We start from the raw sequence: 107,649 nt of genomic DNA, 5'->3' as shown, positions 1-107,649 counted from the left end.
GATGGGAGGCGGGGGCTACTGAGGAAGTCTCTCCCCAAAAATACAGGTGTTTGGTACAATCAAAGTAGCAGCTTGCAGAAATGACTGGGTTTGAAGTTGAAAGGGGAGGCAGAGAGCGAGGGAGAGGGGGCTGCTGTGGTGAGTGAGTGTCTAGGTGTGTTTGTATGAAGACGGGAAGAAAAGAAACATGACTCAGTCAGACTCAGAACCCCGGCAGCCGGTACCTCCTCTTATGGGATTTTGAATAGTAAACAAGGATATAGGAAGTCTACTACTGTACACTTAATGTTTACTCTAGTTGACTTTTTTCCCTCTGAGGGGAAATGAGGCTTTACCTGGCCAATCCCTCTGGAGGCTCCAACGGTGATATTAGGCTTTGTCTGAGACACCACTGTAGTTCCCATGGGACTCACGTAAAACATGCTTCATGGTTGGTTAGTAAATGTTAGGCTATTTACAACAGGTCTCTCTTGCGAATTAGATTTGTATCTCTATGAGACAAATCAGTACAAATAAAAGTTAAATAAACTAAAGACATAGACGAAAATAAACTAGTAGACCATAGACATGAACACATCAACTATGAGTACGACTATGAACATAATTGTCTTCTTTTATATAAAAAATGTTTTTAAATATCTAGAAGCCTCTTAGTGATACTGGATGACGAAGGCAAGTGTGGAACAGAAAACCACAACATATACGTTCCTTGTATTGTTTATCTCTGGATACTTCAATGAAAGCATTTTTAAAACAGCTTTAATCCAAGGAGAATGGCCAACAATGTGAGAAAATGTACTTTGTTCACTATCTGTGATAGATGATTCACTTCATAGGGATTTGTGGGATTTTTCTGCCGCATTCGGCCAGAGAGATTCAGCTATACAGAATGTGCCTCAGGACTAGAGAGCTATATAAGCCTCCGAGAGTGTGAATGGATTTATATGAGTTGACACATAGGAAGCGTGGGGCAACATGAGGGAAGAGGTGAGGGTGGATGAGGCCTATAGTGGGTCCTTGGCACCCAGGTTATAGCTGAAGGATTTAAGGTCCAAAATTATGGTGCGTCCTGTCCTGAAATGGAGGCTTAACCATCACCAACCAACTGATTGAGGTTCAAATCCAGCTGTGAATAGTGTATAGGCCTACAAGCAGCTCTATGACTGGAAGAGGGTGGACCGAATTTGAGGTAAACCACCTTTGACATCTGAACATACTACAGTTTCTGTACAAGTCCTATCAAATAGTCTTTGACGTCAGTTTGAGGGGTTGAAGGTGAAATCCACGAACATACACAAACAATTTATAAACACACACAACCTTATGAAAGACACACTTAAAAGAATGCAACCACGGACAGAAAATGGTCCAACATGCCATCTAAACAGATTAAAAACATTAAGAGAATTTGTAAGCCCCTTGTAATTGCTCTTAAATGCACTGTAATTAAATGTTATTAAACAGTCTCTTTTGGAGTTGGAAGAATTTGATTCACAAAGAAATATACCTGACTATTGAAAGACATTGGTAAACATCATTTAGGCATTGTGTGTGGTCCCCAATTCAGCAACTTGATCCCTCTCTGTGTACATGTGTATCCAGATTAATTTCACTAGTGAGAATGCACACAAGCTCAATCCCCTACTGAAAAGAATTATTTCTGTGTGGACTTTTCAATACAGGGTGGGAAAGCTAGTAAGTATGGAAGAAAAGTATACATCCCTGATCAAGGAAGCACTTTTACAGCACAGTGCATGTAGGCTACAGTTTTCTGTTGCAATACACAGTCAGTCTGTTTTATTGAAACACGCTACGCACATACAGTGCGTTCAGAAAGTATTCACACATTTTTACATTACATTTTACATTTTAGTCATTTAGCAGACGCTCTTATCCAGAGCGACTTACAGTTAGTGAATACATATTTTTTTTTTTTTTTTTTTTTTTTTTTTTTTTTATACTGGCCCCCCGTGGGAATCGAACCCACAACCCTGGCGTTGCAAACGCCATGCTCTATCAACTGAGCTACATCCCTGCCGGCCATTCCCTCCCCTACCCTGGACGACGCTGGGCCAATTGTGCGCCGCCCATGAGTCTCCCGGTCGCGGCCGGCTGCGACAGAGCCTGGATTCGAACCAGGATCTCTAGTGGCACAGTTAGCACTGCGATGCAGTGCCTTAGACCACTGCGCCACTCAGGAGACTCTCTCCACATTGTTGTGTTACAGCCTGAATTTAAAATTTTGTGTCTCACTCTGTGTGCAATAATAGTGTTTAACATGATTTTTGAATGACTACCTCAGCTAATTACCCCACACATACAATTTTCTGTAAGGTCCCTCAGTTGAGCAGTGAATTTCAAACACAGATTCAACCACAAAGACCAGGGAGGTTTTCCATTGCCTCACAAAGAAGGGCACCTATTGGTAGATGGGTAAAAAAAAAAAGCAGACATTGAATATCCCTTTGAGCATGGTGAATTTATTAATTACACTTTGGATGGTGTATTAATACACCCACTCACTACAAATATACAGGTGACCTTCCTAATTCAGTTTCCGGGGAGGAAGGAAAACGCTCAGGGATTTCACCATGAGGCCAATGGTGACTTTAAAACAATTAGAGAGTTTAATGACTGTGATAGGAGAAAATTGAGGATGGATCAACAACATTATCGTTACTCCACAATACTAACCTACAGTAATTGACTGAGTGAAAAGAAGGAAGCCTGTACACAATACAAATATTCCAAAACATGCATCCTGTTTGCAACAAGGCACTAAAGTAATACTGCAAGAAATTCACTTTTTGTCCTGAATACAAAGTGTTATGTTTGGGGCAAATCCAATACAACACATTGCTGAGTACCACTCTCCATATTTTCAAGCATAGTGGTGGTTGCATCATGTTATGGGTATGCTTGTAATCATTAAGGACTGGGGTGTTTTTCAGGATAACAAAGAAACAGAATGGAGCTAAGCACAGGCAAAATCCTAGAGGAAAACCTGGTTCAGTCTGCTTTCCACCAAACACTGGGAGATGAATTCACCTTTCAGCAGGACAATAACCTAAAACACAAGGCCAAATCTACACTGGAGTTGCTAACCAAGAAGACAGTGAATGTTCCTGAGTGGTCGAGTTACAGTTTTGACTTCAATCTGCTTGAAAATCTATGGCAAGACTTGAAAATGGTTGTCTAGCAATGATCAACAAACAACTTGACAGAGCTTGAATAATTGTTTTAAGAATAATGTGCAAATATTGTACAATACAGGTGTGCAAAGCTCTTAGAGACTTACCCAGAAAGACTCACAGGTCAAAGGTGATTCTAACATGTATTGACTCAGGGGTGTGAAAACTTATGTAACTGTGATATTTCTGTATTTCATTTTCAATAAATTAGCAAACATTTCTAAAAACATGTTTTCACTTTGTCATTATGGGGTATTGTGTAGATGAGTGTGAAAAAAACATTAACTTGATCAATTTTGAATTCAGGCTGTAACACAACAAAATGTGGAATAAGTTAAGGGGTATGAATACTTTCTGAAGGCACTGTATTACTCGTGGTTATGATCAGGATTTAGAGGGCTCTATTTTATTTTTTACAGAAAACGTGAATCAGAGTCAATATTTCATAATATGATGCAAAACAAAATACATCTGTATCCTATTATGTTGCAGTCCAAACCATAGACACACTGTACATGCATCATTGGTACAAACTCAGCGTTTTAAAAACTGCTGCTTCAGAGATAGAGAAGAAGATGGCAGTAAGTAAGTAAACCACTTCCCGCCGGTCTGTCTGTGGTCTCTGTTTGTCAGTTGATTTGAAGTCACTCCACCAACATGCTGTGACAGGAAAGGAATTAACTGAGAGGGAAAAAATAAAACCTTTAGAAGAAGAGGCTGATAAAACTGTGAAGAGTGGTGATGTTATGTTTAGGGAGAGATGTAACAATGTGATTGTATTCAATATAATCAGTATTTTCATTGGTATGACAGACAACAGTTAACAAGTGTTTCCTCTCATTTGGCAAAAGTAAGAGGACCAGCTATGTATTCGGGCACCACTGAGCTTTGATAAGGCACCTACACTGCCTGTAACATGCAGTAGATGAAAAGATATGATACACTGTTTTGTAAATTGTGGTCTCTTGACGATTGAGAATTGAACTGATACTGAAGGTTAGATCTAAACAGGTTACAGTAGATTATGTACACATAACAATGAAGAGCTATCTGTGCTATAGAGACCTGTTGCCAGTAGTTTACATAGGATGACATAGGAGCCTACATGGTGACCAGTTCAGTGACAATAATGACTATTGCAATGGTACCAGATGCCACTGTGTCACCATGGGGTCAATAAGGTGGGTGACATGTATAGGTGAACTCAGCTTCAAAACCAGGATTTGTGATGTTTTTTAATGATTCCCAGTTTATTCAGTTATAAATGATTTATTATTTTTAACAAGCAATCTAATAAACAAGTAGGCTACTGTATTGTAAGTGACCAGCTTCTAGTAATGCATCAGTCCATTGCGATATAATTCATTATAGTATTTTTTTTATTTGACAGGTCAAATGCTTTGAATAACGTGTTTCTGAAAGTAAGTCGCAGTGGGCAAACATTAAAGCCATTTGAAATACAAGTATTATACACTGAGACAATCCAAAATTATGTAACAAGAGTGTTCAAAGAGTTGTCAACTTTCTCATGCGTCTGAACGTTGTAACGTAAGTGAGCCATGCACATGTACACTTCCTTAGCTACAGCCGCGCGAGCGTATCTTCAAAGGTAAAACACACACCGAAAGAGGGCGGAGCCTGCGAAAAGAAAAAGATACATAGCCTATTATAAACTTTGCCACCATTGAGTGTATGCTTACCTGTACGTGGAAGCGTTGTCTTGTCTCACCTGTACCGCTCGAGATGGAGGAAACTTTATGATATACGAGGATATCTATTTCTTTATTGAAGTTGTTTTTTTTACCAAAGGCTTTTACTTAACTTCTGCCAAGGTGATTTATTTATTTTCATACCAGTGAATATAATAGGCTACAAAAAGCTATTCCTACATCGCGTCGGAAGAGAACTACGGGCACCATTGGATAAACAGGTAGCTATATATGTTTTAATAAAAACGTTTTTGTTTCGTAAGCATCGCCTTGTTTACTAACGAGGTAACCGTTACATTGTATTTCTTGTGGAGTGGAACAATATCGAAGTGACGGGTACATCCTATTGATAGTTGCATGAACAATGAAACAGAGGACAGTAACTGGAATAACTTGAACCACTTGAAATAAAGAAATATGGGAAATATGAAAGTATTTGTTTTTAAGAAAAAGTCAGAAAGAAATATCTTAGTATAAGTATTTATTGTCTTCAATTTGTATTTTAATTTAGATTTGGAAAGACATATTTCAATTCATAATTTGTAATGAAAGTCATACAAATGTAAGTCATGAAAATATATATATTTTATTGTAGGCCTAATTCAAATTCATTCCCCACTCATGGAAAGGATTGGGGTTGATACCATATTTGAAAATAGTAGAATTTGGATCAAAATAAAGTAGAATAAAGTAGACATTTGAATAAATCTGCTTTTCAGTTTGAGTTAATATTTAGGGGAATGTTTCCTGGTCACAGATGAAACATAAAGCAGGAGGTAAAGAGGCCCTAAAAGGTTGTTGAATCTCTCATGTTTTAATGTGTTCTCACCACCCCAAAGACCTCGATTTAGAAATTGGTTATCCCACACAGGGTTATTCATTATGATTGAGGGAAACATTTAGAACCAGTGATCTGTATGCCTTCCAATGTTGAAAAATATTCTGAGGATGATGGTGAACCATCATCACCATCAAAACCAACAATCAAAACCAACAAAAATGCATTTTAGGTACCTTTTTAGTAATAATTTATTTTTTACAATGAATGGTATTCCAGTCATTAGAATATGTTATAGTGCATCGTTTACCAATTTCTATAGGGGAGTAGGCTATCTTGCACTCTCTCATACAACATATTACAATGCTGTAGTAGACTACAAAACTACAATATGAATGTTATGGTGACTGAAATGCATAAAGAGGTGACTTTTAGTTGACAAAAATAAAACAACATTACATCATGCCTCATATAGACCTGCGTAGGCCTATGAGTGCAAGCTGATTCTCTTCAACCCAGATTGATCCAAGACATTCAGGACTTTGGTAATTCATTTGTAATCAACAGGGGCAGGGAACAACCCATTCAGTGAAAGGGAATGATATAATCCTAGGCTACATGATGATTTTAAGTACACAAATTATAATCAAAAACAAGAAACAAGAAATCACGAATGTCAGAATGAATCCAGTTGACAACCCAAATAACACTGTATCAGAAGTCCAAATGCAATCTATGTGTATATACACCAAAAATGATATGTACAGCAGTAGATATATTACAGTGAGCTACGTCGAGAATCCAGTATATGAATGCAATGTACAGCAGTAGATACAGGGCTTTCAGAATGTATTCAAACCCCTTGACTTTTTCCACATTTTGTTGTGTTAAAGCATGACTTTAAAATGGATTAAATTGAGATTGTGTAATGATGTTTTTAGACATTTTTACAAATTAATAAAAAATGAAAAGCTGAAATGTCTTGAGTCAATAAGTATTCAACCCCTTTGTTATGGCAAGCCTAAATAAGTTCAGGGGTAAGAATATGCTTGACAAGTCACATAATAAGTTCCATGGACTCACTCTGTGTGCAATAATAAGTTTAACATGATTTTTGAATGACTACCTTGTCTCTGTACCCCACACACAATTATCTTTAAGGTCCCTCAGTCGAGCAGTGAATTCCAAACACAGATTCAACCACAAAGACCAGGGAGGTTTTCCAATGCCTCACAAAGAAGGGCACCTATTGGTAGATAGCTATTGGTAAAAAAAAGCAGACATTTAATATCTCTTTGAGCATGGTGAAGTTATTAATTACACTTTGGATGGTGTATCAATACACCCAGTCACTACAAAGATACAGGCATCCTTCTTAACTCAGTTGCTAGAGAGGAAGGAAACCGCTCAGGGATTTCACCATGAGTCCAATGGTGACTTTAAAACAGTTACAGAGTTTAATGGCTGTGAGAGGAAAAGATGTAGGATGGTTCAACAACATTGTAGTTACTCCACAATACTAAACTAAATACTAACCATGCATCCTGTTTGCAATAAGGCACTAAAGTAAAACTGCAAGAAATGTGGCAAAGAAATTAACTTTATGTCCATAAAATGTTATGTTTGGGGCAAATCCAACGCAACACATCACTGAGTACCACTTTTCATATTTTCAAGCAAGGTGGTGGCTGCATCATGTTATGGGTATGCTTGTCATCGGCAAGGACTAGGGAGCACCCCTTTGATAAATTGAAAATCACAAAATTATACAGTGGGGAGAACAAGTATTTGATACACTGCCGATTTTGCAGGTTTTCCTACTTACAAAGCATGTAGAGGTCTGTAATTTTTATCATAGGTACACTTCAACTGTGAGAGACGGATTCTAAAACAAAAATCCAGAAAATCACATTGTATGATTTTTAAGTAATTAATTTGCATTTTATTGCATTTTATTGCATGACATAATTATTTGATCACCTACCAACCAGTAAGAATTCCGGCTCTCAAAAACCTGTTAGTTTTTCTTTAAGAAGCCCTCCTGTTCTCCACTCATTACCTGTATTAACTGCACCTGTTTGAACTTGTTACCTGTATAAAAGACACCTGTCCACACACTCAATCAAACTGACTCCAACCTCTCCAAAATGGCCAAGGCCAGAGAGCTGTGTAAGGACATCAGGGATAAAATTGTAGACCTGCACAAGGCTGGGATGGGCTACAGGACAATAGGCAAGCAGCTTGGTGAGAAGGCAACAACTGTTGGCGCAATTATTAGAAAATGGAAGAAGTTCAAGATGACGGTCAATCACCCTTGGTCTGGGGCTCCATGCAAGATCTCACCTCGTGGGGCATCAATGATCATGAGGAAGGTGAGGGATCAGCCCAGAACTACACGGCAGGACCTGGTCAATGACCTGAAGAGAGCTGGAACCACAGTCTCAAAGAAAACCATTAGTAACACACTACGCCGTCATGGATTAAAATCCTGCAGCACACGCAAGGTCCCCCTGCTCAAGCCAGCGCATGTCCAGGCCCGTCTGAAGTTTGCCAATGACCATCTGGATGATCCAGAGGAGGAATGGGAGAAGGTCATGTGGTCTGATGAGACAAAAATAGAGCTTTTTGGTCTAAACTCCACTCGCCGTGTTTGGGGGAAGAAGAAGGATGAGTACAACCCCAAGAACGCCATCCCAACTGTGAAGCATGGAGGTGGAAGCATCATTCTTTGGGGATGCGTTTCTGCAAAGGGGACAGGACGACTGCACCGTATTGAGGGGAGGATGGATGGGGCCATGTATCGCGAGATCTTGGCCAACAACCTCCTTCCCTCAGTAAGAGCATTGAAGATGGGTCGTGGCTGGGTCTTCCAGCATGACAATGACCCGAAACACACAGCCAGGGCAACTAAGGAGTGGCTCCGTAAGAAGCATCTCAAGGTCCTGGAGTGGCCTAGCCAGTCTCCAGACCTGAACCCAATAGAAAATCTTTGGAGGGAGCTGAAAGTCCGTATTGCCCAGCGACAGCCCCGAAACCTGAAGGATCTGGAGAAGGTCTGTATGGAGGAGTGGGCCAAAATCCCTGCTGCAGTGTGTGCAAACCTGGTCAAGACCTACAGGAAACGTATGATCTCTGTAATTGCAAACAAAGGTTTCTGTACCAAATATTAAGTTCTGCTTTTCTGATGTATCAAATACTTATGTCATGCAATAAAATGCAAATGAATTACTTAAAAATCATACAATGTGATTTTCTGGATTTTTGTTTTAGATTCCGTCTCTCACAGTTGAAGTGTACCTATGATAAAAATTACAGACCTCTACATGCTTTGTAAGTAGGAAAACCTGCAAAATCGGCAGTGTATCAAATACTTGTTCTCCCCACTGTATTACTCCTGTATGAGCGAACAAAAAAAATACTCCTCAGCATAAGTTAATGGAAACATAGCTACGGGTGGGTTTGAGTAGACTACTGATCAATCAATGTATGATAGGCCTACACAATAATCGCTTTACTAGGCCTACTTGTGTAAGCTCAACCTTGGAGATCAATTTAGGGATTATTGTTAAACAGCTAAATACTTACCTCAAACATAGGTGATTAAGAAGGAAACCCTCATTTGTTATTAAGTGTATGGGACTTGTAAAATGAATTTGGGGGCCAACCCTACCAGAGCACTTGACTTTCTAAATGACATTTAAATGTCAAAGTTGACAGGCAATATGCCTCAGAGGACCCTAAGCCTCACGGTTGTCACAGTGGCAAGTGAGTTTTCCCATTCAATAACCATAGAAATGTAAAGGTGCATTAGACGTTTATTTCGTAGTCTAATACAATGAGACAGAAGGTATCATATCACTTGTGTACTCTATGTCCAACTGTCAACACATGGATTGTGCTGCTCTGTGTAAACCTGTCTCTGTATCATGAGTCATGATGATTTATTGACACACTAGTTGAGACACTTCCTCTACTCCATCATCATATTTTGATTGAGTATTTAAATTGGAATTTCATGTCTGTGCCAGAGTGTTTGCAAATATGCTACACTTTTGACACATAATGCGTAACATTTACAACATTTGATGTAAAACCACATGAACAAACGACAAATCAAGGTTGTTGCATTTGTCTGTGATACTAGTAGACAAACCACTGTCAGGCAGTCACTATCCTACAGGGACACCAAAGTAGAAGGGAATATATTTCCGTATGTGTATGAGATTGCTTGTTGTCACTTTCACTATCAATCCTCATCTGTACTGTAATTACATTTTTCCATCTTAGTCTTCAATAACGTCTTGGAACCTATGACGTTATATCACATATCAGACTAAACTACAATATTTTCTTAACTCAAACACCATTCAAACACAGATATTTAGAAGTAGGAGTACAGATACGTCATACTGTACTGATAATTATAAATGTCTGTGTTTGATAGAAATACATTTTGGATGGTAAAAAAAAAGGTATGGAGAATCCACAAGCTCCGGTCCAGTATCAGTTTTTATTAATGGGTGTGACAGTAAACATTGGGAAACTCATTCTGCTATTACATTGTATTTGTACTTTTCCCTTTACTGGCTGAATCGGAACGATAACCAACATGGAATAACCCCAAAGTCAGTTTGTCATCTACCGTGATGCGTTCCTCCCCCGGAGCATCTTCTCCAGACTAGTAAACCAGGGGTGCTTTGCTGGGTCTTGGTAGGGCAGAGCGTCCTCTGTCTCTGGCAGACTAGTAAACCGGGGACTGTGTTAGGTCTTGGTCGGGCAGGTTTTACGACGCGGCCCTGTCGTCGTCCTGCACCTTCCTCCTCCCCGACTCCCCTCCCCCAGGGGCCCCATGCCAGCTGTTACCCTCAGGATACTCTTGAGTGTTCCAGCCAGCCACTTTTGTGAATGGAGGAGGATCAGCCACTCTTATTTGTTTACAGGGCTATTATATCAGAGAGCGAACGAGAGGAGGGGGAAGAGAGAGAGAAAGAGGGGGACGCTTCACGCCACGGTGCATCTGACTCGCATTCCCCCAAAATTACAGAGCAGCGGTGAAGCTCTGGCTCCGGGGCGATGTGAAATAAATCAGCTTGACCTTTAACACCAGACCTCTAATTCTGGAATTCCAAACTAATCGCTTTACGATTTCATTCCAACTCAAGAGCATCTCCTCTCTAGTGTCTGAAGAGGGCCATGGAAAGACCAGTTCAAAGCATTGCTCGTAATCCTGTTGGTCTTCAAGGCCTTGTTTGTTGTCTCAGCAAATTGAAAATCAATTGAAGGGATCAGCGCTTGAGTTGGGCCCGTGCTCATTGGTAGGGAGTATCCGCACACCGAATGTTCTATTGATTGAGTACCAGTTTTTCAAAATTTGTACTGATACCTTTTTCATTCCATTTCAAGCACTGGAAGGGATAAGAGTGAATCTGAACCTCACAAGTTGTAGGCTATCTTTGCAAAGTTTCTGTATGTTTTGGAATTAGCTTGCTCAGCCTGGCTTTAATGGTTTTGTGGACAAGGGACAGGATGCAGGTCTTCCATTGAACCTTGACCCTTCTATTGAAGCTTGATTGTCTGGGTGGCCAATGCATATTGTCTCCCTCTCCCAGATATGGTATCACGACCTAGGATCTTCAGACGAACAAGATAGTAACCTCTTCAGACCTAGACTCCTTTACTGTTTCCTGCAGTAAAAATGATGGCATATATTTGGGGGGTGGACGCCAATTTATAATTTGGAGCCAGAAAATTTTTTGAATCAAGTAAGCGTCTCCTGTAGATTGGGTTACAGCTTTTTGACAAAAATGTAATTTTAACAGGTGCATTCCGTCACCTCTCAAAATTCCAAGGCAACCTCATTTGTGGGGTGTGTATTATAGCATTGCTATGGTCCATTGGAGTTTACGCACTGCAGTAAAATGGGGACAAGATGCTGACTGTCTTAGAGCACGCTCCCATAATTATATGGATAAAGTCATTGTTCTTGTGTTATTGTTGGACTTGTGTTCGCAGGCTCCTGAAAGCCGTCAGTCAGCAACTGTTGATGCTTCCTGCCGCCAGTGTGTAGGAGGCGGGGCGTTTTTTATTGCAACGAGATTTTTTGTTAGTCGCCTTGAAGGGATGTTGTTGTAAATCATGTGTGATTCATAAAAAAAACAGGTTCTTCTGTCTGCTAGGCTTCATCTCCGAAAACCTCAGAGACGTACAAATACTGTAGCTCTTGGCCCGCAGCCATTACCTCCCTGGATCTTCTTCCTTTTATCACCATCTCTGCACAGGGCAGTTCCTGTCAACACTCCTCTCTCTCTTTCTCGCTCTTCTCCTCCTTCCCCCGCCACCTTTCGTGTTTATCTCCACTCCGCCTCTGCCTCTTCATAGGGCTGCTGAAGTTGTTTTCTTTAGCTCTCTCTTTGACTGTCCTCCGCCATGGGAAGTACCTGGCATCGGATGCATTTGGCAGGTTTCTGTCCGGACACGTTTCCCATCGTCTCCTTCCCCCCATCCTGTCTGCTCTCTCCTCGGCCACGCAGCGTGAGAACTGGGGTGGGGTGTCCTTGGAGACGGGGGCGTGTCTGTTGGGTTTGGGGGGGGGGGATTACATGTGGTTGGAGGATTTGAGATCAAGTGTTTGCATGTTTTGTGTTTGTTACATTGTAGCCTGACAGTATTTCAAATCATTTGGCTAGACGCAGTAGTCATCTTACAAGAATTTACTACACCATTTTACAATTTGACATTCAGGTTTTTTGCCAACAGGTCTGTAATCGTGAATAGGACCCTCAAGCTCTCCATCCAGCCATGTGGTAGCCTACACATCTTTACCCAGTTATCAGTCAGCCCACCACATCCCGGACCCACCCGGCAATCGCTCACTCCTCACCAGACTCAGCCTTCAAGACAGACAGCAGCTGGTCTCATGGCCCACCCCTATGAACCCTGGTTACGGACAGCACCCCCTAGTGGCAGCTCAGACGAGATGAACGTTCCCTCGTGGTGGGACCTCCACACCGGGCCAGGGAGCTGGATGGACCTGCAGGCGGGCCAGGGTGTGGGCTTACAGGCAGTTGGTCAGAGCTCCATGGGGCTGCAGTCCTCCCTGGGGCCTTATGGCTCTGAGCCCCAGCTGTGTACTCCTGCCCAGCTAGCCCAGCTGGCCCCAGCCTCACACTCAGCTCACGCTCACCTCTTCCCCCAGGATAGCTTCAAGATGGAGCCGCTGGGAGGACCTGAGCTCCTGCAGCCGGAGTCATACTCCCTGGAGGAGCCACAGGAGGGTGCCGCCTCGGTCCGGCCCAAGCCCCAGCGCCGCTCTGCCTCCAGGGGCTCGGGCCAGTCTGTGTGCCGGTGCCCCAACTGCGTCCACGCCGAGCAGATGGGCCAGAGCACTGACGATGACCGGAGGAAACACATGCACAACTGCCACATCCCGGGCTGCGGCAAGGCCTACGCCAAGACCTCCCACCTGAAGGCCCACCTGCGCTGGCACAGCGGGGACCGGCCCTTCGTCTGCAACTGGCTCTTCTGCGGCAAGCGTTTCACACGCTCCGACGAACTTCAGCGACACCTGCAGACGCACACCGGCACCAAGAAGTTCAGCTGCACCATGTGCCCCCGCGTATTCATGCGCAACGACCACCTGGCCAAGCACATGCGCACGCACGAGTCTCCCTCCGGGCCAGGGGAGGAGAGGATGTATGGAGAGGGGGGCAGGATGGGGAAGAGCTTTGACACGCCTTCTCCTCAGTCCTCCCATGCCACTGCTTCTGACACAGAGGCACCCCTTAAGCAGCCGAAATGTGAGAAAGACCCATCTGGGACAGGACAGTCCAGCTAACTGCATCCCGTCCACGTCTGGAATGCTATACAGATAATGTACAGTCAGTAGGCTACTATTGACCCTTTCTATCAGACAGAGAATCCATAGTTTATAATATCTGTAGTCCAGTGGAGGTAGAATCATAGGGGGTTTTATATTATAAATTGATAGTTTATTTCTACCATATGCATTGAACAACATAAGGCTACAAAGGTCCCTCTGATTTTCAGAATTCATCATATCACATATAACAGCACCATACAGCATAGACAAACATAAAACCAAAGAGCCCAAAGCTATTACCCATACGTTACATCACCAATAGAGGACAAGCTGTCAAGTGCCTTGCTGGAAGGATATCCATCTAAGGAATCAAGGAAAATGATTTTTCAGATGTTCTCTTCCATTTAATGGTAGCTTTGGTAGCAACCAAGCCAGAGCCAAAGCTTGCTAGCTGCTAGGACTTCCATTGCTGCTACTACTATTATACCATCCATCCTCAGAGACTTTGGGAACGAGTTAAACTGAAGATGGTGGTTGATGTGTTTACAGTAAAACTATTAGCTACTTGGAGAGAGATTTATTTCCAGGAAGCCATCAATCTCTCCAGCCTCCACTGCACAAATCTAACTGAATTTAAGGCAATGGAAGTAGTGGGTTAGAATATGTTGGTATGTTGTGTTGGCTTCATTTTCCCACCCTTTAACCCACCCCCTTGACTTGCTGTGTATAATATACTGTATGTGAGTGTATGAACATGTCACTGGAAAATTACACACTGTATTTTTGTTTTTGACCATGCACAATGTTGGCATCAACCTTTTGCCAAAGAGCACCACACTAGGCACCGCAAAAATTCAGTTTGGTGCGGTATGTGGGTGGTGCAAATTCAAATGACTGCATTTGCTCTGCAGATGGCTAATGAATTAAAAGTATGGCACTTGAAGTGCAGAGATGTCCTACTAGAGCACATTATGGCATGGTATTCATACTCCATGTTTTATGGCAAAATTATTTTTTCTGTTTAATGTACAGTAAGAAGACATGAATTGTGTTATCAATGTATTTCACTTAAATGCCTCAACTGTGACTGAAAAGCATTGTTGCTCATCTTTTGACACTCCTTATCTCGGCTATGCAGGTGTGAATGCTACATGATGACAGCATATCTCATTCACAGGAATTGTGGAATTCCATGGTCTTGTCCCTGGTAGTGTATGATCCACATGATACACAGTTCACACTTCACAAAACCTACTATAGTAACAGGTTGATAAGGATTTCCTCGGACAAAAGACAGGCTGGATACATCGCTACTTGTGAAATATACGCTAGACTGAAATGTGTGCTGAACTGAAACCCCTCATTGAGAGGAACTTCCATTATGCACGCATGACTGTAAGTCGCTTTGGATAAAAGCGTCTGCTAAATGGCATATTATTAGAATATATGGAGAGAAAAGTTCAGAATATTAGGGATCAAAGAAAGAAAGCCATCTAGGCCTAAATACACGCATATTCATCTCCTTTTCAGCACCAATTGGTAGATTTAAAAATACTCTGATCTTGTATATTATTTAGGGTTAGGAAAGTATTTATGAATAATCAGTCGTGGAAAAAGTACCAAATTGTCATACTTGAGTAAAAGTAAAGATACCTTAATAGAAAATGACTCAAGTAAAAGTCTAAAAGTATTGGGTTTGAAATATACTTAAGTATCAAAAGTAAAAAGTAAAAGTATAAATCATTTCAAATTCCTTATATTAAGCAAACCAGACGGCACAATTTTCATTTTTTATTTATTTACAGATAGCCAGGGGCACACTCCAACACTCAGACATAATTTACATACGAAGAATTTGAGTGAGTCCCCCAGGTCAGAGGCAGTAGAGATGACCAGGGATGTTCTGTTGATAAGTGCGTGAATTGGACCATTTTCCTTTCCTTTCATTCAAAATGTAATGAGTACTTTTCGGTGTCAGGGAAAATGTATGGAGTAAAAAGTAGAATGTAATGAAGTAAAAGTAAAAGTTGTAAAAAATATAAATAGTAAAGTAAAATACAGATACCCCCCCAAAAACGACTTAAGTAGTACCTTAAAGTATTTTTACTTAAGTACTTTACACCACTGTGAATAATAATAAAAAACAGGTGTGGAGAGCCTTTACTCAATAAATATATTGGTGAATCAAGAATACAGTGGTTTGATTTATCCTGAAAGTTGCCAAATTCAATTGTTCAAGCCTGAAATATTTGAAGGTGAGAAAAGTGTACAATAGGAGTTGAACAGTAGTCCTATAAATCTACCCTAATAATCCTCACTAATCATGTAACTTTGATGATAACGGTCCATTCGTCTTGAACTGCGCGCCAGGCTACATATGGTCTGCATTCCATAATGATTCAAATTGGCTACATGTCCCAAATTCTTGCCCAACTTGTAATACATTAGCCTAATATGATCCACTATTGCTAGCTATCCCCAGGAACAACCACACAAATGTGACAGAGGAAAAAAAGGTAAACTAACGATGTAATGGAAGGATGCAAAATGTACAGTATGTGGGTATAACTGACGGTGGCTACAGGGAGTGGCTAATATTTAAACAAATTGTAAAAAATACAGTATAAAGTCCGGGCATACAATTATACCGTCATTTGCGGATGGCTACAGAAGCGTATTGCTTGGGTCTCCAAATGTCATCCTTACAGTATGGGGCCAGCTTTTCATAAACCACTGTAGAAAAGGTGATAGGCTAGGTTGATATGCTTCAGTTTGCTGCCATATGACTGGTTTCACATTTCTTTCCAGCTATCATAAGTTAAAATAGATCTAAAACAATTGTCATTTATATTTGCAATCTCCTTATCCAAACGGCTTACTCATTTACCTAGCTCTTATCAATAGCTTTTATCAATTTATAAATTACAGTGCATGGAGAATGGTGTTATTTCTATCGGGAAAAAGAAGGTAGATGTTGTTCCACAAGTGGAACCTGTTTGGGAAAAGGTGGTGGAATTATGACGGAATTAAGTCAAGACAAGGTCAGAATACAGCGTATCTGTAGACACACCTCCTCCACACCTTCATTTATTTGATCTCCACCCCAAACAAATAACAGGTGAATAGCATGCTATTCTCATGCTTAAGTTCAAGGTCAGAATACGTGTAGAGAGAAAACTGCATAAAAAGGAAATTACTTTCCTTTCTACACGTGCTTAACTTGGGTCGGAATTCCCCCCTTGTAGCTTTGCATTTCCAATAGGCCTACTTAGGAACACTTGATACATGTATTAAATAGGCCTATTTGCTATTTCTATTATTATCATAAATGCTATTATTGAGTTGTATGTGTTAGATAGGAGCAGATTGAAGATTATTTAAATATTATTTAAATGATCTGATTTGATGGATTACTGTAGTATGTTGTTGCAGTAGATATGAATTTAAACAATATTTTGTAACAATTTAAGTACTGCTGTACGATTGTTTGGTTTTGAGACTTGCTTGTAATTTTAATAGAGAAATGTTCTTTATGGAAATAAAAATAATAGTATGTTGTCTATTTATTCAGTACTTCATCATGATTTATTATAAAATGCACTGCTGAAGCCAGCTCATGTCTTACAGGTGAGATCACTGTGTGTGTGTGTGTGTGAGAGAGAGAGAGAGAGAGAGAGAGCGAGAAGGAGAGAGAGAGAGAGCGAGACAGATCAGAGAGCCATATGCTCTGAGATCACTCAATGTTAGTCACACTCAATTATCTACAATGATCAGAAAAAGATTATCAAGATGAAACTTATATGATAAACATTTTCATGGCAACTTTTTGGAAAACAGTTGCACAATGCTACACTGTGCAGTGTCCTTGAACGCACCCAGTACAGGTTTTTGATGCGGCTCTTGTCTTGAACGCATTCTGAGAGTAAGAGGAAAGTTAAAGGAGCATGGAGATGTCTTAAAGAGAAAAGGGGAGTCAGGAGAAGCATGGATGCAGAGTTTTCTATGTTTGAGATGACAAGGATGTTGGTGGGCTATGGGCAGACTGCTCCTGGAGAAGATAGGGTGTGTTATGTGATGTTTACGCTTGCACCGGACAGTGTGTTGGAAGCAGTGTTAGGGTTGTATAATAAGGTGTGGAAGACTGGGGTGATACCTGCTGGGTGGAAACGTGCGGTGATGTTGCCGTTTGTAAAACCAGGTAAAATCCCGCCAGGGCGGGCAGTTATAGGCCTATCACACTGACATCCAACATGTGTAAGTTGATGGAAAAGATGATAGTGAGTAGGATTATGTATTTCTTGGAAGTTAGGGGTTTGATGAGCGTAGCACAGAGTGGGTTCAGGACAGTGGAGGATGGTGTGAGAAGCTATAGGAGGACGGGTTCATTGTAATGGATGGAATTGGATAAATGGAATGGAGTCAAACGTGGTTTCCATGTGTTTGATAACGTTCCATTAATTCCATACCAGCCATTATAATGAGCCTGTCCTCCTATTGCTTCTCACACCATCCTCCACTGTCCTGAACCCACTCTGTGCTATGTGGAGTGGTGAGAGTAGTAGGTATGTACCAGTACAGAGGGATAGGCCAACAAGTGATATATGTTTCAGTAAGATTGGATTTTTAGCATTTATAGCAATGGTTATTAATTGTACTGCAGGGATGGAATGTAAGTCGAAGAAAATTGAGGTTGTGGTGGCAGCTGCAGAGAGGTATTTGGGTGTGCGATACTTCACATCAGAAGAGTTACAGGGAGTGTTACATTTACATTTACATCATTTAGCAGACGCTCTTATCCAGAGCGACTTACAAATTGGTGCATTCAACTTATGATAGCCAGTGGGACAACCACTTTTCTTATTTTTATTTTTTTTATTTTTTTTTATGGGGTGGGGTAAGGAGGGGTAGAAGGATTACTTTATACTATTCCAGGTATTCCTTAAAGAGGTAGGGTTTCAAGTGTATCCGGAAGGTGGTCAGTGACTCCGCTGTCCTGGTGTCGTGGGGGAGCTTATTCCACTATTGGGGTGCCAGAGCAGCGAATAGCTTTGACTGGGCTGATCAGGAACTGTGCTTCCGTAGAGGTAGGGGAGCTAGCAGGCCAGAGGTGGATGAACGTAGTGCCCTTGTTTGGGCACTCGTTTGGGCACGTTTGGTGATATCCCATCATTTCAGGTTGAGGGCATGAGGTAGGAGTGAATATATTTAAATAGTGGAGTAGGGTGGTGTTAATTATTTATAATATTTTTGAATTTGTGAGTGTAGTGTTAGATGGTAGGGTATTTCTTTATTTAATTTTTCAAGCAAAATATAAGGGAGTTGTACTCCAGTCTAGTAGGTGGCGGTAATGAAACAAATTGGATGCCAACTGCCGTTAAACCTCATCGAAGAAGAAGAAGAAGAAGAAGTAGAAGCACGCCTCCTTAACCAACCGGAAAAAGAATCAGAAAGACCGGAAGTACGAAGAAAAACACAACACGCTAGCCTAGCATGCAAATGTCGATGTTATTTAGCTAATAACATACATTTGTTTTGTCAGGTACAATAACCACATAGGTAGAGAAGACGTTTGTTCATATCTTATTTCTCAATTGGACCGAGTGGACGATCTAAGTCAAGATGGGAGGAGGTGACCTCGTAAGTATGAGCAAATATTAGCTTACAAAGCTAACGTTAGCACTTAACTAGCTAACTAACTAAGATAGCTACGCAAGTTTGTTTTGTTTATGTCTAGCAAGCTAACTAATCACAAAACCAGTTACATTTCACAAATGTGTTCGATATAATTCAATTACTGCCAACTTCTGAGCTAGCGTTTTGTGAAGCGAAACGCTATCACTGCCACGACAATGATGGCTAGTTGGCGTAGCTAGTTAGTTAACTAAGTTGACCCCCTAACTAAATTACGTTTTGAAGGTGTATGTATGTGTTTATTTTATATTTGTCCAGTTATGTTATGTTGTTGTTACACAACTACCTAGCTAGTTAACGTTACTCAGAAGTAGTAATTCCTTACCTTCCCTGAAGAATAATTGGAATTCAGAAAATGGTTTTATTGATTAATTGTAGTTATCTTTCCTTGTTTTGTTTAATTATATCGAACATCACTTTCCCTTATCTCTGTCAGAACTTGAAGAAGAGCTGGCATCCCCAGACTATGAAAAACATAGAGCGGGTGTGGAAGGCTGAACAGAAGCACGAGGCTGAGGTGAAGAAGATCGAGGAGCTTCAGAAGGAGCTGAGAGATGAACGAGCTCGAGAAGATATAACCAGATTCGCTCAGCAGACTGGGGCTCTAAAGTAATGCTCACCTCACTGACCCTTGTGATGAGGAGGAAGTAATAGGTATCACCTTGATAGAGAAACCACTGTCCTATCTAGGTTTAAAAATCAAATTAGTTAATTTATACTTTTCAATTTTTCTAGTGTTCCCTCTCACCACAGACAAATGGACAGAGATACTCCCCTTGGATGTTGTCACTAACACTCAACTGCTTTTTTTGTTTTACTCCAGGAAAAAAGAGGACCGGTTGGACTGGATGTACCAGGGGCCAGGTGGTCAGGTGTCCCGTGATGAGTACCTGCTGGGCCGCCCCATTGACAAGCAGATCACCCAGCAGTTTGAGGAGCCAGAGAGCGGTCCATCCGAACAAACCGGCCTCCTGCCTGGCTCAATCTTCAACCCCTCCACCCCTGCATCCACCCTCGACATGGCCGCCAAGATCAGAGAGGACCCGCTGTTTGATATCAGGTCAGTCACTCTTGTCTCTTTCTTTTAACATTTAGTGTGTCCAGCTAGCAACTGTTATACCATACATTGATGTTCTGCTGTTAGCCAAGAGCTGATTCTAATGACACATTTCTTATTTTTCAAGGAAACGAGAGGAGGAGAAGAAGAGGGAGGTCTTGACAAACCCAGTGAAAATGAAGAAGATCAAAGAAATGGTAAGTTGGATGGCTCCATTCAAACTGGAATTAAATCAGTTTCAGCCTGTTGTAGTAATAGTTACGGATGAACTGGGTTCTAAAGCAGCAACAGTTTTTCACTTTTTATTTTCTTTCAGCTACGTCAGAATCTTGAAAAGAAAGACAAGAAAAAGAAGAGGAAGAAGGAGAAAAGGGAGGAGAAAGAGAGGAGAAAGGAGAAGAAGCATAAGAGAAGGAGCTTGAGCTCAAGCTCTGAGGATGAAGAGAAAAAACACAGGTAAAAACTAAATCTAGCTTGCAGCATCTATTGTTGACGGCAACTTTTGGATGGGGTAGATTGTTTAACCCTATCAGTGCTGAGACCCCAGCAAAAAGGAGCTTTTCATGTATCTGACTTTCATTTATCTGCATGTCCAGCCCTTATATTTAGCGTCAGTAAAGTGTTTTACCATTTTATTTTCAGGACAACCAGGGCTACAAGTAAAACACAAACGCATTGACATAAGTAGTTGTATTAATGAGTTTTATTGACAAATGTCAATAAAGAGATAAGGTCCGCCAATGCAAAAAACGGATCAAAATGAATTTATATTAATGCTGTACAGAAGTTCTTTGCTCACTGAAAAATGAATATCCAACTAGTCAGTGAAAACTGTATGGCGTTTGTGATTGCAACTGTGAGCTTATTACAGTATTATAGACACTATGTCCTGGGATTTCCTATGATATTCTATCTAGAATAACCCCTTACCTTCTAATAACTCCTTTGGAGCTTGTGAGCGTCATAGAGCAAAACATGTTACGTGTTCGTGAGCTTTTAATAGTTTGTAGCTGAAACCATTCTGACTCTTGTTTCACAAACACCACTCTAGCTCAGCCGCCGTTAATAATCACACATACTAATGGTTAGTATCTATGGATGCAGAAGAAATAGATGAATCCAATGGTACAACCCAGAAGTCTGTAGCTCAAACACACAATGTTTAAAAGGGGTTAGAAATCCTAAACGTTCCAGCGTTCTGGTGAGACTCATTGGGTTAACTGAGTTATGTATCTTTCCTTAGGCACCATTCTAAAGAGGAATCCAAAGAGACAACCCACTCACATTCCCACCACCGCAGTGTCCCAGCTGGCTATGGACTACAGGTCAGTATGGCTCAATCTCAGTCTTTATATATTGACAGTGACACCATGAACGTTGTTAGATCTTAGTCCAATCAATTCAAAGTTACTTAAATCCTCTTGAGAGAGATGTGTACCGCTCATCGCCTAATTTCTCTCCTCAGTTTCCAGCTGGGAGGCATCATCAGTCCTCAAAGCCCCCCAACCACTCAAGGCACCGTTCTCAGGAGAGGAGCCACTCTCGATCGCCTCAAAGGACAGACGGGAACGGCCATCATTCCTCTCACAGGACAGACAACCCCTCCTCTCACAAATCAGAGAACCACTCATCCCACAGGACAGACCAGTTCAAAGTTCCACAGTTCCAGCGCCCCAAAGCCCCCAGCCCACAGAAAGATCGCTACCAAAGGCGTCAGAGCAGTACCACCAAGTAAGAGTCCACAGCACCAGTTTATACAATTAACACACTTGGGTTCAATCATCAGTGAACTAATGGTAATCGCACCACACCACCCCATCCTAAAGTGTTTTCTTATCCCTATATTTATCTGTCTGATATTCTCTTAGATGTCTCTCTGCTGAAGAGCTGGAGAAGAAGAGGAGAGAGATGATGGACTTTGCCAAACAGAGAGACGAAGAGCGTGAAAACAACATTAGAAGTTACAAACGACAGGATGAACAGGAGAAGGAGCGGGAGAAAGAGAAAGGTGGCAAGCATGACCGCAACGCTGGCTTTATCCAGTAAGTATCTCACTGACTGACACACACCGATATTTGTGCACGTATTGCATGCTTACTCTGGCTGTTGTCTGGTGATGTCTGGTCCTCTAAAACTGTTGCGTCCTTCCCTGCAGTAACATGAAGCTGGAGAGTGCCTCCACCTCTTCCTTGGAGGACCGAGTCAAGAGAAACATCCATTCCATACAGAGGACCCCCGCATCCCTGGAGAAGAATTTCATGAGGAGATGAGAACTAGAAGAAGCAGGAATGGATTGGTGTAAAAATATACACCAGCTACCACACTGAAATATGTGCACCAGTTTGCCAGGACTGCCAACTCATAATTTAAACAAAGCAGAAACTGCAGAGGCATCATGCATTTGCACTCAGGCCCTGTGAAACTGCCCCTTAGCCATTGCCCTGACTAAAGCAATGCAAAGTATCTGACTTCCTCTGTAATGGCAAAACTCACCCGTGTCATTCACCAGCAACAGCAAGCCATACTCACCTTTATAGAATGAACGATGGATTTATTTTAAGTGGAAATTGTATATTGTGTTCTCTGTAATGGTTAGAATTATTCAAACTACTTTTATCACACACAACCCTTTTGTCAATTATGTTCCTTGAATATGTTTAGTGTATTGCTGTAAAGGAGAAGAATTGTGTATCTTAATAAAAAATTGTTCCTAAAGCTCTTTCAGAGTTGGGGACTAACAAACTAAATACTGTCTTTGAGTTTACTTGTTGTTGTATGTGATTGTTTAAAAGTTCAAACACAAGTTTCCTACAAATTCTGGTTACTGCTTTGATACACCTTCAGAAAACTATGATAATTGAAAACGGCATATGAAGATGAAATAAATAAAAATTATCAGGCACACTGTTACCAGCGTCATCATAAAGTAGACATACATTTGAATGACTATCATGAAAGCCTTTTGGTTTTATAGGATTAGCCCATCTCCAGTGGTTTGGTGTTTCAGTCACAGGCTCATAGCTTACTGTTTTTGGTTCCGTAACTTGTCTTTATTTCCATTATTGTTTCACTTTAGCACGCTTCAAACAACCTAGGTACATTTGCACACTCCCCTAACATACAACAGTCAATGACAACAACTGTGGCCACCCGGAACTTTTTACAGACCCAATCATCGTGTAGTACCGAATGACGTCTCAAACAGCATGGTTGGCTGATTTCCGGTTGTTCCAAATCGTGTAGTCACTGTGGGATTGTTATCCGCAGTCATTCAAAATAGTGAACATTTACAAGATATTTCAAGGGCTAAGGAAGACACCTCAACGTATTCACGATGGTAAGATTATGCCAATAAAGAATGTATGCATGTAGCTAGTACTCGTGGTCCGTATATTGCAGATTGGTTTGTAAAACTAGATCAGCTAACGTTAGCAACCGGCTACCTAATCAGTATGGTAGCTTGCATTTAGCTTGCTAACGTTAGCTAGCTAGTTAGCCATGCCAAAAGTCACCTGCAATGCTAACTTGTTCACCGAAAATTTAACTACAGTCATTTTCCAAACATAACTACCACATTAACTCGCTACCTAGTTAGCTAGCTATAAACTGGATTATTGTCTCTAGTCTCTGACTGAGCTGACTAGCTAATGTTAGTACTAGCTATCTGAAGAGGGATGCAATTTGAGTCTGATGATGGAAGTTTATCATCTTGACGTTCCTAGTAGTTATGCCAATAATGTTTCTACTGATTCACCAATGTTTCAAGTAATGAAGGTCACCCGTCAAAGTTAGTAACTAACTCAATAGTTAGTGATGGAAATTACGTTGGCAGGTAGCTTAGTGGTTAAGAGCGTTGTGCCAGTAACCGAAAGGTCGCTGGTTCTAATCCCCGAGCCGACTAGGTGAAAAATCTGTCGATGTGCCCTTGAGCACGGATAAGAGCGTCTGCTGAATGACTAAAATGTTTGGGTTTTGAAATTGTCCCAATAATATTCTCTCCCTCGTCTCCAGTCTATTATGTCCTATAATGGTGGCGCCGTCATGGCGATGAAGGGTAAGCAGTGTGTAGCCATTGCAGCAGATCGGAGATTTGGTGTACAGGCTCAGATGGTGACCACAGACTTCCAGAAGATCTTTCCTATGGGAGACAGACTCTACATTGGCCTGGCTGGCCTGGCTACTGACGTACAGACAGTGTAAGTGTGCCTTGGTCCACCAGTGCACCTCTTCTTTCCCAAGTTTCTGAGTATTTGGATGGTCAGTGCAAGGGATTGGCCTTGCAGGTGATCTTAATTATCCGCTTTATTTCTCAATCAGTTCCCAGAGGCTCAAGTTCAGATTGAACCTCTACGAGCTGAAGGAGGGGCGTCAGATCAAACCCAAGACATTCATGAGCATGGTCTCCAACCTGCTCTACGAGAGGAGGTGAGTTTACTGATGTGAAGAAACACAGTATTTCATATACAAGTCTACACTTCTGCCTTGGTGGCAAGTCCGTGACTGATCCTATAACAAATGTGAATCCCTTGTCAGATTTGGGCCATACTACATTGAGCCTGTGATCGCTGGTCTGGACCCCAAGACCTTTGAGCCATTCATCTGCTCCCTGGACCTTATTGGCTGTCCTATGGTGACAGAGGACTTTGTTGTGAGTGGCACTTGCTCAGAGCAGATGTACGGCATGTGTGAATCTCTCTGGGAGCCAGACATGGTAGGTTATTGTGTACTGTATTGTAAGATAATACATTGAGTATGATAGTTGATTATATCTCTGACTGTCTTTATTTACAATGGTTATTTTTGACACCTTCAGGAACCAGAGGACCTGTTTGAGACCATCTCCCAAGCCATGCTGAATGCAGTGGACAGGGATGCCGTTTCAGGCATGGGTGTCATTGTGCAAGTCATGTAAGTACAGTCATACATTTCCTTTTCTACTGCCTACATTTTGGATTAAATACTTGTTCAATTTGTAATTAATCTGAGGATTCATACAAATGACATGACATTTAGATGGTGATAGTAGTAATGCTCAGGTCAATGTTGTAGTGACAGTACCCAGTGCCTTGATTGACTTCTTCTTTGACAGTGAGAAGGACAAGATCACCACACGTACCCTGAAGGCCAGAATGGATTAAAGCTCCTCTCCCTCAACCCCGCATCTCTACCAACTCCCACTATTTTGTATGAAAATGATAAACACTGCGTGTACTGTTTTTCTTAAGATACTGTTCAATAAAATTAATGAGTATTAGTGTTACAATGCTTCTGGTTTGCCTGGTATGTTATCTGTGTGCAAGTAATGAAAGATGAGGGCTTAACTTTGTTAAATGTCAGATTATGATAACTGGATTATCTGTTCTGTGGTGACTTAATAAAACAGGGAAGGATGGGCAGGATAGTCTGCAGCCTAATTCAGAAATCTCAGAAGAATACAGGCTCCAGGGACTAATCTGAATGAATTGAGCGGCTAAACGGCTATTGTCTGTTGACACTTGTCTCATGAGGATATTTAGCAGCGCTCTCGATACAGAATAGGTCATTAGAACCTAATTTAAAACCACTGTGACAAGGCACAATAAAGGAATGATCTTTGTTAGTCAAAGGTGAGAAAATTAATTAATTAGATTCAGGAAAAAAACAACTCCCTTTTTAATATGTAATGAATCCTTTTCAAGTAACTTTTCTGATCCTAATGTCTGTTGGTAACAAAACAATACTGTATACAAACAAATGCTACATTAATGTAAACAAGATATAAAAATGATTCTTATGGTAATAAAACAAGCACTTGCTTTAGTATTCCCCTTTTTATGTTGATTTTCTTTTACCAACCTCCAAGTTCACGGTAAAAATGTCAAAAGTTTTCAGAACAATATGGCAACGTAACATTCAGACATTTATGTTTTTCTTTTTTAGTCATAATGCTCAGATGCTAAATTCAGTGGTTTGACGTTTCAACTAACTGGCGGAGTCATGTACATTTCAGCCATGCATTTTGATATTGCATTAATTTACGTAAAACCCTTTATATATTAATTAATCTCCTGTATTCCCAATTTTGTTACTGTCGGCTGCAGATCTCCTGACACGTCAAGGAGGCAGAGTTTGTAAACGCCTGTTGGCCACTCGGTCAAAAGATTCATGCGATCTGACCGCTTCTGTGTCTGTGAGAGATGTGTGTACTTGTGTGTGTCTGATAAAATAATAACGAACGGAACCCCAACAGACGGTACTAAACAGACTCCTACTGCTGAAGCTGACACTCTTTCAAGGCATTAGTGAGACAGTTCCCGTGCTGGCGTGAGGACTAGTATAAGGTGACAGGGAAGGCAGAAAGGGGGAGGGTCTCATATCATATAGAACTCTGTTTCACAAGCCTTCCTCGTCGAGCGCTCAGACTGAGGAGGCTGGGCAGGGGGAGTAGGACTTGGGACCTGGGGGGAGAAGAGACGCGTTGCTTTTTTTAGAAAGAGTCCGGCGCCCCCTCTCTGTGGGTCAATGTAACAGGCTCGTCATCTCTGTGAATCCTTTCAGTCTGTCGTCCCCAGGGCGGGAGGGTAATGGGTGGGGCTAAATCAGGTGGGAGGGGCAGGAGGAGCGAGAGAGAGGTGGGTGTGGCTGATGGATCTATGACAGGATGTGATTGGCTGGGGTAGGAGAGATTATTCTATGACAGGATGTTGGACATGAACTCAAAGAATCTTTTGGAGTACTGCTCTGGGTTTACGGTGGAGATCTCTGCCCCAGCCTGAGGGAGGGACAACAGAGGATAAGAGTTCAGTGCAAACATACAGCTACAATTTATATGTAATAACACATCTCACAAGATCATCTTCTACTTGAAACGACTATATGATCTAGCATCTCTGCAGCCTAAACACTTGGCTTTATGTTTCATGTTTGGTCAGAGCTAGTCCATTACTCACCCCATGTTTCACAGTTTTGGCAGCATGTGCAGCTTTTTTCTTAGCGTCGTAGTACGTGAGGATGTCGATGATAGCCATGAAGTATACTTCTTTCTTCACAGCACCTACCACAAGGAGCAAGACAGTGCATAGGAGTATAAATAGAAAGTATTACTTTTCACTGCGCAGTCCCATGATGTCTCTGTTCTAAAATTAGTTTCATTTTCAATGTTAATTAAGGATGCACTATCGCTCCACCATTTACTGGTTGCTAAAGTTCTAATAGTTTGTGACAAAACAAGCAAGTAGAGAATCATTGTACCGTCTAAACTGCTGTGAAATGTCTTTTCCATAACTAAAAATATTGTATTTTCAGCTGGTAAAAAAAAGAAAGAAAGTAAAAGACACAAAAACTAAACTTAAGAACGGGAAGCATAAAAATAGCGCACATAGAACAGATCTACCGCTTCTTAGACTTGCTTTCGATGAGAATGACAGCTCTATAACACATATTTCTATGTGAATTTGGTTGCGTCGGCCAAAAAGTTACATATTGCAGCTTTAAGACAGACAACTTTGATTAATTATCAAGAGATAGATACAGTGCACAGGAAGCTGCTGAGGGGAGGACGGCTCATAATAATGGCCAGAACGGAGCAAATGGAATGGCATCAAACAAATGGAAACCATGTGTTTGTTGCATTTGATACCATTCCACTCATTCTGCTCCTGCCATTACCACGAGCCCATCCTCCCCAATTAAGGTGCCACCAACCCCCTGTGATACAGTGCCTTCAGAAAGTATTCATACCCCTTGACTTATTCCACATTTTGTTGTGTTACAGCCTGAATTCAAAATCGATTAAATATCTTTTTTAAATCTTATCCATCTACACACAATACCCCATAATGACAAAGTGAAAACATGTTTAGACATTTTTGCAAATGTATTGAAAATGAAATAAAGAAATATCTAATTTACATCAGTATTCACACCCCTGAGTCAATACTTTGTAGAAGCACATCTGGCAGTGATTACAGCTGTGAGTCTTTCTGGGTAAGTCTCTAAGAGCTTTCCACACCTGGATTGTGCAACATTTGCCCATTGTTATTTTAAAAAATCTTAAAGCTTTGTCAAATTGGTTGCTGATCATTGCTAGACAATCATTTTTTTTGCAGTATTATTTTAGTGCCTTGTTGCAAACAGGATGCATGTTTTGGAATATGTTTTATTCTGTACAGGCTTCCTTTTCACTCTGTCAATTAGGTTAGTATTGTGGAATCACTACCATGTTGTTGATCCATCCTCTGTGTTTTCCTATCACAGCATTAAACTCTGTAATTGTTTTAAAGTCCCATTGGCCTCATGGTGAAATCCCTGAGTGGTTTCCTTCCTCTCCGGCAACTGAGTTAGGAAGGACGCCTGTATCTTTGTAGTGACTGGGTGTATTGATACACCATCCCAAGTGTAATTAATAACTTCACCATTGCTCAAAGGGATATTCAATGTCTGCTTTTTTTTTACCCATCTACCAATAGGTGCCCTTCTTTGCGAGGCATTTCAGCTTTTAATTTTTAATTCATTTGTAAACATTTTGAAAAACATTATTCCACTTCGACATTATGGGGGTATTGTGTGCAGGGCAGTGACACAAAATCTCAAATTTAATCCATTTAAAATTCAGGCTGTAACACAACAAAATGTGGAAAAAGTCAAGGTGTGAATACTTTCTGAAGGCACTGTAGATAGAGAGTAGCACAAATATAGCACAATTGCATAACAAATCCTTTGACACAAACTCAAGAAAGAGAGTCTCTTACTGTCGTTGCTCTTGATTGCGTAGACGTCCACGGAGGGGTCGAACTCGCCAGGGCCGAAGAACCCGCCAAAGTTGAGGGGGTTCCCAGGGCTGTCTGGAGGGGTGCCGAAGGAGCCGGTGAGTGCTCCTCCCATCCCATCGTTCTCATACTCCTCCTCCTCTCCGCCGGCCTCCACATCCATCTCCTCCTGCTCTGCCCGGTCCACATCATGGATCCCTACCAGCAGACTGTAGTCCATGATCTTTAGAGTGGCCAGGAACTGATGTACACAAACAAGGGAGAGATGTCAGATATTGCAACTAATGTTATTTGGGGAAATTTCCCTGGAGGACAGTAAACTCACTATTCTTCTATTTGTCAACCTAAAGTCATGTCTTTGTTCACAGGTACTTAGGTGAAACTGGTTCAAAGGACTTGTGGTGGTTAATAAATATTAATCTAGAAACAAAACACAATGTGCAGAAGTGCTCAGTTGCCGGAGAGGAAGGAAACCACTCAGGGATTTCACCATGACGACTGTAATGATAATAAAAAGAAACGGCATCAAATCGAGCAGCCATGAGAGGTCTCCTACCTCTACGTCGCGCTTTAGTTTCTCCAAGAAGTACTTCTTGTTGTCATCTCCTATCTGCAGCTTCTGGCCTTCGTTCAGGAAGTCGTTGTCTTTAAAGGTGGGGAGTTCCTTGGCCTGAGCAGAGTGATAGAAATTAGAATCAAAATATTCACACTAATGGCAGAGGTCTTTCTTGCTGTTAATTTTGCTACATGAAAATTAGGGTTATCCACTCATTATCCTTGGATTGACTTTTTTGTGAGAAAAACAATTTCAGGTATTTCCTCTTGGTGTAATGGTTAAGACGTTGGGTTCCTGAGCGCGAGGTCCGCAGTACGAATCCGACCAGTGACATTGGCTCCACCAGGTTCTGTCCGTCCGTCACTGGGCGTGAACCAGCAACCTTCTGTTCCCAACAACAACTCAGCACTCACGAAGCAGTATTACGTACCGCTCTACAGAAGACGTAGCCAGGAAGGGAAATAACTACTTCTAGGTTTCAGAGCGGGTAATGTAACCCCCACGATGGAAACTACTAGCGCACACACAGCTAGCTATTCCACATCGACTCCACTCACCCCCTTTTGACTTCCCCCTCTGCGCAGCATAGACAGCAGTCGGACATGGCCCAACTGTGGATGTGTTATTTCATTTGAGCTTCATTATCATTAGATGGAAAAATCATTACTTCTGCACTTTTATAATGTATTTTGGGCTGTAAATGAGTTTTGTTTTTTGCTGATTAGTTGAATGCTTTTTTAGAATGATCCACACAATAATTGTTTGGGTCCTGTCATTGTACTCCAACACTCCTCTCATCATCGTATATATAAATGAACACACCTTCTCTTTGTCACTGGCTTCCCTTGAGACCGTGGAACCCTGAATAAAAAAAGAAGAAGATATATCACAGAGATGTAATGGAATGCTGAGAGTTAGAGACAGACATTCTTTTCATCTTTGTTCCTCCTTTGTTTCTCCTGGACTTGACAGTATGGTTATAACATTGTCATATTTCAGATGGCAGAATTGTTTCCCCCAAAGAGTGCCTGGCAGCTGCAGAGATGTTTATTGTAAGGGAAATGGTGTTCTGCGAGCCAATAGGCATGCACGCCGTTACACCTCTAATCTCAGTGTTGTTGCCAGAGCACAAAGAGACAGATTTACTAAGCTTTTCCACAAGAGCAGCATTCTTCACCATTTCCCCTTCTAGATAATAAATCACATAACCATTGGACCAGACAATAGTCTGTAAATCTAGCCTTAAGTAAGTTCTTGGAGCCTCAAGTGCTACTGGGAACCGGAATACTCTGCAAGCACCCTATGCATTGAGCTTGCTACAAAAGCCCTTAGCCCAATGAGCGCTAACAGTGTTACAGCTGTAATTGTGCTCCTAGTGCCCTTAGTGCCCTACTGGAGTTAGTGTACTACCAGTAAGTGTTCTCCCAGTTAGTGTGTATATAGACACCTACCTTCAGGTCGTACTTGCGGTGCACGGTGAGACGGTGGCTGAATACATTACGAGTCACCACCATGTAGGTCTCCACCCCATCCACTGTTAGCCTGTACATGCCCAGGAACTGGGGGAGCAGCGTGCTGCCATGACACTCCACTATGAACTGAGGAGACCAATGGAGGAGGAGGGAAACACAGGGAAAGGAGAGAGAGGAAAGAGGAAGGGCAATGAGTAATGCAAAGGAAACAGTGGGAGAGATCCAGTAATGAAGTCGGCATAATTGTTGGCTATTACAAAAGGATAGTCCCACCAAATCTGACAATTCACAGGTATTTCTTCAGCACCACATTGAAAGGTCTTCAATATTTGAATCCAACATGCTCTCTTCAACATGTATTAAGATGTATTAAGAGGGTGTATGTTTGTACAGAAAACATTTTTTTTTTATTCAAACGTGTTATACAGTTGAAGTCGGAAGTTTACATACACTTAGGTTGGAGTCATTAAAACTCGTTTTTCAACCACTCCACAAATGTCTTGTTAACAAACTATAGTTTTGGCAAGTCGGTTAGGACATCTACTTTGTGCATGACACAAGTCATTTTTTCAACAATTATTTACAGACAGATTATTTCACTTATAATTCACTGTATCACAATTCCAGTTGGTCAGAAGTTTACATACACTAAGTTGACTATGCCTTTAAACAGCTTGGAAATTCCAGAAAATGATGTCATGGCTTTAGAAGCTTCTGATAGGCTAATTGACATAATTTGAGTCAATTGGAGGTGTACCTGTGGATGTATTTCAAGGCCTACTTTCAAACTCCGTGCCTCTTGCCTTGACATCTTGGGAAAATCAAAAGAAATCAGCCAAGACCTCAGAAAATTTTTTTGTAGACCTCCACAAATCTGGTTCATCATTGGGAGCAATTTCCAAACGCCTGAAGGTACCACGTTCATCTGTACAAACAATAGTTTGCAAGTATAAACACCATGGGACCACGCAGCCGTCATACCGCTCAGGAAGGAGACGCGTTCTGTCTCCTAGAGATGAGCGTACTTTGGTGCGAAAAGTGCAAATCAATCCCAGAACAACAGCAAAGGACCTTGTGAAGATGCTGGAGGAAACAGGTACAAAAGTATCTATATCCACAGTAAAACGAGTCCTATATCGACATAACCTGAAAGGCCGCTCAGCAAGGAAGAAGCCACTGCTCCAAAACCGCCATAAAAAAGCCAGACTACGGTTTGCAACTGCACATGGGGACAAAGATCGTACTTTTTGGAGAAATGTCCTCTGGTCTGATGAAACAAAAATAGAACTGTTTGGCCATGATGACCATCGTTATGTTTGGAGGAAAAAGGGGGTTGCTTGCAAGCTGAAGAACACCATCCCAACCGTGAAGCACGGGGGTGGCAGCATCATGCTGTGGGGGTGCTTTGCTGCAGGAGGGACTGGTACACTTCACAAAATAGATGGCATCATTAGGAAGGAACATTTTGAGGATATATTGAAGCAACATCTCAAGACATCAGTCAGGAAGTTAAAGCTTGGTCGCAAATGGGTCTTCCAAATGGACAATGACCCCAAGCATACTTCCAAAGTTGTGGCAAAATGGCTTAAGGACAACAAAGTCAAGGTATTGGAGTGGCCATCACAAAGCCCTGACCTCAATCCTATAGAAAATGTGTGGGCAGAACTGAAAAAGCGTGTGCGAGCAAGGACGCCTACAAACCTGACTCAGTTACACCAGCTCTGTCAGGAGGAATGGGCCAAAATTCACCCAACTTATTGTGGGAAGCTTATGGAAGGCTACCCGAAACATTTGACCCAAGTTAAACAATTTAAAGGCACCAAATACTAATTGAGTGTATGTAAACTTCTGACCCACTGGGAATGTGATGAAAGAAATAAAAGCTGAAATAAATCATTCTCTCTACTATTATTCTGACATTTCACATCCTTAAAATAAAGTGGTGATCCTAACTGACCTAAAACAGGGAATTTTTACTAGGATTAAATGTCAGGAATTGTGAAAGACTGAGTTTAAATATATTTGGCTAAAGCGTATGTAAACCTCCGACTTCAACTGTGTGTGTGTGTGTGTGTGTGTGTGTGTGTGTGTGTGTGTGTGTGTGTGGTAACACCCACCTGGTGGTACTTCTTGAGGATGTTGTGCATCTCGGCGATGTCTTCGCTGGACACCGTCTTGATGACGAAGCGGTGGTCGTAGCTGGACAGGAAGCGGTTGCCAAAGCGACCCTGGGAGTCACTGTTCAGCGGGGCGCTCCTCGTCAGGGAGTTCTGTTGATGATCCACCACAGGAGGGAGGCCGGGGGAGGGAGACACATACAGAGCAGAAAATAGAGGCTTTGAAATGAATGAAAAGCCCTTTATAAATAAAACGTTTCATAATTATTTCACGAGTTAATAATGGATCACTGGATTGCATTTACATAGAGCTATTTCAAGATCTCAAAAACGCTTCACATTGCGATCCATTTAGCAATGCTACCAAGATAGTTGAACTTAATGTAATAAACTATGCTTGGTATGATTCTCTAAACAATAAAAACTCAGGATAATCTTTAAGTTCTTATCAACAAATGCTGATAAAGCATTACTACATTGGGTTGAAGGAAGAAATGCTGATAAAGCCTTACTACTTTGGGTTGAGGGAAGAATTGGAATCTGCAATGAGTCAAACTGGGCAGGGAATAACAGGGAGTTCCCTCTGGTACTTTGTCTGATCTACTCTCTCCTCAACTGTCCTTTACCCTTTTGACATTACTGAGCACTGCTCAGTGAGCAGTGCCGAGCCAAGTAAAAGTCTATACTCATTCTGTCTCAGTTCACTACTGTTAACCCATCCTCAACGGTCTTTCTCTTCAGTTAGCCCATCCTACTTTCTTCCCCTTAGACATCTCCACACATGAGACCATATTTTACCTGGTAATCCTGGTCATCGATGCAGAACCTCTCCCTCAGGTTGCGGAACACCATAGGGCAGTACTCTTTGAATTTAAAGCGGCTGGGCAGGTTTTCTCTGAGAGGTACAAGAGTGTTGAAGAGAGTGTTAATAGCATACTACAGTAAAGGTGTTTCACTACGAGGATGATTTGCATTGCAAAGATGCGCAGTTAAGTGTTCAATGAATGTTTTGACTATAACTCCAGTATAGTGTAGTGGAGATCGCCAGAGGCATGATTCTGATTTTACTTATGCAGGAAAATAAAAGTAAGGCATGTGATATATCAGAAGTTGTGTAATAGAATTATTACCAACCTAAAATAGTCATATAATCATATAGTTTATCCGTGTTTTAAACCAATTTTCTGTAAAAAAGCTTCTAAAATATATGTAAACAGACCATAAATGTCTGAATTTGTGTTTCCTTGGAAAGCTGTGAGTGCTATTACATTGTACAGTACTTGTTGCATTACAACTTGTCAAGTCCTATCATCAACTGATATCAGCCAGTGTATGGCTGTGGATTGATTAAATTGTTTGAATGGAATGTTGGCATATTGGCAGTTAATTTGACAAATTTATGGAATCATTCCTCTAAAACTGTCTGGCTATCTAAATTCTTCAAATGTATTTCTTTACACAATATCTTATCACAAGACTGGCAAACCATGGTTGACCAACTCCCTGACCAAAATGGTTCATGTCCATTCTAGTATTCTAATTCTATAGTTAGTCCATTAGAAGAGTCAGAGTGTTGATGTAATCTGAGGAAAACACTGGAATAGATCAAGGAAATGTGAGAAGCTCTTGACCAGCATACTAGAGGTTCTTCACCATGAGGATTATTTGCATTGCAAAGCTGCTCAATTCATGTTTTGACTATAACTCCAGTGTAGTGGGGATCGCTAGACCCATGGTGAGGTATATTACAGGTGATAGAGGAACTTGATCTTGCTAGTGATTTTAAAAAACACCACATCATAGACCATTGGGCCAACCAAACCAAGACCTTCTCTCTCCTAATCAGTAGCATAACATAGTGTTAACAGATTTCAAAGGTAGTACCGTAATGTATATGTAAGACAATGCAGCTAAATTGGCCTCTTGTTTGAGTTTATATGGGCAGTGATATGGTGTGCAGTGATATGGTATGGCAGGTTGTAAAGTTAGGACTCGGGATACCTACTTGTTAAATAGGTGGTTGTCCACTTTGATCTTACTGTAGGCTTTAAAATCATCGGGCATCAGCATTACTGGTACAGGCACGTTACTTAACTCGTTGATCTGAAACAGAGGGGAGATAGAAAGAGTAGGAGATCAGAATAGAATGGTAGAGCAGGGAGGAGGTCAACACACTAATTCCTACACCAGACCAAACTGCAGTGAACCAGTGTCTATTTACTGACAATCATTCACTTTGGACCAAAGCGAACTGACAGCAGTGCTCTCTGGCTGAGTCCCTTGTCACACTGATGATCTTATCTACCGAGACAGATTCACTGTAAGGAACGGACTGATTCCCCGAGCGAGCCCTCTCCATAGATTTATGAACTCCAGACAGTAAGAGGAGAGGCAGGGAGGGAACGTGAATAAACGCTTCAAAGAAAAAGGAGACAAGAATACATCCAGGAGACACAGACGCTGCTAAAATAGGAGAGAAATGGGAAAAGTTACCTTGAGGTAGAAAAATAATAGCATATGGAGCACAAACACATTGAGTTGTATGAAATATGCAGGACATAGCCTAGTAGCCTATCATAGAGCTGGGGTTTTGAGTTATATCAGGCCATCTCCTAGACTGCTTCAAGGGATACACTCTCATTCAACTGTCTGACATGCTATGAGGAATCACTGTCTAACATGTCCACAGGTTAAGCTTTGGTAGATAGTGTCCTTCAAAAGTATCATCATATTTCTTTGTTATTAGAGGCATAGCTTAATGCCTTCAGCAGGCAGACACAATCGAGATCTGACTATATGATGGATTATGTCTAATCATCCTACACACAAAGTTTGATGAAGGTGGTCCTTTGTAGCTCAGTTGGTAGAGCATGGCGCTTGTTAAGCCAGGGTAGTGGGTTCGATTCCCGGGACCACCCATACGTATAATGTATGCATGCCTGACTAAGTCGCGTTAGATAAAAGTGTCTGCTAAATGGCAGATATTATTATACGTTTGATGAAGGCTCATATCAGATTTGAAGATGTAGGCTATTCCCGTGTTGGAAAGCCTGTAAGGCTGGCATTATCTACCATCAAGACCGAATCTATGTTTTTGAAGGGAGTTTCAATTAAATCTGTGTTTGGCTATGCTCTGACTGACAAAGGTCTTCTCTGAGCAAAAGCTTAGCTATGCTTGAAACTGAATTCATCCAGCTTTATGACTAGTAAAAAATTGTTACGACTGACTACCAAGATCAAATATATTCTGGTTATGAGAGCTTCGAGGACAAGGCTCTTTGATGTCTTTCTTGTATTATCCTAAATTAGCCTGCCGCCGACACCCAGCATCCACCACACACAGAACTTGTCTAAGATGATTATTGCAGAATGCCTCACAGGATGATTATTACAGCTTCACTAAATATGCTAATCGGTTAATTCATGCCATTGTTTTCTCAATTTTAAGCATGTATTCTTTCCCTGGTCTACAAGAACTGCCTATTTGACTATGGTCTATATCTATCCATATTATTCTCATATGAAGTATTGAAATATACATAAAATAGGCTCACTAAAAACACAGCAAGTAGAGGGGGAAATCAATTGAGAAATAATAATTACAGACAATATATTATACATGCAAGAAGTAGGCAACATATTGAAATGATGCATCAGCACTGTTTGCTTATTCAAATGGTGAATGAAGCAAATCCAAAACTGCAAGCCTGGGGCATCATATTCATGCCAGAGATATTGATCTGGAGGTGTCAGTCAAGCAGGGAAGGGGGTGTGTTCGCCTACTAGTGCTGGCCACAAAAATAGAGCCTTGAAGCTCTCTGCAATGCATTTGGTGATCTCTGCATTAATGTGAGTGAGAAACTTGATGCATTTGGTGAAAAACAGCATCAATAACGTGTATTTTAGGATGTGTTGAAGACACCGTCCTTACTTCTCCCACTCAAATTAGACCAACTGTAAGCCTATTATTTTTATGGTTGAGTGTTCAAACGTGTACTTCACACGAAACCACATTAAATCACGAATACAGGCTAGAATCTGCAAATGTAAGATTTGCTGCTTTATTTTGTCTGATGACGCCTTCTCATTCATTGATGCCTGTAAAACAATAGGCAGGCAGGCTGCAGTTGGGGCTCAATGCAACCTGCTGCTCTCCAACAGTCACACCCCTCTCTGGCCTGCGCGAGACAGAATGAATGCTTAGGTTGGAGCAGTGCTCACGATCTCCTCTCCTAAACAAAAAGTAGTTCACTTCAGACCACCACACATCCCTCGTTCTACAGAAGATGTTATGCAGCTTGTGCCAAATAATGCCTGCATAGTGCGCGGGTAATGTCAAATGTTTATGTTCAACGTCGCAGCTATTTGCTGCACATTTTTAAAGCGCACGCGACTGGCACGCCAAATAGCTAGATTGTTGCTACATTTATATTCCTGACCAGCGGGAATGGTGAATGAAGGGTTAGTCGAAGGGTTAACAGCTTTCAGTTAAGCATCAGACTAAGTACCTGGATAACACCCATACACTACAGACTAGACGATGGATGAGCTCTACAATTGGCTTTTATCAATCAAGTAACTGGGTAACTATCGCGTTACCGTTAGCTAGTCAAAACACCACATTAACAAACAAGCTAGCTTGGGAACATGAACAAAAATACATTTACCGTATGGTTGACACCCCACATTAAAACGCTGAGAATAGGCTCACTTGCACGGAATAATTTCACTTTCTGTCCTATAAAATGTTTCTTTTTCGTCTTCGTTTTGCTAGCGCTCAACGGCGCAACGCTGGTACAATTGGATGACATGTCTCTTGTTGGGAATAATTTAGGCAACGCAAGACAGCACTGTAATAAAGCAGACTCGCTGGGTATTATCACTCCAGACAACGAAATGTGCAGTAAGAGCGTGATATCTATAAGTGCATTGTCGTATCCGCTGTCCGATTTGCAGTGTCTTTGAATCAAATTAGATTCTGTAGTAAATTAACGGGATTGCATGTTGCGCGGTCACCACCCTTCCTCCCCAGCAGGCCACGGTTCAGTCCGGAGCAGCACACAGACCAGCTGCTGGCATAGATAGTTAGCCGGCCATCTAGCTACAGGCAAGGTTGCCTTTAGCTAAGCCGCAGTCTTCGTTGAGAAGTAATATACTCTTGGTGGACGATTCCTCTCCTTTCTGGTGTCGTCTGCTATCGAGAACGATTTGAGGTGATTTTATTTAGAGGTTAGTAATCCCATTATGATGCGCCTGAGATTGTTGTCACCAGTTTTGGGGTCTCCTCAAGATGGCGTCTAGACTGAACATCGCAACGAAGTGCGCCGCCAAGAGGCAGAGAGTAGAAGCGCGCGTGCTGTAGTTGGTACCTTGAAAGTGTGGGAGGCAGCGACATTTTGGGGAGAAAATCTGCAAATCTCTGTATTTCTAAAAGCAGCTGATGGCAAAATGAATACTATGAATCAGATATTAGGATTTTTCATAGAGTAAATGGCTCATTCACTACTGAATGGTGATTATGAAGCAGAAAAGGCATACATTTCACGTGTAGACCTATGGCTATAAAGCTTTCACTTTTTACAGTCAATCCTACAATAAATCCTATATTATAGTAATCAATGGTCTAGTCAGAATTTTAGGTTTGTCTCTAGGGGGAGCATTGTCAAGGGGGGCGTGGTTTTCAGTCTAGGGATGGTTGTCAAAAAGACAATGTATGCAATGACTCCTTCATGAACAAATGTGGTTAATGTATAGAGAGGACTGTGTTTTAGCGACTTATCAGCGACAGTTGTATTTTTTTAAATAAAATGCTGCAAATACATTGTATATGGCAGGCGCCAGGGACTGAAAATATTATCACGTGACCATAATGGGCGGTCCTCTGACTGTATGGAGAAAAAAAAAAGCCATTTTCTGGCGCTGCTGCAAAATCTAACGTTAACCAACTCTAAATAAATTACCTGTATCCACGTCGGGAGGTACGGGTGTTTTTCATGTCAAATCAGGTAGGAAGCAAAGGCATCAATTGTTTTTATTCGCATAACGCGATGCACAGGTACATCAACACACAAACGGAGGTACTCGGTGTTATGTTTGGATTCTCTCTTGTTCGTTTCTCATATCCAATCCTGTCACTGAATTTAAGATGGCTGCTTTGTTTTCCACTATCCATCTAAGCTTATTTTTCGTCTAGCTTTACATAGTTTTAATTTAATTTTTCTATAATGCATAAGAACACACTGGTATAGGAGCTGCTCATTGTGTGTCTTCTCGGGGTTTGGGGTACGTGCCTCACCGTGCACAGGAGGCCCTACTGGGGTAGTCGGGTCTAGACTACAGCAGTTCCACACGTACTTTGTTACATTGGTGGATGGGTACTATCTCAAAAACAACCAGGCTGGAAATAATTACAAAATAAATGGTCCTATACTAGTAGCCATTCTGTATAGTAGCTATGACACTGGTCCATTACAAGAATCATAACTGCTTCTAACAAAACAAGTGATCCATATTATTATAGACAATGTGAGTGGACCACATCAATGTCAGTACACATTTTGTATGTATAGGCCTTGTGTTGGAAAACAATTCAACAACAGCAGAAGAATGCCACAACATGTCATGTACTTTAGTGGTTCAAATCACCCAATAAATCATCTAAGTAATTATTTGTCTGATGGTTGTTCTTTTTGCAGATCCTTCCAGATGGATAAAATGCAACCCAGTCGGCTAAAAATCACAGAGCTGAATCCTAACCTGATATGCCCACTGTGTGTGGGCTACTTCATCGATGCCACAACCATCGTGGAGTGCTTGCACTCATGTAAGATTCCTAAGGCCACTGCATTATTCTAAATGCATATGAACCAATAATAACATTATTAGAGTATATGGCCTATAAACTGATGTAGAAAAGGAATGTAGATTTACAATGCATTTTCTTTTCATAAAAAGTCATACAGTAAGTCACATGCATTAAGTCTGTCTTCTTACTCCAGTCTGCAAGACGTGCATTGTTGCCTTCCTGGAAACCAACAAGTTCTGCCCCAGATGTGATGTGCAAGTACACAAGACGTGTCCACAGCTCAGCATCAGGTTAGTCACATTGCATGTGTGAGTGTGCGCACGTCTCTCTCGGGAGTACCTATGTTATTATGCATCTATAAGTGCAACCAACATGCTCTTATCCTTAGTAAGTAGCTTTATCATTTGCATATCCTTTCTCAGGTCAGACAAAACTCTACAGGACATTGTATACAAGCTGGTGCCTGGATTATTCAAAGGTAAGACCATATCTCTTGAGTAAAGGGGTGGGTTTTCTATACAAATACTGAACAAAAATATAAACGCAACAATTTCAACGATTTTAATGAGTTACAGTTCATAGAAGGAAATCAGTTAATTTAAATAAATTAATTAGGCCCTTATCTATGGATTTCACATGACTGGGCAGGGGCACGGCCATGGTGGGCCTGGGAGGGCATAGGCCCACCCACTTGGGAACCAGGTCCACCCACTGTGGAGTCAGGCCCAGCCACTGGGGAGCCAAGCCCAGCCAATCAGAATGAGTTTTTCCCCCCAAAATGGCTTTATTAACTCCCCCTCCCCCTCCTCAGACAGTTCAAGAAGTCGGTTGTGAAGGTCCTGGGCTGGTGTGGTTACTCATGGTCTGCGGTTGTAAGGCTGGTTGGATGTCCTTTTTTTAGGGGGTAGATAGATTGTGGCTTCTATCAATGTAATTGTCTGCATCATTTCCAATACCCCATTTTATTTATTTATTTATTTATTTATATACAGTACCAGTCAAAAGTTTGGACACACCTACTCATTCAAGGGTTTTTCTTTATTTTTACTAATTTCTACATTGTAGAATAATAGTGAAGACATCAAAACTATGAAATAACACATATGGAATCATGTAGTAACCAAAAAAGTGTTAAATCAAAATATGTTATTTGAGATTCTTCAAAGTAGCCACCCTTTGCCTTGATGACAGCTTTGCACACTCTAGGCATTCTCTCAACCAGCTTCAACTGGAATGCTTTTCCAACAGTCTTGAAGGAGTTCCCACATATGCTGAGCACTTGTTGGCTGCTTTTCCTTCACTCTGCGGTCCAACTCATCCCAAACCATCACAATTAGGTTGAGGTCGGGTGATTGTGGAGGCCAGGTCATCTGATGCAGCACTCCATCACTCTCCTTGGTCAAATAGCCCTTACACAGCCTGGAGGTGTGTTTTGGGTCATTGTCCTGTTGAAAAACAATTACAAATCCCACTAAGCGCAAACCAGATGGGATGGCTTATCGCTGCAGAATGCTGTGGTAGTCATGCTGGTTAAGTGTGCCTTGAATTCTAAATAAATCAAAGACCGTGTCACCAGCAAAGCACCCCCACACCATAACACCTCCTCCTCCATGCTTCACGGTGGGTACCACACATGCGGAGATCATCCGTTCACCTACTCTGCGTCTCACAAAGACACGGCGGTAGGAACCAAAAATCTCACATTTGGACTCATCAGACCAAAGGACAGATTTCCACCGGTCTAATGTCCATTGCTTGTGTTTCTTGGCCCAAGCATGTCTCTTCTTCTTATTGGTGACCTTTAGTAGTGGTTTCTTTGCAGCAATTCAACCATGAAGGCCTGATTCACACATTCTCCTCTGAACAGTTGATGTTGAGATGTGTCTGTTACTTGAACTCTGTGAAACATTTATTTGGGCTGCAATTCTGAGGCTGGTAACTCTAATGAACTTATCCTCTGCAGCAGAGATAACTCTGGGTCTTCCTTTCCTGTGGCGGTCCTCATGAGAGCCAGTTTCATCATAGCGCTTGATGGTTTTTGCGACTGCACTTAAAGAAACTTTAAAAGTTCTTGAAATGTTCCGGATTGACTGACCTTCATATCTTAAAGTAATGATGGACTGTCGTTTCTCTTTGTTATTTGAGCTGTTCTTGCCATAATATGGACTTGGTCTTTTACCAAATAGGGCTATTTTCTGTATACCACCCCTACCTTGTCACAACACAACTGATTGGCTCAAATGCATTAAGAAGGAAAGAAATTCCACAAATGAACTTTTAAGAAGGCACACCTGTTAATTGAAATGCATTCCAGGTGACTACCTCATGAAGCTGGTTGAGAGAATGCCAAGAGTGTGCAAAGCTGTCATCAAGGCAAAGGGTGGCTACTTTGAAGAATCTCAAATATAAAATATATTTTGATTTGTTTAAAACTTTTTTGGTTAATACATGATTCCATATGTGTTATTTCATAGTTTTGATGTCTTCACTATTATTGTACAATGTAGAAAATAGTCAAAATAAAGAAAAACCCTGGAATGAGTAGGTGTGTCCAAACTTTTGACTGGTACTGTGTGTGTGTGTGTGTATATATATATATACAGTTGAAGTCGGAAGTTTACATACACCTTAGCCAAATACATTTAAACTCAGTTTTTCACAATTCCTGACATTTAATCCTAGTAAAAATTCCCTGTCTTAGGTCAGTTAGGATCACCACTTTATTTTAAGAATGTAAAATGTTAGAATAATAGTAGAGATAATGATTTTTTTTCAGCTTTTATTTATTTCATCACATTCCCAGTGGGTCAGAAGTTTACATACACTCAATTAGTATTTGGTAGCATTGCCTTTACATTGTTTAACTTGGGTCAAACATTTCGGGTAGCCTTCCACAAGCTTCCCACAATAAGTTGGGTGAATTTTGGCCCATTCCTCCTGACAGAGCTGGTGTAACTGAGTCAGCTTTGTAGGCCTCCTTGCTCGCACACGCTTTTTCAGTTCTGCCCACAAATGTTCTATAGGATTGCGGTCAGGGCTTTGTGATGGCCACTCCAATACCTTGACTTTGTTGTCCTTAGGCCAATTTGCCACAACTTTGGAAGTATCCCTTGGGGTCATTGTCCATTTGGAAGACCCATTTGCGACCAAGCTTTAACTTCCTGACTGATGTCTTGAGATGTTGCTTCAATATATCCACATCTATTTTGTGAAGTGCACCAGTCCCTCCTGCAGCAAAGCACCCCCACAGCATGATGGTGTTCTTCGGCTTGCAAGCTCCACCCTTCTTCCTTGCTGAGCAGCCTTTCAGGTTATGTCGATATAGAACTTGTTTTACTGTGGATATAGATACTTTTGTACTTGTTTCCTCCAGCATCTTCACAAGGTCCTTTGCTGTTGTTCTGGGATTGATTTGCACTTTTCGCACCAAAGTAGGTTCTCTAGGAGACAGAACGCTTCTCCTTCCTGAGCAGTATGACGGCTGCGTGGTCCCATGGTCTTTATACTTGCGTACTATTGTTTGTACAGATGAACGTGGTACCTTCAGGCGTTTGGAAATTGCTCCCAAGGATGAAACAGACTTGTGGAGGTCTACACATTTCTTTCTGAGGTCTTGGTTGATTTCTTTTGATTTTCCCAAGATGTCAAGCTAGGAGGCACTGAGTTTGAAGGTAGGCCTTGAAATACATACACAGGTACACCTCCAATTGATTCAAATTATGTCAATTAGCCTATCAGAAGCTTCTAAAGCCATGACATCATTTTCTGGAATTTCCATAGCTGTTGAAAGGCATAGTCAACTTACTGTATGTAAACTTCTGACCCACTGGAATTGTGATACAGTGAATTATAAGTGAAATAATCTGTCTGTAAACAATTGTTGGAAAGAATACTTGTGTCATGCACAAAGTAGATGTCCTAACCGACTTGCCAAAACTATAGTTTGTTAACAAGAAATTTGTGGAGTGGTTGAAAAACAAGTTTTAATGACTACAACCTAAGTGTATGTAAACTTCCGACTTCAACTGTATATATACACACTACTGTTCAAAAGTTTGGGGTCCATGAAATACATGAAATTAGTTTGAATAGGAAATATAGCAAAATGCATAGGAAATGTAGTCATTGACAAGGTTAGAAATAATGATTTCTAATTGAAATAATAATTGTGTCCTTCAAACTTTGCTTTCGTCAAAGAATCCTCCATTTGCAGCAATTACAGCCTTGCAGACCTTTTGTCATTCTAGTTGTCAGTTTGTTGAGGTAATCTGAAGAGAGTTCACCCCATGCTTCCTGAAGCACCTCCTATAAGTTGAATTGGCTTGATGGGCACTTCTTATGTACCATATGGTCAAGCTGCTCCCACAACAGCTCAATAGGGTTGAGATCCGGTGACTGTGCTGGCCACTCCATTATAGACAGAACACCAGCAGACTGCTTCTTCCCTAAATAGTTATTGCATAGTTTGGAGCTGTGCTTTGGGTCATTGTCCTGTTGTAGGAGGAAATTGGCTCCAATAATAATAATAATAATAATAATATGCCATTTAGCAGACGCTTTTATCCAAAGCGACTTACAGTCATGCGTGCATACATTTTTACGTATGGGTGGTCCCGGGGATCGAACCCACTACCTTGGCGTTACAAGCGCCGTGCTCTACCAGCCGTCCACAGGGTATGGCATGGCGTTGCAAAATGGAGTGATAGCTTTCCTTCTTCAAGATCCCTTTTACCCTGTACAAATCTCCCACTTAACCACAACCAAAGCAACCCCAGACCATCACATTGCATCCACCATGCTTGACAGATGACATCAAGCACTCCTCCAGCATCTTTTCATTTGGTCTGCGTCTCACAAATGTTCTTCTTTGTGATTCGAACACCTCAAACTTCGATTTGTCTGTCCAAAACTTTTTTCCAATCTTCCTCTGTCCAGTGTCTGTGTTCTTTTGCCCATCTTAATCTTTTCTTTTTATTGGCCAGTCAGAGATATGGCTTTTTCTTTGCAACTGCCTAGAAGGTCAGCATCCCGGAGTTGCCTCTTCACTGTTGATGTTGAGACTGGTGTTTTGCGGGTACTATTTAATGAAGCTGCCAGTTGAGGACCTGTGAGGCATCTGTTTCTCAAACTAGACATAGAATTTACAAAGATTATACTGTTTCCTCCAAAAATGTTTATTTGATCAATTAGTATATTTGAGTTTAACCATAATATTTGTTGTAATATTTGTTCAGTCTTTTCTGGTGGATTAAACAGAAATTGCAACCAACTGTCTATGGCTTGTTTTAAAAATAGCGATATTTTGGAGATTATTTCATTTTCAAATAACCGAAAGTGAGAGGTTGTAATCTGTTGGACGTACTGCCAAATTCTCTAAAACAATGTTGGAGGCAGCTTATGGTAGAGAAATTAACATTAAATTATCAGCTCTGTTGGACATTCCTGCAGTCAGCATGCCAATTGCACGCTCCATCAAAACTTGAGACATCTGTGGCATTGTGTTGTGTGACAAAACTGCACATTTTACAGTGGCCTTTTATTGTCCCCAGCACAAGGTGCACTTGTGTAATGATCATGCTGTTTAATCCGCTTCTTGATATGCCACACCTGTCAGGTGGATGGATTATCTTGGCAAAGGAGAAATGCTCACTAACAGGGATGTAAACAAATGTGTGCACAACATTTAAGAGAAATAAGGTTTTTGTGCGTATGGAACATTTCTGGGATCTTTTATTTCAGTACATGAAAAATGGGACCAACACGTTACATGTTCCGTTTATATTTTTGCTCAGTGTACATTTCAGTATTTTACAAGGAGCTAATTTAGTGCCAATTACAGTATAATAAGCCTGTTTGAGACTTTGCCCATGAACAGTTGCCCCCTTTAATAATTTAAAGCGGACATGTGCCAATGTCTTTCACTCTAATGACTTCTATTGTTTTGTTTACATCAGATGAGATGAAACGAAGGCGGGACTTCTACACAAACCAGGAAAACCAACACCTGGAGCCAGGAGAAGTGGTGGAGGAGCCAACTATTATTGCAGAAGATGAAATCATCAGTCTCTCCATTCAGTTCCATGAGAAGAATAAGTACGTTCTAGAATGTGTGATCTCAATCTTTTTCATGCAACCAATTAGATAGGATGTTTCTGTTTCCTATAGTATAGAACAGAGCAAATTATAGGTTACAATAGTGCTGTATCTCTACGTGCTAATAAGTTTGTTAACAGAAAGATGGGTAAAAAAAGCACTCAAAACAAAGCTATGCTCATCTTAACCCATGTTGTTTTTCTATTTGCCTATAGAAGTGACACACAACCTGTGGATACAGAAGGAGACAATGTGAGTGATTCAACCATAAAATACTAACCCAATATACATGCAAACGCTAACGTCAATTTCTCATCCACACTTTCTAAATAATAATGAATGCCATTTAGCATACGCTTTTATCCAAAGCGACTTAGTCATGCGTGCATACATTGCAAGCGCCATGCTCTACCAACTGAGCCATACAGGACCTTTCATATTGTGTCCTGCCCTTACCCTCTAGTTATAAATCTGTTCTAACCACACGTACTGTTCTCTTCATTTCCAGACCAACAGCAAGCGCTTCTTGCAATGCCCGGCAGCCATGACAGTCCTGCACTTAGCCAAGTTCCTGCGTAGCAAGATGGACATTCCAAACACCTTACGGGTAATTCCTACAGGCTGCACAGCATTGCCTCACAACTCCATAGAAAGCTATAGTATACACCAACGACGACTTTGTCTCAATACTGTATTTTAGTTACAAGCTGCATTCCTATACAGTAGATCATGCACGCTTTCGCTTAGGTGGACTAGCTCTACTATTCCCATACTTCACGCTGTTCTCTTGGACTTGTGTATTATTCATCTTTAATAGTGCTCTCTACCTTGACAGATTGAAGTGCTGTACGCTGATGAGCCCTTAAAGGACTACTACACGCTGATGGATATTGCCTACATGTATTCTTGGCGACGTGTAAGTGCCAACTGACACACTGGCTGTAACAACAACACTTACCAAGCTTCAGTCGTCATTTCCAACCCTAATCCCAATTTTACTAAACATCTACGTGGCTAGATCCTAGGATCTGAGTGATCTTTCACGTGTCTGGAGAGTTTTCATCTTCTCTCTGTGACTCTTTTTGCAGAATGGCCCCCTCCCCCTGCAGTACTGGGTCAAGCCCACCCGGAAGCGTCGAAGGCTGTCCCAGGGTGCCGCCCAGGCCCACTCCGACAGTGTCAACACTAGCCCCACCTCTGAGAGCGACTCCCACAGTGACAAGGCCCTGAGCCCGGCCGGTCAGGCCCCCAAAGCCTCCACCCTGCCCAGCCCTGCCCTCCGAGGCCAACCCTCTACCCTTCAGAGCCCCAGCGGTACCACAGGACCCAATGGCACTCAACGGCTCCCTCTAGCCTCCAAGTCAGGGAGCAACGCCCGCAAGGTGAATGTCAACGGCAAAAGCAATGGAGCGGCGACTGAGACTAGGGGAGGGGACAAAGGGGCTGTACCACCCCCAACCTAAATCTGATACATCCCAGAAACAGGGAGAGTGGAATGGAATTGCCCCAAAATGTCAGAGAGTAGCCCCTCAATGGACAAATGGGACAGACAAGGAGAAAGTCTGCCAAGAGAGTACTGAGGGAGAGGGCGATTGTGATCAGCAAAAAGACTGTCAAGTGCAGCCAAATAGACATTTCATTTCAATGTGTGTGCGTGTGTGACTGTGTGTTAGAGTAAAACATACATACAAAATGTACAGTATGTATCCAATGTGAGCATTCGTGCCTACATGGTCATGTATATAGAGTATCTTTTATACAGGATATTGTAATTGTTTTGTAACTGTATAATATGCAGTCGGTTCTCCGATTCCTTCCCCCAAGTCTTCAGAATTAATTTGGCTCTAAATATAAATTTTGACAAAATGCTGAATGGCATTGCAATGCGAATGTCTATCTATCTATCTATATCTATATATATATATATATATATATAGTACCAGTCAAAAGTTTGGACACACCTACTCAAGGGTTTTTCTTAATTTTTACGTTGTAGAATAATAGTGAAGACATCAAAACTATGAAATAACACATATGGAATCATGTAGTAACCAAAAAAGTGTATATATTAGATTTTTCATATAGCCACCCTTTGCCTTGATGACAGCTTTGCACACTCTTGACATTCTCTCAACCAGCTTCAACTGGAATGCTTTTCCAACAGTCTTGAAGGAGTTCCCACATATGCTGAGCTCTTATTGGCTGCTTTTCCTTCCCTCTGCCGTCTGACTTATCCCAAACCATCTCAATTGTGTTGAGGTCGGGGGATTGTGGAGGCCAGGTCATCTGATGCAGCACTCCATCACTCTCCTTCTTGGTTAAAATGTGTTTGGTCATTGTCATGTTGAAAAACAAATGATAGTCCCACTAAGCCCAAACCAGATGGGATGGCGTATCGCTGCAGAATGCTGTGGTAGCCATGCTGGTTAAGTGTGCCTTGAATTCTAAATAAATCACAGACAGTGTCACCAGCAAAGCACCCCCACACCATAACCCCTCCTCCTCCATGCTTCACGGTGGGAACTACACATGTGGAGATCATCCGTTCACCCACACCGCGTCTCACAAAGACAGCGGTTTGAACCAAAAATCGCACATTTGGACTCATCAGACCAAAGGACAAATTTCCACCGGTCTAATGTCCATTGCTCATGTATCTTGGCCCAAGCATGTCTCTTCTTATTGGTGTCCTTTAGTAGTGGTTTCTTTGCAGCAATTCGACCATGAAGGCCTGATTAACACAGTCTCCTCTGAACAGTTGATGTTGAGATGTGTCTGTTACTTGAACTCTGTGAAGCATTTATTTGGGCTGCCATTTCTGAGGCTGGTAACTCTAATGAACTTATCCTCTGCAGCAGAGATAACTCTGGGTCTTCCATTCCTGTGGCGGTCCTCATGAGAGCCAGTTTCATCATATCGCTTGATGGTTTTTGCGACTGCACTTGAAGAAACCTTCAAAGTTCTTGAAATGTTCCGTATTGACTGACCTTCATATCTTAAAGTAATGATGGACTGTCGTTTCTCTTTGCTTATTTCAGCTGTTCTTACCATAATATGGATTGTATTTTACCAAATAGGGCCATCTTTTGTATACCCCCCCTACCTTTTCACAACACAACTGATTGGCTCAAATGCATTAAGAAGGAAATAAATTCCACAAATTAACTTTTAAGAAGGCACACCTGTTTAGTTCTAATGCATTCCAGGTGATTACCTCATGAAGCTGGTTGAGAGAATGCCAAGAGTGTGCAAAGTTGTCATCAAGGCAAAGGGTGGCTATTTGAAAAATGTCATATAAAATATATTTTGATTTGTTTAACACTTTTTTGGTTACTACATGATTCCATGTGTGTTATTTCATTCTACAATGTAAAAAATAGTAAAAATAAAGAAAAACCCTTGAATGAGTAGGTGTCCAAACGTTTTACTGGTAGTAATATATATATATATATATATATATATATATATATATTAACTATAAATAAAAAGGCAAGATCTGTCTTCTTACCGTCAGTCATACTGTATATAATAACTCTGGTGTATGTAGATAGATGCAGTACTTTCAACTGGTAATGGGCCCAATCACCAAGGACAATAGATATGTACGAAACGTTTGATGCACTTTCTTTGAGTGAAATGCAGACCACAGTATATGAGTACTGAACTTCCCTGTGCTTTGACATTAGAAAAGCCATTATATTTATCAAGCCTCAAGCAGCACTACAATTGTCTGAAAAACGTAGCTTACCGTACATGTTTGTCAACATTACATATCGGTACCCGTTCTACTCACATCAATTAGCTCAAAGGGAATTGTATATCTGACCATGTATTTTCATACACTTTTGACATTCCCTCAATGTATATTTTGACCATTCAATGATATTATTCTAAAATATCAGCCATATGTGCATGTTTAGGTCATTAAAAAGTTGACTTACTTGGTTGAGTTCAGTGTCCCATTCTGATTAGTTTTTTGGATATATTCTTGAAGTAGTTCAAATGTCACAACTTGCCAGTGCGCCTGTAATAAGTCTAAATTTGGACCTTTAATACATAGAAATCTGTTAAATTGCTATCAACAACAATTCATGAGTAGCAGAGCTTTAAAGCATATATTATGATTGTGCATCTATTTAGGAATGTTTAACTTGATTTTAAGTTGGGATCCATGGCAACTCTCCAAAGAATCTGTGGATTTTCATGACTTCAATGCAGATGTTTTAGGTTGAAACTTTGCATTTCTGCATAAGTGAACAGAGGATATAACATGGCAAAATGTGACCGTAATTAAGAGAAAGTAAAAAATTAAAATACATTTGATTGTTTTAATTTCAACACAGACAGAAGAATACATAATGGAGGGAATAATACTCCGTTTTTAGATCTATAAAAATACATCTTAAACAATTCATCTCACAGCAAGCCTAAGATTGTGTTCTATTACAATTCTTGATTTTGAGAAACAGTCCATCACAATATTTGTGCGTATCATTAGCAGAGCATTAAAATGAAACATATGTTTCATCACAATTTCAAACATTTACAGAAGCACCCAGTGCATACCACACAGGGCAATTCCATGGTAACAGAATGATGCCGAGGCTGATTTATCACTTTAAAATATAAGCCAAACAATAACCAATGATTGCAAAGAATGACCGTACAAACTGTCATTCTGTTACCAAACTTTGCATCTGCACTGTTCTTCAAGTAAGTGTGTTTTTGTCAAATGTTCTGTGGAAATTGTTAAAACTAGTCATTGTGCATGAAGTTATATGGTTTGTTTAACTTTAATTATTGGTTTTTGCTTGACACACATTTTAAAGTGAAATATCTGAATCTCAGCATCATTCTGTTATCGTGGAATTGCCCCATAACAAGTATCACTTTGCAGATTGCTTATCATGGGATGAACCCTTAATTGAGTTGTTCACAGAGCTCTTATGTCATGCAAATCTTGTATGGATGACATGGGGAGATTTGTTCAAAGCAAGTGCTAAGCCCAGAGTGGAAAACAATGGTTTCCCATGATATACTAGAGGGCCCTAAGGCTGCGTTTAGACAGGCAGCTCAATTCTGATCTTTTTTCCACTAATCGGTCTTTTGACCAATCACATCAGATCTTTTCACATCAGATCTAAGCATGTCACAGTATGTCAGATATGTATATGTCATCTGTTCGCCGTCAATCACCCAATTGCAGAGTTACCTTCTGAACCAGTGATTCTGGTCCTCATCTCCAGGACCAGATCTCAGAGGACCCACACCACAGAGAATTGGACAAAAATAATCAGCTCCTATCCATTCAGGAGTCTGTGTTCTCTGGGAGCAGGGCAGACTGGATGAATTCCTGCTTGTGAGTGCCGTCGCAGTATGGTGGGTTAGCGGTGTACTTGCAGCCACACAGCAGAGCTTTGGAGTCCTTCTCAGGGACGAAGCGCAGAGGCATCAGGCCCTGGGCTTTAGTCTTGTGGGCTCCATCACAGAAAGGCTAAGACAGAAAGACGGGAGAAACAAGCCAGGGATTGAGGACCTCTAATGCTAAATTAGCTACTGCTGCTAGATTATGTGGTCATTCCTGAATAATCTGCTGCTTTGGTATGCTAAAGCCAATCTGATCCAATTCCATTTCATCGCAAACAAACAAGGGGATCATGACAGAATTCAATGAACCCGTTTCATTGAAAGCGATGGGCACATGGTGGCCAATGTAAAGCATGATTGTAGTGCCTTCACCTGTTTCTTGCTATGTCCACAAACGCACCATGAGTGACGCTTTCCACCTACAAGCTCCACCTTGAAAGGCTTTTTGGCAGCGATGACAGGCTCAGTGGGTAGAGTGGAGAGCTGGACCTGTAACGACAGATTTAGGGTAGCAAAACAGATTTCCTTAATGCAAATGCAGTGAATACATCCTACAAATGGAAAATACTATTATGGCACTGAGTAAAAATCACTTCCTCCCAATGCTATAGAGTAGGAGTAAATCCTCACTCCACAATCCAACCTGCAAACTACCCTTGCAACCCAACATTTTAACCAACGACAACTTGTTTACATGCACAAGACGGATAGTATTTATTTTTTTACCATGTCAAACTTCTTCCTTGAGACTTTGATCGTTTGCTTACCTTTGGGGCGGTAATAATCGGCAATATCCAAGGTTGTATCAAGGTTGCAGAAACTAATTTGCGCACTCTGCCTGATATGATCGTGTTCATGTTTGATTGTGTGTGCGTGCTATTAAGTAGTCTGCGGCTGCTAATCTGTATATAGTTATTTACAACCAAATAAAGCCTTCAAAGTCAACGTATTCATCATATTAGTGACATACAAGTAACAACAAAATGAAATGCCGTCAACCACAAACAAGCAATGTTAGCTGAACTTGAGATAAGGACGAGCAGAGATTTGGTGTAGCTAAAGGCTGGTCATGTAGAGGTCGCTTCCGGAATTAGTCACGTGGGCCGCTACATGCATCTTCTCGCCAAGCAAGATGCGCAGCATTGAGGGGATTCGATTATCTGGCCCGGGTTACGCCGGTGGTAAGAGTTTCACCGGGCGAAAAGTGAATTCGTTTTGGAACTGGGCTGCTTCCTGAGCGTGCAACCTGGACTCAGGGGTAGATGTAACATAGTAAATGTAAATTCTGGGACACTCAATTAGTATTAGTTACGTTTCGTATGGTATGTATTAATTTGTAGATGTCCATAATCGATTTAGTATGATATGTTACGGATTACAATTCGTATAATATGTTACAAATTTACAAAACTTTTGATATGTTAAGAATTCCAATTTGTTGTAGCTAATGTTGGCCACCCCTCAGAGCCTGGTTCCGCTCTAGGTTTCTGCCTTTCTAGGGAGTTTTTCCCAGCCACTGTGCTTCTACATCTGCATTGCTTGCTGTTTGGGGTTTTAGGCTGGGTTTCTGTATAGCACTTTGTGACATCTGCTGATATAAAAAGGGCTTTATAAATACATTTGATTGATTGATTGATTGAGCTAGGTGGCAACCTAGCTAGGCTTGGGGTTAGGGTTAGGGTCAGGGTTAGGAGTTAGGTTAAAGGGTTTAGGTTAGGGGAAGGGTTAGCTAACATGCTAAGTAGTTGCAAAGTAGCTAAAAAGTAGTAAGTAGTTGCAAAGTTGCTAATTAGCTACAGTTGTCCATGATGAGATTCGAACATGCAACCTTTGGGTTGATAGACGTTCGCATAATACGCCCACCTATCCACTCCCGACCAACCAACTTACTTTTGTTTTTGCGTTAAGTAATCCTCTGTTGTATGTAACCATACCAAACGTAACATATCATACTAATTTGAGTGTCCCGGATTTACATTTACAATGTTACTTCTAGTCTATGAGACCAGGCTGGAGCATAAACCAGGTTCCCTGTTCAAAGCCCATTGCAAATCGGCTCAAAACAAAAGTGGCAGACTAGGCTAGATTAAGCATGTGGAGTAATGAGTAGGATTCTGTGTTTACACAGGCAGAATTGGGATGCCTGTGTAAACGCAGCCAAAGTGATTGCTTTTGACAAAAATGCTTTATCTGCCTTCCCAATGAAAATATATTTTATGGAAATGAGATGTTGTATATATTTCTGGATGATGCACCATGCTGCCTTGTTGACAACATGACTGGTTAGAGAGGTGAACCAGCGGCCGGAGGATTGCCATTTCGAATCTCGGGTCTGACTGGAAAAATCTGTCTGGAAGAGCTGGCAACCATTGGTTGCTGGTATCAAATTCCTAGCTGCAATTTTCCTGCTGTTGTGCCCTTGAGAAAGGCACTTAACCCTCACAACAACAGCTCCCCGAGCGCCCAGTGTGGCAGCCCCCATGCACCTCTCCAAAACCTGTATACATGTGTCTTTCGGAGGGGTTGAGTTAAAAGCGGACCAATAAAGTGATCTTAATCCCTCATATTTTTTTACTCATTAATTAAGTTTAAGAACGATCATCATATATCAGCTATATGAACTTGCCAGGTGCCAGCATGTTAGACAGATATGAATACAACATATTTTTTTGATTTGCTGCAGTAGGCCTGTTTCACTATCCTTGCATCATCTCTTGCCTCCAGTTTGAGCTCAGGCTCTTTGATGATTGCCTTTGATCTTTAACATGAACATGAGCTTTGTTCTATGTAGGCCAAAAGTCACTCTCTTCTTCTAATATCTACATTGCCTGAATGTTACTCAAAATAATGCATGGTTTAACCTCTATGGGATCGGTGTCCCGTATACGGGACGGTTGAGCTAATGTGATTAGCATGACTGTTGTAAGTAACAGCAAACCTTCCAGGACATAAACATGGGCAGAAAGCTTAAATTCTTGTTAATCTACAGCTGAAGTCGGAAGTTTACATACACCTTAGCCAAATACATTTAAACTCAGTTTTTCACAATTCCTGACATTTAATCCTAGTAAAAATTCCCTGTCTTAGGTTAGTTAGGATCACCACTTTATTTTAAGGATGTAAAATGTCAAAATAATAGTAGAGAGAATTATTTATTTCAGCTTTTATTTCTTTCATCACATTCCCAGTGGATCAGAAGTTTACATACACTCAATTAGTATTTGGTAGCATTGCCTTTAAATTGTTTAACTTGGGTCAAACGTTTCGGGTAGCCTTCCACAAGCTTCCCACAATAAGTTGGGTGAATTTTGGCCCATTCCTCCTGACAGAGCTGGTGTAACTGAGTCAGCTTTGTAGGCCTCCTTGCTCGCACACGCTTTTTCAGTTCTGCCCAAACATTTTCTATAGGATTGAGGTCAGGGCTTTGTGATGGCCACTCCAATACCTTGACTCTGTTGTCCTTAGGCCAATTTGCCACAACTTTGGAAGTATGCTTGGGGTCATTGTCCATTTGGAAGACCCATTTGCGACCAAGCTTTAACTTCCTGACTGATGTCTTGAGATGTTGCTTCAATATATCCACATCTATTTTGTGAAGTGCACCAGTCCCTCCTGCAGCAAAGCACCCCCACAGCATGATGCTGCCACCCCCGTGCTTCACGGTTGGGATGGTGTTCTTCGGCTTGCAAGCTCCACCCTTTTTCCTCCAAACATAACAATGGTCATTATGGCCAAACAGTTCTATTTTTGTTTCATTAGACCAGAGGACATTTCTCCAAAAAGTACGATCTTTGTCCCCATGTGCAGTTGCAAACCGTAGTCTGGCTTTTTTATGGCCGTTTTGGAGCAGTGGCTTCTTCCTTGCTGAGCGGCCTTTCAGGTTATGTCGAAATAGGACTTGTTTTACTGTGGATATAGATACTTTTGTACCTGTTTCCTCCAGCATCTTCACAAGGTCCTTTGCTGTTGTTCTGGGATTGATTTGCACTTTTAGCACCAAAGTACGTTCATCTCAAGGAGACAGAAAGCGTCTCCTTCCTGAGCGGTATGACGGCTGCGTGGTCCCATGGTGTTTATACTTGCGTACTATTGTTTGTACAGATGAACGTGGTACCTTCAGGCATTTGGAAATTTCTCCCAAGGATGAACCAGACTTGTGGAGGTCTACACATTTTTTTTCTGCGGTCTTGGCTGATTTCTTTTGATTTTCTCATGATGTCAAGCAAAGAGGCACTGAGTTTAAGGTAGGCCTTGCAATACATCCATAGGTACACCTCCAATTGACTCAAATGATGTCAATTAGCCTATCAAAAGCTTCTAAAGCCATGACATCATTTTCTGGAATTTTCCAAGCTGTTTAAAGGCACAGTCAACTTAGTGTATGTAAACTTCTGACTCACTGGAATTGTGATACAGTGAATTATAAGTGAAATAATCTGTCTGTAAACAATTGTTGGAAAAATGACTTGTGTCATGCACAAAGTAGATGACCTAACCGACTTGCCAAAACTATAGTTTGTTAACAAGACATTTGTGGAGTGGTTGAAAAACGAGTTTTAATGACTCCAACCTAAGTGTATGTAAACTTCTGACTTCAACTGTAACTGCACTGTCCAATTTACAGTAGCTATTAAAGTGAAGAAATACCATGCTATTGTTTGAGGAGAGTGCACAACAACAAAAAAATTATCAAGGCAACTGGTTTGATACATTCACCTCTGAAGGTAAATAATGTACTTACATTTGTCACGGTTTCGGCCGAGACTGCTCCTCCTCCTGGTTCGGGCAGGCTTCGGCGTTCGCCGTCCCCGGAGTACTAGCTGCCACCGCTCTATGTTTCATCATTTGATTGCTTTTGTCTGTCTGTATCACCTGTGTCCAGTTGTGTGTTGATTACGTGTCTTATAAGTTCCTTGTTTTGTTCTAGTATGATTGTGTGTTGTTATTTACTGCCACAGTGTCGGAGCTACGTCTTGCTTCCTGTTTGTTTTGTGTTTTAGTGTTTACGCGTGTGCGTAATTCTCCCTCGCCTATTTGTGTATTTTTTGAGGTCGGAGGTTTTTCCTATTATACTTTGGACTATTAAATTCTGTTGGACTTAACCTCAGTGTCCTGCGCCTGACTCCTCCACCATATCCACATCGGTTTAGTGATAGAACAACACACACCCATGGAGTCAGCAGGAACAGCGGCGGCACCCGAATCCCTGGAAGACCGGATCAACTACCAGGACACCATGATCCGGCAACTCGGGGCCGCCATGGACGAGGTGTCCAACACTCTGCGCCGATTGGTGAATCGAGAGGTGCCCACGCACTTTTACAACATCCCATCACCAACGGCCAGTCCTCCTCTCTCAGCACCGGAACCCAGTGGCATTCGGCTCTCGCTCCCGAGGGCATATGACGGTTCTGCAGCCGGGTGTCAGGGATTCCTCCTGCAGGTGGAACTTTACCTTGCCACCATACACCCGGCGCCCTCGGGATACGAGAGCGTCTCCGCCCTCATCTCCTGTCTATCCGGCAAGGCGTTGGAGTGGGCCAACGCCGAATGGAGGGGAATAGATGCCGCAACCATCACCTACGCGGAGTTCTCCCGCCGCTTCAGGGCTGTCTTCGATCATCCACCTGAGGGGAAAGCGGCGGGAGAGCGTCTATTCCACCTCCGACAGGGGAAGAGGAGCGCACAGGAGTTCGCACTGGAGTTCCGGACACTAGCGGCGGATGCGGGGTGGAATGAGAGGGCCCTCATCGACCACTACCGGTGTAGCCTACGAGAGGACGTTCGTCGTGAGCTGGCCTGCAGGGACACCAACCTGTCGTTCGACCAGTTGGTGGACATTTCCATCCGTCTAGACACCCTGCTGGCTACCCGCGGACGTCCCGAGTGGGGGTCGTCCATTCCACCCTCCAGCACCTCCGAGCCGATTCCCATGGAGCTCGGGGGTGCTGGCGCTAGAGAGAGGAGGAGAGGGAACCCGAGGGGGGCCATCCCCTGCACCACCTGTGGTCGTGGAGGACACACCGCGGCCAGGTGCTGGGGAGGGTCTCCTGGGAGAGGTGACAACAGGCCACGCACTGGGGAGTCATTTCAGGTGAGTAGGCGCCCCACTTACCCAGAGCTTTCTGTTGGTCACATGAGTATTCCTGTGAGATTTCCACAGGTGGCACCTCATTCCCAGCATAAGGCGCTAGTAGATTCAGGCGCAGCTGGGAACTTTATTGATCGGGCATTTTGTTGTAGGTTAGGAATTCCCCTTCGGCCGGTAGAAGCTCCATTTCCTGTCCACGCATTAGACAGCCGGCCGTTGGGGTCGGGCCTGATCAGGGAGGTCACAGCACCACTGACGATGACGACGCAGGGGGGTCATGAGGAGATCATTCAGTTTTATCTGATTGACTCTCCTGCGTACCCCGTGGTGTTGGGCCTTCCCTGGTTAAGCACCCATGATCCTACCATAGCGTGGCAACAGAGGGCTCTTATGGAGTGGTCTGCCCAGTGTGTAGGGAGATGTCTAGGTGTTTCCGTAGGGGCGACCTCGGTAGAGAGTCCGAACCAAGTGCCCGCACTGCGCATTCCCCCCGAGTATGAGGATTTAGCACTCGTGTTTAGCAAATCGAGGGCAACACGGCTACCTCCTCATAGACAGGGGGACTGTGCGATAAATCTCCAGACAGGAGCGGCTCTTCCCCGGAGTCGTGTGTATCCCCTGTCTCAAGAGGAAACAGCGGCTATGGAGACTTACATAGCCGAGTCCTTGGCACAGGGATACATACGGTCCTCCACTTCCCCGTTCTCCTCGAGTTTCTTCTTTGTGAAGAAGAAGGACGGGGGATTGCGCCCGTGTATTGATTACCGTAGTCTCAATCAGATCACAGTTAAATACAGTTACCCACTACCACTGATTGCGACGATGACGGAGTCATTACGCGGAGCGCGGTTCTTCACAAAGTTGGATCTCAGGAGCGCGTACAATCTGGTGCGCATTAGGGAGGGGGATGAATGGAAAACAGCATTTAGCACCACCTCGGGTCATTACGAGTATCTCGTCATGCCATACGGGTTAATGAATGCTCCTTCAGTCTTCCAATCCTTTGTTGACGAGATTTTCCGGGACATGCATGGGCAGGGTGTAGTAGTTTACATTGACGACATCCTAGTGTATTCTTCTACACGAGCCGAGCATGTAGCCCAGGTGCGCCGAGTGTTGAGAAGATTGTTGGAGCATGACTTGTATGTCAAGGCAGAGAAATGCCTGTTCTTCCAGGAGTCCGTCTCCTTTTTGGGTTATCGGTTGTCCGCGTCTGGTGTGGAGATAGAGGTAGACCGGGTATCGGCCGTGCGTAATTGGCAAACTCCAACCACTGTAAAAGAGGTGCAGCAGTTCTTGGGTTTTGCTAATTACTACCGGAGGTTTATTCGGGGTTTTGGACAGGTTGCAGCTCCCATTACGTCCCTGCTAAAGGGGGGTCCGGTTCGTTTGCAGTGGTCGGCTGAGGTGGACAGGGCATTTGTCAAACTAAAGAACCTGTTCACCTCGGCTCCTGTGCTGGCGCATCCGGATCCCTCTTTACCATTCCAAGTAGAGGTAGACGCGTCCGAGACCGGTATTGGGGCAGTTCTGTCACAGCGGTCCGGCACGCCACCTAAACTCCGCCCCTGTGCGTTCTACTCTAAGAAGCTCAGCTCGGCGGAGCGCAACTATGATGTTGGGGACAGGGAGCTGTTAGCCGTAGTCCAGGCCCTAAAGGTGTGGAGGCATTGGCTTGAGGGGGCTCAACACCCTTTCCTCATTCTGACTGATCACCGTAACCTGGAGTACATCCGGGCAGCTAGGAGATTGAACCCTCGTCAGGCTAGGTGGAACATGTTCCTAACCCGGTTCGTTTTTAAGATCACATACATCCCTGGGTCCCAGAATGGTAAGGCAGACGCCCTGTCCCGGCGGTATGACACAGAGGAGAGGTCCAACGAGCCTACTTCCATATTGCCGGAGTCTTGTTTGGTGGCTCCGGTGGTATGGGAGGTCGATGCGGAAATCGAGCGGGCACTGCGTACCGACCCTACTCCCCCCGAGTGTCCTGTGGGGCGGACGTACGTTCCGCTCGAGATTCGTGATCGACTTATTTATTGGGCTCATACATCACCCTCCTCTGGACATCCAGGTATTGGCCGGACCGTGCACTGTCTTAGCATGAAATACTGGTGGCCAACGTTAGCTAGGGATGTGAGGGTTTATGTCTCCTCCTGCTCGGTGTGTGCCCAGTGTAAGGCGCCTAGACATTTGCCCAGGGGTAAGCTACATCCCCTGCCCGTTCCACAACGACCATGGTCCCACCTATCGGTGGATTTCGTAACCGACCTTCCCCCCTCCCAGGGGAATACCACCATTTTGGTCGTTGTGGATCGGTTTTCCAAGGCCTGTCGTCTCCTTCCCATGCCGGGTCTCCCTACTGCCCTACAAACCGCTGAGGCCCTATTTACCCATGTTTTCCGGCACTATGGGGTCACCGAGGATATAGTGTCTGACCGAGGTCCCCAGTTCACCTCCAGAGTTTGGGGGGCGTTCATGGAACGGTTGGGGGTCTCGGTAAGCCTTACCTCGGGGTACCACCCAGAGAGCAATGGGCAGGTGGAACGTGTCAACCAGGATGTGGGTAGGTTTTTGAGGTCCTATTGCCGGGACCGGCCGGAGGAGTGGTCTAGGTTCATCCCCTGGGCAGAGATGGCCCAGAACTCTCTCCGCCACTCCTCCACCAATTTAACACCTTTCCAGTGTGTTTTAGGTTATCAGCCGGTCCTGGCACCATGGCACGAGAGCCAGATCGAGGCCCCTGCGGTGGACGAGTGAATTCGGCGCTCGGAGGAGACGTGGGACGCTGCCCATTGAACGAGGTGTGTTACAGGTTACAACTGCCTATAGAGTATAAAAATATTAACCCCTCGTTCCATGTGTCTCTTCTCAGGCCGGTGGTAGCTGGCCCACTCCAAGAAGAGGAGATAGGAGAGACCCCTCCGCCCCCTTTGGACATCGAGGGGGCCCCGGCGTACAGGGTCCGGACCATCTTGGACTCGAGGCGCCGGAGGAGTGGTCTCCAGTATCTCGTGGAGTGCGAGGGGTACGGTCCGGAGGAACGGTGCTGGGTGCCCAGGAGGGACATACTCGATCCATCCCTCATGACTGAGTTTCACCGTGGGCATCCCACGCGCCCGGGTCCGCGTCCTCCTGGCCATCCCCGAGGCCGGGGTCGGCGCACGGCTGGAGGGGGGTACTGTCACGGTTTCGGCCGAGACTGCTCCTCCTCCTGGTTCGGGCAGGCTTCGGCGTTCGCCGTCCCCGGAGTACTAGCTGCCACCGCTCTATGTTTCATCATTTGATTGCTTTTGTCTGTCTGTATCACCTGTGTCCAGTTGTGTGTTGATTACGTGTCTTATAAGTTCCTTGTTTTGTTCTAGTATGATTGTGTGTTGTTATTTACTGCCACAGTGTCGGAGCTACGTCTTGCTTCCTGTTTGTTTTGTGTTTTAGTGTTTACGCGTGTGCGTAATTCTCCCTCGCCTATTTGTGTATTTTTTGAGGTCGGAGGTTTTTCCTATTATACTTTGGACTATTAAATTCTGTTGGACTTAACCTCAGTGTCCTGCGCCTGACTCCTCCACCATATCCACATCGGTTTAGTGACAACATTCAGTAATCTTGTTCTGATTTGTCATCCTGAGGGTCCCAGAGATAAAATGTAGCATAGTTTTGTTTGATAAAATCCATTTTTATATTCAAATGTAGGAACCGGGTTCTACAGTTTGAACACTTGCTGTCTCTGGCTCCACACCCACCCCGCTCGGCCATCTAGATGTGTGAAAGTTAGTGTATAAGCTAATGATCCATCATGTATGACATTCCTGGAAGTGTGTAAACTTACATTTTGTATTACCATATCATTTTTGTATGTTCTCTATAGTTATGTACTTGAAAATGTATCAACTGACCAATTCAGCACATTTGGGCAGACTTGATACAAGATTGATCCAGTGAAGCATTGCGATACTGGACTATCTGAAACTTTCACACACACTGCTGCCATCTAGTGGCCAGAATCTAAATTGCGCATTTCAAAGATGATGGAAGAAAAAAACAATAGAAAACGCATGTTTTTTTGTCAGTATTATGAACAATGAATATAGGCAGTACAGTATAAGGACGTTTTGAAGGTAATGCGCAAGGTGAAATTTCGAAATTGGGTAGTGCATCATCAGTATTCCTCTTGTCATGTCAGTCATTGCATACCTTAAGAGAGCTTGTCAGAAATGTCCAGATTTTATTTTTTTATTTTACCTTTAACTAGGCAAGTCAGTTATGAACAAATTCTTATTTACAATGACGGCCTACACCGGCCAAACCCGGACGACACTGGGCCAATTGTGCGCCGCCCTGTGGGACTCCCAATCACGGCCAGTTTTGATACAGCCTGAAATTGAACCAGGGGGTCTGTAGTGACGCCTCAAGCACTGAGATGCAGTGCCTGCGCCACTCGGGAGCCCAAGATCAACTAGCCCATGTCAGCAAAAAATGTTTAGCTAGGTTTTTTAGCCCATAGATTTTGTAGTGATGTTTGAGTCACTCAAATATCACATTAATACACATTAGACATGGCAAAATGTATAGAATTGCTAGAACATTTGCTTTAAAACTGGAACATTTTCTCTGCACCCCATGACAAAATGTGTAGAATTGCAGGAAATAAGCTTTAAACATGCAAAATGTTCTCTCCTCCAACAAGAGAAGAGTTTGTGTCATGAACAGTTTGTGTCATGAACAGTGCTGAGTGAAAAACAGGGGGCCTGAGTGAAAAGGTTTGGGAACCCCTGCCATGGTGGACAATCTTTTTTGTTCCAAACCAGCACTACGAGAACCTACTTAACTTGGAATTTAGTAGCCTATTCAGTGGACCTGCCAAATGACTGTTGAACTTTGCTCAGTTATGTCATTAATGATTAAGTAAAAGCCATAAATGAAGTATAGAGATGTAATGGCCAATGCTGTTTCACTACCATATGAATGGCATATCTGTGCCATGGGTGAATAAGGTGTGTAATGACTGATGATTAGGCAGGTTTTCTTTGAACAGCTGCTCTTCTTTTATCTATGAACAACCTACAACATGTTCTCATACAATGCCTTATAATTAGTCTTTAAACGATAGAATCTAGATTATTTTTATTTTTATTCGAATGCACGTCAACAGTGATACTTTGATACTCATATCGTCTATTTTAACTAGTTTAGTAAGGCTTTACTGAGAGGCTGGAATCCAGATCGCCATAGAAAGATGTCAAAAGGTGTTATTCTGTAAATATTGCACTTGCAGTCAATACTCACAAGTGACCTACATACAACAATGGATTTGCCTTGACTTGATACTTACCCTTGAACTGGTAACAGCTGCAAATAGCCGAGGTTGCCTCAAAGTTGCCATGCACCCATTACGCATTGTTCCTATGATCACGTTCATTCTTCCTGAAGCGGAGCGCGAGCGTCTTTGTAGATTTCCCTGTAGACGGTCGAGGTTTTTTTTTGTAAGGCTGCCTCCTCAAAAAAGTCGGAGAAAACAATCTCCAGTAGCCTTCACATCACCCTTTTCACACAAGAAAATACATTTAAAAGAGAAGTTAGACCGCCCACAACAAGTATCAACTTCCAAATTGGCTTACATCGCCAATGACAATGATTCTAGGGATATTTTGTAACACAGACAGGTAAACTATTGGCCTGTGTGGTTACCGAAAACAAACCTTTGCTGATAATGCCGTGATGATAAGAAGTCCGCCGACACTGTACTTTGTTTATAAAGGTTTATTATAACAAAGAGTTTCAGCGTCAGATTTACAGATACCTGCAGATATCTGAAGAACAGCAGGAGCCAATTCTGTAATTCGCTATTCCCCCCTCTCTCTGTTCAAGACATGGTATTTATATCATATATGACATAGTATGGCGTGATTTTAATATCCAATCCCTGGCCTTTTTCACATATCTCCCCATATCCTTTTTTCCAGGAACTTTAGTAATGCTTTCCAGATGTTTCAGCAAAGTAGAGTAAAGTTCATCTGTTACACCATTTGCAATGTCAGCACAATCACAGAGCCAAGACACTACATATTTCCCCCCTTCGAGACTAATTAAGTCTCGAAAACAAAAAGAATAGGATTATGACAAATTTCTTGAGTAACTTTAGCAATAAACCAAAATTTATGGAGAGTAAACACATGTTTATATAGACACATTTTTGTATGTAGTGTAGATACATTGTTATGGAGTGTAAATAAATTGTTATGGAGTGTAAATAAATTGTTATGGAGTGTAAATAAATTGTTATGGAGTGTAAGAGCGAAAAACCTGTCTGGCAGCTTTCATTCCAAATATCCATCAGTCAGTCAAGACAGGAAAATTCTCTCACGGCCCCTCTGCCCTAGGCGACCACCTAAGTACTCCAGATCAATTTATACATCTTTATCAATACATTTTAAGCTATGATGCAATTGAATACATATGAAAACCCCAGCAAACAAAATACAATCAAAATGTCCACATTCAGGCTGGTCGACCCATCGGACCCTCCTGTGGATTCTCTCTGTCCTTGCCTAGACCCCATATCCCTAAACTTCAACGAAATAAACAAAAACATCTGAGGTCCCCACATGTACCCAACAACAGAAAACATAATTCTTCAAAAATTAATACATAAAGAATATAACACTGGAATGTAGTCCACTACACTTAATCTCCTCCACAGTGTCGACTTTCAATGCGACGTCGATGATGGAATCTGAACATTTCCACACCTTCCTTGTTCCACTTCCTCCAGTCCATTCATATTTTCCATGTTTGAGTATTTGAGTCCCTCTACATATTCCCCCATATGCTTCTGGAAGAAAAGAAAATACCAAACAGTATCTTTTGCAAAACAACACATGCAAATTAAAACATCAATATCAGCAATAATATAAGAATTCCAAAAATGATATGAATTCCATTTCCCCCCTTTGATTCATCACAATAATATAATTATCCCACAATCAGATATTCCAAATTTCCTAGAGTTATTTCAACCCTAGTTTTCATAACATTTTAGTCTGACTTTTTCCAATTTTTTCTTTCTCTAATTTTTTCAAAAACCATTTCACTGATTTATTCACAAAACTCTTTCCCATTTTCTGAGTATATTAAATCAGGAAATTCCCTCCTGCTTATGACTTCTTTACACAACAACTTTGCAACCGACTGAGCATATTTTAGCTTAGTTGAACATCTTATGCACCTCTTGGTATATGAATGTAACCAAGAATAACAGTCACACATTATTTTTCAGACAGATTGTGCACCTGCCTATGACATAGTCAATCTATTTCAGAAAATATGGTTCCCAAAAAGTCTACTCCTTTGTGATCTTTATCCTAATCTCCCCTCTTGCAACATTAGCTAACCCATAGCTTATTAAATCATCATGGTTTCTCCCAAAACAATAATTGATTGCTACTCTAACGATTTCTTCTATTGTCTTCAAAACACCTGCTTTCGAAAGTCCTTCAATTTCTGGTTCAATCCCTTGGATTGCTTCATCTTTCAATGGATACTGATTCTTCCAAGGAGGTCTGCCTCCTGGTTGAAGTTCAACTTTCACCTCAATTGGGCTGATTTCACAAATCCAATATCAGTCCTACTTTGATATCACAAACATTCTTGAACTTTTTTCAACATCTTCTCCTTAATAGATTCTTAATCCATCTTCACACTTCAAACAGATTCATTTATCATCCGTACAGCTTATGACTCTCCTTGTCCTTGAGCCAAAATCATCATTTTCAGAAATCGCTGATCTTCACTCCTCCAAATCCTTCTCATAATTAGTTGATTTGACATAGTGAGATGTGTAACCTCTTCAGGCTGAACACAGATAACAGCCTTTCTGCTATCCATCATCACTTCCCATAGTCCATTGTTTATTTTCACTTCATTTGTTGGATCTTTTTCCCTAACTGGTGCTACCAGCTGAAAACCTCCCCTTTCGGATCTTCTGGGCACCTCTAGAATCCTTGCTCCTATAAGGGTTCACCTGGAGGACAGGTGATCTTCACTTGCTCCTTTATCTTCCTCTGAAATTCTTTCTTTCCAGAAACTATCTATGGATATGAAACAACTTGTACCACTTGTTGTGGCTGGTACAGTTGCATTTGACCTTGTTCAGTTGAAGCTGTAGCAGTGATTGTTGATTTGGTTTACACTGATTCTGCATAACCAAAGCTTCTCTTCTCCTTCTTCTCCACCAGTTGTATTTGATTGAGTTTTCTGAGAGTTTCTTGGTCCTGTTCTTTCTGGTTGTGTTCCTTTTTCCGGTACAGATCCACTTGATGGGCTATATGATCTGTATAGACACCTTTTGTCATGCTCCCAAGTCCAACCACTTCTGCCAGTTTGCTCCTTACCGGTAAGGGCAGTCCCATCTGTAGTTTAGCTCTCAAGATTGACTGCTCAATTTGACTCACATCTGGATCATTTCCGGTAATATTTCTCCACAATTGATGAACTCTTGACACGTAGGCTCTCGGATTTTCTTGTTGTCCTAGTGGGTCAATCAGAATGTTGTCAGGATGCACATTTGTTGGAAACGTATCTCTCAGTGCTCTCCAAGTCCAGCTCTCTGAAAAATTTCTTCCATGCCTGGAATCCCAAGGAGATTAGCCAAAAGTCTCTTAATGTCTCCTATGGCAGACTGTGTTCCCACCGTAATTTCTTCCAACTTTGAAATCCAAGGATATGCTCCATCTTGAAGAGTAGGCAGCTTCTCAAGTATATCTGACATATCGGTATTCTGCAAAGGCTTATATTCTAGGTTTTGTCCTCGAATGATCACCGGCATAATTTTCTTACTAGTGCCCTCTTTTCTTGGCCTCAATGTATATTTATTCTCAGATTCTTGGGATTCTTTTCTCAGCAGCTTCTTTTTCTTTATCTGCAGCTTCTGGAGTTGTTCCTCCAGTTTTTTCACTTCTTCTAAACTAGTCACTTTATCCAGGCATGAGACGCATCGGTCTATATCTCTTTCTATTTCTTCTGTGCTAGTCATTGTAGGATAAAATCCTCTTGAATATGAAGCACCTTTAATCTCCAAATCTTCATCGTTGTCTCCATCTTCATTTTCATCAGGACTCGAATCACTTGTATTCTTCTTCTTCCAACTTCCATCACCCCTTCTTTCCGCTCTGGCCAACCTCTGTCTGATGACAGGGTCATATCCACCCATGATCTCTTCTGAATCACTCTGATCATCATCATCGTCATCATCATCATCATAAAGTTCCATCCTCCTGAACCTCGCTCTACCCTTAGTTTCCAGACATCTCGTTTTCTTCCTGCTTTTGGAGTTTGGATTCATCTTTATGGTCGTTTCTGCTTGTCCTCTCTCTATTATTTGTTCATCTTCATCTCTGATGCAATAGTCACCCTCCTGAATGATCACTGGAAGCTGAGGATAAACGTCCTTAAACTTGGCTTCTTTCTCATAAGGTGGGGGTGTTTTTGCTGAATCCATATATGAGAAAGGTGTATTGACTTCTGCCATTAGTTTTTCTGTCACCTTCACCTCTTTTGCCATTTTCTCTGTACCTCTGTCTCTCTTATCTTTTGTATCTTTTATCAGTTTTTGTCCTTCATTTTCAAACAGCTTAAGAACACCCAGCTCTCTTTGTCTTTTTTCTTTACGTAGTTTTCCTTTCTTCCCCTTCTTTTGATCTGCATTATACGTGGATACAAGCACTTGCATTATCTTGATGACGTCTGGGTTAAGAGTCCCTTCCACTGGCCATGGTTGTTCAATGTCAGGCCAACGTTTATTCCATTTTTCAGATAATTTTGCTATACCATTAACTAGAGGATTACTATTCTGTACTACATCAAGAGGAGTAATTGCTTTTGTAGTTTTGATGTCCTTTTTCCCCATTATAATGACTCTGTTATGTGTTCCCCTCTTTTTTTTATTCTTTTTTTTTTATATATATATTTTAAATTTTTGTTATTTATTTTTAAATGTTTTATTATTTTATTATTTAATCAGAATTTTTCTTATTTATAAAAAAAACATTTTTATTTTATTTTAATTAAAAATAATTAATCAATTAATCCAATCAATCAATTAACCAATTAAATCAATCAACCAATCAACTAATCCAATCAATCAATCAACTAACTAAATCAATCAAACAATCAATCAATACATCAACCAATTAAATCAATCAATCAATCAACCAACTAATCCAATCAATCAATCAACTAACTAAATCAATCAAACAATCAATCAATCCAATCAAACAACTAATCAATCAATACATCAACCAATTAAATCAATCAATCAATCAACCAACTAATCAAATCAATCAATCAATCAACTAACTAAATCAATCAAACAATCAATCAATCCAATCAATCAACTAATCAATCAATACATCAACCAATTAAATCAATCAATCAATCAACCAACTAATCCACTAATTCAATCAATCAACCAATCAATCCAATCAATCAACTAATCAATCAATATATCAATTTATTTTGTGAATTTTATTTTACCAAATTATTGATTAGTGGCAGTCTTACCACATCCGATCAGGAAAAGTAAAGGAAAGTAGTCAACTTCAGAGCAATCCAAAAATAAAAGACCTGTACCAGCAACACTAGAGCACTCACAACCCAATTGCTTAATAAGCACCTAATTACCTTAATTTTACAGAATAATGTCAATGCTGGATTTCCAACACAACTCTAATCAAAACAAGTCATTCACAAAAACTCTAATGTGCAATTATCAATTAGATCAATTCATCAGTCTGTTGCCAAGTTCCTGCGAAATGGTCACAACATGAAATATTCTATGTAGACACAATGTATCAATTATATCCTGTAAGGGAAAGTAGGTTTTGTGGATAAGAACAGTACTGGCCTTGATTGGACTGGGTTGTTGTCGCTGATGTCAGCTGATGTCAGTACCTCCTCTCTCTCTCTCTCTCTCTCTCTCTCTGTCTCCTCCTTCTCGTCTCTCATATGACAGAAAGACAAAAGAACAAACAAGAATTTAGTTTTTTTTTTTTTTTCACATTCACGCTAAGAAATAAGCAAACAGCTTAACTCAGGAATATTATAAATAGCTCAATAACATTTTATTTAATTTATTTATTTTATTATTATTATTTTTAATCCGTCAATATATCTCTCATTCACCAACTCAACCGATTATCAACCAAACAGTTTCACAGTCAAGCAACAGTTAATTCAACAAGAACATTCCACTTGTGTGCAAGATTCCCTCCCTCCTGGTCTGCTCTAAGACTGCCTCTCCCAGCAGTTCAGTGGAGGCAGGGGAGTGGCACATCTGTTGTACGTAACTCTAAACTCATAAAATCCTACGCGTGCGCAGTTCAGTCACCAATGTGATTTCAGAGTGAAAGGAACACTGTCGCTCCGTTCTCTCCTCCCATAGACAAACAATAAGACTTAACAGAACTCACAAACGAACACGGAACACATAGAACATACAACACAAATCCCACTTCCAAGTTTGTTATCTTCACTTATCCTAATCTGCAGATTTATAGTTATGTTGTTATCAATTACAAAACATCTCTATACACTCTTTAAAAAATCCTCCCTGTAGGGTCATGCTATTCTAATAGTTAATGAACGTTCTCTTTTTATAGAGACTCATAAGGTTTTAACCTTAACTAACATATTTCCTTACAAAAGACTAAAACCCCTGTTGTCATAGCCTTAGTCGACACACAGCTGGAACTCATCAGAGACCTCTTTTTTATTTTTTTTTCTCTCTCTCTCACACACGTAGGTTCTCCTCTCATACACACACATACACACACACAGGCTTCGTTTCTGTCATACACACACGAAAAGAATGCATCCGTTCATACAAAGCATGCTTACCGCCGTCCCTATTTTCCTTTATATTCCTTTGCTAAATTTCTGCTACCTTCAGGTTGTAGACATTCAAAAGAGAGGATTACTTCAGACAAATACTTCGTCAAATAGATTCTGAGCGGTTAACATACAATTGAATATCTTCTACAACCTGCAGTTCACAGAACTGACTTGAGAGTTAATCTAATAACTATCAAGATTTATGGCCCATCATATTGATCGCCTCGTTTTCAAGGGCTTCCTTAAATTAACGGCGTCCTAAAAGTATACTGTCTTTTATTCCTGGCCTTATTTCTTCATAATTTTCCTGGACACTCCTTTTCCTTTTATTAAAGTCAAATATATGTGTGCCCTATCGGTGTGCCCTATAGACACTCCCCACTTTTTGCGTTGTTCTCAACGCAAACTAATTTAGAAAATTTAGAACGGAATTCCTATCACACAGCAAAAAACCAGCAAAACGCACGCACAAGTAATTTGACGGTACATCTTGAACGCACACACTCTGGACTCACAAAACGGCCAGCGCCCAATGTTAGGGATTAAGCTCACCTTATCTGCCGGCTTCTTGAGCGGGAGTCACTTTGTAGCCCAGGAATGGAATGCAGAGAAAAGATGTATCACGACCCAAAAAAATAAAACAACCTCGTCGCCATTAATGTGGTTGCCGAAAACAAACCTTTGCTGATAATGCCGTGATGATAAGAAGTCCGCCGACACTGTACTTTGTTTATAAAGGTTTATTATAACAAAGAGTTTCAGCGTCAGATTTACAGATACCTGCAGATATCTGAAGAACAGCAGGAGCCAATTCTGTAATTCGCTATTCCCCCCTCTCTCTGTTCAAGACATGGTATTTATATCATATATGACATAGTATGGCGTGATTTTAATATCCAATCCCTGGCCTTTTTCACATATCTCCCCATATCCTTTTTTCCAGGAACTTTAGTAATGCTTTCCAGATGTTTCAGCAAAGTAGAGTAAAGTTCATCTGTTACACCATTTGCAATGTCAGCACAATCACAGAGCCAAGACACTACACCTGTAAATGCAGTTGTGTAAAGTACTTAAGTAAAAATACTTTAAAGTACTACTTAAGTATTTTTTGGGTATCTGTACTTTACTATCTTTATTTTATGACAACTTTTACTTTTACTTCACTACATTCCTAAAGAAAATAATGTACTTTTTACTCCATATATTTTCCCTGATACCCAAAAGTATTTGTTACATTTTGAATGCTTAGCAGGACAGGAAAATGGTCCAATTTACGCACTTATCAAGAGAACCTCTGATCTGGCAGACTCACTAAACACACATGCTTCGTTTGTAAATTATGTCTGAGTGTTGGAGTGTGCCCCTGGCTATCTGTAAATTTAAAAAATAAGAAAATTGTGCTGTTTGGTTTGCTTAATATTTACATTTTAGTCATTTAGCAGACGCTCTTATCCAGAGCGACTTACAGTTAGTGAGTGCATACATTATTTTTAATACTGGCCCCCCGTGGGAATCAAACCCACAACCCTGGCGTTGCAAACGCCATGCTCTACCAACTGAGCTACATCCCTGCCGGCCATTCCCTCCCCTACCCTGGACCAATTGTGCGCCGCTTCATGGGTCTCCTGGTCAAGCCTGGATTCGAACCAGGATCTCTAGTGGCACAGCCTTAGACCACTGCGCCACTTTAAATGATTTATACTTTTACTTTTGACACTTAAGTAAATGTTATCAATTACATTTACTTTTGATACTTAAGTATATTTAAAACCAGATACTTTTAGACTTTTACTCATGTAGTATTTTACTGGGTGACTTTCACTTTTAAGTATGACAATTGGGTACTTTTTCCACCACTGCTAACGAGTAATTTTAACGTTAATTGGCTACTAATACATCAAACTTGCCAGGCAGTATATTAACTATAATCTAACTAACTACCCAACGTTTATTGACTTGATTATTCACGTCATTCTTAGCTAAGTGGTATAGTCGTTGTGCGTTCTCAATGGACATTGTTCATTCTGCATTCTGCAGCGATACGCCATCCCATTTGTTTTTCAACAGGACAATGACCCAACACACCTCCAGGCTGTGTAAGGGCTATTTGACCAAGAAGGAGAGTGATGGAGTGCTGCATCAGATGACCTGGCCTCCACAATCACCCAACCTCAACCCAATTGAGATGGTTTGGGATGAGTTGGACCACAGTGAAGGAAAAGCAGCCAACAAGTGCTCAGCATACGTGGCAACTCCTTTACATTTTACATTTTTAGTCATTTAGCAGACGCTCTTATCCAGAGCGACTTACAGGAGCTTCAAGACTGTTGGAAAAGCATTCCAGGTGAAGCTGGTTGAGAGAATGCCAAGAGTGTGCAAAGCTGCCATCAAGGCAAAGGGTGGCTACTTTGAAGAATCTAAAATAAAAAATATATTTTGATTTGTTTAACACTTTTTTGGTTACTACATGATTCCATATGTGTTATTTCATAGTTTATTCTACAATGTAGAAAATAGTAAAAAAATAATAAAGAAAAACCCTGGAATGAGTAGGTCTGTCCAAACTTTTGACTGGTACTGTATATTAATCGTAATATCTCATATGACAGTGCGAGTGAACATAGAAAATACAAGAGTCCATCTTCCAGCCCGTCAAGAGATTACATCATGCAACCCTCGCAGTTAGCAAATATACCTCAACATGCCCCTCGCTTGTGCGAGAAGGCAGTGCCACAATACATTTTTTCGAAGCCAAAAGGGTTTCTTGTGATTGTCATGGTTAAGCCATGATGTCTAGACATGGTCTATTTAATGTATCGTCTTGCTCGTGCCTCTCGTCTTGCTTGTGCGGCTACTCATTTCAAAGTGCACCAGAAGAGCCTTTACGCAAACAAGATAAAAATGGCCTTCTCACAGACGCTACTAGTTTGTGGACTTCTGTCCATTTACTTGTGAGTTTCTCAACATTATCTAGGTCTGCACCCCTCGCCCAACGAGCACCTTCATCTTCCCGGGCCAGGCCTCAAGGAGGAATACGACCCCCGGGAACAGGACCTGGCCAAGAGGACTCTGTGGATTAAGCTCGGCAGCAACTTTGATCCCAACTTCATGTCCATCAACTCGCCCATCCTGGTGAATCTCTCCGTGCAAGACGCCCAGATGAAACTGCAAGGACCCATGCCCAACGATATTAAAAATATGGATCTCCTACCCCCTACGGGAAGTGGGTAAAAGTGGCCAAGAAAGCCCACAGAACATTTCTGCAGTGGCTGTGGACGTATACGCACTGTCCAGTGGTGAATACCTGGAAAGATTAGGGCGTTAGGTTCTGGCCACGCTATATTAAGGAGGGCAACTGCTTCAATGAGCGATCGTGTTCCTTCCCAGAATGGATGTTTTGAAAACCTGCCAAGTCAATCACCAAGACTTTCCTCTGGTGGTATTGTCAAGCGTTTTTAAGAAATAAATATTGTACGTGGATACCGTTGAAATACCAATCATCTCAGAGTGTAAGTGCTCTTGCTGAGTTTCAATGGAAGTAGAAGGGTTGGGGAAGTGGACTGTAAATATATACGGTTTCAATTGCACTGTAAACTCTGAACAGAGGTGGGCACCATAGCGAATACATTTTTTGATAATACATTTTAATTAAAATGCCAACATTGTACATTTTTTATAAAGATGCAGCTGTCTTTTTTAATGAACAGGACCATATTTTATTTCAATGTGTTACCGTAGAAGGGGACTTATCCTGTTAGTGGTGAGAGTTTACTGGTATTTAAGTTACTGTGGTCACCCACTCCTCAAACTTGTCTCTAGTTTCTATGCCAACATTGTACATATTTAAGAAAGATGCAGAAATTACTTTTAGGAACAGGACCATATTTTATTTAAATGTGTTACCGTAGTGTCCCATTAGTGGTGAAAGTTTACTGGTATTTACTGTGGTCACCCACTCCTCAAACTTGTCTCTTTTTCTAGATTCTCAGGGATTGTAAATTACAATGGGTTTTCAGAGACTGAGTATCAGAACTCAGGATAAGATGCAGACAGCTAGAATCACAGATGTTTATTGATCAAACAGGGGGCAGGCAGACGACAGGTCAAGGGCAGGCAGAGGTCCGTAATCCAGGGCAGAGTCAGGCAGGTACAGAATGTCAGGCAGGCTTGGGGTCAGGGCAGGCAGAATGGTCAGCCGGGGAAACTAGGAAACAGAAACTTGAGAAAACAGGAAGACTGGAAAGCACGCTGGTAAGACCTGACGAGACGAGACGAACTGGCAACAGACGAACAGAGAACACAGGTATAAATGCACAGGGGATAATGGGGAAGATGGGTGACACCTGGAGGGGGTGGAGACAAGCACAAAGACAGGTGAAATCGATCAGGGTGTGACAGTGAGGAGAAAAGGAGGTCATAGCTTCATTCTAAGTTTCGAAACGATTTGAAATGGATAAAACTGTTTTTTTGAAAAACTGCTAGAGTTCAGCTGTTAGTAATGTTACATTTGATCTTTGTGTCTGATGGAGCATATTTCAAATCAGGACTTGAAATCTCTATCTATCTCATAATATTGACCCATGCAATCTAGTCAAAAAGTTTTAGAAGTAACCTTGAAAAGGTAACTGTAATTTCCAAGTAGTGTATGCACAAAATCATTGAATACATGAATCTCCCACACATGTCCAAGCCACCATACATTCCCCCTTCATATGAATCAATTGGCCAATATAGTAATTATATAATAATTGAATACATTGTTTATCAGTTTCTCTAAAATGAATAAATCCATGGCGTATCAATTTTACCTTGGCTAAAAGAGATGTATTTATCGAAAGCCTGGTCGGGACATAGGAGAGATGAGGATATAAGAAGGTGTCTGGGAAGAGTCAATATTTCCATATGTAAGCCTTTGAAATTAATGACCTAATATCTCCAATAAGAAAGCTTGTTTTAAAGATGTAATACCCCCTGTCTGTTTCAGGGGGAAGCCTAGAGCCATCAGATCGATGGAGGTTTTAGGCCCTGGGAACAGAACACAGTAACACCATCTAGTTCTACTGTGAGGCTGCTGACCTAGTCCAGTTCCCACCCTTATAACATGGACGACTATAGGAATTAAGGAATCTATATCATGAGAAATACAAATATGTCAGCAAACTTCTTATGATCCATATATTCCGGCCAGCATTTCATCATCAATAATGTACTGTTTATTTTACATACAGTGAGTGCAAAATAGGTAATGATGAATTACTAAACGGAATATTACGAAGAAAAGTTTAGGTTACAGTATGTACAGTAAGCTGCATATCATATTAAGGCTAAACACCCGATTAGCGACTACCCCTTTAACCCTAGTGGTGTGTAATAGGGTGTGGTGAAAAACTTTGACCCCGAGATGTGGGACACTCTTAAGAGAACAGCCTTCTACAATGCGAGGAAGGACACAGAGCCTCTGCATGCAGCCACTTAAAGACTAGCTTCCTGCACACCCTGGAATTAAAACGCCATTATGAAGCTGGCACGGAGGAGTGGCTCAAACGGAAACAGAAGTTGTTGTGTAGCAAGCTAAGGTGACAACAATGCCTGCCATGGACGTGTCGTGACTTGACTTTTAACATTAATCTGAAGACTGTTATTTCTCTAATTAACTAACTATGTTAAATTGTTACCTGATTAAATTAATAATGTAACAATTAACTCATTAGGATTTGAGGCACCACGAGAGCGGTTGTGTAAAGAGTTACCATCTCCCGAATTAAACTCTAGAAGGTCTATACAGTGGTTTGCGAAAGTATTCACCCCTCTTGGCATTTTTCCTATTTTGTTGCCTTACAACCTGGAATTAAAATGGATTTTTTGGGGGTTTGTATGATTTGATTTACACAACATGCCTACCACTTTGAAGATGCAAAATATATTTTTTTGTGAAACAAACAAGAAATAAGACAAAAAAAACAGAAAACTTCAGCGTGCATAACTATTCACCCCCCTAAAGTCAATACTTTGTAGAGCCACCTTTTGCAGCAATTACAGCTGCAAGTCTCTTGGGGTATGTCTCTATAAGCTTGGCACATCTAGCCACTGGGATTTTTGCCCATTCTTCAAGGCAAAACTGCTCCTGCTCCTTCAAGTTGGATGGGTTCCGCTGGTGTACAGCAATCTTTAAGTCATACCACAGATTCTCAATTGGATTGAGGTCTGGGCTTTGACTAGGCCATTCCAAGACATTTAAATGTTTCCCCTTAAACCACTCGAGTGTTGCTTTAGCAGTATGCTTAGGGTCATTGTCCTGCTGGAAGGTGAACCTCTGTCCCCGTCTCAAATCTCTGGAAGACTGAAACAGGTTTCCCTCAAGAATTTCCCTGTATTTAGCGCCATCCATCATTCCTTCAATTCTGACCAGTTTCCCAGTCCCTGCCGATGAAAAACATCCCCAGAGCATGATGCTGCCACCACCATGCTTCACTGTGGGGATGGTGTTCTCGGGGTGATGAGAGGTGTTAGGTTTGCGCCAGACATAGCGTTTTCCTTGATGGCCAGAAAGCTCAATTGTAGTCTCATCTGACCAGAGTACCTTCTTCCATATGTTTGGAGTCTCCCACATGCCTTTAGATGAACACCAAACGTGTTTGCTTATTTTTTTCTTTAAGCAATGGCTTTTTTCTGGCCACTCTTCTGTAAAGCGGCAACAAAAGAGAATTGGCAACTAAAGAGAAGTTCCCACTCCTGCCCTATTAAAGTAAATATCAGTCCTTAGAGCAACGTTGGACTCTCTCCTAACACAAGACGCTGAAAATAAAATAAGATTTGTCAGGCAAAAGCTTTATGAACATGGCGATAAACCAGGAAAATATTTGGCGTACCTAGCTAAAAAGAGAGCAGCCATTTATATGAAAATAAATGTATAATTTAAGAAATGTTATGCAAATCTTTTCTGCCTCAGAACTGACAAATGATGCACCCAAACTTATTTACTAAGATTGAGCTCCCTACTATTTCTGAAGAACAGAGGTCTCTCTTTAATGCCCCTATTACCAAGGAAGAGATAATGTTTGCAATTGAGAATCTGCAAAATGGTAGGGCCCCAGGACCAGACGGGTTTTGTAGTGAGTTCTATAAGGAGTTCCATGGCCTGATCCTTGAGCCTTTGCTTGATATGTTTAACCACTCATTTTCAAATGACCGCCTCCCTCAAACACTGAGGGAAGCTAACATTTCACTTATTCTCAAAAAGGGAAAATGCCCATCGTACAGACCTATTGCCCTTCTGAACATGGATAGAAAATTGCTTTCTAAAATCCTAGCCACACGGCTAGAGGACTTATTGCCACTAATTGTGAAATGGGACCGGTACTAGCTTCATTAAGGGCCGTAACTCATGTAATAATGTCAGGCGGGTTCTTAATGTTATTCAAGCCTACCAACGAAGTGCTGTGGATGGTCTTGTGCTCTCCCTAGATGCTGAAAAAAGCATTTGACCGTGTGGAGTGGTCCTACCTTTTGTTTGCTCTGACAAAATTTGGTCTAGGTGACAACTTAATAAAATGGGTTAAGGTTTTATATGATGACCCTCAGGCTGCTGTCCTTACTAATGGGCTATGGTCAAATAGCTTCTCCACACACAGAGGTACCAGACAGGGCTGTCCTTTGTCCCCTCTCTTATTTGTGCTCGTAATGGCCGAGGCCATCAGAGTAACGCCTGCTATACAGGGTCTGCTCATTGGTGACGTTCGTCATAAAATAAGCTTGTATGCTGATGATGTTTTGATATTCATCTCTAGCCCCGAGACTTCAATTACATCTCTTGTTAATATTATTGAATTATTCAATGATTTCTCAGGCTACAAGATTAATTTAACTAAATCAGAGGGCCCTCATCGACCACTTCCGATGCAGCAAAATAACTGCACAACCTTCTCACCTCTCATCATCATCATCATCATCTCCTCGGGATGCTGATTTGATTGGCTTCCACGCCTTAACAACAGATCATCTGTATTGCATGAGACTGTACAAAAGGTGATCCTCAATCTGCCCTCAGCGAGGTAAAAATAGCCTGTTCTCACTCTCTCTTTCCAACAGGCTAAGTGACTCACCAGAAGTGCAATCGATGTAAGTAGGAAAACAGTGTGTAACAGGAGGTCATCATAGGGAGGTAGTCATAGGTTAAATTAACACTCTTAAACATGTATATGGAGGATGTACTCACAGACATTCCCTGTATTGTCAAAACTGTTGAGAACCTCGTCCACTCTGATGGGACTGAGGTTATCCCTGGAAAAGAATGAGCGAGAAATATGATTATAGTGTGCGTGTGTGTGTGTGTAAACGGCAAGGTGCTCGGCTTACTCATAGGACAACAAGCATCTCAAACCCACCTGCTTGACCTCTGAGTCTGCACTGTCCAGCTGTTTCTGCCTCAGCACCTGAGAGGGAGAGGGTGGTGTAGCAACTGTCAAACCACACAACCTGAACTGATTTAAAAACACCACCTCAAATCACAATTACTGACATGATTTACTGCAGCTATAAAGAGAGCAGGCGATAGGTTACTAAAACGGCTCTAATTACATTTGACATCTAATTCTAGTAGGGTGAGGCCGGGTGCTGCAGACTGTTCTAGTGCCCTTGCCAATTCGTTGATATATACAGTGCATTCGGAAACCATTCAGACCCCTTGACTTTTTCCACATTTTATTACGTTACAGCCTTATTCTAAAATGGTTTAATTTGTATTTATTTTTACCTCATCAATCTACACACAATACCCCATAATGACAAAGCAAAAACAGGTTCTTAGAAATGTTTGCAAATGTATTAAAAATACAAAACTGAAATATTACATTTACATAAGTATTCAAACCCTTTACTCAGTACTTTGTTGAAGCACCCTTGGCAGCGATTACAGCCCCGGCTCTTATTGGGTATGATGCTACAAGCTTGGCACACCTGTATTTGGGGAGTTCCTCCCATTCTTCTTCGCAGATCCTCTCAAGCTCTGTCAGGTTGGATGGGGAGCGTCACTGCACAGCTATTTTCAGGTCTCTCCGGAGATGACCGATCGGGTTCAAGTCCGGGCTCTGGCTGGGCCACTCAAGGACATTCAGAGGCTTGTCCTGAAGCCACTCCTGCGTTGTCTTGGCTGTATGCTTAGGGTTGTTGTCCTGTTGGAAGGTGAACCTTCACCCAAGTCTGAGGTCCTGAGCGCTCTGGAGCAGGTTTTCATCAAGGATCTCTCTGTACTTTGCTCCGTTCATCTTTCCCTCCATCCTAACCAGTCTACCAGTCCCTGCTGCTGAAAAACATCCCTACAGCATGTTGCTGCCACCACCATGCTTCACCATACGGATGGTGCCTCTCAGGAAGAGATGTACTGTACTGCTGACGGTGAGGAGTGAGCGGCCAAACTGGAGACAAGATATAGCCTGGCTGTGTGCTGGAGGTCCTCATCAGCTCTCCTCTGATTAGGCTTTGATATGAGAAGGGAGAGATGGAGGGATGGAGTGATACATTGTGAGAGTCAGGTCTGAGTTCCCTTTTAATACAGATGTAGGATCTTAATTTGAGCCAATTTGCTACAGCAGGAGGAAAATAATCCTGTAGCAACAGGAAATGTGAATTATTATGTGGATTATAATTAATGGACATTTTTGTAGGGGTTGATACATATATCGTAAGGGAAAATCAAGTCTGAAATTTCAAAGTGGAAATTAATAACCTCAGATGCCTTTTTAAACCTCTAATACACTACAAGTTTTACATTTCCTGTATTGCAGGAAAGTTCTCCTCAAACAAGGCGATCAAATTAAGATCCTACATCTGTAGGAGTGAAGGGTTTATCTGTTAAATGTCCTTCAGACAGACAATTCTACAACTTCTCTATCTTATACCACATATTACTATTGGATTCTGTATTGTCTGTATTGTAGGATCTAGTCTCTGTCTGAGCTACTGTATACTATAACCACTATGACCAATCTGTTACCAATCTGTTACCAATCTGTATCAATTATTTAGTCTTTGGATGACCTTGTTTAATTTAACCAAATGTCAACTGTCAACTGTCCCTTTTCTGCCAGAGAACACCCACACCATGTCAGTGTTCCAGACAGTTTAGAAGCACACAGCAGAGGGTGCTGTGGAAGAGAGTGAGTCCTTTTACCTATGGTGACATGCTGCGTGACATGTCCCTCAGTCAAGCATGCAGACCTGGGTTCAAGTACTATTTTAAATCATTTAAAATGCTTTATCTGCACTTGATTTAGTTTGCCTGGCTATATGGACCCATATAATAGTCCCAGAACTGCAAAGCCTGCAAACCTCTTAAACATCTAAGAGGCTAGCTTTCATTTCAGTAATTATTAGCGAGCTGGACACAGTCAAGAAACCGTATGAATGAGTGCCTATAGAAAGTCTAAACCCCCTTGAATTTCTTTCACATTTTGCTGCCTTAAAATGTAATCTATAAAGGGATTAAAGTAGATTATATTCTGATAGATCTAAACAACATACTCCACATTTTCAAAGTGAAAAAAAGTTATAGAACATTTTCCAAATTAAGAGAAAATAAAAACTGAAATATCATAATTGGATAAGTCTCCACCCCCCCTAACTTTTTACCTGGTCTTTGCTCTTTTCATATTTATTTGGATCCTGACAAATTCCCCAGTCCCTGCCGGTGACAAGCATACCCATAACATGATGCTGCCACCACAATACTTGAAAATACAAAGGGATCAACAACATTGCATTCACTCCATATTACTGGCTTCGATGACAAAGTGAAAAGAAGCAGTGTTAAAAAATCCACTCAATCATCCATTCTGTTTGCAACAAGGCTGTTAAGTAGTACTGCAAGACAACATGGCAAAGACATTAACTTTTTGGCCTAAATTAAAGTATACAAATCAAATCCAACACAAGAGAGTGAAACCCTCTCTATTTTCAAGTATTGTGGCGGCTACATCATGTTATGGGTATGCTTGTCATCGGCAGGGACTGGGGAGTTTCAGGATAAAAATAAATATGAAAGAAATAAAGCCCAGGTAAAAAGCTAGAGGAAAACCCACCTCTGTCTTCTGAAAATCTAACCCTGGGATATAGTTTAATTTTTCAGCGAGACAATTAGGAAAACATTTTATAACTTTCTTGCACTTTGAAAATGTGGAGTAGGTTCTGTAGATCTGTAGGAATCACATCTAATTTAGTCCCTTTTTAGATTTAATTTTAAGGCAGCAAAATGTGAAAAAGGTTAAAGACTTTCTATAGGCACTGTAGGTCCATTACTTCTTGTCACGATCGTCAAACACAGTGGACCAAGGCGCAGCGTGATATGCGAACATACTTTTATTTATATTCACCCACACGAACAAAACAACAAAACGATACGTGAAGTCCTTGGTTTACAACACAAAACCAACACGGAACAAGATCCCACAAACACTGTGGCAAAACAGGCTGCCTAAGTATGGTTCCCAATCAGAGACAACAAGCAACAGCTGATACTCGTTGCCTCTGATTGAGAACCACCCCGGCCAACACAGAAACACATGAGCTAGATAAAGAACCTAGAACACAAACACATAGAAACTACACACCCTGGCTCAACATAACAGAGTCCCAGAGCCAGGGCGTGACAGTACCCCCCCCCCCCAAAGGCGCGGACTGCGACCGCGCCAAAACATAAACCGAACAGGGGAGGGCCAGGTGGGCATTCCTCCTCGGAGGCGGTTCCGGCTCCGGGCGTGACCACCACCCTCTAACAATCCCCCCGTAGCGCCCCTGGTCCGGTCTGGCCCCGCTGGCTGGAGCTGGACTGGACATCGGTGAAGCGGATTGCTTAGGCTCCGATGTGGAGCAGCTGACCGGTACCTGACCAGGCACCGGTGACCCAGGCACGGGCTGTGCCGGACTGACGACGCGCACCACAGGCTTGGTGCGGGGAGCAGGAACGGGCCGGACCAGGCTGACGACGCGCACCACAGGCTTGGTGCGGGGAGCAGGAACGGGCCGGACCGGGCTGACGACGCGCACCACAGGCTTGGTGCGGGGAGCAGGAACGGGCCGGACCGGGCTGACGATGCGCACCCCATGCTTGGTGCGGGGAGCAGGAATGGGCCGGACCGGGATGACGACGCGCACCATTGGCTTGGTGCGGGGAGCAGGAACAGGCCGGGCCGGGCTGGCGACACGCACCATTGGCTTGGTGCGAGGGGCAGGAACAGGCCGGGCCGGGCTGGCGACGCGCACCGTAGGCTTGGTGCGAAGGGCAGGAACAGGCCGGGCCGGGCTGGCGACGCGCACCGTAGGCTTGGTGCGAGGGGCAGGAACAGGCCGGGCCGGCTGGCGACGCGCACCGTAGGCTTGGTGCGAGGGGCAGGAACAGGCCGGGCCGGGCTGGCGACGCGCACCGTAGGCTTGGTGCGAGGGGCAGGAACAGGCCGGGCCGGGCTGGCGACGCGCACCGTAGGCTTGGTGCGAGGGGCAGGAACAGGCCGGGCCGGGCTGGCGACGCGCACCGTAGGCCTGGTGCGAGGGGCAGGAACAGGCCGGGCCGGGCTGGCGACGCGCACCGTAGGCCTGGTGCGAGGGGCAGGAACAGGCCGGGCCGGTCTGGCGACGCGCACCGTAGGCTTGGTGCGAGGGGCAGGAACAGGCCGGGCCGGGCTGGCGACGCGCACCGTAGGCTTGGTGCGAGGGGCAGGAACAGGCCGGGCCGGTCTGGCGACGCGCACCGTAGGCTTGGTGCGAGGGGCAGGAACAGGCCAGGCCGGTCTGGCGACGCGCACCGTAGGCTTGGTGCGAGGGGCAGGAACAGGCCGGGCCGGGCTGGCGACGCGCACCGTAGGCCTGGTGCGAGGGACAGGAACAGTCCGGGCCGGGCTGGCGACGCGCACCGTAGGCTTGGTGCGAGGGGCAGGAACAGGCCGGGCCGGGCTGGCGACGCGCACCATTGGCTTGGTGCGAGGGGCAGGAACAGGCCGGGCCGGGCTGGCGACGCGCACCATTGGCTTGGTGCGAGGGGCAGGAACAGGCCGGGCTGGCGACGCGCACCATTGGCTTGGTGCGAGGGGCAGGAACAGGCCGAGCCGGGCTGGCGACGTGCATCACAGGCTTGGTGCGAGGGACAGGAACAGGCCGGACCGCACTGGGAACACAGACCACTGGCCTTATACGGGGATCAGGAACGGGCCGGACCGGACTGGTAACACACTACAGTACCTCTCGCCGTGCCTCTACACTTTCCTACCCTCTAATGACCAATGGCCCCCGTAACCTGGTGGCCTTCTCTCCATGTCCACAAACTTGCCCTTTATCTGCCTCCAGCAGCCCCGTCTTCCATGCCATGTGCCCCCCCTAAAAATGTCTTGGGGGTGCCTCTCGCCTGTCCGACCACGGCCCTGTTGGCGCCGCTTCTCCTCTCCTGCCTGGGTCTCCCCCTTCATAGCCCACCGGCAACGGACGGCCTCCTCCTCCGTGATCTGCCCCCAACCGAGGAGGACATCCACCAACGTCACCTCCTGCGTGTGCTCCTGGACACGCTGCTTGGTCCTGTTGTGGTCGGATCTTCTGTCACGATCGTCAAACACAGTGGACCAAGGCGCAGCGTGATATGCGAACATACTTTTATTTATATTCACCCACACGAACAAAACAACAAAACGATACGTGAAGTCCTTGGTTTACAACACAAAACCAACACGGAACAAGATCCCACAAACACTGTGGCAAAACAGGCTGCCTAAGTATGGTTCCCAATCAGAGACAACAAGCAACAGCTGATACTCGTTGCCTCTGATTGAGAACCACCCCGGCCAACACAGAAACACATGAGCTAGATAAAGAACCTAGAACACAAACACATAGAAACTACACACCCTGGCTCAACATAACAGAGTCCCAGAGCCAGGGCGTGACACTACTTCTACACAGTTTTGATTTGGGTTTAGTCATCTTTAAAGTATATTGACTTTGTTTCCCCCAAAAACACCTCCAAAACACTCAAAAATATAAAAAAGTATCTCAAGTCACCCGCGGGCCGGATTGGACAACCTTGCGGTCCAACCCACTTACCTCAATAGACCATTGGCAGGGGCCCTGTGCAAGGTCTCGCATCATTTATTTTATACTGACTCCCATGGCCTGTGTATAATGAGCATCTGATGAGAGAAGAGGTTAATGATGTTCATATTAGGACCCATTCACTGCTAACCAAGTTTCTAGAGTAGGATAAACCATGTGACATGTTATTGCCCAATAACCTTTCAGCCTCTCTAACCTACCTAACATAAGACATGTTTTACCTTTCAACCTTTCTAACCTCTAAGCTACCTACCACTAAGCCCGAACTGGGCATCAGTGGGTTCATATTTTGTGTGAGAAGGCCGTAAAAACACAGTCTGAAGCTCAAACAGTCACAGTACATAATCAGATCACCATATGAACAGCAATGGAGGACACTGCCTGACTCTCAGTGGTTCTTACACAAAGCGAAGATGAGTTGAAGAGCAGCAAAGCAGTTCCCTCTGCAGCCCAGCTCCTGAACATGCTGCTTGATGCGGGGCTCTCCTGTCCGCTCCAGCCAGCATATCGCGTTGTCCAGGAACTCCGGCACATGCTGACCACAGAGAGTTACCAGTCACCAAAACACTGATTTAGTCTTTACCATCCATTGTCATGAGACAATTAGGGCTGGGCAATATATCGTATTCTAAGGTATACCGGTATGGATCAACATACTATTATGTATTTTTACAATACCCTCTATAAAAGGTATTTTGATAGTGCTACATATATGGAAAGTTCTACAAATTAGATTACTTTATTGTCAGTTTTGTCCTAGTTTGGTTGAGTATAAAACAAAATCAGAATGAAGAAAGACCATTAAAACCACTTAGAATGTATTTGATGCCATGTTAGGGTCATGCGCTACATACAAAACATATTTAGAACTTTTACTATTAATAATCAAATAATGCCATATATCTGAAAAATATTGTAAAATTATATTTTGGCCATATCGCCCAGCCCTAGAGACAACACGCCAATCGGCAATGGGTCATAACGTGAAATTCATGCGCATCAGGTTGCTAGATATTCTATGTGACAAATCAGGTTGAGGAATGACTCCAATGCAATCAGCGATTCAAATGTAATAACACCAAACAGGACATTCCGGTTTCCTTTTCTCCTGGGTATGTCCCGGGTCAGCAGGATGTAAAATGGATTCTGAGAAGTTCTTAACCAATGAAGACGGGCACCCCACCCTTTGGCTTCCTCACAAACACTAAGGAGCATTTTGCCCCATTTCCCAGGCATGAAGAGAACATTCTTGTATTCTTATGAATAATTACTGTGCTGTGTGAATACTTCCTTATTAGAAAATAGAGGGGCAAGAAACCATGTTGCTCTAAAAATGTAGTAAGAAATGAGCAAGAGGAAGCAGTGATGATGCATCATATTCACATTTTTTTAAGAGGCAAAGGCATGCATTCCACTTACCAAGTTAAACTTATTGCTTATCCCGATCATATGCCTCGTCTGATCTTCTAATAACTGGAAGAGAAAACAAATGACAACATGAGTCTTCTCAAATTCAACGCTGCAAATTGTGGGGATCTAGATGTGATGCCTAGCTTAGAAAGAATGCATTAATGTTTAACTTTCTGGTGTTAATTAATCATCCACACTAGTAAATTCTAAAGGCATGAGAGGAGGACTTTAAGATAGTTTATTTTACTAAGTTGAGGGTAATTTATAATACTGTGAAAAGTGTGAAGAAGATTATAATTTGGTAATAATATATATGATTTGAACCATAAAATAACAGAAGAGAGAGAGAGAGAGAGAGAGCTTTCCCTGAATGAGGGATACCTGTTGATAGTCAATTGTACTAATCTTGGATTACTTTTATGGGATAGAAGTAAATTGAGGTATTATCAAATGTTGTCATTTAAATATCATTTTTAGTATGCTTTAATAAACAACAAGTTGGTATTTGAAACTAAATTATTGTAATGAGCTGCAGTAATCAGAGGAAGGCACAATCTAAGTGATTGTTTAGGTAGGTGGTAATATTGACACATGGGCAAATCATGTGTCAAAAGGGGGATGGTAGGATTAAATAATAAATATATACGAAGGAGAGGACAAAATACTTAAAAAAATAAATAAATAAATAAATGAATAGAAATTGAGAGCTGAACATGTATGTGTGAAGATAGTTTATTAACCACACCCGTATGTCAGAGGTTTTGTGCCCCACAGGTGAACTAAAGGAGAAGGTGACCCACTCTATCTAACCAGGAGACTGGTGAGCATCCAGTCCCTAAAGAAGAAAAACTGGTCACTGGTCACAGGTCTCCTGACGGTAGGTAGCTGTCTGATTGTGGGGGCCATATTCCTAACACACTCAAACCCTCCTGATCCGCCAGAAGTAGTAGTTAACCTAACACAAGTTGATAAGATAATACCTGAGCACAGTCTACGAAGGCATAAGAGACAGATAGACGTAGGGAAAGGGGAAGTACTAGGGACTTTAGGGAAGGACCTTTTGAGGTCTTTGCGGACCAGTTGGGGACTACTGGCTGGTAGTATCATAAAGGATGGGAGATATATATGTATTATGTCACCATGTACATCCTGGGACCATGTAGTTGCTCATACCAAGCGGGGGGGGGGGGGGGGGGGGGGGGGGGGGGGGGGGGATATGTCAATCTCCATACACAGTTTAAGGACAGGTGTAGTATTGTGAAAGTAGGGAATTACCAGAAATGGCAGTGCGACCCATATAAGGGTAGGTACTGTCTGAAAGTCTGAATTACGCTAAAACAGGTTACAGACCTGACAAGTGAGATATCCTCTTCAACTGGGGCACCCTATAGAGTAAACCTCTCTGAGGGAGGTAGTGAGACCGGGGCTGTGGTGAAGATAGTGCAAACTATAGACCTGAAGGAAGTAGTACAGGTGGAGACGAGGTATAGAGATCCCAACCTGTGGTTGGAAGGGATTCAGTATACGGCAAGAACTATGTCTAAAGAGGACTGTTATGCCTGTGGGACAGCCAAACCAAGGTTAACAACTACTCCGTTCCCCTTGACAGGCTTTAACTCTCCGTCAGGTTTATCCTCCATGATTAAATTGTTCAAGCCACCTGGGAATGTGGTGAAGGAGTCTTGTAGTAACTTGCACTATCTGTATCCCCCGATAACAAAGTCACCCCGACCTAGGTTGCCTCCGTTTGAAGTCTCAGGGGATTCTTATTATTGTTTTTCTAGGACTAATAAGATAGGATACAGGGTAGGGCATCTTAGCTCCTGCTCCCACACAGAGAATGTCACAACTAAAGAGACCATGACTAATCTCTCCTCTTTGTTGCCGCCAGAGGATTTTAGGAACCAAAACCAGGCCCGTGCTGACATCTGATGGTTGTGTGGTGATAACAGATTGTGAACTCACCTACATACGCAAACAATCAAACGTGTCAGAGACTGGTGAGTTGTCACGTAGAAAGTGGGACCTCCTCCCGGGATCCTTTGATGAAAGGATATATATTGATGGGATAGGAGTACCTCGAGGGGTTCCAGAAGAATTCAAAGCTAGGAATCAGATCGCAGCTGGGTTTGAATCAAGTATTTTCTGTTGGTCAACAATTAATAAAAACGTAGATTGGATAAATTATAATTACTATAACCAGCAAAGATTTATAAACCACACTCGTGATGCAATAAAGGGATTAGCTGAGCAGACAGCGGCAACTAGCTTAATGGCATGGCAGAATAGAATAGCTTTAGATATGCTTTTGGCTGAGCGTGGCGGAGTTTGTGTTCTGTTTGGATCTATGTGCTATACTTTCATCCCCAACAATACAGCACCGGACGGGTCCCTGACCAAAGCGCTTCAGGGACTCACCACGCTGGCGAACGAACGGGCTGAGAACTCTGGTATTGATAGCTCCCTAAACGGTTGGTTTGATAACATATTTGGTAAATGGAAAACTATTGTTGTAACTATTCTGGGTGAAGTTATAGCTTCTATGGGTATACTTGTTCTTTGTGGATGTTGTCTTCTTCCCTGTGTCCGAGGGTTGGTGAGAAAGGCGATGGAGAAGGCGGTTTCCCAACAGATGGTGAGATACGGCACAATCCCGGACTCCAACCTAAGGAATGAAGGATATGACCTACCAGGCTTGGTGGAGTGACACCCTAGAGGGTGTGTACTTCCCTGTTTGTGTTTTATGTTTTATTAATCTTGTGTTTTGTGTTCTATTAATCCTGTGTTTTATGCTTTATTAATCAAGTTAACCATTGTGAATGTTTGTCTTTCCTTATGTTGTCACACCCTGGCTCTGGGACTCTATATGTTGAGCCAGGGTGTGTTCATTCTGTGGTGTTCATTCTAGTTTGTTGTATTCTATGTTTGCCTGAGTGACTCCCAATCAGAGGCAACGAGTGTCAGCTGTTGGCTGGTTGTCTCTGATTGGGAGCCATATTTAAACTGTCTGTTTTCCCTTTGTGTTTGTGGGTTTTTGTTCCGTGTTCGGTCATTGATACCGTTGGACGTCACGAGTCGTTTCTTGTTTTGTGTTTAAACTTTAACTAATTAAAGTATGTTTGTTCATCACGCTGCGCCTTGGTCTGTTCCATATGACGATCGTGACAGAAAAACCCACCATGCAACGACCAAGCAGCGTGTCCAGGGGCAGCTCTTGGGCTGGACATGGGAGGAAGCGTCGGGAGAAGAGACGGTGGAGGCGCGCCGTAGAGAGGAGCAACGGCGTGATCAGGGTCGTCGTCGGGCGGTCAAGAGGCAACCCCAGAAAATTTTTAGGGGGGGCACACGGCATGGACGACGGGGCTGACGGAGGCAAAAAAGGGGCGGATTCTGGAGGCCACCAGGTTACGGATACACCGCCCTGTACGTCCTGTGCGGATGCCTCACACAGAGTGTGTGAGGGTAGGCATTCAGCCAGGACGGGTTGTGGCCGCTCTTCACTCCAGGGCTCCTATCCGTCTCCACAGCCCGGTTCGGCCTGTCCCTGCTCCACGCACCAAGCCTACGGTGTGCGTCGCCAGCCCAGTCCGGCCAGTCCCTGCTCCACGCACCAAGCCTACGGTGTGCGTCGCCAGCCCGGTCCGGCCTGTCCCTGCTCCACGCACCAAGCCTACGGTGTGCGTCGACAGCCCAGCCCGGCCTGTCCCTGCTCCACGCACCAAGCCTACGGTGTGCGTCGCCAGCCCAGTCCGGCCAGTCCCTGCTCCACGCACCAAGCCTACGGTGTGCGTCGACAGCCCAGCCCGGCCTGTCCCTGCTCCACGCACCAAGCCTACGGTGTGCGTCGCCAGCCCAGCCCGGCCTGTCCCTGCTCTACGCACCAAGCCTACGGTGTGCGTCGCCAGCCCAGTCTGGCCTGTCCCTGCTCTACGCACCAAGCCTACGGTGTGCGTTGCCAGCCCAGTCCGGCCTGTCCCTGCTCTACGCACCAAGTATACGGTGCGCGTCGCCAGCCCGGCCCGGCCTGTTCCTGCCACTCGCACCAAGTATACGGTGCGCGTCGCCAGCCCGGCCCGGCCTGTTCCTGCCACTCGCACCAAGTATACGGTGCGCGTCGCCAGCCCGGCCCGGCCTGTTCCTGCCACTCGCACCAAGTATACGGTGCGCGTCGCCAGCCCGGCCCGGCCTGTTCCTGCCACTCGCACCAAGTATATGGTGCGCGTCGCCAGCCCGGCCCGGCCTGTTCCTGCCACTCGCACTAAGCCAGGGGTGCGAGACGTCAGCCTGGTAAGGCCCGTTCCTCCTCCACGCACCAAGCCAGGGGTGCGAGTCGTCAGCCTGGTAAGGCCCGTTCCTCCTCCACGCACCAAGCCAGGGGTGCGAGTCGTCAGCCTGGTAAGGCCCGTTCCTCCTCCACGCACTAAGCCAGGGGTGCGAGTCGTCAGCCTGGTAAGGCCCGTTCCTCCTCCACGCACCAAGCCAGGGGTGCGCGTCGTCAGTCCAGCACAACCCGTGCCTGGGCCACCGGTGCCTGGGAAGGTACCGGTCAACTGCTCCACTATGGAGCTGAAGCTAACCGCTCCTGCTAAGTCAAGTTCAGCTCCAGCCAGCGGGGCCAGACTGGACCAGGGGCGCTATGGGGGGTTGATTGGAGGGTGGTGGTCAAGGCCGGAGCCAGAACCGCCGCCGAGGAGGTATGCCCGCCCAGCCCTCCCCTGTTTTGTTTTAGTTGAGGCGCGGTCGCAGTCCGCGCCTTTAGGGGGGGGGTACTGTCACACCCTGGCTCTGGGACTCTATATGTTGAGCCAGGGTGTGTTCATTCTGTGGTGTTCATTCTAGTTTGTTGTATTCTATGTTTGCCTGAGTGACTCCCAATCAGAGGCAACGAGTGTCAGCTGTTGGCTGGTTGTCTCTGATTGGGAGCCATATTTAAACTGTCTGTTTTCCCTTTGTGTTTGTGGGTTTTTGTTCCGTGTTCGGTCATTGATACCGTTGGACGTCACGAGTCGTTTCTTGTTTTGTGTTTAAACTTTAACTAATTAAAGTATGTTTGTTCATCACGCTGCGCCTTGGTCTGTTCCATATGACGATCGTGACATATGTGAAGGTTTGAAGTTCCTGGGTGGCTGGTAGCCAGCCTAGTACAAGTTAGGTGTAGATGGAAGGACTGAAGGCCTTTTTATTATCATTATTGCCTATTAATAAAAGTGTGATTCTTTTTGTTTGTATTGTATTTTAATGAGTGACACCCTAGAGGGTGTCAATACGGGGAATCCAAAATTTCCCTGAAATTTCTTATTTTGGGTTTTCTTATTTTGGGTTCACACCCAGTGGGTGTAAAAAAGGGGATTGTTTGGATCTAGATGTGATGCCTAGCTTAGAAAGAATGCATTAATGATTAAACATAATAGGTTTGTACTGTACTGATATAAATTGTTTCACATAACAAGCTGTGATTCATGTGAGGAGCTGTTAGGGAGTAGGGGGAGATAAGAACTTGTGTCTCAAATGTCTCACATACACGAACACTGCCTCTTTGTTAAACCATCATACTCAAGGATGTGTACTGCAAAAGTGCTGACTTTCTGGATAAGTTGCAACACAACTAGACACCTGGCAACAGTGAAGCGCCAAGGGCCTGGGACCAGCCTGTGTGCCAACGGATAGGCTGAGTAAGTCTAAACCACGCTCAGTCTCTACTCTGATTGGCCAGCAGGGAGCGGGAACTATCTCTGTCAGAGTATTTGAAGAAGAGCCTGTAACAATGGATCAGTTCTCTGTCTGCCCTGCGTGGTATTTCAGTGAACCCGTATACGAACCATCATACTTATCATACATACATTTTGCATATAATAAATTTAGCTTGGATTGAATATCTCTTGATGATGTTTTCTCTTATTCCAATACCAGATTTGAATTACGCTATTTCTAACAAATTCCTGCATGGTGCCATTTTCATTGGGACAAGGAACATGGAACTTACACATCCTTTTTCCATCGCTCTGAGGATAGCTTCCAATATTTATATTGTGTGCAGGCTCTTCAGACTTAAGTCATTGCTGACACTACAGAAAGAAAGGTGAAATGAGAACTTGAGTCTTAACACACTGTACTGAGGAATGAAGAATGTGTGGCAGGGAAGAGAGTTAAAATGAGTTTGAAAGTCATTTTCCTTACTTTGAGTCTAGGAAGCCCACTTGCACAGGCCAGCATGTGGTGTTGTGATTCTCTTGATGAAGCAGAATGTGGTTCCAAAAGGCAGATACATGCATCAACTGGGCCGCTTTCTTTTTCAAACTGACAGGAATTTATATTATCATATCTATCATCTGCAACATAAATACAGAATTTGTGTTATACAGATGAACATATTAGTCCTTTTCCACCCATTTGATCCTCAATCACCCCTCGATCGCCACCCCCACCCTGAATGGATGTTTGTAGTCTCCGACAGTGGAGGGTCTGGGTCACACCTGTCCAGCCCCAATACCCATTTCCAACCACCACAGTGAGTGTCAGTACTATGTGCAAGCAACTAGCGAGTGTTTGTGTCAGTACTAGGTATGTGTAAGCAACTAGCTAGTGTTTGTGTCAGTACTAGATATGTGTAAGCAACTAGCTAGTGTTTGGGTTAGTACTAGATATGTGTAAGCAACTAGCTAGTGTTTGTGTTAGTACTAGATATGTGTAAGCAACTAGCTAGTGTTTGTGTCAGTACTAGATATGTGTAAGCAACTAGCTAGTGTTTGTGTCAGTACTAGATATGTGCAAGCAACTAGCTAGTGTTTGTGTCAGTACTAGATATGTGCAAGCAACTAGCTAGTGTTTGTGTCAGTACTAGATATGTGTAAGCAACTAGTGTTCTAGCTACTTCTTACCTGGAGGTTGCAGGGCTACAAAGGGACTGTCTTTGTCATAGAGCTGAGGAAGGAAAATGTTTGTTAATAGTGTGATGTCTAATGATGTACAGTGCTGTAAAGTACTTACTAAGCATTCAAAATGTAACGAGTACTTTTGGGTGTCAGGGAAAATGTATGGAGTAAAAAGTACATTATTTTCTTTAGGAATGTAGTGAAGTAAAAGTAAAAGTTGTCCAAAAAAACCCATAGTAAAGTACAGATACCCCCCAAAAAGACTTAAGTTGTACTTGAAAGTATTTTTACTTAAGTACTTTACACCACTGAATATAATTGCTCTTGTGCTGTTACTCATTCTAATGCTATGTTTATTATGTACAGTATATTCGTTCATATCTCTTATCTGTACAGAACCACATTCATCTCATATGTATGTCCTCTGGAAATAAAGTTCTCTATTGTGTGTAACTCTCTGTGAGGTTGCCTTATTCCTCTGACTGGAAAATGTGTCAGTGAGTCACTGACCAGCCCAACTGGAGAGCCGCTCTCTTTCAGTAATGACTGTTCATAACACTGTTATGACTGGTTCATGAAGGCATTATGACAAGCTGCTTCAAGTAAGTAATGCGCACAACAAGGACTTTGTCAATGCTGCAGTCTGGAAATGAAGCTTCGAGAACATGCAAATCAACTCAGTAAAATACATTTATTGACAGTAAAAGTTCAGTCGTCTTAATAGTTCCTTTTTAATTTTTACACAAAAATATCAAAATACTTTACAGGGCATTACATCTGAATATTGGCAAATTCATTGTTGATTAATTATCTCAAACAAATACAATGTACATTGACAACAATGCTTGTCCTTTCTCAAATGCAGTGCTCAATTTAAATTTCATTCAAACATTTTTTGAGAACAATGCATTTAAAAACGATGTGTAGTCTAACTTGGTATTTAGCTACTGATTTGAGAGACTTAAATGCATTTCATGCATTTTATGTCCCAATAAGTTTGTTCCATTTTCATCAAACTTCATTGAGAGAGAGGTGCTTAAATATGCTGTAATACATAACAGATACACAGTACAACATACGTACATAATAACATGGATTATCTTGGTTACCCAAACTTCAAAGCTTAGAAAATGAATGTGTCTATACACAAACACATTTAAGTATACAATTTGTACTCAAACAATAAAAAACAACAAAATATATATACATAAAAAAACATGTACATTTCATTGGGCCAAATCGCCCCAGTGCAACATGGGAAAGATTCCCCTTCAAGATTCCTTCGCAGTACTCTTTCAGTCAAAACAATCTCTTCGACATGTTCTTTCCTAGATTTTTACCTTAATCATACAACAACTTATAAGGACGTACTTGTTCAACTGCAGACCTCCTTTAGAAGTCCTGTCAATATGGAGGAATAGGCTCATGTGTTATCAATGTTAACATTCTCCTATAGTCTCGTTGCTACAGTATTTTACCAACTAAAATAGTCGCTTGAAAGTTCCTCACTGACAACTATCTACAAAAACAGAACAGTTCTAATACTTTCCGATATCACATGTACGGGAGGTCAATATCGAGGTTGCAAACAGAAAACGAATCCACGTTTGGAAATGATCTTTGACCGATGTTAATAGATTAGCTTGATCCCAGCACAGAAGGACTTGTTATTATGTGCCACACAAGAAAGTAGATGCAGTAAAAAAAATAACATATTAGAGTTCCCGAGTTGCCTATGTGTTCTGAATGGTAACATTTATAACTTGACATCATGATCTCAGTCGTAAGACATACTATACATTATGCTGTTATTAGAATGATGTAACAGATGTCATAGGCAGTCATATCATAACAGATAAAGTCAGCAATAATGGTTTGAATCACAGTAGTATAAGAACATAGTCACAAACACCATGACCGCTATGCCATTAATATGACAGCATTTTATAGATCTTATGACAAAGTAAAGTGATACCGTCTAAAATGGGATGTTACTTGTCAGTTCTTCTAAAAACTAGAACATTGAGCAGCATCTTAAGACACTATTACAGATTATTTGAGACTTATCAATAAACCTATTTTCATTTTACAATTGTTGACATATCACTGTTGCCTATCAATATTATAAATTGTAAGATTGAAAAGAGTGCTTTCACCTAAATCTGAAATAATGGTAAATGTAACCAGAACAAAAACAAGACAAAAAAATTAGAAGAGAAGAGAACCTGCCTTTTTGCTGTTAAGAGTGAGTTGTTTTCCCTCAGTAACTCTAGCATCATTTTAAGGCATTGACAACTATACAGTATTGCTAAAAGAACAACTAGTTTTCCGGGCATCAAAAGAACAATATGTACAACAGAAACAAATAAGAAACACTAACAGTTCAGGATAGAGTGCAAAATATTCATACTAATCAATCACTAACTTGTCAGTTCCATGTAGCCTAGTAACAGTAAGTACCAAATATCCCTTATTAGGTTCTATATCGGTGGTTCATTTTCGAAGAAAAGTATACATGGGTTGAACAAAATTTAAATAATAATCGTACATATTTACTTTGACAATTTTCAAATGTTTGGTTTCGTTTCATTAATCTCGGCAGCGGCACACATATTGAACTTCATACATTCTCTATACATTCTCAGGGGTGGACTGAGGCATAGTTGGCACTCTACCCTGCCAATGCCAGTCCCCAGATAATTTGGTGCCAGTCTGTAGCTGTGACATGTAATAGGATAGAATAGGAATATCATAGTTGTAAAATATATGAGAGGGATGAAAATGAAAGGAATTCAGACCTTGAGGAAGACAGTTGATGTTTAGAAAGGTGGCAGACAGTTCGTCCTCAACAAGGACGTTTGGAGGGATACATTGGTTCCATAGGGGTATAATTGCTTAAGTGGAGGGTCAGTGCTTCAGTAAAGTTATGGCCTAAGGACACTTTGGCCCAAAACACTCACACCCAAATTCCAAGTCGACACTTGGCCCAACCCATAGGCACTCCGGTAGATCTAAAAGGATTGGATAGGTTTAAAATGATAAGGTAATTGATTTACCTTGCCTTCTGATTGGCTGGGTGGAATATTCACCATATTGTTTACACCCATCTAATCATTTCAGATCTCAGGAAGTGCCTTGGGAGTAGCGGCTAAGGGTTCTATGCTGGACCCCCGATACCCTCCACATCTACCTTCAGGACACCAGAGTCTCTGGCTCTGCTACAAGCGCAAAACCAATTGGTCTTGTTAACAGATTAGTGCAATTCAATTACAGACCACTGTATTCATGCTCTCTGAAAGCTGCCTACACATACGGACCTAGAAGAAAAAAACTTCCTCAAATAAAAAATAACAACCGTTTAAGTCGGTTCCATTATACATTCATAAAAGAGTGGGAAAGACAGACGATAGAGAGTCAAGAGTCTTTCAGATGGAGATTAAAGGTGACATTAGTTTCTGATGGAACAGCTCAATTACCTTCCTTCCCACCTGTTATAGCTGCTGTTATAGCTGCAACAGTTCAGACATGAAGAAGACATGTCAGCCATTCTTGTCTCCGCCCTTCTCTCCCATCCCCTGCAATCAAACACATTTAAAACTGACCTGTGAGTTTAGATGTTCGGCCCACACATACATTTGTCAACATTTATGGAGTATACACCTACAGTATTTCCTCAGGTTTAACAGCATTACAAAGCAAGTCAACATCAACAAAAGCAGTTTATTCTTTAAAGCTTCAGTTGATCAAGCATTGACATTGCTAAATGGCATATTATTATTATTATTATTATTATTATATACAGTGGTCTATTCAAATAAGGAGTCTTGAACAACTGCATATCGGCACTCACCCCGGGCTTGTGAAGTGCATTTTCCTGTAGGCTGAAGAGGGCGTTTCCCTGGCCACCCTGCAGGGGCGAGGCCCCCAGGTTGGGGGACTGGGCAGTGGGGGTGGAGGTGAGGGCCCCGGTCAGCGTGAGGCGCTGTAGCTCCCTCTGCCGCTGCTGTTGCAACATCTGATAGACCACCACCTGCTGCTCCTGGGACACACACAGCCCAAGAGATAAGTGACTTGGAAAATGGGTAGTGATATGCACATCCCAAATTAATCCATCGGTGCTGGGCCAAAAAAAGACCGCAGCATATACTGTATGCTGGGGTTTTTTCTCCATTAATTTTTTGGGACCAAAATAAACCTGGCCATGGTCACACTCATTGAATAATTATGGGTAACAGCCAAGCAGATTGGTAACTTTTTAAATAATTTGGCACAGAGAAACTAGAGGCCATGAGTAACTTGGACAAAAATAATGGCACCGATTGGCCTATAGGTGGCACTGTTATAAGCAGTCTCACTTAAACCATCATATCCAAAGCCCCGTTTGACCTAGAGACTTGAAACTTTGTATGTACAGTTCCTTCAGAAAGTATTCACACCCCTTGACATTTTTCACATTTTGTTGTGTTACAGCCCAAATTTAAAATTGATTAAATTGAGATTTTGTGTCACTGGCCTACACACAATATCCCACAATGTCAAAGTGGAATTGTGTTTTTAGAAATGTTTACAAATTAATTAAAAATGAAAAGCTGAAATGTCTTGAGTCAAGTATTCAACCCCTTTGTTATGGCAAGACTAAATAAGTTCAGGAGTAAAAATGTGCTCAACAGGTCACATAATACGTTGCTTGGACTCACTCTGTGTGCAATAATAGTGTTTAAGATGATTTTTTAATGACTACCTCATCTCTGTACCCCACACATACAATTATTTGTAAGGCCCCTCAGTCAAGCAGTGAATTTCAAACACCATAAAGACCAGGGAGGTTTTCCAATGCCTGGCAAAGAAGGGCCACCTATTGGTAGATGGGTAAAAATAAAAAAAGCAAACATTAAATATCCCTTTGAGCATGGTGAAGTTATTAATTACACTTTGGATGGTGTATCAATACACCCTGTCACTACATAGATACAGGTGTCCTTCCTAACTCAGTTGTCGGAGAGGAAGGAAACCGCTCAGGGAAAAGAAGAAAGCCTGTACAGAGTAAACATATTCCAAAACATGCATCCTGTTTGCACTAAGGCACTAAAGTAAAACTGCAAAGAAATTAACTTTATTTCCTGAATACAAAGCGATATGTTTGGGGAAAATCCAACACAACACATCACTGAGTACCAGTCTTCTTTCCAACAGAAACTGGGAGACAAATTCACCTTTCAGCAGGACAATAACCTAAAACACAAGGCCAAATATATAGTGGAGTTGGTTACCAAGATAACATTGAATGTTCCTGAGTTGCCTAGTTACAGTTTAAACTTAAATCGGCTTTAAAATAATAATGTGCAACTATTGTACAATCCAGGTGTGCAAAGCTCTTAGAGACTTACCCAGAAAGACTCACAGGTCAAAGGTGATTGTAACATGTATTGACTCAGGGGTGTGAATACTTATGTAAATGAGATATTTCTATATTTCATTTTCAATACATTTGCAAACATTTCTAAAAACATGTTTTCACTTCGTCATTATGGGGTATTGTGTGTAGATGGGTGAAAAAAACAATTATTTAATACATTTTGAATTCAGGCTGTAACACAACAAAATGTGGAATAAGTCAAGGGGTATGAATACTTTCGGAAGGCAATGTAGGTGTCTTTCCTCATGCTGAACTAATTTGCCTCAATGACCCATAACGTCCGTCAGGACAGATTTTCCTCCATCTTGGGAATTTTGTTCTGTATTATGTCATGTTTTGTGTGGACCCCAGGAAGGGTAGCTGCTGCTTTAGCAACAGCTAATTGGGATCCTAATAAAATACAAAATAAAAGGTAATACATTTTAAAAGTTAAATGACAATTCTTTACGACTAGGCCCACAGAGATCATATTGAATTAATAGGGATTCTATATGTAATTCTATGATTAGGCCCTTAAAAAATGTTGGTGCACTACAGAAGGTCCCGTACCGGGAATAAATTAATTATACTTTCACCCCTGCACAGGAGCACAAAGAATCTGAGGAGGAACAAGTGGGAGACTTCAAAGTTCAACCCTCATCCAGGTCCAACCCCCATAACCGGACACCAAAGACAACCCTTGACCTCGTCCATCAGGTCAGGACAATCCAATCCAACAGCTTCAGGCTATGATGCAAGCTTTAAAGGCAACCATCAAAAATCACGGAGTAATCTTGGAGCAGCTGAGGTTTCAGACGGCACCTTCTAGCACAAATTCCAGTCCAAAACAGTACTCCACACCAACGCAGTTCCCAGTGTTGGCATTAGCTACACCTGATCAACCTGAACCACCAGCAGGGCTGTAGCCGCAGCCTCCCCCTACCAATCACCTCGGCCACCTCACCCCCAGACTCATCCGATCCAACCTCTTCCTATCCAGCTCCAGCCTGTAGCACCCCCTATCCAGCTCCACCAGCCTGTAGCGCCCCCTAACAAGCGTCTAGCTCCAAATAAAAAATCTGATTTGACGTGTCCACTCCACAGTGGCCTATCAACTTGAAACTTGTCATCGCTATCATAGACGTCCCTAACATGAACCACACTGAATTTGGTAATGATATCTAAAAAAAACAAGGAAACTATTAATAACAACTCATTCTTCACATATGTAACACTAATGCTCAAAATCATCTACTCATGAACCATACGTCAGATTCACACAAAGGAAGATAGTTCCTACATGATCGAGTGCTTTTTTTGTTATCCAACTGATCTTGTGTCCTTTTTGTCATCCTGTGAACCCCGTTCATTGCTGCTCGCAGTTATATCTCTTATTTCGGTCCTGACAATTCATCCATTAATACTGTTTCAGTTTTATCTTAACTTCTTATGATAACCATCTTATCATCACGGTTGTGTTGTATTGCGTTACCAAACATCAAGAGCATTTACTGCAAGTGTTTGCATGGCTGAGTGTGTTTGTAGGGCATGGTAGAGTCATTACTGGAGTGAAGTGCTGCTGGAGAAGGAGCTGCTTCTGCTGCTCAGACAGGAGGGAAGACCTGAAACACAACCATGTTAAATATTACTCATCATGGGACACTTCCAGTCCAAATAACACTTACCCAGCCAACCCATTAGTCACAACAACAATCAATTACGGTAACAGTCTAGAACAAAATCAGTCAGCACAGCCATTCACAACATCAACCAACACAGTCACAACAAGAAATCAACTGTCTGTCACTGTCAGATTATATCAAAATGTATCACTGTCACAAAAAGAGTGGCCGTGGCTATCACAACAACAACAACAACCGATCAACAGCAATCGACCAACAACATCATCACAAAAAAATCAACCAACACTATCATTATACTTTTTTGGTGATCAGACAGGGAGGAGGTACTCACGGACTCATGCTCTTGGGGAGTTGCAGGCCCTGTGCCAGTGCCTGGGTGCCCAAAGGAGGAGGCTGGGGCCGCAGGGCAGGCAGGGTGGGCTGGGGGGCGTTCTGGACAGGCGACTGGATCACCCCGTTCAGGCTGCCCAGCACGCCGTTCATGTTCAGCTGGGGACTTCCTGCTAGGGAGGCCATGAGCCCACCCACCATGGAACTGCTGGCCTGATTGAGGCCCCCCAGGCTGTCAGTCAATCCCCGCCCACCCAGCCCGTTCAGCAAGGGCTGGCCGAAGGAGGCGGGACTCTGCTGAGGGGGCGGGGTGCTCTGGAAGGAGAGGGAGGAGCTACTGCGGGAGGGACTACCAGAGTGGAGCTCCTAGAGTCGGAAAATAAAAACACAGGGTAAAACTAATAGGACAGTTATGGTTCATTTAAAGGTGCAATCTGTACGTTTCATTTCCCCATATTTCACACATTACCATTCCCTCAATGTAACAACGCGCATGTCCCGCCCACCTGAGGATCTCTTTTCAGCCATCTATTTCCTGTGTTTGAGGGGTGAAAAATCCACTTGTCACTTAAATCTCACTGGATTAATTCCTTTCATTTCACTCCTGCGACTCTTTCATACTCTTGCTTGCCTGACGTTTTTTCCGTTAACGTTACGACTGTGGAAATGTTTGTAATGACCTGTCAAACACACTCTGGTTATGGCTAAAATGGTCTCAATGGAATAAATTGTCTTTACATTGAATCTATAAGAACGCTAAAGCTTCGTCAGGTATTTAACGCACCGTCTTGACACTTACATCACAAGAAACATGACTTTATTTTGATGCCCTGAAATGAAAGCAACTTCCGAAAATGAACACTCGGATTATAGTGATATTATGTTTGATCTCGCAAACAATGTCAAGAATGTTTAAATAGGTGTAATCTAGAGCGAAGCGTGTTGATTTTTACACCGAGGGTACCCTGCTATTGACGCACTTGTTGAATTATGCAAGACAAAGTGACAACAACAGTAATTAATGAGGCGGTCTAGACAGTGCAGGAGAGTGCTGGTAGGGTAGACAGAGCAAGTGTTTGGTTGTTGCAGCCCTGCTCCACCCCTTTATGTTAATCTGTAAATGTAAAAAAATATATCTATATTTTTTTTAACTGGTGTATTTATGCAAATGATGCACATAACATTTTCTTCATTTTAACACAAAATATAAAACAATACCTGATACAATAAGAACATTTATATATGAGTGCATTCTAAGAAAAAAAAGTGAAATTTTACAATAAATTGAATACCTGAATTCCCACCAAAATCCCTGCACATTCATTATTTGTCCGTGCCAGTAAGATATTTTATGTGTTATAATTCTGTCAATATCTGATGGATTATAACAATTCTAAAAGTTTGGAGTATCTTCATCCATTGTCCTTCTGTTGCATTTATTCGAATGTTTAAAAAAACCTTTTAACAATTTAGATGACCGTTGCTACTCAACGTACAAACAAATAGAGGCAGCACTTTTGATTGGAAATGAAACTCAGATGTCACCTTTAATGCTATAGTTTGGGATAAAGGATAAGTGTAATGTATAACTAACTACACAGTGGGTTCAGGTATTGGTTGATACTATGGTGGTAAGGTATGGTGGGCACAAAGGGGTTCTCACCTCGGATGAGGTGATGAAGGAGGTATCATTCAGGAAGCAGCTTTTAGACAGGGGACTCTTATTGGTGCTGAGGGGGTCTATAGGGATAAGAGAGGTACACAAACAGGGATATAGATACAGGGACAGGGAACCAACTCCAAAAACACAACACACAACCATCCAGATTATGATGACAAAAACAAGGTTTGTGTTTGGGGATGGTGGCATGTGGCACTCTTTCCAGACATGGCTATAGATGTCATACAGACTAGCAAACTAACTCTAACAACGAATGAGGTAAGGAGGATGGAAAGCTTCTGAGAGGAGGTGAAGGAGGAGTGGAGGATGAGGAGGGTTTTCTGAATCTGACCGTGTGCGGAGGAGAGGAAGCTGATGTGGGTGGGGGTGGGCACTAGGCCCTGGGCGGAGTGGTGGGAGTGGTGGACCTGCAGGGGGAAGGAACAGGCCAGCTCCACGTTGAGCAGCTGCAGCCGCTCCTTCTTGGCCGTCAGGCTGAGGATCTGGTCCTGGAGACGCTGGTTCTCCTGCTGCAGCGAGTGGAGGGACTGGAGCATCTCTACAACTGGAGGAGAGAGAGAGATGGAAAGGGGGAAGGAGACGGGGAGGGGGCACTGTATTAGAGTCACTTCCGTTTTTTGTTACAGCTTCCATACTGAGTGTTGTGTCGCACAGTGCTGTTTGTGCAAAGACAGGTCCTAAGGGATAAACTAATGATAATTGCTGAACAGCGCATTTGAAATGATCTGAAAGCAAGAAGATCAGTGTATCAGACTGACTCGGGTTGATAAGAATCCACTTCATCTTCAAAGAGTCCAAAAATACATTTTACAGTGGGTGTGTATGACAGACTGTGTCATAAAGGCAGACACATCGCCCAAAAAAGACAAACGGAAAATTCTCAGAGAATGAAGATATATTATAGACTGCCACAAAGCATCCCAGTGTACTTACTGTTGGCTCCCATCTCTCCGTTGCCATGCTTCTCCAGTAGGAGCTCTATGTGGGAGCTGGATGGAGGGACGTTTTCAGGGCGACCTCTGACCCCAGGGCCCACGCCCTCTCTCTGGTCAAACAGCAGGGGCAGACTGCTCATAGGAGACCTGAGAGAAGAACAGTGGTAAATGAACAGGGATACGGCTACAGAGAACAGAAACAGATTGAAATTGAAAAAAGGTGGTACACAAGAGACAGAATGAAATGGAATGGTAAAGTATACAAAAGTAAAAGTGACAGTGTGAGAGAACAGTGTTGACAATAACAGTGAGAGAGATTATTGTTGATAGTAACAGTGAGAGAGAACAGTGTTGATAGTGACAGTGAGAGAGAACAGTGTTGATAGTAACAGTGAGAGAGAACAGTGTTGATAGTAACAGTGAGAGAGAACAGTGTTGATAGTACCAGTGAGAGAGAACAGTGTTGATAGTGACAGTGAGAGAGAACAGTGTTGATAGTAACAGTGAGAGAGAACAGTGTTGATAGTGACAGTGAGAGAGAACAGTATTGATAGTGACAGTGAGAGAGAATAGTGTTGATAGTAACAGTGAGAGAGAACAGTGTTGATAGTAACGGTGAGAGAGAACAGTGTTGATAGTGACAGTAAGAGAGAATAGTGTTGATGGTGTTAGTGAGAGAGAACAGTGTTGATAGTAACAGTGAGAGAGAATAGTGTTGATAGTGACAGTGAGATAAAACAGTGTTGATAGTGAGAGAATAGTTTTGATAGTGACCATGAGAGAGAATAGTGTTGATAGTGACAGTGAGAGAGAACAGTGTTGATAGTAACAGTGAGAGAGAATAGTGTTGATAGTGACAGTGAGATAAAACAGTGTTGATAGTGAGAGAATATTTTTGATAGTGACCATGAGAGAGAATAGTGTTGATAGTGACAGTGAGAGAAAATAGTATTGATAGTGACAGTGAGAGTAGAGTCATAGAGAAACTTACTGTGATGAAAGGCTCTCTCGTGGCGAGTTGTCGTGACATGGGAAGCGACAGTCGTCCATCTCGGACTCTGAGAGGAGAGAGGGCAATCACGATAAACTACCAAGTAGCTACAGTAAGGGAGAGTGGGGTAAGTTGAGCCGTTTTTTACATTCAGCATCACTCCGTCAAGGGAAATATAGTATTTCTTTCTGTTTTGAAAACATAGCTTGTCCAAACAAAAGTGGTCTCTTGGCACAACTTAGTTGAGCTGTGGGACAGGGTAAGTTAAGACAACTTAGTTGAGCCATGGGACAGGGTAAATTAAGACAACTTAGTTGAGCCATGGGACAGGGTAAATTAAGACAACTTAGTTGAGCCGTGGGACAGGGTAAGTTAAGACAACTTAGTTGAGCCATGGGACAGGGTAAATTAAGACAACTTAGTTGAGCCATGGGACAGGGTAAATTAAGACAACTTAGTTGAGCCGTGGGACAGGGTAAGTTAAGACAACTTAGTTGAGCCGTGGGACAAGATAAGTTAAGACAACTTAGTTGAGCCGTGGGACAGGGTAAGTTAAGACAACTTAGTTGAGCCGTGGGACAAGGTAAGTTAAGACAACTTAGTTGAGCCGTGGGACAAGGTAAGTTAAGACAACTTAGTTGAGCCGTGGGACAAGGTAAGTTAAGACAACTTAGTTGAGCCGTGGGACAAGGTAAGTTAAGACAACTTAGTTGAGCCGTGGGACAGGGTAAGTTAAGACAACTTAGTTGAGCCGTGGGACAAGGTAAGTTAAGACAACTTAGTTGAGCCGTGGGACAAGGTAAGTTAAGACAACTTAGTTGAGCCGTGGGACAGGGTAAGTTAAGACAACTTAGTTGAGCCGTGGGACAAGGTAAGTTAAGACAACTTAGTTGAGCCGTGGGACAGGGTAAGTTAAGACAACTTAGTTGAGCCGTGGGACAAGGTAAGTTAAGACAACTTAGTTGAGCCGTGGGACAGGGTAAGTTAAGCTGCCTACAAATATCTGTACTAAATGTAATATTACCATTACCTTTTTAAAACCATGTCTATCATTATTTCCCCAACACAATTCAAAGCAATCACAATCGCTTTTTGTCTTTTAATAATTTTAAGCATCTTTTAACAGAGGCTTAACACCTAACAAACACTTTGTACTTTTTTAACACTTTTAACATAGGCCAGGCCCTGTTGTTACCTCATATCCCAGAGATAATGCCTTGCATTATGCCTGGGAAGGAAACACTTCAATTTGCTCAACTTGCTATTGGCTCAACCATTGGCTCAACTTACCCCATGGCCATTGGCTCAACTTACCCCATGGCCATTGGCTCAACTTACCCCATGGCCATTGGCTCAACTTACCCCATGGCCATTGGCTCAAATTACCCCATGGCCATTGGCTCAACTTACCCCATGGCCATTGGCTCAACTTACTCCATGGCCATTGGCTCAACTTACCCCATGGAAACATTTAGACTATATTAGCCCATACAGCTACAAGGATGCACTTTCATGCCAGGTTTAGGACCTCATATTGAAGCTTAGAGAGACCCCAACTGATGTATCAAACAATCTTAAAATTATCTACTTTGGTTATAGATACAAGTATCATGAAACCTCTAACACATTCATTTGACTTGGTGATTTCTTTTTTTTTACCTAACTTGCTTACCACTTTTTCCATGTGGTTTCTTCCTAAATATTTGGTCAAATTATTAATTTTGTGTATAGTTTCCTAGAAACAAGGGTGGCTCAACTTACCCCTTTGGTTCAATTTACCCCACTCTCCCCTATGTAACTTCATAGCAAACATAAGTATCTCACTAACGAGCGTGTGTGTGTGTTACCTGGAAGTGAGGTCTGGGCTTGGCTGAGTAGTGAGGGCAGTGTAGGGGCAGTAGAAAGGATCCTGCCAAAGGGCTGAGAGGAGCTGAGGTTGTAGGAAGAACTGGAACATGGGTGCACCTACAAGGGTTTAACACACAGAGAACAAAGTTAGGATCTCATTTACCTGGCAACTGAATACATGTGGGATACTATTTTAGTTTTAACATGATATCATTGATAAGCTCAGTCATGGGCTGCGTTTCAAATGGCACTATATATTCCCTGCATAGTGCACTACTTTGACCAGAGCCCATTTTTAACTTGTAGTGTATTTGAGGTTTAAAAAGGTGTCTGAAGTTTGAATTTCCACTTTGAAATGTCAGACTCCCTTACGAAAAATGTATCAACTCCTACAAAAGTGTCCATTAATTGTAATCCACATAATAATTCACATTTTATGTTGCAGCAGGATAATTTTTCTGCTTTAGCAAACTGGCTCAAATTAAGATCATACATCTGTATATAGGGAATAGGGTGCCATTTGGGGTGCAGACTAAAGCTCTGCTACCTGACCCAAGCTTGACGGGCTCCGACATTATACATCGGGTTAGGGCCGGGTAGGGCCAGTTTTTTCATCAATAACTAGGATTTACTAACTGAGGAAGTTATTTCTGATTTCGGGTTTCGGGCAGGGCCTTAAATTTGGCAGAGGCAATCGGACCTGGGTAGGGTAGGGCCTGAATGTCATGGGTATGGGTATGGCTTAAAATTAATATCCGTGCAGGGCTCTAACCCAGACATTATGTTGATTTCTGGAGTACCTGTGTGTTGGGGGCAGAGTTGACTGGTTGAAGTGACAGTGTGGAGACGTGAGATGGCAGGAGTCCTGAAGAGAGAGCGGTGCTACATATGCCCCCGCCCAACGATAGAGGGGTGGTGCACACCCCTCCGCCCAAAGACAAAGGGGTGTTACAGACACTCCTACTCAAAGACAGAGGGTCCTTGTGACTGATGTAGTTTCCTAAAGAAGATAATAATATCAGACTTAATTCATAAATGCAATACATTTATAGAACACACACATGCACATATGTACAGACACATACACACACCCACAAGCGCACACCTAAAAGTGCTAAGGTTATATCTTCTGAGAGTAGAGCAAAAGCAGGAAGTCAACCCAGCCATTGACGCACACGCTCTCACTGTTGACACTACACACAAAACCACAATCTAGCAAATCTCTTGACTACGCACAGATCACTAACTACCTAAGGTCAGATTTACTATGTATGTGCAAAGCCTGCACTTCTAGTTCTGTTCAAAAAGTCATAAGCAACAAAGCTTTATACAAAGGGTTCTTTACTCTTATTTTTACTAAATCTGTTACTTTTCTTCATCCTTTTCTTTCTCTCTAGTGCAAATATGTACAAGCTTAAATCTGGCCCCCATTTTCTAAATGAGGTATCTTGCTACATGAACATCTCTAAATACACATACTTATAACGTGTACGTTCATCATCCACAGTCAATATACATAGAAATGCGGTGTATTATTTCCACATGCAAGTGTGGCTTGTGCGCTCACAGGAAGCTAGAGGGATACCACACAGCACACCCACTCAGATGGATCTGGTGAGAAACTCACCGGAGCCGAGCAGCGTATTGCCGCGGCCTGTGGAGAAACTGACGCTAGAGGAAGTGGAGGAGGAGGGGAAGGAGGAGGAGGAGAGGGAGGAGGTGTGCAGGGTGGAGGAGTATGCTGTGTGGGGGAGGGTGGGGGAGCTGGGGAAGAGCGAGGAGGACAAGGTGGAGGAGGTTAGGGGTGGAGGTGGAGCAGGGGCCGTGTGGTGATGGTGCTGACGGTACTCCTCCTCTCGCCTCTCCGTCCGCTCCCGGTTCTTGCTCCCCCGCGGGCGCCCCGGTCCGTGCCGGCTCTTCTTGTTGCCACGGTGCCTCCTCTCCCGGTGTGTTGGCAGCGGTGGTGGGGGCGTGGCCTTGTCTTCCTCTAGGTCGGCCTCCTCCAGTATAGGGGGCGTGGCTAGGTGCGGGGACTTGAGAAGCGACTTGGAAGGCTTGTAGTCCCCCGAGGAAGAGGAGGAGGAGATTTTGCGGAGCTTGCTGCTGCCGCCGCCTAGCCCACCCGAGGAGGAAGTGATGCGCATGATGGAGCCGAAGGTGGAGATGGTGACCTTGGTCTCGATGGAGCTGGCCTCGCCCTCTGACCTCTCGTGACCCTGCGACGACCCTCCGTGAGGTCCGTCAACCGGGGTCAGGGCCGGGGGCTGCAGAGAGGCCTTGTTGTGGTATTTACTATTGTCCAATTCCTCTTCCTCTTCTTTCTCTTCTTCCCTTTCCTCCTCCTCTTCTTCGTCATCTTCCTCAGGCACTGTCCGTCTGGTCCGCTCTTCGTGGTGCTCCTCAGCACCGTGCTCGTCCTCTCCTCGGTCGGGGTCACACTCCAAACGAGAGGTAGAGGAGAACGGGAGGAAGTCTTGGGAGCCGCAACCTGGGAATACACACCATAGTTATACCTAAACACAGCACAATAACCAGACAACACTATACGGTGCAGTTATACCTAAACCATTATTAAACAAACGTTCAGACTAAACACAGTGAAATTATACCAAAACAAAGAGCTAAATATCGAGCAGTTCTGCACTAGAGAGTTATGGATTTGGTTATTCACAAACAAACAGAACTGAATGAGAAGTTGCTTGGACACAAAATGGCCGGTTGGTTGGTCCATAAAGGATTAGGTTTGTACCAGTGTTGAAGGGACTGGAGGAGCAAGAGGAAGAGGAGCAGCTCTTGCCAATGCTTCCTGTCTTCTTACTGCGATGTCCCAGCTGACTGTGAGAGCTCAACCTCTTCAAATTCCCCTCGCTGTCCTTGTTGCCATGGTGACCCGACGACAACTACATCAACAACACAGAGAGGTCACGGGGGAAAATCTGTCATTATAGAGTGAGAGCGGTTTGATGTAATAGATTAAAGCCATTTATGCTCATTAGAAAGTATTGTTAGACGGTCCTGTTAAGAGAGTTCAACCAAGGACCTCATCTGGATAAAACCATTTTCTCAAATGTATCAAC

The 107,649-nt window shown here is 42.6% G+C and overlaps 7 protein-coding genes and 1 pseudogene across 8 annotated transcripts in view; 5 read left to right on the top strand and 3 right to left on the bottom strand.

Annotated features, from left to right (window-relative positions):
• Window positions 1–4,877: 4,877 nt before the first annotated feature.
• On the top strand, window positions 4,878–14,974 carry LOC311113324 (transcription factor Sp6-like). Its single transcript, XM_084156545.1, has 2 exons — window positions 4,878–5,121; window positions 12,435–14,974. Exon 2 carries the CDS (start codon window positions 12,595–12,597, stop codon window positions 13,510–13,512), a length of 918 nt encoding a protein of 305 aa, XP_084012671.1. The 5' UTR covers window positions 4,878–5,121; window positions 12,435–12,594; the 3' UTR covers window positions 13,513–14,974.
• A 3,968-nt stretch (window positions 14,975–18,942) lies between these two features.
• LOC311113428 (pre-mRNA-splicing factor CWC25 homolog) lies at window positions 18,943–22,992 on the top strand. Its single transcript, XM_084156639.1, has 9 exons — window positions 18,943–19,134; window positions 19,625–19,797; window positions 20,012–20,248; window positions 20,373–20,442; window positions 20,562–20,701; window positions 21,489–21,570; window positions 21,711–21,976; window positions 22,114–22,287; window positions 22,401–22,992. The coding sequence occupies exons 1-9, from the start codon at window positions 19,117–19,119 to the stop codon at window positions 22,513–22,515; spliced, it is 1,275 nt and encodes a 424-aa protein (XP_084012765.1). The 5' UTR covers window positions 18,943–19,116; the 3' UTR covers window positions 22,516–22,992.
• Window positions 22,993–23,457: 465 nt separating this feature from the next.
• On the top strand, window positions 23,458–26,049 carry LOC311113796 (proteasome subunit beta type-3). Its single transcript, XM_084157108.1, has 6 exons — window positions 23,458–23,582; window positions 24,257–24,441; window positions 24,563–24,670; window positions 24,779–24,956; window positions 25,059–25,153; window positions 25,335–26,049. Exons 1-6 carry the CDS (start codon window positions 23,580–23,582, stop codon window positions 25,381–25,383), a joined length of 618 nt encoding a protein of 205 aa, XP_084013234.1. The 5' UTR covers window positions 23,458–23,579; the 3' UTR covers window positions 25,384–26,049.
• LOC311113795 (phosphatidylinositol 5-phosphate 4-kinase type-2 beta-like) lies at window positions 25,874–38,463 on the bottom strand. The gene is made up of 10 exons (XM_084157107.1): window positions 37,805–38,463; window positions 35,143–35,240; window positions 33,936–34,032; window positions 33,138–33,290; window positions 31,000–31,146; window positions 30,371–30,409; window positions 29,549–29,662; window positions 28,975–29,233; window positions 27,175–27,278; window positions 25,874–26,996 (listed from the first exon to the last, which is right to left on the bottom strand). Exons 1-10 carry the CDS (start codon window positions 37,946–37,948, stop codon window positions 26,916–26,918), a joined length of 1,236 nt encoding a protein of 411 aa, XP_084013233.1. The 5' UTR covers window positions 37,949–38,463; the 3' UTR covers window positions 25,874–26,915.
• A 568-nt stretch (window positions 38,464–39,031) lies between these two features.
• On the top strand, window positions 39,032–47,922 carry LOC311113477 (polycomb complex protein BMI-1-like). Its single transcript, XM_084156701.1, has 9 exons — window positions 39,032–39,142; window positions 39,833–39,960; window positions 40,136–40,232; window positions 40,365–40,420; window positions 45,897–46,035; window positions 46,251–46,287; window positions 46,544–46,642; window positions 46,871–46,951; window positions 47,124–47,922. Exons 2-9 carry the CDS (start codon window positions 39,843–39,845, stop codon window positions 47,496–47,498), a joined length of 1,002 nt encoding a protein of 333 aa, XP_084012827.1. The 5' UTR covers window positions 39,032–39,142; window positions 39,833–39,842; the 3' UTR covers window positions 47,499–47,922.
• A 2,427-nt stretch (window positions 47,923–50,349) lies between these two features.
• On the bottom strand, window positions 50,350–52,494 carry LOC311113618 (uncharacterized protein). The gene is made up of 3 exons (XM_084156878.1): window positions 52,170–52,494; window positions 51,775–51,891; window positions 50,350–51,529 (listed from the first exon to the last, which is right to left on the bottom strand). Exons 1-3 carry the CDS (start codon window positions 52,257–52,259, stop codon window positions 51,344–51,346), a joined length of 393 nt encoding a protein of 130 aa, XP_084013004.1. The 5' UTR covers window positions 52,260–52,494; the 3' UTR covers window positions 50,350–51,343.
• A 19,786-nt stretch (window positions 52,495–72,280) lies between these two features.
• On the top strand, window positions 72,281–72,905 carry LOC311113584 (noggin-2-like; annotated as a pseudogene). The gene has a single exon. The product of its transcript is annotated as a noggin-2-like (transcript).
• A 22,291-nt stretch (window positions 72,906–95,196) lies between these two features.
• Window positions 95,197–107,649, bottom strand: part of LOC311113476 (protein AF-17-like) — a 19,699-nt gene continuing 7,246 nt past the window's right edge. The window contains exons 9-20 of the mRNA XM_084156700.1: window positions 107,322–107,472; window positions 106,200–107,060; window positions 105,373–105,572; window positions 104,572–104,689; window positions 102,725–102,791; window positions 101,732–101,880; window positions 101,130–101,342; window positions 100,781–100,857; window positions 99,119–99,483; window positions 98,709–98,766; window positions 95,600–95,788; window positions 95,197–95,324 (exon numbers count right to left, since the gene is read on the bottom strand). Coding sequence (XP_084012826.1) covers window positions 95,289–95,324; window positions 95,600–95,788; window positions 98,709–98,766; window positions 99,119–99,483; window positions 100,781–100,857; window positions 101,130–101,342; window positions 101,732–101,880; window positions 102,725–102,791; window positions 104,572–104,689; window positions 105,373–105,572; window positions 106,200–107,060; window positions 107,322–107,472 — 2,484 coding nt within the window. The 3' untranslated portion in view covers window positions 95,197–95,288. The remainder of the gene's footprint in view (window positions 95,325–95,599; window positions 95,789–98,708; window positions 98,767–99,118; window positions 99,484–100,780; window positions 100,858–101,129; window positions 101,343–101,731; window positions 101,881–102,724; window positions 102,792–104,571; window positions 104,690–105,372; window positions 105,573–106,199; window positions 107,061–107,321; window positions 107,473–107,649) is intronic.

This window comes from Coregonus lavaretus (genome assembly GCF_964263955.1).
Source record: "Coregonus lavaretus genome assembly, chromosome: 40".
In the NCBI taxonomy this organism is placed as follows: Eukaryota; Metazoa; Chordata; class Actinopteri; order Salmoniformes; family Salmonidae; genus Coregonus; species Coregonus lavaretus.
The sequence above is the reverse complement of the archived record's forward strand: the minus strand, read 5'-3'. Positions and strand labels throughout refer to the sequence as shown.

What these genes read in the sequence shown, in the direction of transcription:
- LOC311113324 (XM_084156545.1), top strand. Translation starts at nt 12,595, where the DNA reads ATGGCCCACCCCTATGAACCCTGGTTACGGACAGCACCCCCTAGTGGC.
- LOC311113428 (XM_084156639.1), top strand. An exon ending in TGAAGAAGATCAAAGAAATG is followed by an intron (nt 20,443 to 20,561) that starts GTAAGTTGGATG and finishes ATTTTCTTTCAG; the next exon opens with CTACGTCAGAATCTTGAAAA. An exon ending in CGTCAGAGCAGTACCACCAA is followed by an intron (nt 21,977 to 22,113) that starts GTAAGAGTCCAC and finishes ATATTCTCTTAG; the next exon opens with ATGTCTCTCTGCTGAAGAGC.
- LOC311113796 (XM_084157108.1), top strand. An exon ending in GCTACTGACGTACAGACAGT is followed by an intron (nt 24,442 to 24,562) that starts GTAAGTGTGCCT and finishes TTTCTCAATCAG; the next exon opens with TTCCCAGAGGCTCAAGTTCA. An exon ending in GGTGTCATTGTGCAAGTCAT is followed by an intron (nt 25,154 to 25,334) that starts GTAAGTACAGTC and finishes CTTCTTTGACAG; the next exon opens with TGAGAAGGACAAGATCACCA.
- LOC311113795 (XM_084157107.1), bottom strand. Translation starts at nt 37,948, where the DNA reads ATGTCATCCAATTGTACCAGCGTTGCGCCGTTGAGCGCTAGCAAAACG. An exon ending in CGCAATCAAGAGCAACGACA is followed by an intron (nt 27,279 to 28,974) that starts GTAAGAGACTCT and finishes TCCTTGTGGTAG; the next exon opens with GTGCTGTGAAGAAAGAAGTA. An exon ending in CCAAAACTGTGAAACATGGG is followed by an intron (nt 26,997 to 27,174) that starts GTGAGTAATGGA and finishes TCCCTCCCTCAG; the next exon opens with GCTGGGGCAGAGATCTCCAC.
- LOC311113477 (XM_084156701.1), top strand. Translation starts at nt 39,843, where the DNA reads ATGGATAAAATGCAACCCAGTCGGCTAAAAATCACAGAGCTGAATCCT. An exon ending in GGTGCCTGGATTATTCAAAG is followed by an intron (nt 40,421 to 45,896) that starts GTAAGACCATAT and finishes TGTTTACATCAG; the next exon opens with ATGAGATGAAACGAAGGCGG. An exon ending in ACATTCCAAACACCTTACGG is followed by an intron (nt 46,643 to 46,870) that starts GTAATTCCTACA and finishes CTACCTTGACAG; the next exon opens with ATTGAAGTGCTGTACGCTGA.
- LOC311113618 (XM_084156878.1), bottom strand. Translation starts at nt 52,259, where the DNA reads ATGAACACGATCATATCAGGCAGAGTGCGCAAATTAGTTTCTGCAACC. An exon ending in CGATTATTACCGCCCCAAAG is followed by an intron (nt 51,892 to 52,169) that starts GTAAGCAAACGA and finishes CTGTCGTTACAG; the next exon opens with GTCCAGCTCTCCACTCTACC. An exon ending in GTGGACATAGCAAGAAACAG is followed by an intron (nt 51,530 to 51,774) that starts GTGAAGGCACTA and finishes TTTCTGTCTTAG; the next exon opens with CCTTTCTGTGATGGAGCCCA.